The following is a 135795-nucleotide window of genomic DNA, read 5'->3' on the forward strand; positions in this document are numbered from 1 at the left end:
TTCTTTCCCCCCAGATGGGTCGGTTTGTAGTTTTTTGTCTTTCATAATTACATGTACGTTATTGCATTAATATGAATTGTCTGTCTTGCAGAAGCCTTTGTCCTAGCATAAGCAAAAAGCTTTGTAACGTACAGAATGCTCTGCAAATGCATCATTACGTCCTCATCAACCTAACTGATATGAGCACACGTCTTTACTTTGTTCTGTGACGGTTGAGTCCCTCCCTGAGGGATGATACTGCAGGAACAATCTGCACAACTGACAGTACTTACAGTAAAGGCCTGGCTGAGAAACATACACAGGTACACAAGTCCCTACAGACCAAATAAACATTGTACTGTTACTCTGGTAACAGTTGCTGGGATGTCATCATCACAGCCTGGACAGTGTCAGGATCTCAAGAGGCTGCTTATACAAAAGTGTCTGACTAACACGCCATCTTCAACACTCATACTCTCCACCAAAGATATAGACGCACACGGAAAGACAACATCTGACTCTCGCGTTATATCACAGCACAATGATTTATCACAGCCCCATTTAAACAATGAAACATTGTCAATAAGCAACAACGCCAGCAAATGTGCACCCAGGTTAGTCTGGTTAATGAGTCACAGAGCTGACTAGCTCATCTCCTGCTGGTGACTGTTTTGCATCACTGCTTTCGCGATTGCTCTGTCATTTCTGATTTCCGCAGTCAGTGTTTCTGTTACTAATGGTGACAATGGACAGATTTAGCTATAAGCTGCATTAAACAAACCATCTGTGCAACTAATGTAATCCAGCACAGCATCATGTTCAAAGGTTCTCCTATTGAGATGGAACAAGCCTGGTTTTGGAAAAATTCAGTAGAAACCAAATGTAAAAACTAGGGTGATAAAGGAGGAAACAATGTAATAAACAAGAGGATACAGGTCAAGCCTTATTAATCAATGGGTTCTGTATCCATAAACTCCAAAGAACAAATTAAACCAGTGATTAAAAACTAACACAAATTATTACGTTTAGTATACATTAAAGGGTTAGTTCACCCAAAAATGAAAATTATGTCATTTATTACTCACCCTCATGTCGTTCCACACCCATAAGACCTTCGTTCATCTTCGGAACACAAATTAAGATATTTTTGATAAAATCCGATGGCTCAGTGAGGCCTGCATTGGCAGCAATAACACTCCCTTTTTCAATGCCCATAATGCTATTAAAAACATATTTAAAACAATTCATGTGACTACAGTGGTTCAACCTTAATATTATAAAGCAACGAGAATACTTTTTGTGTGCCAAAATACAAAATAGCGACTTTTTTCACAATATCTAGTGATAGGCAATTTCAAAAGACTGCTTCATGAAGCTTCGAAGCTTTACGAATCATTTGAATCAGTGGTTCAGAGCGCCAAAATCCCATGATTTCAGTAAACAAGGCTTCGTTATGTGAAGTGTTTTGAAACTTCAATAGTTCATGTGACTGAACATGCTCCGAACCACTGATTCAAAACAAATGATTCGTAAAGCTTCGAAGCTTCATGAAGCAGTGTTTTGAAATTGCCCAGCACTAGATATTGTTGAATAAAGTTGCTATTTTGTTATTTTTGGTGCACAAAAAGTATTCTCGTCGCTTTATAATATTAAGGTTGAACCACTGTAGTCACATGAATTGTTTTAAATGTTTTTAGTAGCTTTCTGGGCATTGAAAAAGGGAGTGTTATCACTGGCGATGCAGGCCTCACTGAGCCATCGGATTTTATCAAAAATATCTTAATTTGTGTTCCGAAGATGAACGAAGGTCTTACGGGTGTGGAACGACATGAGGGTGAGTAATTAATGACATACATTTTCATTTTTGGGTGAACTAACCCTTTAACTGTGGAAACTGGATGTTCTCAGGAGACGGTACACAGACAAGGCTTAAGGCTAGTCCCAGACTAAAATGCATGTTTGAGTTGTTTTAACTGAAAGCAACTTGCATTGACATCTTAAAATATGTCACTGCCATTGTTTTGTCTCAAGATGCACATCAGTAATGTTTTTTCTAAGGCACGTTTATAAAAGCTACTTAAATGTCCTAATTAATCAAAGGCCTAATCCTGGCTTAATCTAAGCCCTGTCTGTGAAACCAGACCCTAATGTGACAATGTATTTGTCTGACAGATGCTCTGGTGCCATTTTTGATTATGTTATTAATCTATCAGCAGGTTGCCTAAATGGACACAAACACACTTGCAGACAACCGAAATGTAAAAAGATTTATTAAAAGGAAAAGTTTTATTATACGTGAGATATTTACACATCTTGAGGGCAGTGGGTTTGTATATAATTGTCTTTTGAAAGAGTTTAGACTGTTGTTTGGGATTTAGAAGTGGTGCTTTGAAAGGCATATGTGATGTGGTTACGGGCATGATTTAGGTAAATATCATTATATGATTGAACAGCTCCAGAAAAATGCCTCCACTGCATGAGCTCAGACATGCTGACTCGTTGCGGAAATGACACTGCGCTGTCGGCATGGCGACCCAGCTGACATGCCCTTCCGGTCTCCTCGTTTACCTCCTTCACAAAACCTGGCACAAACACATGCAAATTAATTAAAAAGGACTACTAATGAAAGGCTTATGTGTATACACACACACACACACACACAAACACACACACACTGCATTTAGGCTTGTAAACATGGTCAAGACAATCTGCTGAAGCTCAAACTGAGCATCAGAATTGGGAAGAAATGTGATTTAAGTCACTTTGAACATGGTTGTTGGTGCCAGACAGGCTGGTCAGAGTATTTCAGAAACCGCTGATCTACTGGGATCTACTAGGGTTTACAGAGAATGGTCTGAAAAAGAGAAAATATCCAGTGAGGCTTGTTGATCCCTTGTTGATCTCAGAGTTCAGAGGAGAATGACCAGACTGGTTTGAGCTGATAAAAAGGCAACAGTAACTCAAATAACCACTCGTTACAACCAAGGTCTGCAAAAGAACTTCTCTGAATGTACAACATGTTGAACCTTGAAGTAGATGGGCTACAGCAGCAGCAGCGGGTGCCACACCTGTCGGCTAAGAACAGGAAACTGAGGCTACAATTTGCATGGACTCACCAAAATTGGACAATAGAAGATTGGGAAAAAACGTAGCCTGGTCTGATGAGTCTCGATTTCTGCTGCGACATTCAGAAAGGGTCAGAATTTGGCATAAACAACATGAAAGGATGGATCCATTCTGCACTGTATCAATGGTTCAGGCTGGTGGTGTAATGGTGTGGGGAATATTTTCTTGGCACACTTTGGGCCCTTAGTACCAATTGAGCACCGTTTGAATGCCGCAGTCTACCTAAATATTGTTGCTGATCATGTCCATCCCTTTATGACCACAGTGTACACATCTTCTGATAGCTACATCCAGCAGGATAACACGCCATGTCACAAAGCTCAAATCATCTCAAACTGGTTTCTTGAACATGACAGTGAGTTCACTTTACTCAAATGGCCTCCACAGACACCAGATCTCAATCCTATGACGTCAGAACCCAGAAGTCCAATTTGCCACTGATTCCTTCAAGATTTTCCTGAGGTTTTTCAATTAATGAGTAAAACGAAGCCTGTGGTGATCATAACTTCATGATACTTTGACGTTTTGTTCTACAATGTACACTGCACACACTCACACCACAAATTGTCTTATCTAGTTACTGTTTTCAAAAAGTTTTCAAACCGTTTTCAAAAATGAACATAACTGCTTCAAAATTAGCATTTTCGATGTGTGCAATTTACGTCAAAGTATAGTCAAGTTAAGATTACTACAGGCTTTATTTTATACATAAATTGTAAAACCCCATAAGAAAAATCTCGAAGGAATCAGCGTCATATTAGTCTTCCGGGTTCTGACGTCATACCTCCACCACTCTATAGAGCACCTTTGGGATGTAGTGGAACGGGAGATTTGCATCACGGATGTGCAGCCGATAAAACTGCAGCAACTGCGTGATACTATCATGTCAACAAGGACCAAAATCTCTGAGGAATGTTTCCAGCACCTTGTTGAATCTATGATCTATGGCCTGTGAGTGTGTATGTTAATAATAATGTTCAAAATCTTTAATTGATTGACAGCCCTAATGCATAACAGTAGGAGAATCATCTAGTTCCTCCTTTATTTAATTCTGTTTAGTTTTATTTGTTTGATTAGATTTGTTTGCATTTATTTACCTGGTGTATTTCCATCTCCAGGGCACTGGCAGTCCAGTAGGTCATGTGTGAGGCAGGTTGTATTAGGTTCAAAACTGAAAAGGTCCCTTAGCTCCTCAGCAGAAAAGCTACTGTGCTCCGCTTTTTTGGCCAGGTCCACCACTGTCCCAGAAAGCCCCTGTTTACTCACCTGCCTCTGATATATCTTCTCTTCCATGGAACCTACAAGAGTCACACGCACACTACTGCAGGCCAAACTCGTGCACAAACTCATAAACAAATACTGTTTCCATCGAAAGCCTTCTATAAATAAGAGTGTCTCATCATGTGATATGTGTCATAACATAGAGCCTATTAGTAGAAAAGAAAGACAGTTTGTGTGGGTTATGATTGATGAAAGCCTGTGAGATGTTTCATGTCAAGTTCTTCTTGATATTGCACAGTCATAACAAGCAGCTAAATTGATCAATCGACAGACAGGCTGGTGATACTCATTTTTTGGGTAATTAAAAAATGTTTTGGTTACCTGTTGTTAGAAATCTGTAGATGTGAACTGTTTTCTTCTGTCCATCTCGCCACACACGTGCCATGGCCTGACAGATAAATATCAATAATAATTAAATGATTAAGTCTTATAAAACAAATGTTATCACTCAAAGCTCTCAGAAAGCATTCATCATTTCAGCGAAACAAAATGATTGTGAAATGTGAAAGATGCAGAGCATTTACACAAACACATAAGAGAAAATGTGAGGATTTATAAAACAGGCTTAAGGTTTTTTTGTATTCACTGCCACCCAGTGGTCTGTATTAAAGGTACAACTAAGACAAGCATGTGGATTTACAACAGTGTAGTCTAACTGCAGTGTTTCTAACTGATCTAAAAACACAATGAATTGCATGATATCTGACTTTGTGTAATACTGTATTGTCTATAGTGATTTATTGTTGCTTTACATGGCTAAGTGTAACATGAAAGTCCACTGACCTGTATATCATTGGCAGGGTTCCAGTCTATATCATATAAAACAAGATGGGAGGCACCAATGAGGTTTAGCCCCACCCCTCCAGCCTTGGAGCTGAGTAGCAACAGGAAGTTGGATGAGTGCGGGCTGTTGAAGGAATCAACAATTCGTTGTCGCTGGGCAACAGGTGTCTGTCCATCAAGCCGACACCATTTATAGCCTATTTGATCACAGACATTCTGCAGCAAGTCAAGAGTCTGTGTGTAGTTAGACACCAAAACAACCCTACGTAGAGAAAGACAGCAAGACAAAAATGCACACGAGTCTCATACTCATCCCAACAAATTTGACTTGTTCAGACTTGTTGTTCTAATCATTTCTTGAAACCTTTAAAATGAGATGATGTCTGTAATGAAGTATGGCAGCAGTGGTGTATATGTGGTACCTGTCTGTTCGATTGACATGCTGTATTGCCGACAGCAGGTCTGTTAACACTATAAGTTTCCCAGAGTCTGCAGTGCTGAAGGCACCTGTGGAATATCCATCAGGAAAGAGTTCCATAATTCCGTCCTCATACATCTCATCTGACTTTTCCTATAGCAAATACCACAAAGAATAATTAAAAAGCAGCAATATTTAGATAAAGAACATGAAAGAGCAAAATACCATCACCTATTGTACCTGTAGAGTGTTGTAGAGCAGCCCGGGGTGGTTGCAGAGTTTCTTGAGGGCATTGATGCATGCGAGATGTGGGCTGTGTGTGTAAGTGTGTGTGCTGGCACCAGAGAGGCAGGCTCTGATGGGACGCGTGGCCAGAAGGACTCCATACAGACGCAGCTGCAGCTCAGTGGGTTTGCAGAATACGGTCCACTCAATCCGTTCAGATAAATACTGATTAATGATCTCCTGAGTGCGCCGTAACGTAAACACACCTGTTAGACGAAAGAGCTCAGCGGCACGTTCCTCTCCAATACATCGCTCTTCCTAAAACACAGTTCAATGCACAACATACCACACCAGCTGATGAATACAGACAAGACACACAGTGTATATTATACATACACACACACACACACACACACACACACACACACACACACACAACCTGTCAAAAGTTTAGAAACATTACTTTTTTTTCCTTTTTTTTTTTTTTTTTAAAGAAGTCTCTTATGCTCACCAAGGCTGCATTCAAACAGTAAAAACAGTAATACTGTGAAATATTATTACAATTTAAAGTAATTGTTTTATATATATATATATATATATATATATAAAATGTCTGTGTGTGTGTGTGTGTGTGTGTGTGTGTGGGTCATAACATGAAAATAATCATTATCTTGTTACCTCAGTGCAGGTGGGCTGGCGAGATCTGAGAATGGGCTCTTCATAAATCTTCCTGTAGGCGGCAGATGTTCCCAGAATTCCTGGATTTACAAACTCAATGATAGAATAAAACTCCTGCAGGTCATTCTGCACTGGAGTTCCTGTTAAAATAATAATTACACATTACATAATGTTATACTACTACACTTGTTTATAAAAGTGTTGTGTTTGTTTGAAATAGGAAACCTGTTAATATAAGACGGCGTTCACACGAGAGTGCTGTGAGTGCGCTGGCCGTTTTGATGTTGCTGTTTTTAAGTCGATGACCCTCATCACAGATGAGCACTCCAAAATCCAGCTCTTTTAATTGATCCACAGAGCGCAGAAACATCTCGTAACTGATAACCATGACGGAGCAAAGAGGAGAAGAAACGAAGTCCTCCACGCGGTGATCCTACAGAGACAACATACACTTTTAATCCTCTTATAGTCATCCATCTAACTGACACAAACAGTCACGCATACACACCTGGTCCACAGTGTAAACACTAATCCTCTCCCTGCCCAGCCACTTTTTGAACTCAGCAGCCCAGTTCTTGACCAAACTTCCTGGACAAACCACAACTGCCCTCTTCAGCATAGGCCGCCCACCGTAGGGGCCTTGTCTCAGTAGTGTCCATAGAATACAAACACACTGCAGCGTCTTCCCCAGTCCCATCTCATCTGCCAGAATAGCCCCACAGCGGCCAGGAAGTCTGCAACACACAAACATGAATAAGCAAAGAAGTGCATATGTAAGAAAACTGCAACAATAAATAAACTCTTATGGTAGCACTTTATTTTACAGTCCTGTTCCCCATGTACATACTATGTACTTATTATAGTAATTACAATAACTGGGTAATAACTAGGTACTAACCCTGAACCTACCCCTAAAACTAACCTTAACCCATGTAGTTAACTTATAAAACCCATTACTTTCTTCGGCAAGTACACCTAAGTGCACATATTGTAAAATAAAGTGCAACCACTCTTATTTACCTCATTCCCATTAAGCATTCATAAAGGAAGACCACGCCCTCTCTCTGATGTGGCCGAAGATGATTGGTCAAGTGGGGGTCGATGACCACGTCCACCAGTGGAGAACCGGATTTATTATACAGCCACTGGTGATCAGTTGTCGGCCGTGGCATCACCAGGGCGCCTAGGGACAAAGCAGGACAAACATGGATATTTTTTAAAAGACCACCAAGACTTTAGATTAAAATGTAATAGTTAAAATTCATATGCCCCCGTTTTAAGGCTTAAGCCTAGTCCCAGACTAAAATGCACTAAAATGCACTGCCATTGTTTTGTCACAAGATGCACATCAGTAATGTTTTTTCTAAGGCATGTTTATAAAAGCTACTTAAATGTCCTAATTGAACTAAGGCCTAATCCTGGCTTAATCTAAGCCCTATCTGTGAAACCAGGCCATAAGGGCAAATGTATATGCTAAGTAATGCAACTGGGAGTTTTAACCATTTTTAATCACCTTTTGTCTTCATTAACTTTTTTTTAAATGGACTTGCAGTGTGACAAATTTATTTTATTATTTTTTTAAATATTAATGTTCAATTTATCAATTACTATAAGGACATAAAAGGACATGAATAGTTATAAAATACACAAATGCTTTATTAGTTGAGCATGCGCCGTACCTGGTGTGTTAGGGTCATGTCTGGGTTTACAGATCGGTTTGTCAGGTTCAGTCTCTGTAAGTGCACCTCCCTTGAGCGCTGGTCTGGTAAAGGATTTGGACACTGGTCGATATACAGGAGCCTTCAAGACCGTTTCTGCAGGAGTCTCAACAGCAGCATCTTGAAAACAACGGCCTTTGGCGTAGTCCTCATCGGATATGACCCCCATGACCTCGATTTGTTTCCCTCCCACCATAAGAGTCTGACCCTCACACAAGCTCTCCAGCTCTGATGCCTTGTAGCCTGAACCTAACAGAAAAACACGGATTCAAAACACACATCTACACAGGCTAAATAATCATTATCATGATATGAACAATTACCAATAAATGGCCAATAGTAATTGTTTTTGGTTTTTTTTACAATTTTGTCTAAAAAAAACAAAAAACAAAAACCACTTCAATCATTTTAATGCTTTAAAAGTGAATTTAGATATCCCAAAATTATAATGTACAACGAGGAAATTGGATGTTCAGAGATTTGCTAAAAATTACATTTAAGAATGTTATTAAATTAGTGTTTTTAAAAACTTTACAGCATTTGATGACAAAAAAAAAGAGGGTAAATGGGCATAACATGCACAAATATATATATATATATAAACAAACTATAATATTGACCAATAACAAATACTTTGTGCATCCCAAAATTAAAAGATGCATTTATGCGCAAAATCAAATCCAAAAGTATTGCTAGAATGTGCTGTGATAGGCTAACCTCGTCCAATGTCCCGCCCCTCCATGTCTTTGAGGACAACAGTCCGCCCCCTGGCAACTAGCACAGCGTCGCCTTCCCAGCGCTTATGCTTCCTTGATGACGCCTTGCACCACATTACACTATAATAGCGTGCTTTAAGAATAAACAAATAAAGGATCAGCAATAATACCAAGACATAGCAATAGCCAACATCGCAGACAATGTTCTACGGATTACAAAGACTCAATAAGTTAGAAATGTGCCTTTATACAGCAGCCAGGCATATGCAGAACTGCTGATATTGTGCTTTTGTTCTGTAAATCTACATAATTACAGGTCAGGTGAAAAAAAAAACATTTACATTTGCAAGAATTTCACATCAGCCTAAAGTCAGCATGAAATCAAAATTGACAATTATTATTTTTATGTGTTATTACAGGTTTATTATACATGTGCACATCAATTTCTTAAAATTCATGTGCCCTCGTAATCTTCAAAAACAACTTAACACTCCCCCTCACAATGACATCTCTTCTCTGATTATGTGCGCATCAGAACAAGGGCGGGACAACCGCAAATGACAGCGACCCAACGATCCAATCAACTCCCAAAAGACAAAATCAAGTCGTTTCATTCGAATATACGTCCCAATATGGGAAAAAAGCAATTTTCATTTCATGCTGAGTGCCTTTAAACGCATCGTACTATAAATAAACACCCAAATGAAGTCCACACAAACACCTCAACTGAGAAGGTTCTCATTCATTGCTGTTGCCATTTAACACTTCCTGTGTGACAAAGAAAAGATAAAAGGACAAGCTTAAACAGAGATTAAAGCAATTAGGAATTTATTAGTGAATATATATACAAAATAAAAACTCATTGTCTTCTTCAATCAGGGCATTCACACATTAAAAAGTTTAATTCCTGCAACAAATATCAGAAACAATCCTCATACAAATGTCGACTGAATAGAAAAACTGTACAAACAAGAAATAACTATACAAAAAGTCAGCTAATTTCGACTTCATATTAACGAGTTCCCTTTGTGATACACTTGCAGATCCGACACCGGACGTGTCACATCAATGGCAATCCTTGGCGTAGTCTGGCCGCCCTCAATTTCTCCACTTTGACCCTTGACCGGAGAAGCTCCTCCTCCAACTGTTGCTTTCTCTTAAGCCCCTCCCTCTTCTCCTCTAGATATAGTCCAAGCTTTCTGTGATTGGCCAGAAGCAGCTCATGCTCCTCTCGTATCATTTGCAAAGCTTCTGCCTCAAAAACTGGATTTTTGAACGCCGCTCTCCCCCTCTGATACGCGCTTCTCCTGGCGCCGAGTGCCGACGGTGAGGGTGGCAGGTGTACGGAGGAGGGGCACGGAGAGAGAGAGGCTGCATACACGTGGGAGGCTAAATCCTCCTCCTCCTCATCTTCCTCCTCTTCCACTACTTCACTGTCCCTCTCGTTCTGTCCGTGGTGGGCCTGACTGCTCGGGGTGGCGATTGTGACAGGTGAACCGTGGGATGTAATCAAGTGGATATCAGGAGGCGGTTTCACATCCTCAGTCTCCACCCTCACAGCCTCAACATGCGGATAGTCCGACAATGCTGGGAGGGACAGACTGCTGCCCGGCTGCTCGACTGGAGAATTCCTCTTGTAATGAAGCCTAGCACAGACACATACACATGATTTATTAAAAAAAAAAAAAAAAAAATCATAAAATTGAATTTTGAACATGATTTATAAAAATGTGCTGACAAGAGCTTTGATGAATGCTCATTTGTACATCATCTTGGGAAAAATTCTCAGTTTTAAACCAATAACATATCAACCATCTGATTAAACTAGCCAATTCAAAAGAATCAGATCATGTTCATCTACAGCTCTCAGCTGGATTGACTTATGGTGAGAAAAGAAAGAAAGACCTGTTGTTTTGTCAACAACAGAAAGCCTAAGATAGAGAAGACATGGAGATGCCAGTGGAAAGTAACTCCTCTGGCACACGGTGACAAACCTGGCATTAACGCAGCATCGGAAATACGGTTAATGACATCCAAATCCCTCAGTACTGCAGCTTACCTCTGGCACAGGACAGAGTGAAAGGACAGCGTGTGTGTGACTGCAACGTGTGCTTTGATCGCACAAGACAAACTAAAACTAGCAAAGGAGATGTTTACATGTCTCTAAATGAGTCTAACAATATTGCTAAACTCTAATTGGCTGAGTGTGACAATTAACACAGCAGCCAAAGTAAAAATCTGGGGAAAATGTATGTGAAGATATTCAAAAAAGCTGTAATCAACATTTAACAGCCTAAATCATCTTTTCAGAGAAGCCAATTAGAATCCTACAGGTATCTTGAGAGATTTACTTGCAGAAACTTGTTATTGGTTTAAATTTTCCATTGGGTGATAATAATGTTTTTGAAATGTTGATGCATCTGTTAATGTGAGTTTTGTTTTTGTGTGCGCATGTGTGTATCTGTATGCTCAATCTCACCTCTGGAGTGCGCTTGTCTCTTTGTCCCCTACATGAAACAGCTGTGGTATCATTTCCATGATGCGCTTGGTTGGCTCAGAGATGCGGCCCCGGTACGCGGGCTGGGCGTGGCTTCGCTGCAGAACTTCCTGCTTGGCACTTTCTTTAAGTCGCTTATAAAGGGTCCGAAGACCCTGTGCCGTTCTGGGGGGCCTCTCGCCTCCAAAACTATTATACCGTTCTGCTATGCTGTCCCAGCACCGGTTTTTATCCACAATCACGGCATGCTTGTTGGTGTGCTCCTCCAGAATGCGTATGTGAGGCTGGACCAGCCGCAGAAGATCCAGTTTCTCAGATAGCGTGAAGTTGGAGGAGCGGGCCTTGCCGACCATGCTGTTTGTCATGAATAAGGTAGACATCCTGCTTTTAGGCTGGTCTCAATGCTCTAGGTTTGATCTCCTTCTCCTCTTTTCCCTGTGCTGTGTGTGTCTGTCTGTCTTTCTCTACTCACTTGTGTGAGCAGGCTGCTGCACTGCTTGTCTCTGTTAAACAACACACACATGCACAAACTGGCTCGTAAGAAAAAGAATCAGGCTTAACTAGGCCAGCCTCGATTAGGCCCACGCCTACCCGGGGAGGGCTTTGCTGAAATTCCTTTTAGCTTAAGCTGACGCAGGTTCAGTAAAGCTGCTTAAGCCTGGCCTGACCTACATAACACACCCGACTACATTAGACTAGAAACACAGCGGAGCTCTCTTATGCCGCTGAAAACAGCGACATGTGTTTCATTATTAGCGGAAAACGACTGAAGGCGGGTTTTTGAGCATGTTGTTATATTTTAATCGCGTCAAGTCCGTGTTTTGACAGTGCGAGTGAGCGCGACTGCTGAAACTGCAAAGGGAAACATTAAACTGCCGCTTAATGAGCTCGAGCCAGAACATCTCGCGCATTATGTGCAGACAGTGTTTGTGTGTGAGAGGTTTTTGTGTGAGAGAACTGCTTTTAAGACACCAGTTGCTATATTTCCCAAGCTGACACACAAATGCACCACAGCTTACAGTATGCAGGACAGCTCTGCCTTGAATCTGTGCGCGGCACGATTACAATCACACACACTGCGCCTGTCAATCAAACGGACGGTGTGCACGGATTGGTTAGTTTCACTCAAAGCCGAAGTTAAAGGAGGGGGATAGAGATGCCGTTTGTTCAACCTGACCGCTCGCTGAAGCTTTTGATGCTTTCCATCGCTTTTTTCTGTACTAGTTTTGGTTTAAGCTTTAAAAAGTGACCAAGTGCTTTTCCTCCTTCTTAATCAGAGTTTTTTTTATAGTGTTCGACAACTTCATTCTAGCAACTTGTGCGACATTATAAAATATCAATGTGATAACGGCTCGCAAGACCACAACAGACGCATATTAAGTATTTTATTACGCGGCTCTCTGGAATACTCGGTTTTGATTGGTCAGTCGCGGCATTTAGCGTCCATGGCAACATTGTATATCAAAGCGCTCATCAAAATATTTTTTTTCTTGCATATATGAGCTGCTTGTGTCTATTAAATCTATTTAAAAAGTGTTTTGTTCTTGGAGTCCAAGTTTAAAATATAGTAACAAGTAATGCATTACACGTTGTTATAATTACATTACCAAATTAAATTTATTATACCAACCAGACTGCAAAATCTGTTTAACATTTATTGAACAAATAGGTGTTTATTCATAATAGATCATTAATCCTTTCAATCTCTCTCTCACACACACACACACACACACACACGTTTGTTTTTGTGAATTGTGGGGACATTCTGTAGGTGTAATGGTTTTTATACTGTACAAACTGTATTTTCTATCGCCCTACACCAACCCTACAACTAAACCTACCCATCACAGGAAACTACACATTTTTACTTTCTCAAAAAAACTCATTCTGTATGATTTATAAGCCTTTTGAAAAATGGGGACATGGGGTAATGTCCTCATAAGTCAGGGTGACTTATGAGGACATTACCCCATGTCCCTATTTTCCTCCTTGTAATACCTATGTCATACCCATGTCATTATACAAATTTGTGTCCTGATATGTCACAAAAACACGTGCACACACACACACACACAGACACACAAAACGTGACAGTGCTGTATCTTACCAGCAGTAGTGCAGTTTGCATGGGTGTTTGGCTGTATTGAGCAGCTGTCTTTATCTGCTGATTGTTCAGGTTCAGGAAAGTCAGGTGAAGAGCTGAGGCTGTTTTCCTTATATTCCCCCTGAGGAACAGCACTCAGGACCCTGGCTAAAGCCTTACTGCCCAATGGAGCATTAGACACAGCTGGAGAATCTTTACTACTTAAACACTTCTGGACCTGCAGGGAGAAATAACTTAAACATGGCAAAGGGAAACAAACCCTAACAATGATGAAGCAAAATGCACCTACTGACAATAAAAAGGTAATAGACCCTTTTCACAGACTGTGATGACGCGTTTTAACGGTCATCAGCATCGTAAATCTTGCAACTTTTTTTATATTTTCATTTAAAAAAAAAAAAAGTATGTATATTTATAACACTATACTTAGTATTATATTACCTCTGCATCAAATTACAAAAAAACTAGTTAACGCTGCTGTGAGGGTGTTTCTAATGCAGCGGCTATGGGAGTGACGGTAAAGTTGACATCTTTCTCTCTTCTGACTGCCGTTATCAATCTCTCTCTATTTTTTTTCATCTTTTTGAAAGTTGTGAAAACACTGTTAAGTTTTTCTTTTGCTATTTAAGCAAATGGGAACACAAAAAATATTTTTAATGTATTCTCTCATTCACCGCTGTGGAATTTTACCCAACTATAACGACTACCACTTCTGAGAAACCCGGAAATGTGAAAAGGTAATTACAATGTTATAACTGCATTGTCATGATACAGATGAAAAAACTGTACAACTGACAATATGAATAGCAGTGCATTAAGACATTATCAGTCACATATAAATTATGTACAGAATCAGAAACATTGCATAAAAATAGTTAGGTCAATTTTTTAATCATTATATTTGTTTTGATTTATTCATTCAACCTTATTGAGCAGCACATTTCCCAAAGCAGATGTGGGTGGTGGTGACGGTAGTGATGGTTCTGGTTGGGGATCCAATAATGGTGGTCCATCATTCCTCGCTGGCCCTGGTGGCATAAACCTGGGTTTCTTAGCAGCATTGCCACGGATCTGACTTGGAGCTCCAGATCTACGCATTCTGTCAATGAAGATACACATCCCACTTTAGCTGAAGCACCACGCAGTAATAAAACCATGAAACCTCAAAGGTCAGATTAAAGGGATAGTTTACTTACTTCTGTAATATAATCATAACTCTTTTAGTACTTTTGAGGAAGAAATATTTGAAAAACAAAAGAAATGCAGTTTATACTGCCCCAGCAATTTGCTCTCAATGATTATTATAATTTCAGATTTCAACAGAACTGAGTTAACACCACACATAATTTAATTAATTTATTCATATAATATGTGAGTTAACAGACATTTTAGAGGTGGCATAAATGAAATTCAATAATAATAATAATAATAATAAATATAGATTAAATATAAATAAAACAAAAGTAGTGTTAACATTTCATACTTTATTTCTTATAAAACACCACTGATTACAAATAAACTGTGTATCTTTATCTACTCTTTGTTGTCATATTAACAGCCAACAGTGTCTTACACTTATTAAAGTCTCGCAAACATTAAATATAACAACACAGTAACGGTTCTTAGCTCATTCATAATCATACAGTCCGACGTGCGGGAAATAAATAAATCGCGGTTCAACAGTTGAGTGTTTTTGATTCACTAAAAAGAATCGGCTCATAAGAGTCATTCGTTCAAGAATCGGACTACGCTGGTCGGGGTAAATAACCTTAACTTACTTCGTTAAACAGTTTCAGAAGGGAAAAGAATGTCATACAGGTTTGGGATGACAGGAATGTAATAAACAATGACATAATTGAATGAATGACATCATTTTGGAGAATTATCCTTACCCACAGGATATGTAGCATGCATCTGCTGCTGTCGTTAGCGAAACCAGGGTAAACAAAGTTAACGACGTTGTGTGCTTCTAAATCTCCAATAACTTGTCAAATGTACTACTTTAATATACTAATAGTAGACATATAGTACGGTCAACGCTTACCTGTTGTGTTTCTTCCTGGTCTGTCAACCACTTTTTTTATTTTCAAAAATTCCCTCGAAAAACATCAAGCTCAAGTCTCCCGCGGAAGTGACGTATCTTCACCGCGATTGGTCGAAACGCGACGTGACAAAGAGGGTGGAGTGGAGGAGCTTATGAGGAGCAAAAATCAACAGTGAAGAGAAGAGTGTCAAAGAAACCTGACAGTAAATATTGCCTGCAAAAAACGTATCTAATCCAGCAGAGGTAAATGAAGCAAATACAGGATCCCTGTCAAGCATCACTTATCAACCAGGCAAGTACTAAGTGCAATTTACACATTATTAACCCTTACTTGTTTTATTTTAATTGATGTACATTATACAAGCATGACCATGCAGCTTTTGTACAGTTATATCTTTGACATTATTTTGTACATTATTATTATTTGTCTTTTATTCAGTCCAAAATCAAATCAGATCCTTACAGTCTTTCAATAATTTATTATCAGTCATGCTTTAGATTCATATTAACTGTAGAGATGGGTTATTAACGAACATAATCTACTTGCAAGCATTACACTCTGATTTTTGTACGTTTTCTACTTTTCATTAGCACTTCACAGGGCTTTCCAGAGTCGAGGAACGCCTGGATATGTCAGGCAATTATTATTTCCAGTCCTGGAAATGATATGGAATAAAATAAATCTGAAAAACTCAAAGATATAGTCTATGTTTATAATCAATATATATATATTTCTGTTATGCTCAGCTCTTAAATATTTACTTAGTAATTGTTCTTTGCGAGTCCAATTTCTGTAAAGTATTAAAATAAAAACATTTGAAAAGTGGAAAAGTCTGGAAAAGTCATGAAGAAATCATGGAAAAGTCATGTAAATTCATTGGTCAAAATATGCAGGAAAAATTGACTTTTAATGTTTTTAATGTGATTTTTATATATAGTGATTGACTGTGATTTTATTTCATTTTTATTTCAATTGTTTTAACTCTTGCATGTGCACGGATGCACATCTGCTTGTGTTGTGCCAATGTTTTATATACCGCTGCAAGTCTGAAAGTGAAGCTACAATGTAGCAATGTAGAAAATAATCCAATCAGAGTGTGGGAAAGCGTAATCCTGTGTAATCCCAGCACAGCCATGAAGAACAGATCTTTCAGGCAGCGAGAGTGCCCAGACATAGACACAGCAGCACTGACAAACAACGAAAAGAATTCATGATTATACAGTATTACCTCAACTGTGAATCTGTATTGAATTATGAATTTAACTGGAGCTCCACATTTTACAAATGCAATAATTTAGCATTAAATGCTCTATAATACCCTGGATGTGATCCGTGTTGTTTCCCCTCACATGGCCAGGCAGGTGCAGGAACACTTGCACAGGTCACCTGTTACCTTTGAGCGGTTGTTTTTGAGGAATGTGTACAGGATGTCAGTGAGGGGGGAACAAAAACATCTTGCATTTATTCTCTAATAGGCACCTTATATATGAGTTTTGTAATTTTTTTTTAAAGTTTACTAAGAAACACCAGAAATTTCTCTTTGGATGTGTAGAATATTTGTGTGGTCAAATGTATTTTTTTTATTTATTTATTTATTTATTTTATGTGTATGTGGTCCCGGTGTGCCTGTACCTGTGTATTCGTGTGTTGGGTTGCCAGGTGCTTCAGTCTCATTTGATCACAGCGTGAACAAGAGTTTCCCAGAGGGTTTCCCTAAGGGATCTTGGCAGGTGTGTGTGTTGTTGTTGTTGTTTTTCTTTTCAGATTTGTTAGACATTAGATGGTCGGTGCTGCAGGTGAGAGTTATTTAGCAAAGGTGCCTCATAAATTGTATTCCACACAGTTTTATGCACATTAAAGGGTCTATTACCTAGTATTTAACACAAATGAAGATGGCACACTGACCTCAGATCCCTAGTGAATTTCTAGGCTCATAACCCCACCCACTCATGTTTCAGTCCAGCAGCTGCCACCTGGCTGTTTCTACGGCAACTGACCAGACCACCTTCAACAACCACACCTGAGAGAAGGAGAGAGGGGGAGAGAAGATACCACAGACTCTGTTAGGTAATGTCATTTTCTATATATATATATATATATATATAAATAACATTTCTCTATGTATGTTTAAATATTTTTAATTTGTTATGCTGTTAAACTTACATTATATATTAAATATTTAAATATTTCAAACATCATTTACATAATTTTTTTAATGTAAAATTATTGTTAACTTTCAGTTTTCAAGTTTTTTTTAAAACATTTAGCAAAAAGCTATTTATTTTAATGTACAATACAACTAAGGATTGAGGCATTTAACGAAAAAAAAAATGTTAAATTTATTTTGCTGCAACATAAAAAAGAAACTAAATGTTTTGCTAAATTTCTGTTTTTAAAAGTTTAAGACATTTATTTAAAAATATGAATGTGCAAAATATGTAATATTTGTATTTTTTTGTAATATTTGTATTTTAAAATTGAATGAAATTAAGCATTGTTTTCCATTATATTAATGTAACTTACTGTAAAGTACTTTTTTAGCTAAATGTCTGTTTTTAAATATTTAAGACATTATTTAAACAATGTTAAAGTGCAAAATATTTAATCTTTGTATTTTCTGTATTGTTGGATCCATCCATCCATCAATCCATTCTCCAAACTGCTTATCCTCTGTGGGTGTTTTGTTGGATTTTAAAATTACATTTTTTTCAGTCTTAACCATGAGGCAACTTTTTAGTTATAAGTATTTTACTGTGTGTGTGTCTTCTAGGATGGGCTACGATCTGGAACGCTTTGTAGGCTATGTGAACGAGGGTCTGCTGTGCTGTGTATGTCGGGATGTGTTAGAAGATCCTCTGCAGGCTCCGTGTGAACATGCCTTCTGCAGCTCCTGCATTCATGGATGGCTCATCCACCATAACAGCTGTCCTGAGGACCGCTTGCCTTTAGACATCACACATCTACGCCCACTATTCAGGTACCACAGATGTATAAGCACCTGTATTTGCACATAATCACTTCAGATAATTTTAATGTTCATGCCATTCATTTTTATTGAATCATGCCTCTTACCTATTCATATGACATACATGTGTACTGTGTGTTACAGATATATGAGGAATGATTTAGCGAGGCTGCAGGTAAGGTGTGTTTTCCGGCCACAAGGTTGTGAGGTCATATGTGCTCTGGAGTCCATTCATCGGCATGAGCAACAGTGTGATTACGCTTTGCTGAACTGCAGTAATGCAGGTAGACATAAACAAGCATATATATAACTATATCTTAATACCCGTACCCACACTTTTTTTTAGCAGGGAACAGGTGGCTTATACACGGCAGCTACTGCCTCATTCATACATATAATACAAAGCGCAGTTGTAACAGCAGATGAATGAGTGTTGTAACCACAAGATAGAGCGACTACTACTGAGTAATCACGTCTTTAATTATTAATGAGGGACCCCCTCAGGCAGCCAATGAGTTGAAACGAGGCAATGAGCTAACAGAGGCAGATTCTTGCACATAATAGATATGTATTAATTTCAGTAAACGTAATGCAGCATTCCCTAATATTGGAAATATTTGTTTGTGTGTGTATGTATGTGTATAAATATGCAGGTGACGAGTACTTGTGTTACCGTTGTGGTAGGTGTTCTGTGTTTTATGTGTGTTTTGCAATCTCTGTGTGTCTTTTCTTTAACAAATACGTTTTTTTTCCATTTGCCCTGCCAACATTTTACTGGCTTGCCAAAAATGATAAATTTTTGTGATCAAAGTTTCGTATTCAGATTTATAATTTGAAACAAATGATTTTATTTCATATTTTAAAAAAATATTATTCACATATACACATATAATTATTTTTTTCTTCACAAAGAAAATTGGAAATAATAGCTGGACATTATACAGTAATTATTATTATACAGCAAACTCAAAGACAGTCATAAATTCATAAACACTTGCTGGAAACTGTTAGCATATACTATTGTTCAAAAGTTTGGGGATAGTAAAGTTAAAAAAAAAAAGGTGATTTCTGGTTGGATCTTTTTATTCAGCAAGGATGCATAAAATTAATCAAAGTAAGAGTAAAAGCAGTTATAGTGTTACAAAAGATTTCAATTTCAAAGAAATGCTGTTCTTTTGAACACTCTATTCATGAAAGAATCCTGAAAATGTTTCTACATCAATATTAAGCAGCACAACTGTTTTCAATATTGATAATGAGACTTCTTTCAAAAACATTAAAAAATCTTACTGACCCCCAACTTTTGAACAGTAGTGTATATTTAATTTTTAATAATTTTATAATTTAAAATATTTAGATTTATCATTTTAAATGTATAGTTTTTACATTTAATATTTAAAAATATTACTATTCATTTCATTTTATCAAAAGTCAAGTATCCTTACAAAAAGAATTGGCAATAACAGCTGGACATTATGCCGTATAATTAAACAGAACATGCAAAGGCAGTCGTAAATTCATAAACACTTTTGCTGGAAAATGTTGGCATGCATGGGAAAACATTATTGATTGGTTACTATCACAAGTCAGTTTTTGAAATTTAGACAAATCCTCATTTGTCAGACAGCTAGATCATTTTAATTAGGGCCGTCCTTATTGATCAGTCCTGCCTGTTGGTTGCTTTTTCAGGAATTTTTCTCTGTGCATGAACATTTGCTGTGTGCCAGGGTTTCTTCTGTCCTCTGTTTAATGTTTCACTGCATTCGTTCAGGCTGCCCAGTTCAGGTGTCGCGGCGCTCTCTGGAAGCTCATCTATGTGTGTGCGAATACAGCAGTAGAGTTTGCGCAAGCGGCTGTGGATACACAATCCTAAACAATGAGGAGGCCCAACACAACTGTGTATCAGAGCTACGAGCTGAGCTGGACATGCTCAGGTACAAACTTTCTGCTCAAGTCATATGGATTGTGACCATGTAAATGCTGTAAGGTTAGAAAAATGTGTGTGTATGTTTATTATAGGGCAGAATTAGACTGCAAAGTCGAAGAGGTGAGGCATGAAATGGAATCTCGCTTGGATTCCCAAAGACGACACATGGTGCAGAAGGAGAGTTTGCTGAGGAGTGAAGTGGATGAACTTAAGGTATGATACTTTTCACATCAACAGGCTTTATATGTGTGCAGTAGGTTACTGACAGGTGTGTGTTTGTGCAAAGGGTCAACTGTCCCGCGTCATGTCAGATGTCCGCATTCTACTGGGTGCAGAGAGAGCACGCAGACAAGAGCTAGAGAGGGCGGAGCTTGAGAAGGCGGAGCTTATTGAACTTTTAAAAAAGGAGGGTCTCAGACCAGCCACACCCTCTGAAGCTGCAGCTCCGCCCCCTGCTGAGGTTCCGAGAAAGCAAAGCCCACGAAGCCTAGCTTTGGACTGCATCAAAAGGAAGAATAGAGAGGTGACGGTTATCTGAGGATGCTGCTTTTTTAACAATGGAACAGTAAAGAAGAGGGAACATATGATGCTAATAGAAAACCACTACCTGGAACTCATTTTCTGAATGAAGCCCGATTATTGGATCTCCTCTGGGTAAACTGAATGAGTGCTATGAGACAAATCAGGTGCTAAGATTAAACCAAATTGTGTAGTAAAAAATGTTTTTTTTGTATGTTTTTAGAATTTGAGAGGCTTGTTTTCCCATTTAAAAGAACAACAGAGATGCATTCTGCTACATTTGTTGTTATTAAAACAGTTTTGACAAATTACACTGTGGATTTTTATATAAAAATACACTCAAACATATCCTCACAAGAATTTAATCATATTTAACAGTTTTAAAAATGAGAGAAACACAAAACATGACAATGATATACACAATATCAGTCGATGGTTGCAACAGATACAGCAGATCCACATCCTGATTGGTCCTTTAGAGCCTGACGGCTGAGTCTGCTTTGCTCAAGGCAGAGTTTAGCGAGTGAATGAACGGACGTGTCGGCCCCGTCCGCCTCCACTTCCTCCGCTGCTGAACTTCCCTTGACCACGTCCACCGCCACTTACTCCACCTCCTCCCACACCAACTCCACCACCACTCAGCCAGGACAGGCCTGTCCCTCTGCCTCTGGTGGCTCTGTCTCGAGGAGCCAATCGGTAAGCACCTGAAGAGTTAGAGAGAGGGGTCAGTAACTGTTTGATAGAGCTGTAGGGTGAGCTAAAGAGCCATTTAAAATATTTAGTTTATTAGTGAGGTCTTTATTGCAACTTTAATGATTAGAAAGAAGTCACCACTGAGGGAAACATCCAGAAGGTGGCACTAGTGTAAAATAGTGGTTGAGCGATATGGTTTTCTTAATAGCCAATGCCTAAATATTATATATAATTCTTATTATTTTTGTCATATTGTGATTTTAATAGCCAATGCCAAAAGAATATATATATATATATATATATATTTTTTTTAGGTAGTAAAAATATATTTTAAAATAGAAAATGCGTTATCTGTTTATTATCTACACAAGAGCTGTTGGTAGATTTTTAAAGTGATGCAGTGAAACTAGTTAAATTACTGTCAATCCCAAAATAGTGAAATACTAACCAATTAATCTGCCTGGTCAATATATTGCTCTTGTTTATTTGAAACCCTTATAAGTTGTCAATGTCATGTTTGATGGTGATTAAATGGCTATTATATAGTGTTTCTATCATTTTTTTTAAAAAAAGGATGGGGGGCCTACCTGTAGGTGGCTGTCTGGAGGGTAACGGTCGGGTGAAGTTGCTTTGTCCTCCACGAGGTTCACTGTAAGTCCCTCTGTGAGTGACAGCTGTCACTGGAGTGCTCCAAGCAGAGCCGCGACCACCTTCACGCCGTGGATAGTTACCTAAAACACAAATAAATTATTTTAAATGGTTTAATCAGCCACATATAAAAACAGTACATACATATATATATATATATGCTGAATTAAACATATGCGTGTACCAGCGAGCAGAACACTCTTGGGGGCAGGTGGAGTGAAGAAGCGGGTGTGACTCTGGAAGCCTCTCCCTCTGGTTCCTCCAGTGAACAAGCCTCTAGTTGGTGGCTTGGCTCCTCCTCCCTTTGGTGGTCGTTTGGGCAAGGCCAGGCCAGTGGGCGGACCTACGTCCTTGAACTCTGCGGCAAGGAAATCATCTACATGCATGGAAGGAGGCCGACTGGTGTTCTGCTTGCGCTGGCGGAAAATGTCATGTGGACGACAGAGCTGGCCAAATGCACCACGACCCCGACCCCGAGGGGCCGCCATGATATGAGCTCGTTTTGCAGGCTCCACATAATCTGACTTCCCACTAATAACAAAGAAAATGATTTGTTGAGTTCATATATTCAAGGTAAAATAGTAATCTCAGACTAGAATGGTGTTTACCTGGATGTGATGAAGGTCTCATGTTTGTGCTTGCCCAGTCTGAAGCCTTTGGTTGGTTTGCTGTGTCCTGGTGAAGTGGGTTCACTTAGGAATGACCGTTCTAACTCCGCCTTTAGGTCTAAGTCTGGACAACACTGCTGGGCCAGAGCAACTAGGTCTACTTTCACCTGCAGCACATACATTTACAATGACCACATGAATCACAAAAGTTGACTAAAATTAATCTTGATTCTAAAACTTCCTCATTTGTTTTACCTTAAAACCTGATAGCATCTGTTTATGTAGCTCTCCAATTGTTAAAATACATATTTTAAAAAAACAAATAGATTTCTTGTTCCTTCAAATACATATCCTCACCATGTCTACTTCTGTCTCCAACTCATCTGACTGGAATGGAGAGAACCACAGGGCCTTTAACTGCTCATCCAGGACATCCGAGAGAACATAAACTGTCCTGAAAGTTAGAGAACAAATGTAACATGGGGGGGGATGTAACATGGAGACACATTTTCAGGATGCAATGATAAAGAATTTGATCTGTATCAAGTAATTGCATTAAATACAAAGAATGTCTGAAGCTACAAACGTACAAAATCAACTAATTGGTGGGTTGCCTGAATAATTAGGCTGCTTTCAGGTTCACTTGACCCCAGTTAGACATATTTCGACATTTTTTATGTTTTTTAAAAAAACAGCTAGATGTACAACAGAAATAGAATAGAATGCAAGTTGCATTTAAAAAAAATTATTTAATTTTGGCATTTTTTTATTGGGTCAGGACGTACAGCGAAATGAAAGGAAGAAAAGTGAGACGGGATCAAGAAAAGACCAAAAGCTGGGACTTGAACTTGGGTTGTCTGATGTCGTAGTGCTGCCCACAAGGCTATCGGCTCCGACAACTATTTTTAACCTAAAAATCACAATGCTCAGGACACTCAAAGAAGTGTGCCATTTTAAACATGCAAAGTTCCAAGGGTTTTTACCATGTAAACAGATTAACTACTAAGACAACACTAAAAGAAGAAAGAAAATAGATGATAATCGACTAGTCTGGAGCCTGACAACTAATTGACAATTGTGACCCATCCCTATTTAGTTCCATATTTGACTACACTCACACACAAGTGTTATTTTAGTATCATTTAGATACTATAGTTTTTATTAATATTTTGAATTAGTTTTTATTTTTATATTTTCTGTTTTCATTTTAATTTTAAAGTTATCATTTTATTGTTTTTATTTGTTTTTTATGTCTATATAGTTTTTATTAAATTTTTATTTCAGTTTTAGTTATTTTAGTATATCAAGTTAAACTAAATGAAAATGAGAAATATAATATATAAAATATTTTTTTTATATTTTATTTTATGTAACAACTTTTATTACGGTTTTATTTTAAGATAACCATAATCACCCTGTCACACTCACGTAATTACTCTCTCTGTCCATATTACCTGTGATTGAACTGTGTCTGAAGGGGCTCTGGTGCAGGTAAAGTGGGCTCAGTTTCAGGCTCTACATTAGTTGTAGCATCTCCAGAACTTTCGATAATCTGTCGCAGTCCAGCCACATTCTCGAGCAGAGTTTCCAAAGACTCATCGTCCTTACAGAGCTTCTGCACACATATGGAAATGATACAGAGTAGGAGAAGATTAATATGAGCGTCTCCTTTCCTGCAGGCTATAGGGCACAACTTAATTATGATGTATAACCTAAGCTGCCGCATGTACCATGATATGTTTCTCCAGTTCTGATAACGGATGCTCCCCTGAGTCCTCCTTCCACTGCAGCAGCTGCTTCATGTCGCTCACACTAAGCGCCAAAGATCGACTGTCTATGTCTTCATCCTAAAATCAAAAATGAATGAATGAATATGTATTGGCATACACATAGATGCATATACACACACAAATAAATGTGAACTGATTCTGTTGTCAGCCTACCATAGTTTCACTGTTCAGAATCTGTCTCAAAAAGTCGAACAGGGCTGAAAGAAGCTCAGCAAACTCTTTATTAAAGGACGCGGTTTCCCTGCGGATCAAAGATGAAACGGCCAAGCTGTGTTTCTTCAAAGAACTGCAACACAAAAACAAGAACATTAACCACAAATATAACACACAAAAACAGTTTACATTTTCATATTACTGCAAAGAAGTCAAGGGATTCTATATGGCTGATAACCAATAAATAGACAATATTAAAATCCTATATTATTTTGTCTAAATAAATAAAAAATAAAGGCATCCCAACATAATGTACAGTATGAAAAATGCATATTCATTTTGAGATTAGCTAAAGACTACATTTAACTGGGAAAAAAAATAAGTAATTTTAAAAGTAAGCGCAGAGGAAAATAACCATGCACAATAAAATTTCCAATATTTCACATTGAATAAAAATCTCTAATATTGAGTGACAGATAAAAAAAAAATAAGTAGACATCAAAGGCATTGTGACACCTTTTGAGGTGATAGAGACCGTAGTCGTGCTCTGTGAGAAACATCATGGTTCGCAGACATGTGAGCTGGAGTGTGTAGCTGCTGTGTGTATTTCCCAACACTTCCAACATCCCGTCACATATGCACGTCATCATGTCTCTGGTCGGCAGCGAGTTGGCCAGCTGCTCTGCCTCGGACACTGACGCTTCACCCGAGCCACTCACGACCAGCGACACATCCTGGTCACAGAGTGACTGAAAGATGGAAGCTGTCAATTCAGCGTTCTGCTGCACTGACAGGCCGGCATCTGCGGGTAGGACAAGCATGGCAAGCAGAGAGGGAAGAAGCTCTGATAGTTTGTCCTCCACTTTCCCATCACTCCGCCCCTCAATGCGTGCAGATCCACTCAGCAGAGCCAACATGGCCGTCTTGCAAGCCCGTTGAGATGCCAGAGAGTCGAGGAGGGCTAGTAACCTTGTCAAGCGTGAGCCAGCTGCCTCCCTAAGCACACAAAACACAATCCATTTGAGCTGTCTGGAATATACACGCACACTAATCCATCCATAACCGATTATTAATTTTTACTGAATTACATTGTATGCCAATTATTCAAATTAATCTTAATTAACTGCATATAACTGAAAATAACTGAAAGACGTTACATAACTGCTGAAGACAAAAGCAAGGGCCCGCAGCTGTACTACAGGGGGTCTGCCAGTTATTTGTTAATGATGGATGGATGCACTTTATTGAGCTTCATACTCGTTGGGTCCGTTCACTGCCATTATAAAGCTTGGATGCGTCAGGATATTTATTATATTTATTAATATAACTCTGACTGTGTTCATCAGAAAGAAGAAATCATATACACCTAGGATGGCTTGAGAGGGTAAGTAAAGCTTTGGGTAATTTTCATTTTAAAGTGAACTAATCCTTTAATGTGATAAAAGTGGCCTTACTGTTGCATTTCCTCCTGCAGCTGCTCCAGCAATGTCCTCATCACCAGAGTTGCAGTGGGTGCAGCAAGATCACAGAGTTGTACACATATGCGGCGGAGCATGGATAGGAGAGGCGGACAGCTGCTGACACACACGCACCTTAGCACTTCCTGTAATACTCTAGCCTGGGCATGTAAGTGCACACTCCACAACTTTCGTGTGTTCATTGCAACCCCGATGTCTTGCACTGATAGTGCCTGAGAGAGCAAGAGGGAATTGGCAAGAGAATTAATTAATGAAACTATTTTCTATAGATACTTTTAATTAATGAACAATATAGTTACGCAAGCATAAATTGCTGCCTTTTTTTTTTTTTTTTTTAATGTCGCTAGGCAGCTGACTAGGGTTTGAAACAGAGCTCCTGTATGTGGGACAATCAGCAGCAAGCAATGACAGGTGCTTGTAGCCGTGTATGTGTGTTCAGTACCTGTGTGGTCTGCATGGGCAGAGGCAGAGGAAGCAGTTCTGACAGCAGACTGAGGCTGCTATAGATGTTCTCTGGAGCAGCCAGTATAGAGTTCAACACTTCCTTCAGCATCAGAGACCAGCTGTTTCCAGCCACGGTCTCCTCTGAACCCGTCTCCTGTTCACTAACCGCATGTGTAAATGTTAACATTATCTCTGTCACATCTCCCTGGATACGCAGCTCCTCTGCATCCAGGCGACCGGTTGTCGGTGTGGAGCAGAGGATCTTGTGAAGGGTGACACAGACAGAGGGCACACGCACGTCACGGAACTCACAGGTTCCCCCGCACAGCAGCTCTGTCAGCATGGCTCGGATGAGTCTCAGCGAGCAGGATGCCACTGACAGCATCATGAGTCGCTGCGCTATGGGACCCATTGGCCCATGTAGTCGCCATGGCAGCAGCAGCAGTGATGTAAGCTTCTGGAGGACTTTAATAAAAGTGTCCATCCCCTCTGCACTGAAGAGAGCTATGATGGCCTGATTCCACTTCAAGTCTTTCTGCTGACCTGCACACACACACACACACACAATAAGTCATATCAGGACACTTATTTTCATTGGTATTTACTAGTGTTGTCACAATACCATTTCAGTGGTCAATACCAGTACCATCTAAACAATTCTCTATAACAATTTAGATAATGCAGCAAAATAAATATGCTGTTTTATATTGCACTTTTAAGCAATGTTAAGTGCATTTATTCTGCAAAGCCTAACGCACAAATCTGATATTTTTTACAAATTTAATTTGTTTTTGTTGTTTTCAGTCTGTTTAGTATCTAGCTAAGACAAGCAGAGTTAAGATTAAGGCATACAGTAGCTTACCTGGTGCAGAAGTTGTTGGGCAAGCAATGTGGCACAACACTCTGAGAGCACTTACAAGACCCACTCCATCTGCTGTCATCAAGTTCTCCAGATTCTGACAACAGAAACAGCAAAACTTAGTTACTATGCCATATTTAATAATACATTATATCTTTATTATGGTGTAAGGAGTTTATTATGTTATTATTAAGGAGTTACAGTGTTTCCAATGCCTTGATCAATGCTTACCATAAGATAGTTATACATATTGTAACTCATTCTCTATCATAACTTCCAAAAATGACATAAAAGTTTTTATGTGGTTGATAAGCTCACCTGCTTTATGTAATCAATAAGTGTAGGAATGCCACTGATATCAAAATGTAATTTTTCAAGTGGCTCCAACCACTTAGACAGCTCTGAAAAACACATTTAATCATAGAGGTCAGATGTGAAAGCACTTACATTTACTAAAAATTATAAAATGCTTTTTAGGCCTTGGAAAAAAAAAATGGAACTGGTGGTTTGGCTGACATTGAAGGGTTTGGTGGGCTGCAAAAGAGAAGCAGACTAACCTTGAAGCTTGGCATTGTTTTCATCAGCTTTGCAAACATTAAGAAGTGGAGTGGTATAGTGCTCCATCATACGGAGATCACCTGACGTCTGAATAACCAGCAGTACAAGCATACAGGCATAGTTATACGTTACAGACTTCCTCGCTTTGCCTTCCCTGAGAGAGTGAGAGACAGTCAGCAAATTAGAGAGAACAAGACGTTTAGGAAGAAATATTCATTTTAAATAAAAAACGACTATGGAGTGCCTCAGGGCACTGTATATGGCCCATTTGACTTTATTAACAACCTCTGTAAATGGTGTAAAAAAATTTATCATCACATTCTTATTTGTTATTACATAGATTGCCAAAATATATGCTCTGAAAAATCAAACATTTTTTCAAACAACGTCACATGTTCTCACCCTTGGCCCTCTTTGGCATGGAACTCTACCAGGTTGACCAGACAGCTGAGATTATTATCCAAGCTAAAAGTGTGCGCAACAGCGTTTCGGCCTGTGCTGCTAAAGCTAATGAGATACAGGCTGTGAAGTGTTGCTAAAACATCTGGATTATCACCATCTTCAAGCTCTGCCCCGTTCAGCTCAGCAACACCTTGTAGTGCATGTAGAGTTTGCATAAGCCAGACCCAAAAACCATCGTCAATCAACCCCTCTCCACCTGCAGGAGCATCTTCACCCTCACCCTCTGAAAGGGGCGTCAGTGGAGTCAAGTGAGAGGGTGGGGTCAGGTGAGTAAGGGGTGTGAGGAGACGAAGCAGCAAATTGGTGGTTTCGTGCTGGCTAAGAAGGAACAGGAGACCCTGTTGGGACTGGGACAGGAAACGCATCAGCTCTCTGACAGCATGCAGGACTCCGATGTGGGCACATGTAGCTGGATACGACAGAACAACTGCCAAGGATTCCAGAAGGTGACATGCATGCATGTATCTGTAAAAAATAAAACAATAATAATTAAAGAGATGCTATATATTTGGTTAAAAGGTACACTATGTTACTTTTGGCACTCTAGCGGTTAATAAACAAAACTGCGTCTTGCAGAAGAACACTGTAGCCGGAGCTACTTTTCTATGATTATGTATATGACGAGTTATGCAGGTACTGATGAGACTGTTGCGGTGAAGGAATTTCCCTTGCGGTGATTCTGAGTGGCTCAATATCACAATATGCGATATTATCGCTTTTTAAATTTTTTTTACTTCGACACTTCGACCCTCATGTCATTCCAAACCCTTAAGACTCGCTCATCTTCGGAACACAAATGATCTTTTTGCTGAAATTTTGACTGCTGTCTGTCCCTTCACAACTGGAACTTTGATGCTTCAAAAAGTTCATAAAGCGTTTGTAAAACTAATCCATATGAATTGAGATTTAATTTAGGCTTTTATTCACATATAAACATTGATCAGCGAACATACACAGAAGCTCAACCGAACGAGAATGAACCTCATTGGTAACGCAGCACGTTTGAGCTTCCGGAAGAGGTTTGATCTTGTGCGTCATTCAGGTTCAGTTGAGCTTCCGTGTATGTTCGCTGGTCGTTGTTTATATGTGAGTAAAATACTTAAAGAATTAAATTAAAGAATTAAATCTGTTCATCATATAAAGCGATTGTGTCTCTTCAGAAAATTTGGACTAAACCACTCAATTCATATGGATTAGTTTTACTATCTCTTTAAGCGTCAAAGTTCCAGTTGTGAAGGCAGTCTATGGAGGGACAGAATGCTGTCAGATTTCATCAAAAAGATCTTCATTTGTGTTCTGAAGATGAATGACAGTCTTACAGGTTTGGAACGACAAGGTGAGTAATTAATGACAGAATTTTCCTTTTTGGGTGAACTAGCCCTTTAAACCATTCATACGACTAATATGTTTAAAAATGCTGATGCATTCATTAATGAAACTTTTTAAACGTTATTTTAAATGGCAAACTTATAAGACTTGACCTGAAGAAGGGCAGACGCAGGTAACATGCTCAGTCGATCTCTCGCTCTCTCGCTCTCTCTCTCTCTCACTGTCTGTTTAGGCTTGTTTAGTGCAAATCTACAGAGCCTCTGTTCAAATCACATTACATTCTTCACTCGTTATCATTATTACCTTATTTAACATTCAATACACATGCATGAAGTGTAATAAAAAGGCATAGCCTTATGAAAAAAACATCACGGAACATCACGGTTGCTGCGGTTGGCTTGTTAGTATCGCGGCTTTTCAATATTACAGTTATCGCGACAACCCTAGATACTGGGCTACTCCACAGCGGTTGTCGTCCTGCCCAATCTAAAATAACGTAGTGATTCAGGATAAGACAAAAAAAAAAAAACTGTTTGGAAGATGGATTCATGATATACTCGTTTCATTATATAAATTTTGTCAATTTTGAGAAAAAAAAAAAAAAAAAAGTTACATAATATTTATTATCCTCACAAAAAAAACAAGATGTATCAGTTATGTAGCCACATGATACTGACCTGTACAGTGTTGGATAGGGATCATCTCGCTCTGGTGGCCCAGTAATCCGGGCACTGGTGGGAAAAGCTTTCCCAGGAGGCTGGACCATACAGTGTGGTGCTGTCTCCAGCAGGTGGAGCAGTTCCTCCAAGAGACCTTGCAGCCTCTCCAGGTCACCTTCTGACAAAGAGGCAGATTCCAGCAAGGTATCGATGTCCATTGGGCTTTCCCGCTCTAACTCTTGGGTTTCCCTCTCATCTCCCTCCCTCTCAGTGCTTTCTCTGTCTCTCTCTCTTGCTTCTCTCTCGCTCTCCTCTCGCTCACCCACCTCCCCTACCGTGGGATGCCGTTCAGCCCAAATGCTGGCTGTCCTCTGTAGGTCAGTCAAAACCTCATAAAAATGTCCCTTATGTAAAATGGCTGCACCTGCCGTTGCGACGCGTACGGTCTGGTCCAACAGAAACAGATCCAGCAGACGCTGGTACCCACTTGTTCCATCAGTATCATGGTGATGGTCTCTGACCAGGGCCTCAATGCCTTGTGGCTCACTGATGATACTGTCGAGAGAGCGCAGCACGTTGAGTTTCAGAGTGGATGAAACGTGCTCTGCAAAAAGCAAGCCCAGAAGGCTGCCAACAATCCCTTTCTCCAGCAGATTCTGCACAGCCTGGGCACCACAGTCAGCCAGGGCAGAGGCCAGTTTGGTTCCAGCTTTGAGCTGGCGCAGGTTCAGAGCTATAGGCTGTGCCAGGGCAGAGTCCAAATTAAGAGCTTCACAGCTCCAGTCGACCAACCGCTTCAACTTTTCACTTAGCACATCAGGGTCTTTAATAGAGAGGAAGCTCATCCCTTTTACTAGAAAGGCAGGGATTTCCTCTAATGCAGTTACCCAGCCTGCCCCTCGCTCTGCCCCCTGCCCCTCCCCCCAGGCCTCTAAAAGCTCTGAGAGTTTAGCTGCAGACTCCGCCCACAAGGAGCTTGAGTCCTGGATGTCTACCGTTTTGAGGCGTTTTAGCTCCGCATCATAACGCGTGATGTGCGGAGGGGTGAAGTGCTGGAGGGGTCGAAGGTCACGCTCATATGGATCGTACTGAACAGTCGGTAGTGAGGCGAGGTCCTCAGGTGTGTAGTCCAGGTCGAAGGCAGGCAGCTTGAAAGCCCCACTCTCCAAATCCTCCTCATCACTGGATATCTGCTCATATCCATCATCACCTATAGACAAAAAACAAAACACGTCACACACCATTTGCTTTCCAAAGCACAAATGGAAAACAGAACATCTGCTACACTGTCACTGGGTGAGCAAATCTAGCAAGTAACAATTAGGGAGCATTATCTAGGTCATTTTTCCCCTGAGCACCTGGTGTTATTCACCCTCACTTCAGGGCAACTTCTCACCTTCTGCATCTTCATCCGTCACCTCATCACCCACTTCATCTTCCTCATCATCTTCATCCGCCTCGCTTCCCTCAGACTGCACATCTTCATCCTCCTCTTCATCAGCCGGTCCCTCGTCGTCCTCCTGCTCTGCGTCCGAGTAGGTCTCATCAGCAGGAAGAGACCCTCGCTCAGGTGAGACAGGCTCCAGGTAATCGTCACCCTGTTCTGTGTTCTCCACCTTCACTGGACCTAAAGCACAGACAACACAACGAAGTTCAGTGCTCAGCACTAGTTTTTTCAGTTTAAGGGCCAGAATATAACAACAATGCAATAATAATAATAATGTATAGTTGAGTTCACATTGAAAAATTTTGATTTAAACCAGGTTTAAATTTTGTGCAAAGACATGTGACATAAAATGAAGAAATAATAAGATTCTCTAAAAAAAATTAAAACTTAATTCCACCTTTCACCCGAACTGTTATTCTTACAATATATTATTTGACATGTATTATCAAAAACGTATTAAATTAGGGAAACTCAAAAAAGAAGCACTTTGACCACCACTGTATAAATACATAATCTTTTCCACATAGACGTACATTGACCAGGTGCAGGTAGCGCCTCCTCATCGTCGTCGTCTGGAGGAGGTGGTCCTGGTGGGGTCCGTGGCCCTCTAGGTTGTGGTCTGGGTGGGCTGCCGTTAAACTGCTCTTCATTCTCCCACTCTGCTAGAGATTCAAACACACATGCGCACGTTTAATGTTACATATGAGGCAATGGCATTATATTTTTGTGTGTAAAAATGTTTGTGCTGACCGAGCTTAATGTTCCTCTTGGATCCCAGCTGCTGCTGTTGGGGCGGAGGGGGTGGAGGAGGTGGTGGAGAGTCCCGCTCGTGGCTGTGAGGGCGCTCTGCTGTACCATACACTGCCAACGTCAGGCATGTGTACCATCCACGCAGGACTAACCCATCGGTGTTTATCTTCAATAACAAAAGACAAAATGAAAATTTGGACACGGTGTGAGACTCTGGAGGGGAGGAGCAAAAGGTCTCGCTCAGTCCAAAACACAAATAAAGGCTGATTTGCCTACAAGCCATGTGAGTGCAGGAGCTGACAGCTTTAATCATTACAGAGGCATGTGCAAATACATTGTAGATTCGGGAAAATGCTTTTCAAGTATGTATTAAGCAGAGGAAAGCTGCTGTCAGCAGTTTTGGAGAAACCACAAACATATTGGTGCATGCGTGTTTTTACATGGAAATACGATGCTGGGCTGTAATGAGGGGGTCTCTTACCTTTCCATTAGGCCTGAAGATGATTGATTTGTTCTCATCATACTCGAGGCTAGTGTGAAACAAACACCGACATCAATGATTTGAACAATCAAAGAGTACATGCATCTATACAGCTATAGATTTGTGAGATAGCATACTGTATTTCTCGCTGAGCCTGTCCTACACAGGTGTGCATGTGTATATGTGAGTTTATTTAGTACCTGCCCAGCCTGTCAAACACTGGAGCGTTGGGTTTGGACACATTGTTGAAGAACAGGTCCAACTGGAATGCGTGAGGGGCTGTTTCCCTGATGATACACAGGGAAAGGGGCATTGTAACCGTCAAAACCCAAACCTGAAACCCCTATCTGCCATCAGCAGCCATTTTCTGTCTAATCAAACTTCCTGTAAATCAGTTAGGCTGCAGGAATCATTAAAATATAAATCCCTCTTTTTTAGTACAGATTTAGTGTTACATATTCAACCTGTATTAAATAGTTTTATATAGTTTGTCCTAACAAAACAACTTTCCTTTTCTCTCATTGTTCTTTTAACAGGTCTGGAGACAAGAAGGATGAGGGATGAGATCATGGGAAAAGCTGAGAGTGGTCAGAGAATAGGGGGTGTGGTGGATCTGTTTTTAAAGAAGGAACAATAGCGACCACAGAAACCTTTTCCAATTTCCTTAACTGTCCTCCAGCCATTTCACTTCACTCATGTCCTATTATGCACTACAGAAACACTGGGATGGTTTGTACACACTGTAAACATGGTAGAAGCACATTTAACTGTCATAATATACATTCAAACCAAAATGTATTCAGACACCTTGAACATTTTTATTCATTAATACAGTTTATTCACTATAGTTTAAAAAAATGGTAATGAAATATGACAAGATCTCAGAATTAAACTGTGTCAGAAAAAAATAATCTTAATTTTGTCATACAACAATTAAGCAAAACATGGTCAGGTCAAAGTGTCTGAATAATTTTTGGTTCCAAATTTTTATCAATTTTACTGATAGCCCACTGTATGAAGAATTTTTGGGTATAATATGCCACTGTTTACTTTATTTTGCTATCCTCACTTACATAAATGAACTATAGTGTCCTGCACCCACTACTAAAAATATATCAAAAATGTCTGAATTATTTTTGGTTTGACTGTATGTAGTGAAAATTAGGGATGTTAAAAACATCTCTTGCATATTTACAAGATTGTCTAATCAGTGTATTGTCTGAGTATGATATTTATTTTTTCTATTCAGCAAGGATGCATTAAATTGATAAAAATTGACATTAAAGACATTTATAATGTTACAAAAGATTTTTATTTAAAATGAATGCTGTTCTTTTGAACTTTCTATTCGTTAGATAATCCTAAGAGTTTCCACAAAAATATTAAGCAGCACAACTGTTTTCAAGATTGATAAAAGAAATGTTACTTGAGCACCAAATCAGCATATTAGAATGATTTCTGAAGGATCATGTGACATTAAAGACTGGAGTAATGATGCTGAAAAGTCAGATTTGACAACACATGCCTTCACAGAATAAATTACATTTTAAAATATACTAAAATTAAAAACATTTTACTGTATTTTTATATTTTCCTTAAATATACATGTATATGTATGTGTTTATAAATACGAAATAAATATACACAGTACACACACACATATATTACGTAAACACAAACTTTTATTCTGGATGCGATTAATCACGATTAATTGTTAAACAGCCCTACAGTCAACCATCCTAATCCATCCTTAATGAAAGAACACTTTCAGGCAATGTGGATGGCACAGATGGTACAATATGTAAAGGGACTAAACAGTAGTTGTGTGATTCTTTATAGACATGATTGTTTGCTGTAGTTTTAGATAAGACACTCTTTGAGTGTGTGTGAGTGTGTTTTCTCACCCAAATGCTCTGCTGTCAGGCAGGTTGCTGTGTGCTTTGATGCCAGGGGGAATGACTCTTACTTCTGTGATCAAGACACCGTAAGGAAACCGCACAACATCCACATTTGTCAACTTGTAAGAGAACAGACACAGAAAAATGTTAAGAAGCTTATCAAGACAAGGATAAATGTTATCACAGACAGACTGATGCAAAGGCATCTCTCATATACACACACCCTGACTGAGCAGCCAACCAGAAAAAACAATCATGCTTATTCAACTGTTAAAGTCTTGGAATTAAGATTCAAAGTAGGGTTCAAAGTATTCAGAAACACAAAAGCATTCTCTGAAATGAAGCTCTTATTGAAAATGGCAGAACGGCATATACAGTCCCTTTCCTCAACAAACTGTCATAGGGCAACAGGCCTGTCCAACCTGTTTTTAAAGAGCTGTTGGAATACACCGGTGGGGTGGCAGATCACTGCAACAATACAAAAGCACTCACCAACCACAAGCATACATACACACCCAAACAAGACCAAATTCCAGGACAACAGACCTATTTCCAGCCTTTGCTAACAGGACACTATGTAAAACACTGGAGTGAGGAGAAATGTAAGAAGCATGTAAAGCAGTGGTTGGCAACCTTTTTGTCATGAAGTGCCATTTTTAAGTTTCCAAGTCAATCACTGTGCCACAGCACTGATCGGATAGCTATGTGTTTTGTTACAACTGTTCCATTTACACTTGTCAACGTGTGTCACATGTCAGCAATTACCCCTCTGCATTCCAGAACTGGCACAAGTGCCATAGGTTGCTGAACACTGACGTAAAGAAACAGAAACAGAATTAAAATCCATGCACGCCAGGTAACCACAACCAGTTAAGAACTATAATTGATCTTTATAGTTATCTAATTATATTATATGAGGCTGGTTCTCTCATAACATGAGGACATTATTTTAGAGAGGTGAATGTAATGAATGTATGTTTTGTCAACATTTAGTTATGATTGTGTTTTCACTTGCTCTTGCGGTAAATTTCTGGATAATATGATGATAGGAAAAACAGAAGTGACTGATCATGAAAAGCACAACAGAAGCAACCAGGCTGATTAAGAAAAGACACTACAGTGAATGAAAGAGTCAGAGTTGAAGGGATAAAGAGATACTGGCTGCACCCCAGAACTCATTCTCATGCCATCCAAGTTGTATATGGCTTTCTTTCTTCTGATGAACAAAAAGATTTTTAGAAAAATAATCAATCTCTGTGAGTCCATACAGTGCAAGTGTATGAGACCTCTGAAGTTGACGCTTTTAAAATCATGCAAAATTAACACAATGGTAATCCATAGGACCCCAGTTAAAGAAACAATGTATTCTGAAGCAAAATGTCTAAGAAAAAAAACTGTTTAAACTTTAACTATAAACCATTGCTTCTGGCCAACTGTCATGAGTTCACGCTTGAAGTAAACGTCAGCACATTGTGAAGGTTGAGAAGTGACATCCTGTGCTTCCACGTCACCTTTTGTGCCTACAGAGATTGATTATTTTTCTAAAAATCTCTGCTTGTGTTCCACAGAGGAAAAAGTCATGTACATCTGGGATGGCATGAGGATGAGTAAATTATGAGAGAATTACAACATAATTATATAATGTACTGTTATACACTGCTCAAAATTAAAGGAACACTTTGAAAACATATCTCAATGGGGAAAAATATCATGCTGGATATCTATACTGATATGCACTGGGTAATATGTTAGGAACGAAAGGATGCCACATCGTTTGATGGAAATGAAAATTATCAACCTACAGAGGACTGAATTCAAAGACATTTCATTGCAGCAACTCAAAATGGTACTCAGTAGTTTGTATGGCCCCCACGTGCTTGTATGCATGCCTGACAACGTCGGGGCATGCTCCTAATGATATGACGGATGGTGTCCTGGGGTATTTCCTCCCAGATCTGGACCAGGGCATCACTGAGCTCCTGGACAGTATGAGGTGCAACCTGGTGAATGTCTCAGAGTTGTTCTATTGGATTTAGGTCAGGCGAGCTTGGGGGCCATTCAATGGTATTAATTCCTTCATCCTCCAGGAACTGCCTGGATACTCTCGCACCATGAGTCCAGGCATTGTCGAACCCAGGACCCACTGCACCAGTGTAGGGTCTGACAATGGGTCCAAGGATTTCATCCCGATACCTAATGGCAGTCAGGGTGTCACTGTCTAGCCTGTAGAGGTCTGTGCGTCCCTCCATGGATATGCCTCCCCAGACCATCACTGACCCACCATCAAACCGGTCATGCTGAATGATGTTACAGGCAGCATAGCGTTCTCCACAGCTTCTCCAGACCCTTTCATGTCTGTCACATGCTCAGGGTGAACATGCTCTCATCTGTGAAAAGCACAGGGTGCCAGTGGCAGACCTGCCAATTCTGGAGTTCAATGGCAAATGCCAATCGAGCTCCACGGTGCTGGGCAGTGAGCACAGAGCCCACTAAAGGACATCGGGCCCTCAGGCCACCCTTATGAAGCCTGTTTCTGATTGTTTGGTCAGAGACATTCCTGTTTTGGGGATCGTCTCATTTTTGCCCATCTAGTGCACCTGTTGTTAATTTCATTAACACCAAAGCAGCTGAAACTGATTAACAACCCCCTCTGCTACTTAACTGACCAGATCAGTATCCCAGGAGTTTAACTGACTTGATGCTGTTCTGATTAAAAAGTGTTCCTTTAATTTTTTTGAGTAGTGTAAACAGTACATTATATACAGCATCACAAGATACACAGAACAAAAACAACTATGGTCAAATCTTAAAGTCGGCATGAAACGGAAGTTGCCATAGCCTTTTCTTCACTATTGTGATGTATATCTGGGAGAAACAGCTTCTTGAACAAAAAAAAAAAATGTAGGACAGGACTTGATTTTGCCCATCTGGAATTGATTGAATCATTGTGGTTTGCCATTGCTGTGATCTCATGTGAAGTTGTCCCACCCTCGTGCAAGTAAACACATCATCAGAGAAGGGAAGAGGTGTCATTGCAAGTGGGTGCCGTCGTTATTTTGATTAAAGATTATGAGGGAACATGAAATAAAGAAAAAAACAATGATGTGCACAGATAAATCATTGATAATAAATACTGCAATATTACAAAAAAAAAGAATGACCCATTTTGTTTTCATGGTGAAGAAATGTGAACTTGAATATATGAAACAAAATTAAAATATTAATCTCCAGGAAAAAGATACATTAAATATAGGGGGTTTATCTTTATTGAGGTCAAATTCCTTGCACATTCCTTACCCCAGGCTGCCTCAGTAAAGTTCTATACATTACAGACAACCACCTTGTTTACATGCACATGCGGTGCTGTCACATAAACATGCCTGTGAGCTCCAGGTGTCTTACTGAACAAGCAACGGCTTATACGTTTACAACAATATATGAGCATGTTATTGTCAAATAAATCTAATCATTGGTTTATCACAGTACATGCTGCTTGTTAATAGCAACTGCATACGCTGCCAACAACAATATAGCCACGAGTTTGTTTGCTCTGGGGAACAACTTACATCTAACACAATAACGTCAGGTTTGCCTCTGCCATACAACATCTATAGTCTGATAACGTAATTGTTTTAAAATAAGAATAACGTGTTATTATGAAAATGTAAATTCTATCTAGAATTAATTGAATATGTATGAATTACTGTGCTAATTAGCAAGCTAACTGTTTACAGCGCACAATGCGTTATTACAATGGAAACTTTAAGAACGCGCAAAAACAATTTAACGTCTGTTATACGTTATAGTCTCTGCAACATGCGGTTAAAAGACAAGGGTGAAGATGGAAAACTCCGCAAGTTTACCTCTGCACTTTGATGCTTGAACGTGTCTAAAAAGAGCAGCTCCATTGCAGAATCCCCCGCCATCTTTCTTGGTCACATTAGGACTTCCGGTAAAGAAAATACTTCCGGAGTTTTCAGTGTCGGTTGTGTTGTAGTAGGATATCACTAGATTTTTGTGAACGCAAATATCTTGCTCTAAAACATTTCAGTAAAGCCATATATATGAACAAAAATATTTTATTAATAGCTACTAGATTTCAATAATTGCTCTGTAAATAAATCATATAATTATGCACATGTAGCCTACGAAAGTGGTAATAGATTATACAAAAGTTTAATAATAGCCTACGTTTCAAAAGTAAGATAAACCATATACAACACTTTAAAAATGTATTGGCTACATTAAAATATTCTCAAATTCACCTTTTCTGAATTAAATTAAGATATTTAGAGCTTTTAAAACATAATTAAAAAGGAATTACTTGAATTCTTGAGTGATTCTCGCAAATAAATAAAAGAAGTCTAGTGCTGTTGGAAATAGGCAGATAATGGATTGGGTTCTTCTTAACTCCTTATAGCTAAATAATGAGGAAGCCACTTATCAGACAAGTTAAACAAGAGAGTAATTTCACTAGCTAATATAGCATTTACAGAAGAACATAACAGGGAAAAATAAGAACAAACAATCAAAAAAACATTATAAAGTCAAAGACTTTAACTAATCTTTTTGCTTTAACATTTTACATAGTTTCACCATCTCATAATAACATAAGGGAAGCCTCTTTACAAATTATGCATCTTCATTCTCCTAAGGACCTGAAAGAGTCCTATAACAGGTGTTAACAAAGCCAGAAAACATTGCTAAAGGGTAATAATAAAAGCACTCAAACTTTGAATTAAGGAAAATATTAAAATCCTTCAATGATTTTCTTCGTGCAACACCTAACAGACTTGCCACAGTACTGCTGGAGGTGCAAGAGCTGGTTGGACAAGAGTTGCAAATACTCTGTTAATGACATAAAGCACTAAGGTTTGTTAAACTATCCACTGAAGTGAGCAAATATGATTATCGCAAAAGAAGGAAGTGACATTTAACCAACAGGCCTACAGTTTGCTTCTGTTGCATTCATTTATCAGACAAATTGAACAAATGTGGCCTCATTTCCCACTCTTTTTATCTTAATAAAGTGACGGCAAAATCATGTGTCGGTAAAAGTTTTTTTGCTTGCGGGGGGTTGTATGCTTTCTTTCTTTCTTTCCTTCTCTAGGACTACAATGGTAATAATAAAGGATAGACTATACACTCACTGTTATGACTGCTTTATAAAAGATAACTCAGCCAATTACACTGACTTAGGCCTAAATAGAGATGTTCCTTGTGGTTTAGATATTGGCTATTGTAAGTTTATGGATTTGTTTTGTCATGCTAATATTTACCTAGTTAATAGTACCATTTCGCCTATGATGGCAGGTGAGCAGGTGTTAACGCTGGGTTATTTTATTAGTAGAGTGTGTCAACGTGTAATAAACACAGCAGATCCTGAATTCCCTCACATCAAGTAGCACGAGCGCGTTTTCTGCGTGCCCTGCCACGTCCTTGTTTCTCAGCAGCAGTAGGAGGGCTTTCTCTTGGGCAGGTATCTATTACCTGTGTCACGTGGGCGGTGGCCAGGTAGGGCTCACACAAAACCAGCGCGATCCAAGCAGCCATTGCGGAGCAGAGCCAAGGGTTTCGGACTGGTTTGTATCGATTCTCACGCAATTAAAAGGCCACGGGACAAATCAAGACGAGTCCGAACCCGGCACTGATCTGTCCGTAGGTGTGGGGTCACTGAGCTCTTTGCTTCTCTGTCACCTGGAGTTGATCTCTAGGGTTTTGCTTTTGCTATCGGGTGGTGACAATAGTTTTTTTTTTCTTCTTAAAAATGACGGTTAATCCTGATTATCTGGTGCTTTTATTCACCACCACATCTGGCGCAAGTGGGGACCAGTTGGGATCAGATGAAAAGGAAATTGTACAGTTGGTTTGGCAAGTTGTGGATTTAGCGACTAAAAAGGTGATTTCATATTTCCCCATGATGGCTTGTGTGTGTGTGCGCGCGCGTGTTTGTGTGTGTTGTATTTCTGGTGGAGGTGATAGTTTACATTTAGCCTTTATGTCATATTTTATAAATTACGACGTCTAAGGCCAAATACATATTTATTTATTTGTATTTTCTATTGTCTGAGATATATGCGAGTGTATATGTGCAGATTTTTAAACAGAAATTACAGACCATTTATTAATCAGTCAATCTATCTATCTATCTATCTATCTATCTGTTTATTTGCCTATGTAAATATGTTGGAAGTGAGCATTTCTCTCCTTTCTGCATCTAGGCTGGTGAGGTAAATGAACTGCTAGTCAAACCAGATCATGTTGAGCTTTCTGAGGAGTGTCAGGAGGTGAGTGGACACACCGAGGATGCCTTGACAACTGCTGATCCGCTTGAGGAGGCCATCGAACAGGTGATCATTCTCACATTCTCATCTGTCCTGACAAGTTGGCATTTATCTTTATATGGGTCTGTTCTTGATTTTTTTTTTTTTTTTTAGACTTAATTGGGTGGTTCAAAATACATAAGGATGTTTTCATTTGAGAGTGGATCATTTAAAAGGACAGTTAAACTTTCTATTCTAACTCCCCTTGAGGGAATGTCTGCCTATAGACCATTTAAACTCCAATGAATGGCTGCATATCTATACACACTATTAAACATATTAACAGCTTGTGGATTGATATTTGCACAAGCAGCCTCGTGGGTATGCATTAAATGCCACAAAAAGTGCCTTTTACTCAAAGGGTGTCTGTGTGTGCAGTTGAATCAGAAGTTATATGCAGAAATGGACGCAGGTGCAGGGAATACCTTCTGCCTCTGTACGGATGGACAGCTGCATGTGCGTCAAGTCCTGCATCCCGAGGCTTCCAGCAAGGTATCAAACTCTAAATACTGCAAGTGTGCGGGTGATATTTGTAAAAAGTTTAGCCAATAATTTATGAGCATAAATGTGTTTTCTTGACTGCTTTCTTTTGTGCTTTTCAGAATATTTTGTTGCCTGAGTGTTTCTTCTCATTCTTTGACCTGCGGAAAGAGTTCAAGAAAAAATTCCCATCAGAAGGGGAATTGAAAGACTTGGAACTTCAGGTCATGGCTGACTGTATCCTTAAACAAAATTCTGTCTTTTTGTGTATTTTTGTAAGTCTTAAATGGATGAGAGTAGATTAATACACACATTAGTTCATAATTATCTGACAGCCAGTGTGAGGAAGTTGCATTTGAGTGTTTGTGAGAGAAAGATAGGCAACAGGGTGTTGGCTGTAGGATCCCAAGGTTTTGAAATGCAAATAGACTCACAATAGTGTGGGTTCAATTGAGCCAGCAAGAGAAAGCCAAGAGTGTTTAGCCAACAAGCTTAACCTGCCACACCTATGCTGTAACGTCTTAATGCCTACACACACACACACACACACACACACACACACACAGTCAATCACATAATGCAATAGCACATCCTTCTGCCTAGTAAGAAAGTTAATTGAAAGTCATTCTTTCCTTCTATGTTTCTTCATGGAAGACTGTAGTGTTTCAACGGTCCTTTTGCAATTATAACCCCTGCTCTAGTTGTTCCTTGCATCTTTACCGTGTCATTAACTGGTAATTAAGGTGTCAGCAACACTAAACACAGACGCTGTATTCCTTGACTGCGGTTGCGATCAGACTTGAATGTGGTTGTAGATTCTTCTCTTCATGCTTTCACTGCTTACAAAGTTCAGCAGATGTCAGATATTGTTTTAGCACTCATCTCAGAGCCTGTCTGTAAGTCCTTACAACTTACATATTATTGTCTGCACACATAGAGTTAACATTCATAAGTGTTTTTGTTATGAACCTGCTTTATTCTTCTTCATAGGCCACAAATTCTCCTTACCTGAAAAAGTGAATGACAAATTTGAGACGGGCACCTGGTAAGGGCTGTTTCTTATTTAAACTAAAAAACATTTGTCTTCAACTGTTCAATTGATCCTTTGCTTAAAATGCCTTGAAATGTTATTGACCAATCCTACATAAGCAACTGTTGCTATCCACCATATTATAAGCATACCATAATTAGCTTTTTTGCTACGTTTTTTTTTTTTTTTTTTTTTTGAACAGCTGGAAATATCAAGGAATTTTAAAATATTTTTATATATATATTTTTAAAATATTACAGTAAAGTCATGGGATTTTCTATAATGGATATACATCTTTCTTGTTAGAACTCTAAAGTATTAAGATGTTGTTTGTGAATGCAATTTCTATACAATTAATCAAATGACTATAGAATAGAGATTCGAAATTCATGTTGTGTGTTTAGATTACAATTTTACATTAAATTTTATAGCAAAATTGTTGCTGCGGCACTTATAATAGTGATGGATATAGTTCATAGAGGATATTAGTATTATAGAAGGTTTTTTTATTAATAAATCCTGAGAAGTACATGGTGTGAATTAAACTTATTCACTAATGGACATGTAAAAGATCAGTAAGAACCACGTACCTTTGCTCCCTGAATTTTTTATTATTATGAAGTATTTATTTAAATAAAACATCGGATGAAATGCTTAAAGTGTCGCACATCATCCTGTTCAGTCCTATGAGAAGGTCTGTAAATCTTGTCTGAGTAGTAACCAAGGGGGTGGAGCTTAGCAAAGGGTCACTTGACATGTAAATATGTTTGCCATGCTGCTCTTATGTTTCTGTTTAAACTGTGTGTATGTGTATGTATAGCAGTAAGATGGAGAGGGTGGATGATAACACAGTGATCAGAGCTCGGGGTCTTCCATGGCAGTCCTCAGACCAGGACATCGCCCGGTTCTTCAGGGGTCTCAACATCGCCAAGTATGCAAACAACCCACAGACAATTCTGGTTCTCATTCTTCAGTGTGTGCACAATAGCAATCTGTCTGATGATTGACTGTGTGTGTGTAGAGGAGGTGCTGCATTGTGTCTGAATGCTCAGGGCAGGAGGAATGGAGAAGCACTAGTGCGGTTTGAGAGTGAAGAGCACAGGGATTTGGCCCTCCAGAGACACAAGCATCACATGGGCACCAGATACATTGAGGTACACATACAAGCTATTAATACTATATAAATATATTTTTAACTCCGTTTCTGTAAATGAAGTTACATTTAGTGCCATGATGAACTGAAGTTCTGTTACATGCACCTTTTTTTAATCGTAGTAGTATGTAAATTCTCATCACATTATTTTGCATTGCAGGTTTACAAGGCAACAGGTGAAGACTTTCTAAAGATAGCAGGAGGTAAAAAGACTATTTTGTTTTTTTTTTGGGCTTGAATGTGGATAGGGTTGGGAACTAAGAACCAGTTCTTATTCTTATTCAGAACTGGTTCCATAATGAATTCAATTCCATGAATAAACTATTCTTATTCAGAACTGGTTTCATTAGATGAAGAAAAAAAAGAAAAGAAAAAACAGAGCAGTGTGACCAGTCTGATTCCCAAACGAATGACTTTTATGAGTTGGTTCTTTCAATTTAAAATGTACAGTGTGACCAGTGTAGTCTTACTCCTGAACAAATGACTTTAATGAGTTGGTTCTTTTTAGTGAATCAAAAAACGTACTGTGCAAATGCTGTAGTCTGATTTCAGGACAAATTACTCTAATGAGTCTGTTCTTTTTAGTGAATCATAAACATACAGTGCAGTCAATGTATAGTAAAAGTCTGTGTAAACACAACTTTGGTGAGAACTGATTTACATTTATTTATTATTGATTTATTATCTCATCATTTGGCAGTGAAATTGCATTTCTTTTTCCAAATATGTATTCCTTAAAAGAACTACTATGAATACTTATTTTATATGTAAAGATGTCAGCCAATCACAGTAGTAGGTGTTTACACTGAAGTCTCACAGCAGATCAGAGGGCTAAAATCAGAAACTAGTTATTGTCATAATTTAGATAATTTACATAATACAATTTTTTGATGTAAAGATCATATTAACATTATAAGTGCACCTCAGGAAACATTATAAAATCCAGTTCATGACCCCTTTAAGCAACTGGAATCGTTAGCCATCCCTATATGTGGAAAATCTTGAACATTGTAGTTCTACTAGTTAGTGTATGAGTGCAGTTGTAACATAAACTGTGTATATTATCTGATTTAATCTGAGTTTGTGATCTCTCTGTGTTATTTGCATTGGTTTCAGTTTGTTTTATGTGTGACCGTATTTTTAGCTTCAGGTTGAGAGGCTGACGAATATGTGTGAATGTCTGACTGACAGGTACGTCTAATGAAGTGGCCAATTTTCTGTCGAGGGAGAATCAGGTTATCATACGCATGCGTGGACTTCCATTCACTGCCACCGCAGAGCAGGTGCTGCAGTTCTTCTCCCCGGCGTGTCCCGTGACCGACGGCACCGAAGGCATTCTGTTTGTACGCTTTCCCGATGGCAGGCCCACTGGGGATGCGTTTGTCCTGTTCTCCTGCGAGGAGCACGCTCAGAACGCACTGAAAAAACACAAGGACATCCTGGGCAAGAGATACATAGAACTGTTCAAGAGCACTGCGGCTGAGGTGCAACAGGTGAGAGCAGCACTTCCTGTTTCAGTTGTGGGGAGTATTTTAAGTAGGTTTGGATTGTTGGCCAGACTCAGGCGGGTAAGAAAACGTGAGGTCTTTGGGTGTGTGAGTGTGCGTACAAGTTTGTACTCTAGCTGAACGGCCCTGCTTGCTGAACAAACACTCAGCTCAGTAATCTGTAAAAGATTAGCTTTTCAAAGCTGTCATAAAAACTCTCTCTTAGTCTTCCTGTTCTTCAATGTAAAAACATTTCAAATTTCATTGTTACTAATTTTGTAGAATTACTTGTCGTCATCAAACCAAGCTACTCAACCATAGCAGACGGTTGAGCTCAACCTGTGTTTGAGCAGACATTGTGTGTGTTTGACTATCTCAGCGGTGTCTATCACAACAAGTAAGGGGTTTTTGATGAAGGGTGTGTTAGAACACAGGAAAAAAGAATCCCATCATGCCCTATATTAATAGTTAGCTGTTGTTAGGTTATTTAATAAGAAGAATATTTACAATTGAATCACCAAATGATACCAAAAGCCTAAAAAACTTATTCAAATTTAAAAGGAAACGTACTTAATCCATTACATAACAAAAGGCAACTGGTCCTGCCTATGTACCTGCTTCAACTTTTTTTTTTTTTTACATCCAATACATTTTTTGTTTGTTTGTTTTTAAGTGTCTAATAACCAATATCCAGAACCTATTTTTAATTGTTTTATAGCTACTTTACATAGGCCAAGTTCACACAGCAGCAGAATACGGTTGTCAGTCCTGTATTCTATAACCAAACTCGCACCCGTAAATTTTAAGGACCCAAAACCGCAATCTCGGAAAACCCGCGCTGTGTGAACGGAACCGGACTGGACAACTAGTTGTCTGTCAGGTCATACAAGTGCGAGAGAGCCGTGTCTGTCGTGTGTTGCGGGTTTTCGTGTGTGGTTTCGATAACTTAACTGGACGTCGCCATCTTGGATATTACTTTATCCACTGTCGCTACGGTTAGTTACTGGTAAAGAATACGGGCTTGACTGCTGTTGCACGTTCACATTTCGAGACCCACTCCTGTAAGTAAATGCGGTTGTCAATCTCAAAAACGGACAGTGTGAAGTAGCCATAATCATAAGACTACAGCAATTAACGTTACATGCATAATAAATATATTTAGTTTTTTGAAGAATATTTTTTTATGCCATTTTTAAGTTGCTGTTTTTTTTTTTTTTTTTTTTCTATCAAAATGGTTGCAGATATTTTCTTCTTTGTTTTGGACTGTCTAACATTTACCATGGTACCATGTGATTTTCACTTAAGAATGCAAAATGTCCATTAACTTTTACCTATGAACTGATTATGGGGAAAGTATGAATATTGGTAAAATATATGGGTTAAACTGATTTTAGGTCTATCTCTACCAAAGTACAGATGGTTTAGACCGGTCGGAACAGGTAGCTAAAACATTAAACGTTTAAATGTAAATCAAGAAACCTAGGAAACCAAAGTTTGGCTTGCTCAAACAGAAAGTGCATGGTTTTGCAGGCTTGATCTGGTAAAGTTCCAGACCCAACATACAATGGGCAAGTTGTGTTCATATATTAGGGCATTTGAGGATATAGACACACCAATCTTGTATTTGCATGTTTTCAAGTTTATTTGTATAGCGCTTTTCTCAAAACATATGGTTTCAAAGCAGCTTTACAGAAAATCCTTGTTTCAGTGTTGTTACAAATTAGGAAGAGTTCTATTATCAGCCAGAGATGAGTGTATGTCCATATGGCAGTAATATACAGCTATAATGTAATGCATGTTATGTGGTTAGTTAACGTCATGTATTCAGTTAAGCAGATACAACAAAGGTGTTAGGCAGCAATTACATCTTGTGGATGTAATTATTACAATATAAGGACCATATTACAATATAAGGATAATGGCAAACAGTATTAGTACCTCCAGTTAGAACTCAGTTCATCCATCATCTCCACACCTGGAGCTATAAACAGGCAAATATCTTCTTGATAATATGCATTCCTAGTCATATACTGTAACTCCAGCATTTGTGTGTCAGGTACTGAACAGATACTCATCTGCACCGTTGATTCCGGTGGCCCCATCCCCCATCCTGTCTGTTGTGCCACCGCCCACATTCGTGCCCCAAACGGCAGCAGTGACAGGTGTTCGGGACTGCGTGAGATTGAGGGGTCTGCCGTACGATGCCAGCATTCAGGACATTTTGGTTTTCCTGGGGGAATACACTGCTGACATCAAACCACATGGAGTGCATATGGTGCTTAACCAGCAGGTAAGGCGCTCAGACCCACTTATGTCCTTTATGAATTGTGGTATACTAACCGTCGTTACTGACTTTGATTTCATATGGAGATAATCTAATATAATAAACACACCTATGTAGTTCAGATTGTGTTCTGTCAGAGAGGTTCCTCCCTTTGGCTCAACCAATCCATAAAAATGGGTGGTTAATCAATCAGTGCAGCAGCTTCTGTCAGGACTTGTGTTTCTTCATTCCTTTGTAATGTGTTGCTGTCATGCCTTTGTTCATACAATATTTTAAAGCACGCTGAAGAGAACTAAACCTCAGGATGTAAGATTCAGTATTTCCACACAAACCAGGTTTTTAAAGATAGAAACACAAGGCTGCTCACAGCTAGACACAAAGATTTTAATGATTCTGATTCCTCTATTTCCTTAACAGTTCCATTAATGATTCTTTTACATTACCTTCCAAAGGTTTGGGGTCAGTAAGAGTTTTAAAAATGTTTTTGAAAGAAGTCACTTATGCTCACCAAGGCTGCATTGAATTACAGTAATACAGTAAATACAGTAAAAACAGAAATCATGTGAAATATTATTACAATTTAAAAATAACTGGTTTAATATATTTTAAAATGTAATATATTCCTGTGATGGCAAAGCTGAATTTTCAGTAGTCATTAATCCAGTATTCAGTGTCACATGATCCTTCAGAAATCATTATAATATGCTGATTTGCTGCTCAAGAAACATTTATTATTATATTATTAATGTTGAAAACAGTTGAGCTGCTTAATATTTTTTGTGGAAACCATGATTACTTTTCTTTTGAAGAATCCTAAAAAAATATTTGATATTTTTTATAACAATGTAACAATATTTACTGTCACTTTGATCAATTTAATGCATCCTTGCTGAATAAAGGTATTAATTTCTTTCAAACAAACAAAAATATATTATAGATTTAAAAAAAAAAAAATTTTTTACACATTCTCTTTTTAAAATGCAATCCAATAATTATATTGGATTAACTATATATTAAACAACAATAATAAACAAACAAAAATGTGGTAATATATTTAATTCATTTGTTTTGATAAAATACTACTGAAAACTACATGTTTAACTACACCTTGTCATATGAACCACCAGTCAGTAACTACACCGATTGTAGTTGTATAGCTGTATGTGTTTCTGTTGGTTCATCAAAAGAACCATAATAAGTACAGTGTTCCAGTATTTTTTGAAAAATGAGTTTATAATCAGAATAATTATAAATTTTCTGTTCCCAACCCTAATTTTAACTTGACATAGTGTCTTAAAAACAGCCACTCCTGACAGAAGATGCTGAAAAAAACAGTTACCAACAATTTAAAACAGAAACACGTCCTGTACACTTGTTTCATTCTTTTTAAAATTGCTTTTGTTTGTGTGTTTGGTCAGGGTCGTCCGTCGGGTGATGCTTTTATCCAGATGCGTTCCGCTGACCGGGCGTTCCTGGCGGCCCAGCGCTGCCATAAGCGCAGCATGAAGGAGCGTTACGTGGAGGTGTTTGCGTGCTCCGCTCAGGAGATGAACATCGTGCTGATGGGAGGAACGCTTAACAGGAGCGGCCTCTCGCCGCCACCATGTAAGTTACGACGTAAGTGCCGCTGGGCTCTGGGACTGCTTCTCTCAGCTGTGTGTGCGGGTAGGTGGCGCTTCACGCCTTCCTGTTTTTTCCCCTTTCTCTTATTCATTCACTTATTCATGCATTCATTTGGTGGGTGTCCTGGCCATATTTCCTGTCCAGACAGGAATGGGCATCAGGAGCAGTAGGAATCTGGTTGGGTGAATGTTTTATTTTATTTTTTGTTTTTGATTAAATTTAGATCTGATGAGTTTGTCAGATGCTTTTCTACAGCGGGGGAATGAAGGGCTTTGATTTGGTGTGATTCAGTGAAATCTTTCTAAATCTAAATGTGCACAAAATTTCAATCCACATCATAATGCCACCAATTGCACTTTCAAACGCATGGTGTGTCATGAGATTTAGTTTAGATTTCTTTCTTTCTTCGGTTCTAGTTCTGGATAGATAGTCAGCTCGGTAACTTTCCTACCCTAACGACCAACAGCGGCACATAAAATCCTCTGCATGCCACAGGTTGAGTCTGGTTAAAGGTGCCTGAACGCCTGTGGCTGTGTGCTGCTGTGTGTTGAAGGGTGGAGGGAACATACCTGACTTGTTAGCTGAATAATAATGGCAGATATTGACAGTTTTGGGTTAAGGTTTGCTGCATGCTTTATATGAGATGTAAAGTTGGGATAGGTATTTTAATAGTAATACTTTTCTTGTACTAAACTGGTATTTTTCAGACTCTGTGAGCAAAATATTTTGGCACATTTCATATTACAAAAGACACATAACCTTCACATGATAGATGAGATTTGTAATCTGCAGTAACTATGAGACATGCTTGAATTGGCTGCAAGACAGCTCATTTAGACTCTGGTTCACAGTGTGACAGGTTGTATTTAGGGTGGGCTTTTGAGGTGGCTACTGGTGCTGGTGGCTACACTGTTGATTTGCCTTGTTCATTGTTTGTATGATAAAATGACTGCATGAGCCTCGGATGACAAACAATGAACAGGACTTGAAAGCAGTTTAAAGGTGCAAAGCCCTCATTGTAACTGGTTTAGGTTCAGTCAGGACCACACCCTTTAATTGGTTGGCGAAAATACTTTGAATAATTGCTAGGTACTTTGTTTTTTAGTCATAGTTTTTGTCCTTTAATTCTTTACTTTTTTATTATTTAATTTTCTATTATATTTTATGTGTAATTATTTAAATTCAGTAATTTTAGTTCTCTTTATTCTCACTAAAATGGCATACAAGTTTGTCAACAAAAATAACATTTTGTTTGACATTTTAGTGTGAAAAAGACTAAAATATTATAAGAAAACTGTGGAAAACTGTTCTTCAGTAAAAACAATAGAAATATGATTTCAGTTTATATATGTTGATTTTGTTTTTAGCATTTTAATTTGAGTTAGATTATTTTAAAATATTAAAGGGTTAGTTCACCCAAAAATGAAATTTTTGTTATTTATTACTCACCCACATGTCGTTCCACACCCGTAAGACCTTCAATTAGTTTTCAAATTAAGATATTTTTGATAAAATCCGATGGCTCAGTGAGGCCTGCATTGACAGCAAGTTAATTTACACTTTCTAATGCCCAGAAAGGTAACAAAATAATGACTTTATGACAATATCTAGTGATGGGCGATTTCAAAACACTGCTTCCTGAAGCTTCGAAGCTTTACGAATCTTTTGTTTTGAATCAGTGGTTCGGAGCGGGTATCAAACTGCCAAAGTCACGTGAACCATTGAAATTTCGAAACATTTGACGTAACGAAGCCTCATTTACTGAAATCACGTGACTTTGGTGCTCCGAACCACTGATTCAAAACAAAAGATTCGTAAAGCTTTGAAGCTTCATGAAGCAGTGTTTTGAAATCACCCATCACTAGATATTGTTGAATGAAGTCGTTATTTTGTTTTTTTGGCGCACAAAAAGTATTCTCGTCGCTTAATAACATTAAGGTTGAACCACTGTAGTCACATGAACTGTTTTAAATATGTCTTTATTAGCTTTCTGGGCATTTGGAAGTGTAAATTAACTTGCTGTCAATGGAGGCCTCACTGAGCCATCGGATTTTATCAAAAATATCTTAATTTGTGTTTCGAAGATGAACGAAGGTCTTACGGGTGTGGAACGACATGAGGGTGAGTAATTAATGACAGAATTTTCATTTTTGGGTGAACTAACCCTTTAAAAATAATTTATTAATTAACATACTTTTAAGTCATCCTGTGGGCCCCTTGGAAGTTTGCTGAGGCCCCTTGGTTCAGAACCATTCATTTCCAACAGGTCAATTCTTGCTGGATTATTTCAACTTTTTTTTTCTAAAATCATTGGTAGCGCATTGTTAACAGAGTGGTACAGGGATGACGTCAAAACCCACAAGACTAATTTGCCACTGGTTTCCTCAAGATTTTCCTATGGGTTTTTATAATGGGATATTTTTAAATTTATGAGTAAAATAAGGTCTGTGGTAAACATAACTTGACAATACTTGAACGTTTTGTTCTACAACCTAAACTGCACACACTTACACCCCAAACAATCTTATCTAATTACTTATTAGAAACATACTTTTTTTTTTTTTAAATAATAGCTTCAAAATTTGTTTTTGATTTATGGTTGTGTGTAATTTACGTTGTAGAACAAAACACCCTATTATAAAACCCCATAGGAAAACCTCAAGGGTGACTTGCGGGGTTTGACGTCATCCCTGCACCACTCTAACAGATGCACTGTTACCTTTTCTAGTCATATTTTCATCAACCATAAACCATTTAATTATCACCGTGGTGCAATCAAAAAAACTTTTTTGTCATCAATTTTTATTGATTAACTCTACAATCCTGTCTGATGGCTATAACTGGAAGCTTCAAGGCTGTTTTTTCTCTCAATAATTCCTCAATATCCCACCTCCCCCATTTCAGGTTTGTCTCCTCCATCGTACACGTTTCCTCACGGGACGGCTGTTCTTCCTGCCGGAGCTGTCCTTCCTGCAGGAGCAGTGCTACCTGTGGAGCCAGCAGCTATCTACCCCTCCCAGTTCCTGCTGAGTCCCCGGCCCCTGCCACCAACAACGGCCTTCTACCCTGCCAGTAACCAGCTGTACATGAACTACACCACCTATTATCCCAGGTAAGAGTTATATCTGTTAATGTTGTTTTTCATTATAAGATAAGCCATGCACATATACAATACATATGCAGTGTATGAGCAATAGTTCACTGCAGTTTCATTCACAGAAGATGATTAATGGATGATTGAATACCACTTATTTTTAAAGCTGCTGTCCGTAAGATTTGCCTCTTAGTCGCCATCTCTGTTTGAAACCTGCAATTGCAGTTATATGCGGAATTATTATCTTTACGTGCGTTGTGCATCGGCACAGCTCCTCAGCGCAGACGAATCTATTGTTTGCTGTCAGTCACCACACCGGTGTGGATACTGTACTTCGGAATCACAGATTGTAGTCTTGAAATATGACCAAAGTAGGAATTTTCACCGGAATATGTCATCTGAACAAGTAAGTAACATGTCTGCCACTTTTGTTCTGACCAACTGAGGGAAAAAGCATTAGGCCTACAATAAATCGCGCTGCCAATGGTGATTAAATCTAACGATCGCTTGGCTCATATCGCATCAAACCGTGCAAATTATTATTATTGTTATACTTTATTCTCAAATTGTTCATGTTAACAACATAAGCATTGCGTGACTGTGTATTTAGAGTGTATTAGCGTTACCTGTAGATTTCAATTTCTGTAGCCACTCCACAGTCCGAAGTCTTTTGCTTTTGACTACGGGTGAATCTCCAGTTGTCACTGATGATTGACATGTGGACCTTTCTGGATTACAATCCGCCATCAAAATGATAAGTTTAATTATTTCAGCTGCTGTGAGAAAAGGCTATAAATGATCCGCTACCAGCAGCATCCTATATGCAGGGACTCCTTTCTTTCTGTTTACTGACGTGACGTAATGACGCAAAGACGAACTGCTGCATGCTCGAATTTCCCGCGGAAATCCACCGGTATCGATTTATTATAAAACATTATTACAAGCTTACCGTTGTGAATCGGGCTAAGGTAAGGAGATATTTTTGAACACTGACTGGTTATGTACTTGCTCAAAAATTGATTTTGGATAATTTTTAACCAAAAAAAAGTTATGGACTGCAGCTTTAAGTTAATGATGTGTCTAATACTCAGAGTGTATGTATTAATCCAAGCCAGTGGCTGTGTCCAAAACTTAGGTAGTTTACTGAGGAATAAAGGCATCATAGATGCATAGCTGTATCCAAGGTTTAAATATTTACTTAGTTATATCTAGAATACACTTGAATTGCCTTGGAAACCTGTCTGAACCAGTTTTTTAGGAGGAATCTTCTTGCATAAACATGACTTCCTTACCTTTTAGACACAGCCACCATATGTCGAATACTCACCAGTAGCTGTCTTAAGTTTACTGAGAGGTTTCACAAAGTGTGAATATTTACTTACAACCACTGTGTAAGTGTGCATGTTTGTGTTTGAGGGTAATGTAATGTGTTTTGTGGTCTTGTACCTCGATGAGCTGCTCAAATTAAGCTTTAACTTTGTCTTTAACAAGTGCACAACTGGGTGTGTTTACAAGGCTAACACGCAACAAAGTGAATTTGTCACACCCAGGTCCATTAACATAGCTATAATGTGGATTTAAGTTCACTCCATAGTGGAAGAACTGGTTCAGGAACTGATTGTGTATGTGAGATTTAAGGAGAGAAATATGATTATCTAGCTTGAGGAAGGCTACGAAAATGTGAAGAGGACATCCAGAGTAAACCATCACTCTGACGGGATGGGGCGGGACTATTTGATCGACCAATGGAAGAAGGGAATTTTATAAATATAAAATAAAATATAATAAATCATATTTAATATATATGAAATTTTAATAATATTTTAATATATATATATATTATATATATATATATATAATATATATATAATATATATATATGAATATAATTGTTTTATATATTTTTAAATGTTTTGGCTTATTTGGCTTTTTTTTTTCTTTGTCTGTTTTCAACAGCCCACCTGGCTCCCCCCCTAACATCAGCTACTTCCCTTCTGGCCACACCCATTCAGGCTCAGTCATCTCAGCCCCGCCCACAGCACTGATACGAATGCAAGGCCACGCCCCTTCCCACGCTTACAATAGTGGGGTTAAAGAGATCCTCAGCATGGTGCATGGGTATCAGGTGAGTTTAAAATACACCCATAACTCTATTATAATACCAGTGTGAGTTCATGAAGGGACAGGAATTTCTTTCATGCCATTTCTATGATTATTTTAGTTAAATTCCTGCCAAATAGCAAGTAACTAAATTATTTACAGTTCACTGATGATCTCTGAAGAATTTAAATGTATTAGCAAGCAGCTTCTAATGGGCTTTCATAATGTTATTTAGGGCCACTGATCCAAATACAAGTCCTAGTTTGTTCCACATCAGAAACTTGTGTGTGTGTGTGTGTGTGTGTGTGTGTGTGTGTGTGTGTGTGTGTTTATAAGCAGGGCAGGGCTGGTTTGTAGGGAACATTAAGGTGTGTCCTTTGCCCTGCAGTGCTCAGCATTGAAGATTTAGATGCTTTAGTGGGTTTGAGTAACAGGATCGCATAGTTGCATTGTCACACCCCCTCGATGAGCTAAACAGGTTCCTCTGGTCTAAATTCCCTCACACACACACAAACCGAGCTAAGGTGCGGTGAAATGGCTTGCTCTATCTTGACTCCAACTTGACTGCTGGTTCTCCGTTCTATTGCTTTGGGAGGCCAGTGTTATTATTCTGAATGTTGCCATTCGAGATTGGGTAAATGAAATCTTCATATATAAACAATGCACAAAAATGTTATATATATATATATATATATATATATAATTTATACATATCTTCAGCTTACATAATTTATACATATCTTCAGCTTTATACATATCTTCATACTATTGCTATATTAAAATATTTGCTGAATATCATTTTAATATAGCAATAGTATGTACTGAGTAGTACTGTGAATTAAACAATATTCATCTATTTGGAAGCGGACACCATATATTTGACACCACAGGAGTGAAACCTTCTGGTAGTTTGCCTAATGGGCTAATGAACCCATTCTAAAAACAGCTGAGACTCCTGCCATGCACACCCACAATGTGCGTTTTTCCCATACAGGCTGTACATTCGCCTCAGGCGGTTTGCTAGTTAGTCAGTAGGAGGGCTGTCACTCATTTGAGGTGGGGCTTATTACAAATAATGAGGCATAAGCATGTGTCTCTTGAGTAAATGTAATTTCTTTCTGTCTCCTTTAGCCCGGCAACACCGATGCTTTGGTAACTCTCCCTTCTGTGCTGTCGGCCAAGCAGCCTATGGGAGACCAGTCTGTAGGAGGCGGAGCCTATCTTGACTTGCAGTTGCTTTAAGCCAATCTATTGACAAGGCCACGCCCCTGTGGTGGATTCAACAAACCCCTCAAAACAAAGCAGTTTATGCCATTTATGCTATTTATATGAGAATTTTAAAAAAGAATTATATGTATTTTGACATTAATGTATATTGCACATTGTTTTTTATGCATTAGAGCTAATATTCTGCTCATAAGGTTTTTGCTGAAGACGTGTGTGTGTGTGTGTGTGTGTGTGTGTGTGTGTGTGTATGTGTGTGTGAGAGTTTGTATGTTCGTGTACATGCACATGCAGTGATGTTCACTCAGGAAATAGCTTTTCAAACCAGGGTCTAAACATTATACCTGCCAAATCAAAGGCAGACTTTCACTGAAACCATAAATTTAAGCCAAAGGACCAGAAAAAAAAAAAGTGTGTTAGTGCCTCCCTGTTGATGTGACTCTACCGTGAGTATGTGTGAATGCGTAGAGACCTTCTCAAGCCTCTTTTTTTTTTTTTTTTCTGAAGGTTTTAATTTGCATGAAGTTTATAGAGTTAGCTGTTATAACATGTTTACAAGATACGCCAAATCCTTGCACCACGCACAACGCAGTTCGTGGATGTCTGAAACATGTAGTTCTGTAAGTCATTTCGCCAAATATAGCTCAGAATCAGGAACAACTTACTTTTGTGCTTTATACCTGTGTGTCTGTGTGTCATGCATCAGAAAAATATGTATTGTCCGTACCAATCAATGTACAAAAGTCTAGATAAATGTGCTTGTTGATGTGTGTATGTGTAGTACATTTAACCCAATTGATGAATGTGTGTGTGTGTGTGTATAGGTTTGCGCACGTAACCAAAAGTCAATGCATGTGTGTTTATTTACTGCACTCAGAGAGTGTTTTCGGGCCTGCTGTAATGCACACAGGTGTATTTTCACCCATTGTCTGTGTATTAAGGAGAGTGTTTGTGTGCATCTGCTGGAATGTGAACAGGTTTATTTTTTACCTGCAGCCGTATCCCATCTGTACCCTTCTGTTTGTTTATGCCAATGTGCCTCATTTATTATACTCTGTGCTTTTTTAAATACTAGGAGTAATTTGCATGTTTAGACTTTTATGAGCAGTAGGAGTAAAGTGTATGACAGTGAAATAGTCAGTGTGATTTATTTGTACTAGTACCTACACGTGCCAACAGGCAGTAGTTAAGCAGAAGCACTACACACTCATGTTACCAATCTGTTACCATCATATTTGTAATTCTTAACATAGGTAGAAAAGAGAAATCAAGAATTTGGCTGTTTGGAGAAAGTATTATTTTATTTTGATATTTTATAATAACTTAAAATAAAGTAAATTTAACAATATTTCTGAGGGATTGAGTGACTGACTCATTATGTTTGTATTTACATTTCCACACCTAAAAAAGTGATTGAGCTACATGAAATAGATTTTTTTTTTTCAGTGTGGTCATATCAAAATATTAACACTGGAGTTGCTCTCCTTTATGATAATCAAGTTGTATACAAGAAAATAAAAAGTTTACATTTCATTTTGTTTCTCCTGATCTACTTCTCAAAGGCAAATGCGTATTTAACGCCCTCTAGTGGGCAATGTGATCATCAAAGCTTGATCTCGTCAATGTACTTCCGGAAATATCTTCCTTGATTTTATATTACAAGAGAGAAAGGAGGTTATTGTATAAAACAGCAGTTTCATATGAAATGTATATTAGTGATATAGCAGTACAATTTTTCACAAAATATATATTAGAAACCTTTAACTTTGCATGACATTTAAGCACATGTTCAGAATAGAATACTAACTAGCATACTAACTGCATGTTGCGCAGTACACACTATATATACACTATCTAAAAATAGTATCTGATGCAGTACAATATATAAGGGCACGTTTTAAACCGTAGTATGCTAAATAGTTACATGACCTCATTATGCTTTCAGGTTAAGTGGCACTAATTATATCAGAAATAAAAGGTTATTTTAATCTAATTTTAAATTGTCAAATTTTCCTTTTTTTTTTTTTTTTTTTTTTTTTTTTTTAACATACATTAAGTAAAATGTGTTTTGGGGTGGTCAATTAATTATTGATTTAAAACAGATTTTAAGTTACAGCTGATATTCAAGTTCACAAGTCACATTTGAATGCATTGCATTGTGGGATATAGTGACCCAGGCACTGTTCTTTGCAGTACACTGTGTGGAAGGTCATCCAGGTATTTTGCATATTGTGCACAGTATACATACTGCATACTACAGAAAAAAGTATGTGTATTACAGTAGTATGCTATTCCGAACATAGCCAAATACAGTAGACCTATACACTGACAGCTTTAAGCGAAGCCTGTGGCGTTTAAATAAACTCTGCCCTTCAAGAAACCATTGACAGATTATAAAACATTGAGAAAAATAAGTGATAAGAATTATTAAAAGTTAACCAGTCATTATGTCAGTTTTTACAGCGCCAATGCCGATGCCATGCTATGAACAGAACAAGCAAACAAATGTTTTTGTTACTTCTTTAAACACTGCTGTATTAGCAAAATGCTAAAATAGCTCTTATAGCATAGAGGTTTGTTTAGGTCCATATGCTGTGTAACAGTGAAATTAGTGCATTGAGTTAAGGGCTCTTCTTTCTGTGTAGTTTTTGTTGTCTGTAAGCAAATGTGTGCGTGTTGTCTCAGAGTTCAGTCATTAAAAGAGCCCTCAGCAGTTTCTCTCTCTCCATCCGCAGGTCTTCAGAGCTTCACACATACAAAAACAGACGAATAAACAGAAAGTAGGATGGGAACAATCAGAGAAAAAAAAAACATTAAGACCAGCATCAACAGATGGAAAGAAAAATGGACAAACATAAAAGAAAGATATGAATAATCTCAGAGAGAGCAGATATAGTAGGCAAATATACATATTTTGGAAAGAGCCTGACTGTTGTGAGTGTATGTTACCTTTCTGTATGTGTCGCATATGGTAGCAGGTGAGGTACTGGACTTGGAAAGAACAGCGGGGAGTTGTCATGCTCCAAACGAGGAGTATCCTTCTGCTATTGAGAAAAATAAGGATATTGTCACATACAGTATCTCCAGGGGTTAAAGGGTTAGTTCAACCAAAAATGAAAATTCTGTAATTAATTACTCACCCTCATGTCGTTTCACACCCGTAAGACCTTCGTTCATCTTCAGAACACAAATTATGATATTTTTGATAAAATCCGATGGCTCAGTGAGGCCTCCATTGACAGCAAGATAATTAGCACATTTTTAAATGCCCGGAAAGGTACTAAAGACAATATTAAAACGTAACTACTGTGGTTCAACCTCAATGTTATTAAGCGACGAGAATACTTTTTGTGCACCAAAAAAACAAAATAACGACTTTATTCAACACTATCTAGTGATGGGCGATTTCAAAACACTGCTTCATGAGGCTTCAAAGCATTACAAATCTTTTGTTTCTGCCAGTCACGTGAACCATTGAAATTTCGAAATGTTTCGAAACACTTATGACGTAACAAAGCCTCGTTTACTGAAATCATGTGACTTTGGCAGTTTGATACGTGCTCCGAACCACTGATTTGAAAAGCTTTGAAGCTTCATGAAGCAGTGTTTTGAAATCACCCATCACTAGATATTGGATAAAGATAGATATTGGACCGTTATTTTGTTTTTTTTGGCACACAAAAAGTATTCTTGTCGCTTCATAACATTAAGGTTGAACCTCTGTAGTCACATGAACTGTTTTAAATATGTCTTTAGAACTTTTCTGGGCATCTGAAAGTGTTAATTATCTTGCTGTCAATGGAGGCCTCACTGAGCCATCGGATTTTATCAAAAATATCTTAATTTGTGTTCTGAAGATAAACGAAGGTCTTACAGGTGTGGAACGACATGAGGGTGAGAAATTAATGACAGAATTTTTATTTTTGGGTAAACTAACCCTTTACATTGATTTAGATTGTGATAGAACATCTGTGCAACAATGTTTAAGAAACCAAACAAAACTTTTACTTGCATTTTATTTTGTGATTTAACTAAAACATACAATATCCATCTTTTTTTTTTTCCAGCGCAAAGTAAGCTATTTCCTGTGAATGTGCTTGACTTCCAATTCATTAACCACTATAAAGGTGAGTAACAAGAACAAAGTGTAGTTGCTACAAACCAATGTGTTTATGATTATGATAATGATAATAAAATAAAATAACAAATACAAGATTGTAATATCAGGAAGCATAACAGACTGTTTTTGTACAGCTAAAATAACTTATTTATTTATACTATTTATACTATATACTATTTTGAAGCTATTGTGACATCCTGAAACAGCTTCTCAAACAAGAATAAATGTAGGCGGGACTTGATTTTGTCCATCAGGAATTATTTAAATCACGGCATTGTTGTGGAGTGAGGTTGTCCTGCCCTCATGCCAGTCATCAGTGAAGAGAAGAGAAGAGATGTCGTTGCAAGAGGGTGGAAGTTGCTTTGATTAAAGATTTGATAAAGATAAAGAGACGAGGCCACATTAATTTTTAAAAAATATTGATGTGCACAGATAAATCATTTATAATAAGTACTTCAAAAAAGTACTTAAAAAAAATAAGAATAAAAAAATGTCCAGTTTGATATCATGGTGACTTTAAGTTAAAAATGGCCGCGCCCGCTTTTAAGTCAAAGATTTTGGTGGAGAGAGGGAAGGAGTTTGAGCGGGCAACCGTTTGAACAGTACCGCGGCTCGAGGCGAATATGCGTCTTCGCTACCAGTGTACAACTGACTAAAGACGAGGTATAATGCTTAAGGTAACTGACTATAAAGGTTTTTTTTTATTATTTATTTTACCGAATTCACTTGCTAAATAAATACGGAGTGTGTCTACTAGACTGGAACATACATCGATGTATGTGTGACAATATGAACTGAAAATATTTTCCCACTTTTCAGCACCATTTGTACCCTGTATAATTTAACAAAACACACATACATGTATACAAACATGTAAAACACTAATTGTGTGTGAAATTGGACTCTTTTTAAGAATAGTGGGCGTACTGTCATTAACTTAAGCAAAGACTATAGAATAACACAAGACATGTCACTCGTATTGTTTTGAATGGGAGAAAGTGTAACGCTCAATATGGCGGAATAAGTCCCGCCTTCAAAATAAGAGCCAATCGCCGACCTGTAAAGTCATCGCGTCACTGCAGCGGCCGTTAGAAGCACCGGTTTCTATAGAAACAGTCAGACGCGCGCCTCCGAAATGAGGCACAAGAGACGCGCATTCAGCCTATACTGTTTTTTTTGTCATGATTTGAGCGTTTGGAAAAAAAAATTTATGAGACAGTTGTTGTCAGATTTCATTGGTGATTTCAAATATGAAATTTAATCGAAAGCTTGGCAAACAGCTTTGGAGAATTTGATGTTTCCCCATTCAAAGAGATAGGAGCTGCATGATGCCCAGGATGCCCGAGAGGCGTTTCAAAGATGGCCGCCGAGTGAAATGACTCGTCTTAAAGGGACTTTGACTTAAGGGACAGTTCACCCAGTTCTCTCTCTCTCTCTCTCACACACACACAAATTCTGATTGCATTTTGGAATAGTAGTCTTACCGGTGGGTATATGGGTGGCTGGACCTGTTTGTCCAAGGAGCTGTTTGATGAGGATTTTACCATACTGCACTGGGAGGAGATGGCTGCAAGTGCCTCAGGGAGGTCATCTTCATCACTATGGTTACTATAGGACAAATTAAATATTTCAAGAGAGTCCTCATCGTTAAATCTAAAAGGCTTCAGAAGAAAAAAAAATCCTCTAATGCCTAAAGACTTACAAGCTGAACTGTCTGACGAGGCGTTTGCGCCGGTCCACTCTTGGCTTCTCTATGTTCAGACTGCTTGAGCCTGAATCCTGTGAGGAGCTGGGATACCTGAGATAAGAAGCCGAAGTCAGTGAATATAACACATAGAGACAAAGACGCTTGATGGTTTCTGGTGCTTTAAGCGAAGACATTTACCAGCTTCTAGAGTTAGTACTTGCTGTTCTCACCTGTCAGTTTGGTCTCCACTTGAAGAGTTCCCTTTTGAGGTTCCACTATCACTTTGGGTGGCTCGCTACAGTAAGAGAGAGTAAAGCACAGGCTATGCATCATCTCACAGCTACTGTCACATGCCCTCATTGTGTAACCTCAATATTTGTGCTTTATAAACTCTTATAGTCACCCTGTGTATAGTTGTACAGATATCCATACTGACATTTTTCAAAAGTCCAGCTAAAAACAGCTTAAGGTGGTTCCTAGCTGGTCTAAACTGGTTTTAGATTATTTGGCTGAGGTCAGCATGGTAGATCATCTTGGTCAACCCCATTATGTTTGTTAGAACTCCTTAGATTAGGTACAAGTTATATAAGGGGAATTAATTGAGCTTGTTAACTATTCAAGTCTGCATGAAATGAAAATTCACCCTATCCATTTTTGTAAATGCATGTTCTAGATCTAACTGAATAATTTATTCAAGTATGTGTTTCATTTTTATTTAACTTGTAATGTTTAATCATAATGCCACAACTCGATCTTCATGTGGAAACGACTCTAGTGATGTATGCTGGACTAATAGTTTAGTTCAGTTCACCTAAAATCCGCCCCTTTCTTACAGTCGCCCACAAGCTCGCATTCTGATCTGCCTCCATCCAATCAACAACTGATGGATAGAACCAAGTTCCCGCCCTCTTCTACAACCCCATTTCCAGAAAAGTTGGGACATTTTGTAAAAGTAAAATTAAGAATGTGTGATTTGTTAATTGTCTTTAACCTTTATTTAACTGACAAAAGATTTACAATGTTTTCACTGACCAACTTAATTGTATTTTGTAAATATAAAATCCACTTTGTCCACTTTTCCCAAAAACACACTGAAACGTAGACTCATCTGACCACAGCACACATTTCCCATTGTCTTTTGGACATCTGAGATGATCTTGGTCTCAGAAAACTCAACGGCATCTCTGTATAGAATCGATGTATAGCTTTCTCCTTGCGTAACAGAGATTTTGAGTTGCATTTCTTGATGCAGCAGCAGACTGTGGTAAGTGACAACGGTTTTCCAAAGTACTTCAGAGCCCGTGTGGCTATATTTAACACAGTAGCATGATGGCTTCTCATGCAGTGCCATCTGAGGGCTCGAAGGTCACGCACATTCAACAGAGGCTTCCTGCTTTCATGCCCTACACGGACTGAGATTTCTCTGGATTTCCTGAAATTTTTCCTCAATATTATGCATGGTAGATGGCAAAAGACCTCAATTCTTTGCAATCATGCACTGAGAAACGTGAATTTTGAATTGTTTGACAATTCTCATGAAATATGGCACAAATTGGTGAGCCATGACCCATTTTTGCTTGCAAAGACTGAGCCTTTGGTGGATGGTACTATTATACCCAATCACAATACCCTCATCTAGTACCAGTTCACCTGCTTATTCTGAACTGTTTCTAAACATTTTAACGTGGATATTCTATAATCTTTTTTCACTTTTATTTTGCCTGGTTGCAGACATCAAAATCAAAATTTGTACAATTAAGTTGGTCAGTGAGAACATTGGAAATATTTTCTTTTACTTTTGTCAGTTCAATGAAGGTTCAAGAGATTTAGCAAATCAGATTCTTGATTTTTTTTTTTTTTCTGGAAATGGTTGTATTATTCGTTACACTCAAATGTACGTCACAATACGGAAGAAAAGATATGTTGCTACTTCCGTTTCATCGCAACCTGCCCACCTTTAGCTGGAATTAGCCTACCTTTTTTTTTTTTTTACAGGTACTTTACATGTAGATAGATAAATAAATAAATAAACTTTGCATCAGCTTTTATGAATAGAGTGTCATGCAGTTACTTTAGAGATGTTGCTCATTAGTTGTTCCTGCAAAACCGCAGGGGAGGAAGGAAGACTTTTCTCAGAAAGTGGTTTTTCCTCTGCCTGTAGTTACAGAGAGAATGAAATACTTATTCATATGGCATAAGACAGCTTTAAAAATGTTTCTATTTGTTCCAGGAGACTGTGATCTTAACTGACCATGTCTATGTTGATGTGAAGGGCCGGCCAGGCTGCAGGTTCTGCTTCTAGCTGGTTCTGCAGAGCTCGATCCAGCTCATCCGAGAGTCCAGGAGACACAACCCAAGCTTCTGATTTAAACAAACACATCAACATATATGTTCTGAATTTAACAAGTTCAATGTTTTTTTTCTTTGCTTTTTATCATGAGCTGGGGGATAAAAAATCATCCTGAAAGTGATTCCAGATATTCCTCTGTCATTGTAATAGGTGTGGTGTGGACTCCCCTACTCACAATTATTAAAACGTATTAAAACTTAGTTATCGTCCTTGGTGTTAAAGAGCTTGAGAGACAGACTATCAATCTATGCAATTGTGGAATACGCCAACAGGTGGCGCGAGTCACTGAATCATTTACTTAACTGAGTTGTTTAAACACTAAATTTATTTAGAAACGGATCACGGAGTTGTTTAGAGACCACGCGCAACGGTCGATTCTGCGTTGGAACAAAAATATCTAACAAAATGTCTCTAAAATGTAAGTTACTCAATATAACTATTGTTTATTGAATTGTTGTAAACAACAGAACTCTTATCAAGTCAAGTAGTTTTGAACTCACTAGGTTTAGTTGTCGTGAGGCACAACGCTTCCTGTTTTTCATATCCGTGGTGATGGTAGCAGCGATGGATCTTTCCAGAATGAGGAGCTTCGTTCTCTTCCACACTAAACCTCCGGGTGTCTGCAGTGCTCAAAGGGAAACTATAAAACAATGCACAACAATGACGCCGAGTACAATGGTATATGACAGCTCCACATTATTTTTGGTCGTATGACGGAGAGATTCAGAGAACAATAAGGTCCTTCAAGTTCATTCATATATATCTACACATCCACCCACACATGCAGCAGAATGGCATGTCATTTTTATCGATTCTATACATTCACAACACAATTAATGTCAGCATAAAACCAATGCAAACCTGAGCTGGTACTTGTTTATTGATTAATTTTGAAATAACATGTTATGAATAACCACGGTAAAATGACATGCAGAAACATGCACGCACATCTTTCTAATGTAATAACAAGAGTGCTTATGAAAGTAATTTCAATGGATGGACCAACAACAACAACGTGTTTATGCAAATGGTGTTATTAAACAGAAAATGGAACAGTGCAAATGTTAATACAAAAATGAGAAGCAAATGTCAAGGGTTTACATAATCAATAAAATTGAGTCGATTAGTGTAAACAACACATTTATTAAGGCAGGTCTCATTGCAGAAGGCTGTAATCATTAAAAGCTCCCGTCCCTTGCTGACTGAACGGATTTCAATAGCTAAACACGAACTTAACACTTCAGCAAATACATAATGATCATTAGCACATATAGAACAGATGTCACAAGTAGATGAATTTAAATTAAGATACAGGGTTTGTAAACAGGTAGGTGCTTGTCTTGGAATGATATATAAGTGATCTGCACTTAACAGTAAACTTATACTATTAACTTAAAATGATAAAATAGGCTATAATCTAGAACAAGGGTGCTCAGTCTGGTTTCTGGAAGTTCTTGCATGCCTGTGTAATTTCAAAGATGTTTTGGATTAGGACTGGTACTAAACTGAGCGACCCTGCTATAGAATATAAAGCCACAACAGCAGCAGTTACATTTTCTGACATTGTCTTTCAGGGAATTTGCTAGTTCTAGATTTTATCGTAAATCATGCAAAACTCTAAAAGCTATTAACATGCAGATTGTCAGACGTCAAGGTCTGCATACGCTGAATATGTTTTTGTCATCTCAGGATGCATTTGATCGGATGAGACCTGATGGATGATCACAAGCAATGAATGAGACTCCTGCAGGTGAGATGATGGAGGATGACAGGCTGACTGTGATTGGATGCGAGCGTTCAGCGGTCTCTTTTACTAGGGTGAGTGGCTCATCCAAACACCCTTTCACATGCTCACAGCGCAGTCATAACTTTGTCTTTGTGCACGATAGAGACACTCCTGCCACTGCGCTCAATCAAACCGCTCTCACCAAACCCACCACTGCTCGCAGGGGGTCTGTCCACATAGGAGGGTCTAAATCAGACACATATGCACATGCAGGTGAAACACAGATGAGATCAGCCTACAATTTGTGAATTTTTTTTTTTTTTTTAAAGAAACTGAAATACTGGTAGAGGTTTTATCAAATGATCAAATGTATACCTGTGTGGTGGTGGAGCATGTCCCAGTTCCATGGGCTGTACGTATAGTGGAGGGGTCAGACTAGACGCATGTGATCTTTGCCAGGGTTCCTGTGCAATTGGAATGTTGTGCTTATACTGGAGGGAAATAGAAAAATTATGATTTGTGTTAGTGAAGTCTCTTGGCAATTACTTAAAGGGATAGTCCACCCAAAATTGAAAATTGTGTCATCATTTACTCACCTTCATGTTGTTCCAAATCTGTATGAGTTTTTTTCTTCTTTTGAACACAAAAGAAGATATTTTTAAGAATGTCGTTAACGAGACAGTTGATGGTGGCCATTGACTTTCATAGAAGGAAAATAAATACTATGGAAGTCAATGGCTACCATCAACTGTCTGGTTGCCAACATTCTTCAAAATATCTTCGTCTGTGTTCAACAGAAGAAAGAAACTCATACAAGTTTGGAACAACATCAGAGTGAGTAAATGATGACACATTTTTCATTTTAGGGTGAACTATCCCTTTAAGCATTAATAACTCAGTCTGCTAAATCTCAGTCAATGTAAAAGTCAAAATATCATAAATCTGAATCATTTTCTCATAAGTATTTTTTTTTTTTTTAATATGTTAGATACTCAAGATTAAAATTACTCACAAGGTTCTGGGGTTTTCTATGGAACCCCTAAAGGGACATGGTGTTGGGGGAAAAAAATTGTCAAAAAAATTATACTTAAATGCTTTTGGGTTCTTTTGCTAAAGTATTGCGCTCCCCTGAGAAACTCTGCATTCACTTGCTAAATTATTGTCATAGAAATAATATGAGGTTGGAGGAAGAACGATATTTCATTGCTTTTGTGAGCAAACACAAAGTTTCTTGGGTGAAGGCAATACTGAAGCACTGAAATATAATTTGTCCCATCTCATATTTTTCTCCATCACCATCACCCTTATAGGCTCTGTAGTTTTCAAACTTTTTGCAAACGACCCCCAAATATGATGTTCACTTCGCAAAGGACCCTAAAAACGTCCCTAAAATATATTATTATTGCATTTTTCACAAAATATTTCACAAAAAATACAAAGAATAGTTCTGTACAACCCACTTTTGCTGCTGTTTTAACAAAAACTAGAACTGTCAATAAAATAAAACAATCATGATTTCCGAACTGTTTTTTAAAAACAGAATGAAACCGTATATAATTTTACAAAAATATATTTAATTAATATGTTAAAACAATTCACAAAATAAAAAATGCCTTAGGATATCAGTCTAAAAGCCCCTGATGTAGCTAATAAATCCCCATATGTATTTCTTCCTAAAATAATCATATAAACGTAAGAAGGATATTGAAAGCATACCGGTTTTAAGCTTGACTCAGGGCTGGTCTGTGCACTACAGAATGGAGAGAGAATATTTTATTACAGAATTACAACCAATAGAAATAGAACAACCTTTCATTATACAACTGCAACAGAAATTATAAATTAAATAGGCTTTTAGTTTTTATATCTGAGCGCTCATGATTGTGTTTGTGTGGCTTTACCTTAGATGGGGATGTTTTGCTGGAGTCATGGCTGTGGAAGACAAAAGCAGTCATATATACATGACATATGTGATGTGGTATTTGCATTAAAGCAGCATTTACAGGCTTTAGGGCAGATGCAGGGTAGACACAGAGATTAAGCATATCAAAAATGCATTAGGTTGATTATTGAAAGGAGAAACTGCATATGGCACACAGACCACAGACCTACCCTTGGCCATAGACTGGGCTCGTGAGGGGTATCTTTTACTTGGTCTTCTTTCAAAAGTGCTTGCTCTCCTGACTTTACCACTATGTGTGGCCTGATATTCGGTCCTTCCACTGTAAACACAAACAACATGATACTTAACGGCAAAAGGGTAAATATATTGCCAGAATAGGTGTGCATGTGTGTAGGGATGTACCGATCAAGTTTTTTGTGATCTGATCAGTCATTTAATATTGAGTATCTGCCAATACCGAGTCCTGATCCGATACTTGTAATTTCCTAGTGCTGGGTGCACACTTCAAGTACATTAAAGTTATTAAAATCAATCCAAACTTTACAGGGCAGTGAAGAGAGTTTCTCAGGGGAAGGGGCTCAAATGTAAAAAAGGGCCATCTATCACTACGGAGTAATTCCAATATAGCATTTACTATCGTAATTACATTTATAGGCCTATAGATGGGTTACACTTTATTTTAAAGTGTCATTTTTACAGTGTAATTATACATTTAAGTACTGAGTAATAATAATTAACTACAGGTAGGCCTATTTACTATAGGATTAGGATTAGGGTGTGGTTCAGGTTAGTTGCATGTAATTATGCACAACTTGATTAGTAGTGATTACTATATTAAAGGGTTAGTTCACCCAAAAATGAAATTTCTGTCTTTAATTACTCACAAGGTCCAGAGAAGTAGTAAAGACATCATTAAAATAGTCATTGTGGCTACAGTGGTTCAACCTTGATGTTATGAAGCGACGAGAGTACTTTTTTTGCGCAAAAACGAAACAAAAATAATGACTCTATTCAACAATTTTTCCTCTTCACTGTCAGTTTCTTACGCAGTTGATTAAGTGCAGCGCTTCCGTGTTTACGTCTGAACGCCGGCTCAGTGTTGGCCGACGCTGTTCACGTGAGCAGCACGACGCATGTGTGTGATGCTAATGCAGGAGCCGGCCAATACAGAGTCAGCATTCTGACGTAGAACACGGAAGCTCTGCACTGCATTCACTGTCAACTGCGTAAGAGACTGACAGGGAAGAGGAAAAATTGTTGAATAAAGGCGTTAATTTTGTCTTCGCATACAAAAGGTATTCTAGTTAGGGCTGTCAAACAATTAATCGTGATTAATCGCATACAAAATAAAAGTTTGAGTTTGCATAATATATGTGGGAGTACTGTGTGTAATTAATATGTATATATAAATACACACAAATTAATGTATATATTTAAGAGAAATGTTATTTATGTACAAAATATTTTTATTTATATAAATTATAAATTATATAAAAATATAAATAAATACATATACTTGTAAATATTTCTCAAATATATACATGAATGTGTTTGTATTTATATATACATAATAATTACACACAGTACACCCACATATATTAGGCAAACTCAAACTTTTATTTTGTATGCGATTAAACGTTTGCCAGCTCTAATTCTAGTCGCTTTATAACATTAAGGTTGAACCACTAGTCATGTTGACCATTTTAACAATGTCTTTATTACTTTTCTGGACCTTTAATGTGGTAATCACATTGCTTTCTATGGGAGATTAAAATCCGGATTTCATCAAAAATATCTTAATTTGTGTTCCGAACATGAACAAAGGTTGTGCGGGTTTGCAACGACATGAGGGTGAGCACTTAATGACAAATTTCATTTTTGGTGAACTAACCCTTTAACTATATGTAACGTGTAACAAGGACACTGTAAAAAAAAGTGTTACTTGTAGATGTAAACATCTTTTACAATGGTGGACATTGTAAACTAGGCTGTGTGGTCACAATTATAAATACTTCTTGTACTTTATATGTACAATAAGCAAAATAATTGCAAAAAAAACAAACAAAAAAAAAACAGATAAGGTTAGAAAGCATGTGTGACATGCTAGAACAGACCTCATTTGTTCTTGCGCATCACGCACACACATTTGAGCTTCTTCTTTTCTTTATAATGGTGGTTGGCAAACCTACTTGAAGATACATTTTTTTCGCCACCTACTTCACAACACCTGCATGACAGCTGACGTTAAATAAAGTATCAGGCTTAGGATAGTCAATACCAATCAGTAAAAAAAAAAAAAAAAAAAAAAAGTTTAAATCGACCCTGATACAGATCCTTGGGATCAGCGTGGGACATCCCTACATGTGTGTATATACCTAAATCTGAACCGCGAGCCGAGGCGTGTGAAGTCGCTGCGGCTGCTCTTGTTGTGGGTTGGCTGTCTGAGCCGGAAAAAGGCGTGGCTCTCGACTGCACACTTCCATAAGTGCTTACACTCCTGTGAACTCGACAGCTGAAACACAAATGTGTGCTCCTGCTCTCGGCCCTACACATACAGATACATACAAAAGAAAGTTTTGGAGCACTTAACATTACAGAGCAGGGTTTTTTTTTTTTTTTTTCAAAATTATGAATTAATATTTTATTATATTTTAATATTAAAAATGTATTATTATTAAATTATATAATTTTATTTATTAAAAAAAAAAACTAAAAAAAAAAAAAACTAATTTGTGAAAAAAATTAAAATAAAATATTAAGTTAGCATGAACAAAGTTGAACTTCTGCTAAATATTTAATTGTTCTTCCAACATTAAAAATATTAAGCAAAATTAAAATTTATTTTACATGCATATGATTCCACAGCAATATTGGTTATTTTATTGGCAAATGTAAACATCATATCCATCAAAGTATAGAGGAATTTTTATATGTATATTTTGGTATCCTACATTGTGAACACAGATAAGTGAGTGCAAGTTTATGTATGTAAAACTCACCTGCTCATCATCCTCCACCACTACTAATGTCAGTCTGTTCTTCTTGAAGTCAAGACGGGTTATTTTAGGCCTAATTGGAAACATTTATGACCAGCATGTTGAGATGGAAAGTAACAATCCAGCCACTGGTCAGAACAACAGGAGTGTATCTGTGAATCTCACCAAAAAAAGAGGCCAATTTTGCTAGATCCTTCGAAAACAAGGATTCCAGTTGGTGTGAGTCCCAGAGCATATTCTCCTCCATCCCGTCCCTGCACAGAGTCAGTATACAGCACTGTTACACTGCGACTACACACCATCTCAAAAGTATATTATTCAGACTACTAAACAAAAGTTTGGGTGCAGTAAGATTTTTATATTGTTTTTGAAACCAGTCTCTTATGCTCACCAAGACTGAATTTATTTGAACAAAAATACAGTAAAGATAGTAATATTGTGAAATATTATCATAATTTAAAATAACTGTTTTCTATTTGAATATATTTTAAAATGTAATTTATTCCTGTGATTCAGCATCATTACTCCAGTCTTCAATGTCACATGATCCTTCAGAAATCATTCTAATATGCTGATTTGCTGCTCAAGAAACATTTCTTTTAATTAAAATCTTTTAAATAAATGTTTTTTTGTGAAAACTGTGATATTTTTCAGGATACTTTGATGAATAGAAAGTTCAAAAGAACAGCCATTTATTTGAAATGGAAATGTTTTACAACATTATAAATGTCTTTACTGACACTTGATCAATTTAATGCATCCTTGTTGGATACAAGTAACAATTTCTTAAAAAAAAAAAAAAAAAACCTTTTGAGCTGCAGTTTTCCTCCTGATATCACAGTTAGTTTTAAGAGCAGATGGATGAATGGGAGCATCATAGTACTTCTAGAACTGCTAAAGATTAATTCCACTACTGTAGTGGCATATTGTTGCTGTTGTGAAGATATAATGCAGCAGAAAGATGCAATGGAGTTATTATTGAGTTACAAGATTGTCCTTGTAAAATAAAATACACTATTATTATAGAGCTATTATTATTGGAGATAACTCTGCTATTGTGAAAGTATAAGAGAGTGAAGACAACAACATATGAAGCCAAGAATTTAATTATGCACTTAGAACTGAAATAATGTAAATGAACTGAAGTAAGTGATCTCACCTTCACAAAGTGCATGTCCACTCCATACATCTCCAGCCACTTGCACTTATTCAGAAAATTTAGCTCAGCTTGAGAAGGACTCATTCCTCTGTAGAGATATGTAACATTCAAACTCATGAGCCGTAATGAACACCATCAGGGCTCCATTCAACCCTTTGTCCAGTACCCCATCATTTTATGGCTAGACTACAGCAACTCCCTCTTGCACAGCCTGACAGCATCTGCCATATGTCCCATCTAGTGCATCCAAAGTTCTGCTGGACTTGTTTTTAACCTCCGGAAATCCTCTCACATTAAACTTCTGCTCTGCTAAATCTCTACACTGGCTAACGGTATCTGTAAGAATTCAATACAAGCCATTGTTTCTGTCTTACATTTACACTCTGGTCCCCCGGCTATTATCAACCCCCATGTCTATAAAGTCTAGAAATTTCTCATTTCCAAAACAACAAACAATCCAGACACATTTAAACAAATGCAACAAGTCATCCTTAGGGACTGATCAGCAGCTAAGCACATACTTGTACAGTAGCACGCTGACTTTGATGATTGCTCCTAAAACAGGGTCAAATGCAGAGCTGAGGATTTAATTAAAACCACAGGGAGTCTGTGTTTGGAGTCTGTGTGAAATGCATGTAAACATTTCAAGTGTGATTTTCACTAGCAAATGAAAGTGTCCAAATCTAATTAAGTGAGACCGAATCTGACAGATCAATCTGTTCTAAGGACTTAATTCAAAACACGGACAATCTTACACCATGTTCTAACCAGGTGTGACAAAGCATGAAGTGATAAATCTGCTAATCAGACTGTGGAACTACATTTTGTTTGTTGCTTGCTAAACATCAAATGTGTTCTGATTGGCTGTGGTTTAGTCAACTTACATAGTACTTTCGCTTTCAGTCGTTTAACCTGTATGTTAGGACATACTGTTAACTGCCAAACTGTATAGTGTGGTGGGGAAAAGAAATACTCATTCATACTCATTACCTGCACTCAGCCCATTTGCGGTAGATATCTGCCTCCATAATCTCCGTCTGTTTGGGTGAAAAGCGAAACTCTGATACCAACACAATAGAGTGTTCTAATGGATCACAATCCCCAAGTTCACCTATTAACATACAAAATACAAAGAAATGGAAATGAAAAGGCAGAAATCTGCTGTAAATATGCAAATACATGGAAAAAAGTCCAAACTGGCCATTAAACACACAGAACTCACTCTGTAAGCAATAAGCCCCGAGCTCCACGTACACATCATATGGACATTTTAACCTGCTCAGGGAAGAAGGAGAGACTTAATGACCCTTAAAACAGCCTGTAAATGTGTTTGCAGCATATAAAATATGACTTTCAAAACATGCAACTGACAGAGTTTTCAAACAATGATCAAAATCCACTTCCGTAAAACGTAAGATGACGAGACCCCGTGTTTATGTAAGAAAGTGTGTGCACCCTGTGTGGGAAAGTGTGTCGGATCGTATCTTTGCTCTTAAATTAGAAGCTGTGTGTTGGTTCTCATTGGAGTTTCTTTTATTAAAAAGGAGCAGAGCAGCACCCAGGAGACCAGACCCAGATTATACACACTGAAACAGAGCTTTTATTGGACCCCGGTAGAAACCCTGCCTCACTGTGTTGTGCGTGTGTGACAGAGGGAGGGTCAGAGGTGTGACAGGGCAAAAAGGAGGATATGAAAGGCCCTCACATTTTCCATTGCGTGTGCATGTTTGTGTATGTCTCACTGTGAGGTAAGCGTAATTTCTTACTTGCCGGACAGTATGTCTTGTCTAAGCTGCAGTACGAAGAGATACCTGCAAAAAAAGTGGTTACACAGTCATAAACCACAAAAAGTCAAAATCTGTAAAAAGTCAAATATTTTTTTAAAAATAGTTGCATGAGATAAAAAGTCAAATATTATAGTTCAGATAGGTTAACCATACATATTAAGGATGAACTGACATTAAATTTCTGGCTAATATGATAAGCAGATAATTATTTGGTAACACTTTACAATAAGGTCTCATTTGTTAACATTAGTGCATTAACTAACACGAACTAACAATAAGCAATATATTCTTACAGCATGTATTAACCTTTGTTAATGTTAGTTAATAAAAATGTTCATGTTAGTTCACAGTGCATTAGCTAATGTTAAACAACTTTTGATTCTAATAATGTATTAGTAAATGTTGAGATTGACATTAACTAAGATTAATAAATGCTGTAAAAGTATTTTCATTGTTAGTTCATGTTAACTAATGTTAACAAAGGAACCTTATTGTCAAGTGTTACGAATTATTTTCATGTTATGATTCAATCTCTGTTTGAAACCTGCAATTGCAGTTATTTGCAGAATTATCAACTTTACATGGGTTGTGCATCGGCACGGCTCCTCAATGCGTATGAATCTAATGTTTTGAGGAGAATCTGTGGCTGTCACCACACCGGTGGATACTGTACTTCTGAATCACAGATTGTAATGTTGGAAGTATGACCAAAATAAGAATTTTCACCGGAAAATGTTATCTGAACAAGTAACAAATCTGCCACTTTTGTTCTGACCAACTGAGAAAAAAAAAAGCATTACAATAAATTCCGCTACCAATGGTGATTAAATCTAAGGATCGCTTAGCTCATATCACATCAAACTGTGCAAATTATTATTGTTATACATTGTTCCCAAATTGTTAATGTTAACAACATCAGCATTGCGTGACTGTGTATTTAGTGTGTATTAGCGTTACCTGTAGGTTTCAGTTTCTGTACAGTCTAATCTCTAACGTTAATCTGTCATATCATACAATCCGCCATCAAAATGATCATTTTAATTATTACAGCTCCTGTGAGAAAAGGCTATAAATGATCTGCCACCTGCAGCATCCTCACATGCAATATAGCCTACTAGCTGGGACACCTTCTTTTTGTAAACAGCCGTGACGTAATGATCCAAAGATAAATGGCTGCATGCTCGAATTTCCCGCGGAAACCTACCAGTACCACTCAGATTAGAACACATTATTACAAGCTTACCATTGTGAATCGAGCTAAGGTAAGAAGATAGTTTTGAACACTGACTGGTTATGTGCTCAAATTGATTTTGGACAATTTTTAACCAAAAAAATTACGGACTGCAGCTTTAAATTTCATTGAGTGTTAGAGGAAATGACAATGCACAATTTAATATTGACAAACAGATTTTTAAAAATCTCTAATATCAGCTGATAACCAATATAGTACACATAACTAATACATAATAAATAATTCACCCAAATTTAAAAATGTTATGTACTCACCCTCAAGGGTATTTCAAGTCTTCTAAAGCTATATGATAAATTTGTGTAACTTTGAGCCACTTCAGAAGACTAGCGCATTAACCCTATAGGACCCTTTTATTATAATTTTTATAGTGCCTTTATTTTTCCTTTTCATTTTGGAGCTTGACAGCCCCAGTTTTCATTCACTTGTGGAGAAGAGTGGCCAGGATATTGTTTTTAAAAAAAGATCTTTTGTGCTTCACATAAGAAAGTAAGTCATAATGGTTTGGAACAACATGGGGGTGAGTAAATTATCATTTTTGCTTTAAAAATCTCAGTTTGATAAGTTAAAGTGCTTTAGAAGACAATTAGACACAAGGTAAAAGCATGTATGACTGCTGTTGTTTACCTGGTGAACTCTTCATGAAGGTTATTGGGCTCTGAAGAATAGAATTTAACCCTGAAAAACAATCTGTATGGAGGTCCATCTACGACAGAGAGATTTTACGAGTAAGAGTATGTGTACGCTGGAATGAAACAGACACTCAATGTCAATGACAATGAAATTTGCACATAAACTTTAAAGGAAAAAAGACAAGAAGCTCTCCTTGAAGGTTATGAAAGATTGTTGTCATAGAGACAGGCATAAGTCAGCTAATGTTGATTCAGTGTGACTCAACGGCTTTTAAAAGTGTTGTAAAGCATATACCATTCTGAAGGGTTGCACTGCGGATTTGCTGTAATATAGAGAAAACACTACAGGGACTGAATCAATGGCTTCTTTTCACTGACAGCATAGTCTTTTTTGAATTGCACACAGGTTGCATGGCCTGAAAGACTTTAAATCTTTGTTGAAATCAAATTATACTGACACTGTTTCCATCTCCCACTTTCTCCATCCAACAACATTCTCTCTGGTGATCTGCGTGGGGTGTGTCTTGCACAACATACACTGGGATTGGCTCTAGTCACGCCCATTGTATACACTCATAGATACTTGTCACTACTAGTCACTACGGCAACAGTAGATTATGATCCCAAGGTCATCAGCCATCTGTGACCAGCCAACTAAACAACTTCACAATAACTAATTGTGTGTATGTATGCGTGTGTGTGTGTGATGTCTTATGACTACTTACATCTAATCTGCTTCTTTATGGGTTTGGCTGCATCCAGCCAGTGCTGAAAACATAAGGAAATTTGAAAAACAGCATGGGAGGATTGGGGGTGACAGTGGGAGGGAGGGAGAGGGAACAAGACAAAGAGTTTGTTATTAGTCTGAGTGCTGAGAAAAAGAAAATCCTGTTGTTCTGATTGATGTTGAGTGGCTGTTTCACACTGACACACTCCATTTCTCATTTCTGGTCTAAGAGCTGCAGCTTAAAGAAAAACAGGTCACTGCCACACGCACGCACACACGCTCATTGAGTGCCACTCACCGCAACCTGCTCTTGGTCCATGAACTGCAGACCGAAGTAATCAGCCTCCACCAGATCCAAATGATACATAATCTGATCAAACAGATCCTGTCCCTTGGAATGTTTCTGAAACGCACACATTTAACACAGATAAATCACTAAGTGCCGAAAGCTTGGGGCTTCACACTGATCTTGTAACAGTTTAAGGGGACACCTGTGGAGCATGTCGTCGGCAGGAAGTTGCTCCGGTGCGCCTGCAGGGCTCGATGGCCCTGAGTAGGCACAGCGACGTACACGCTGCATTGATTTTCATATGCACTCATCACTGCTGAGTGATATAGCTTAAAATATCTCAGTATTCATCTCAATTTTAGTCTTTTAATTTTTTTTTTTTTGTCAGAAGAACCATAAAAAAAAAATGTTTAAACAAGTTTCATACAATAAAAATCTACTTAAGAATAAATAGATGAAATAACTACTATTCTAATTTTTCATTTTAAGTAAAGACAAAGAAGAATATATAATAAATTTAATTTGAATTTTCCATAACAAAAACAGAAATCTATAGAAAGCTACTCAAAATCTTGGGGTCAGTAAGATTTTTTTTTTTTTTTTTCCTCAAGAAATTCATATTTTTATTCAGCAAGGACACATTAAATTGATCAAGTGACCGTAAAGATATTTATAATATTACATCAATGTCTATTTCAAAGAAATCTTGTAACTTATTAATCAAAGAATCCTCAAAAAAAATGTAAAATATTAAGCAGCAGTTTTCTACATTGACGATAGTAAGAAATGTTCTTGAGCATCAAATCAGTATGTTTAATAATATTTCAGAATATTACTGTTTTACTGTATTTTTCATCAAATAAATGCAGCCTTGGTGAGCATAAGAGACTTCTTTTAAAAACATTAAAAATCTTACAGACCCCAAACTTTTGAAATGAAGTGCACTTATATATTTACTAAAACACTTTAATATATTAAAAATGTAACACAGGGACATCCATAAGAATTTCTGAGTGATGATGCAAAGTAAATCGTTGAGCAAGAGCTCTGATTGATTCATGAAATTGACAGTTTTAAATGATTCATAGACATGAACTGAACTTATCAACAGGATTTTTTTCAGCTTAATTTATTGAAAATGCTATTAAAATCTCTCTTAATGCTCTTATACTCACAAAACAAGAAAGGAATGTGAAACAAATCGAATGACAGTCTTTAGAAAACCTAATTTTTTTAGCCAAATAAAAGTGCATCAGAATTTTCACAATATTCACACTTAATTTTAAATTTCCAGCAAAATCATGGCAAATGTTTGGAAGAATGTTTGTAACCAAAGAGATCTCACCCCCCCATTTACTACCATAGTAGGAAACATAAACGCTGTGGTAGTCAATGGGGGGCGAGATCTGTTTGGTTACTGACATTCTTCCAAATATCTTCCTTTGTGTTCAGCAGAACAAAGAAATTCATACAGGTTTGGAACAACTTAAGGGTGAGTAAATGATGACAGAATGTTCATTTTTGGGTGAACTATCCATTTAAAACAAAGTCAAACCCAGTGCACGTTGAAAAGCCAAAGAGAGATTAAAAAAATGTCTCTATTTTGTGCAAGGTCTAGATGAGGGGGACCACAATACCACACACAAAAGAAAAATCTCTTCTTTGTGGAGTTTATCTCTAGAATAGTTCATGATGGCCAGTTGATTTTCAAGGCTAGCATCCTCTGAGATCAAAAACTCTAAACGAATGCAGAGAATTTGGAATTTAGCTATTGATTTGTTCCACTTCCATGATTGATTTCTTTTGTTGGTTTGAGGATGTTTTGAGGCGAAGGAGAGAGCACATGATCAGAATAGGCCATGGAAATGGCAGGAGCTTCCCGTTATCAGGAGCATGAGAAGTATTCCCTGAGTTGAACTCATCTCAGAATCTCAGAGCATCTCTACAGTCAATTATGACATTACTTGGAAATAGAGCATTCTTTTGGAGTTTCCCAAAGACAAATTTGAGAGAAGCTGCTAATGTAAGTGGCACCCAATTTACTAAGCAATTTTTGCAATTACACTACCATTCAAAAGTTTGGGATCAGTTTTTTTTTTTTTTTAAAGAAACAAATACTTATTTAGCAAAGGTGCATTAATCAATGTGATCAAAAGTGACAGTAAAGACATTTATAATGTTACAAAAGATTTCAATTTTAAATAATAAATGCTGTTCTTTTGAACCTTATTTATCAAACACTTCTGAAATAAAAGTATCACATTTTTTTTTACAAAAATACTGAACAGCACAACTCTTTTCAGTGATAATAAGAAATATTAATATAATAATATTAACATTTATATTCACAATATAACTACCTAGATTAGTTTTAATAACTTTTTGTGACATGTTTTGCTGAAGAAATGCCACTTGGTTTGATATTTTCTTATGTAATGCAGTGACATTGATAAAAGTGTGACATGAGTGTCCAAATAGTTTTTGGAGCCACTGTATAAGCATGATAAGTTGTGAAACTCACTGAATAATACATTACAGTGACCTGAAGGATTGGAGACATTGACATGTACTTATTGTTTTTCAGTTGAAAGTGCTGGTCTATTGTGCTAACATTTAGTCTTGATAAAGGCTCAGAACCTTGATATTTAGACAAGCTCCACAAGGCACACAGACAACATCTAAAAGACAGATGACAATACACACACGTACTGTATATAAGGTGCACACAAACCAAGGCCGGAGCAAAAATAGCATGAAGTGTCAGAGGAGAGTGGCTGGATTTGGGACACACCCTGAGGGGGGCGGGGGGTGGCTATTATTCTCTTTGATACTTGCTGCTGTTCAGGTTGACCTCCAACCCTTAACATACATAAATCGACATACATTTTAGAGCTGTTCCCTATTCTCAAGATACACAAAGTAGTACAAACTAGTCCCTGCATCAATAATGAAAATAGTTCAGTTTTGAAACTAAACTGATTATCAGGTTAGATGTCTGGGTTTCAGATGACATTGAGAGTGGTCAAATCAAAAGGATTTTATATGTTAAAGCTGAAGTACTGACACACAAAAGATATTTTATAAATTCTTTGACATGTTCAGGCTTGTATGGCATAACACTGCCTGACTATGACAGCCATGTTTATAAACCAGCGATCAGCAGCACCGTCTTTGAAATATAAAACGATAATATGTACACTGTGAACTTCAGATGTTTACAGGGCCTATATTGAGAAGGAAACATTTTCAATTAAATATAATTATATAACAGTTCTAGTCCTCTAATTTGATCGGCCCAGTGATGTTCCAAGAGTGCTGTTATTCTTTATGACACACTTTTGTATCATTTTCATTTGTTTGTGTTCACGTGTTCTAGACCAGAGCTTGTGAGTGGTGTGGAAGCAGATTTTGCCTGAAGAACGGGTTTGTGACAGTAGGCATATGCATTTTCTCTTTCTCTCTCTCAAAGCGGGTTTCTCTTACTAGCAAGGAAATAAAAAAACATGGAGTGGGGCTGGAGCACTTTGACCTGCCAGTAGTTTGCTTTGCGCAAGTAAACAAACACAGAAGCGAGCAATTTAAAACGCACTGGTAACATGCTCTATTGTGTTAGTCTGGTGGTAACAAATCTCAAGGAGACAAGACAATTTCTCATTAAACCAGATGTGTTATGGTCACATGACAATGACATTTGACTGCACACTCACTTGCAAAAAGTTTTTATTAACCAACGTTTCGGCACAAAGCCTTTGTCAAGGTATGGACGGAGTGCGTTTGTTTATCTTTTTTGATCACATGACAATGACAACATGACGGATGTAGTAGGTCCAGATACTATATAGAACGTACATTTTTAACAGTTGTGACCTCCTCCAAGAGTATGCGGCATTTGACTATCTTGGGCCAAAACTTCTGTCACTCCTCTCCATACACTATTCTATACCAGTGTTTCGAGAAAATCGGGTCCTCCCTCAAAATTGGGTCTCCATTAAGACCCCATTGGCCTTTTAATGGGTACGCGCTTGATTACAAATCCTGCAAATGTATGTTATGATATGTCATTTGAACTGTTATAACGACCTGACCATTAATGTATGGTGTAGTTAGCTTACATTAAGGCATAGCTTAACCTGATAGCTTAGCTTATACATTTGCACTTACCCTACATGTATTCACAACAATCTTTAATGTAGTTCCATAAGCATTAAATGTCAATATATTTCAGTTTTAAAAGAATTATGTAATAGTGTTCAATTACTCTATAACTTTATTATTGTTTATAAAGTTGATTAGTGAAAAATTCCATTATGTACAAATTTATTATGCACTATATAGCAAGCAAGTATATTTCAAATCAATGTCGTTTGTGTACTTAGTATTGCTTGTTGGCATGTAAAGCTTGAAGTTTTGGTTTCTTTTTGGGAGTATTTTCACTGGCTAAGAAGAAATATACGAACAAACTGAGAACATCTGAGTGATATGCAAGTTAATGGATATGTTTTGTTTTTTAAAACTGTGCTAAACCGTACTGAAAACTACATTACATTAACTCAAATTCACAACAAAATTAGACTCAAAGTAGGAGGTACAGTGTTAAAAATAGATATTCTATAGTGAACTGGCAAGACAAAGTTACAAACAAACTGTCAGTCAGAAAGTAATCAACACATTTCATGGCACGACTTGCAAAAGAGGGACCAAAGGTTAAGCGCCTAACTGGTTCGTCGACCTTAGTGAACAAATGGGAAATCATGTCTGCCAAACACTTTGACAGAGGAGGAGAGAAAGAAAATCAGCTGGGGAACTCCGTGTGTATGTGTGTTTTCCTCTCTGATTGTTTCATTTTCAGTGAAAGCTCCCAGTGCTCGAGGGAATCTGCAGGTTTGTGTGTGACAGGTTGAGCGGTCGCTATAGGTGGGAAGTAAACAGGAGGACGGGATCACGAGCACCATCTGTTTGCATCTCAACTACCGGGACAGGACCCAACACCAGGGAAATCCGTCCGGCCACACACACACAAAACCGAACTTTGACGTTAAATACTACATTCAAAACAATCAAGGTGACTTTTCTCTCACGAAAAGCTAACTAAGTCCTCCACTCACCGGTAACTCCACACTGACATCTGATCCGTCCAGCAACAGGACTCTGCATGTGATGGCGTCTTTGCTGTTGCCCGCAGCGGGGATGTGGACTACGGCTCCCCCGGTCACTACGGTCGGCGCGTGAATCACCTGCTGCTGGTGAGCCTGCAGCACCGCGTTTCCGCCTCTGCCGGTTCCGTCCAGCTCGTCTGATGTCCGAAAGCGTCGCTTTGACCGACGGCTAAACGTCCTGCGCAGAAAGCCCATCATCTTTTCCCCGCGAGACAGCGCTTTAATCAACCAGGGAAAACGGCACCGATACCGGACTGCTCAAGAGGAAGGCATCCAGCTGTTTCCCAGGCTTTCCGCGACGAAGAAAGGCGGCGTCTACCGGACTGAGGCGTGCAATGCAGAGGGGACAAGTCGGGATACGGCGACCTGTCACGAGCTCCGTTCCTCGTGGCGTACGGGCGAGAAAACACGAGCGCACCTGCCAGAAGCCACCGGAAGATACTCCGGTCCTTTCGCTCGATTGATCTTTGTTTCAATAAAAAGTAATTGCGCTTTAAATGAACTTCCCCTCGCGCTCACCGGAGTGCAGATTCGGCTAAATGATGGCGCGTTAGTTCCTTTCTGTTATTGACCGAAACTGATGTACCTCTCAGGTAAGTCAACCAGAGGAACTGGCCAAGCAACCTGTTCTGCGCAAGCGTTAAATCTCAGAGCAACACTCAAACTTTTTTTCCCTTCTTCGGGTCGGTGTGCGCGAGGCAGCGCTACCTGCTGGTAAACTAAACAGTGATCAGGGTGAGGTTACCTTCACGCGAGTCACTCACCGTCACTGAATTCCCCAGCAACGACTACAAATCAAGCAGCCCTCTGCTATGAGGAAACAATATGCGCCAGTCGTCAGCATTTCATGCACGCTCATTCGAGCTCCCCCCAAGCCATCATCATGAATAAGAGAAGAGGCACAACGTGATAAGAATTACACATTTTATTTATTTATTAACAGAGGTGAATTTAATTATTCTAGTAGTGGATTCGTTGATGTACTAGTAGATCTCACAAAGTAGTGTCCAGGTCACATTTTACCACCAAAATCGAAAGGAAAACAGGAATGATATTTTGCATAAAGACAATAGTATAAAGTATTATTATTTTTGTATTGTGGCATTACTTTTAGGACACTTAAAGAGTTATTTCACCCAAAAATGAAAGTTCTGTCATTAATTACTCACCCTCATGTCATTCCACACCCGTAAGACCTTCGTTCATCTTCGGAACACAAATTAAGATATTTTAGATAAAATCCGATGGCATCGCCAGCAATAACACTCCCCTTTTCAATGTCCAGAAAGCTACTAAAGACATATTTAAAACAGTTCATGTGACTACAGTGATTCAACTTTAATATTATAAAGCGACAAGAATGCTTTTTGTGCACCAAAAATAACAAAATGGCGACTTTATTCAACAATATCTAGTGATTTCAAAACACTGCTTCATGAAGCTTACGAATCATTTGTTTCGAATCAGTGGTTCAGAGCGGCAAAATCACGTGATTTCAGTAAACAAGGCTTCGTTATGTCATAAGTGTTTTGAAACTTCAATAGTTCACCTGACTTTTTGATACACGCTCTGAACCACTGATTCGAAACAAAAGATTCGTAAAGCTTCATGAAGCAGTCTTTTGAAATCACCCATCACTAGATATTGTGGAATAAAGTCGCTATTTTGTTATTTTTGGCGAACAAAAAGTATTCTCGTCGCTTTATAATATTAAAGTTGAACCACTGTAGTCACATTTAAATATGTTTTTAGTAGCTTTCTGGGCACTGAAAAAGGGAGTGTTATTGCTGGCGATGCAGGCCTTACTGAGCCATCGGATTTTATCAAAAATATCTTAATTTGTGTTCCGAAGATGAACAAAGGTCTTAGGGGTGTGGAACGGCATAAGGGCGAGTAATAAATGACAATTTTCATTTTTGGGTGAACTAACCCATAAGTGCCCCCATTTTTTTATTACAAAATACATAGTCTCGTTCATCATTTGTTGTATAGTCTTTAATTGGGGGTATAAATAATGTACTGCAAATAAAGAGAGAAAACATTAGGAGTTCTTAAAGTAGATGTTTTTATTTTACGCAAAATTTGATTTACTTTTTCTTTTCCTCTCGGTTTTGGGGTCAAATGTGACCTGAACATTTCTTGCCATATTTTGTGAGATTCACCCAAATATAGCACTTGGTGTATATGTGGGAGAGAGAAAGAGAGAGTATGTGTGCTGTGGGGACCTATAGGCTTATACGTCAAAGTGCATTATGTTCTTCCTTGATCCGCACAGCTGTCAGGAGAGCCACAGCAAGAGAAGAGATTGTCCATCCATCTTTATCCAGACACACCCTCTACTCCCTGCCCCTTTTTCATCCGTCTTTATTGACAGTCAGATCACAGCAGCGGAGCTTCTTCCTTCACTTCTGTGTTTTTAAAAACTCCTCTTCTCATCAACTTTTAGGCATTGAGCTCTGTTTGAATCTCTCTCTGTACACCCTCAGAATGGCCTCACACACAAAGGTGAACTGGCACTGGAAAACAAACATGAACAGCATGAGTAATGACACCACATCCAATAAAATCAGCATAAGATATTCAACCTTCTGATCCAATGGACAGATCTTTAAAAGTCATTTTAGCCATTCAGGGTATGATGTTACATATAAACCACAATGAGTGATCACCTTTGACCCTTTCCCATAGGTCTAAATGACTGTTCTCTTTTTATGTCATTGGGTGGATCCAAAAATCATATATTCTCTAAATAGGTACTTCTTTTAAATAAGTACTTTGCGACTGTTAAAGTATGATCTTTATAGTATGAATGTATGTTGTGTGAAAGTAATACTATATCTATCATCTTATCATTGTCATGTGACCTAGAGCGTCAATTGTGTCGCTCCACTGGCATTCACAACTCATCTCCCATGGCCTCATGGGATAGTAAAGTGATCATTTGATGCGGATGTAGTAGGTCCTCAAGGTACTTTTTGCCTACTGTTTTATAAATACAACACTTTTTACATACATTTACATTTTTTTTGCTTAAAGTATAGTAGGGAAGTATGCATATTCAGATACAGCCATTGCATTTCTTATTTAATGACAATATAAATTCATTTATAATATATAATTATTTGGGATTTAATAATTGTATTGCATTACATGGCATCAAAAGGAACTGTGATCTGCTTGTTTGAATGGACCAACTGGGCTGGACAGAATGACATTGGCTTAACCAATTTTATGAGTTTGAGGCGAAACTATCAGTTTGTTAGTTTGTCTGAAACGCTTGAAAAACTGTTTGTTGGTGTGAAATGACATTTCAACTTTAACTTGAGTGTATGTCTGTGTGTGTTCGTACCGGTGTCTGAACCAGCATGGCCCTCTGCTCTCTCATCAAAGTAATGATCTCTAGGGGATACACTGGCTTTTCCTTCTCCATCAGTGTCAAGGCGGTCTCCATGGTGATCAACACACCCGTTCGCCCGATTCCAGCACTGGAGAAAAACATTCTCTCTGTAAGATGAGCACCTGATAACATCTATGTGTCTTTGTGCTGGAAGTCCCCTCACCTGCAGTGGACCATAAGAGGCACCGACTCCCCTCTCATACTTCTCATTGACTGGACAAAATCCAGAAAGTCTGAGGAATCTTCTGGTACCCCATGATCTGGCCAGGCAACATACTGCAAATGAGTGATTGAGCGCTGCTGTCCCGACTGTTAAAAAACAGAGAGAGAGAGAAAGAGGGCGAGGCTGAGTGCAAGAGAATGCTTGAACGAGTTTCCATAAAAGCAGACAAGTCTAAACACGTCTGTGTTTTGCCTTATGCAGAAGGATATTTATATGAAATATTCCTAGAATGACAGCATTAGGGGTTTTGTATTATATATAAATCAGTCTAATTAATGAATTTCAGTGACATAATTATAAAATGTGTGTTTGCCTATTTATTTTATATTTCAGTTAATGGATTAAATACTGTTAGGATGAAATCAATTCAATTTAGGGGTAAATCAGATCGTACATACATTGTAAAAATGAGTCCCCAGGTTTCTGTCATTCTTTAAAACACCATTTTAGCTCAGAAATTACCAAATACACTGACATTTTAATTTCCCCTTCAGCTCTATCATGATCTTACAAGTAGGTGAAAGAGAAAGAAGTGATCTTTAAGTTCTTGAATATATGAGTCACAGTCTGAAGGCCAAAGTGGAAAAAATAATTCAGTTATTGTGACAAATCGGGCAGAAAGGAATAATTGGTTCGCAAGCTGTGTGTTACGAACACTCACACACTGGCATTTTTCCTGTACCCCCCAATCATCTCTTTCCTCTCTCCTTTTCTTTATTTTTTTCATCTCAGACACACACATACCCTATATGGACGACAAATGTGTGATGTAACCTCCGTCTGCTGTCCGTGCTGAGATTAACTCCCACCAACAGAGACAACAGATGGGTCTCTGTTCTACAGCAATGATAGATTGTTTGTGAAAGTGAGAGCACGTATGTGAATGTACATGTACGCACACGGTCCTATGCTTTTGACCAGAGTGGTACGTGACCTGCTTGCCATGTTTACCGTCACAAACAAACGCTCACACACGTTGACTCTCTTTCGCACACATTAAGCTTTCACTTAAAGATGCTTAAAGCCAAAATTCTGTTTTAAATGAGACATTAAACTTCAGCATAATGACTAACAGAGCATGAGTAATTACAAATATTTATATAAACACAGAATTTTGCCAAAAATAAGGCTAGAATTAAAAACAGAGGCTTTTTAACATCCTGACCAGATACAGCTGTGGATAATTTAATAAAACTTTGTTTGATGTTTAAAAACCCAATAAAATTGCTCGACAAGTGAGGTTCTCTCTCTTGTGATGTATTTCCTGTTGACACAGGAAGTTTGGGAGGGACATACCACCACTTTTTTGAACTGTTACTGAATTTGGAATGTCAAACTACTTTTGCTATTTCTTTCTATAAAGAAGGAAATGGCAGAAATAGTAAGAACAATATGATAGTATAACTATTCCAAATTCAAACATCCCAACATTCTAGCCTTACTATTTCTGACATATACAGGATAGAATGGTATATATTCTCACTATTTACTCAAATACATGTATAATAGTATATACTTACTCGTATACTCTTACTCTTTCTGCCATATATAGTATAAGAATAGTATTGGTAGGCTAATATGTTATTCTGAATTCATCCATGTTTTGTGACATGCACACTATTCATACAATGAATAGTGACACCAAGCAGTGACAATGGCGAGAGCGAAACCTCAGCGCTAAACACTGCTGAGCAGAGCGGGATATATTTTCGGCTTATATTTTCAGCTAATTTTTCTCTTTTGGCCAAAAACTGAAAATGCCATTTTCAGCCGATAATTTTCAGCGGCCGAAATTTCAGTACATCCCTAATAAAAATAGGTAGTGTAGGATGATGTTTCCTGGAGGATAAAGATTGTAAAGTTTAAAAGCGTACATATGCTAAAAGTGCTCAACTTTTAAAAGTACAAGATCGAAAATAAGCCACAAACTCTCATTTTGAATGCAAGTGGTCTTTAACAGTGTATATTGAGTGAGCGTTGCATGTGTTGCAGGTGTCCGTTTAAAAGTATGTCCACTGTTTTTGATACCTGAGTATTAGTGACTGTTAGTTCTCGGGTAACGTATGCCAGGTTGCACTCCTCTGAGTGACAGCACACCTGAAGATGCCCATAATCCCTCACTTCAGGGGGATGCGGCCAGTATTGGTGGCACTTGGTCTGTGGAAATGGAAAAGAGATTATTGAGCACAGCATAAAAAAAAAAAAAATTAAAAAAAAAAAACCACACACACACTATTGTGCTCCCTCTCTCCCTCCCTCACACACAGAGTTTATTAAATCATCCCTTTGGAAAAGAATGCAGAGCGCTTGGTTACCAAGCAACAGTCAAGCCGAGCCGAAGAATACGGAACTCACAATAAGCTGTCCTTGGGGGACTGGAGGTGTGTGATGGGTATCGTCTGATTAGGTGTTATGTGTGTGTGTCTGTTTGTAAGAGTTTTTCTGTCGTAAAAGTGAGTGTTCATGTGTGAAATGTTCATGTTTATTAATATTGTAACTCACACTGCGTGTAGTATTTAACCGTTTTCGTTTCATGTGTGTGGAGAACACGTGTGTGCAAATGCATTGATGTACCCGTCCTCTCTCAGTCAGTGTGGTTAGCATGATGATGACACTGACGTCCTGCTCCCACACACTCCTCCAGAAGTGTGTACAGGTGTTCGGCAGTGGACCCTGAGCTGCTATGTACCGCAAAACACAACCTGCTGGCTCAGTCTGACACACAAACACACACAACCAAGGCTTCAATATGTCATCCAGAGCCATAACTTTTTTATTCACAACTGAAATGAAACAATGAAAAATTAAATATTTAATAGAAATAAAATGAGGTAGACAGGTAGTGATCCATACCTTCACATGACTGGCATTGATATAATCATCCCCCTCCTCCTGCAGCACCACCCTGGTGATGTCATCTGAAAGAAAAGAATGAACGAGCAGAGAATGAGGAAGAGGGATTTGCGGATTATGTGAAAACACTTCCTCCGACTAGTTTTAAAGAGCATTACGCCTCATTCCCGAATCGAAAGCTTATACACAAATGAATAAAATGATACGTTTGACCTTAGCCCTAATCTACTCTAGTGTGGTAGCTTTGTTCAATCTCATCATAGTCATCCAGTAGCCACTCTCTTGTTGTAAAATACAACCTTCCTGAAAATTCTTTGAATTTTTCAAACTTTCTTTTGAACTTTTGAATGCTCTTTGAACTTTCAAATGTTTTTTAACTTCATATTGTTCTTTTGAGCTTTCAAAGCCCCCCAAAAACATGTAAATTATGAATTATAAGTGGAAAGTTACAGTCCTGACCTGGATGCTGTTCAATACAGTGTTCCAGCCATGCTAAAATACAAGATAGTGTAATAGCTGTGATGCAAAGCATATGTTCACCTAGCTTACATTACATTTAGGCACTTGCTTTTAACTAAAGTGACTTACTTTGCGTTCACACTTTATCAATTCATGCATTCCCTGGGAATCGAACCCATGACCTTGCAGTTGCTAGTGCATACTAAGCTCAGTGTACAAGTCAAGTACTATATTTTCTAGCAGAGGGATGCCACTAGATGGAATAGCTTTAAGTTTTAATGCATTTTAAATAACTAGGGTTGGGTATTGGGAGATAAAATAATCAACAAAAAAAACGGTTGTGGCCTAATGGTTAGAGAGTCGGACTTGTAACCCAAAGGTCGTGGGTTCGAGTCTCAGTACTGGCTGGCAATGTAGGTGGGGGGGAGTGAATGAACAGCACTCACTTTCACTCTCATTACCCACAACTGAGGTGCTCTTGAGCAAGGCACCTAACCCCCAATCACTCCCTGGGCACCGCAGCAAAAAAAGTGTCTGCCCACTGCTCTGGGTGTGTGTGTTCAATGCTCACTGCTGTGTGTGTGCACTTGGATGGGTGAAATGCAGAGCAAAAATTCCGAGTATGGGACAACATACTTGGCTACATGCCAAGTCACTTTCACTTTAAACATTTAAATTGCACATAAAGCAGTTTTTATATAAAATTTTTACATAATTATGTTTCTACTCCAATTTGTTAAATAAACAATGGCTAAAATGATGGCTGTCATAAAAATCAAATGTGGCGATCTGCCACGCCACATTAAAGAGCGTCAAAAGGACATTTGTCAACATTTGTTGTGATAAAATTGACCGATTGTCAATTTTCGGCACAAGACCGATCTTGTGATTTAAGAATGGATTTTGGTTCATCCAAATGAAGATTGATTACAATATTTTTAAGTCATAATAGTACTCATTTTGTACAAGCAATAACAATAACTTTGCTATATTGTGAACATAGGAGTTACAGGCCACAATTATTCAATTTAGCATGTGGTAAATGTTCTTGTTTGGCAGAAAAAGCAATACAACTTACATGGTAATACATCTTTGTACCGATTCTTGTCCATATTCTCAGACTGCTTTGCGCAAGACATTAACATTCCCTCTTTCTTCCTGTGCAACTTCTGAGAGTAGCAAAACACACATACACATGCACGGATGACAATTATCAGCAAAGCACACAGATGCCAACTGAGACATGCTGTAAAATGTTTCCATGCCCCAACCTCAAAGTGCAGAAGCAGCGTGCCAGTGACCAACCCCCTCTCCAGACGGGTCATGGACTCCTCTAGTGTTTCTCCAGACGGCTGGGTGGACAGTGGGGGTATTTCACCCGGAAGAGTGAGACCCTCACCTAACTGTAGGGTGGGTTCGGCTCGCAAAGTGACACCTGTAAATAAACACTGTTTGCAGTTTCTGATTGGATGTACAATCTAAATGCACAAGGCACATCAAAGATAAAGTTAAAACAATTAATCCCCCTTAAAATGCATTTGTTTTGCCTAGACATAAAGACACATGTTCATACCTTTGCGGCGCACAAGCAACGCTAGTTCCTTGCTGTGCGACTCTCGGCTCGCTTTGATGAACATGACCACCTGCTGATGCGTGTGTTCTGAAATGTCCCGCCCATTTATCAACAACACCTGATCTCCCTCCATCAGTGGAGGCACACAGCGACCAGCCTGCAACACAGCCGATATTTGTACAAATGTAAAAGCCAAGAACCCATTCATATTCACAAGCAGCCGGGATTTTTATGGCTTACCGGAGATCCAGGGTTAACATGAGAGATGGCCAGCGGCATCTTCTGATCCACACCTCCCTAAATATTAACCAACATCCTGTTACATGATCTCCCACACAAAACTCTATCTGAAATCAATTTGAACAATAATGATAAATAAGCAAACTATATCATGTACCAACTCACTTTAACATTGAAGCCAAACTTCCCATCTTGGTCTGGGCTGATCCTCACAAGTAGCAGATCTCCATCAGCTGTCACACTCTGCACACATATAACCACAAAAATAGAGCCTTTGAGGAGAGTAGGACAGGAAAAGGATCAGAAAATAATGCTACAAAATAATGAAATATTAGCATATATTTAGACATTTTTTTCACAACATTCTAACAGCAAATAATAGAAACAACAATTGAGGGCTTCAAACGTAATATTGTTCAGAATATTGTTCCTCTTTTGTTAGTAGACCGCCTCATTCTAAGCTGTTTTGCACACACACTGATAGCCTGACAAGTTTGGTCAAAAAGTCTGAGACCACTAGTGAAAATGCTTCTATTTAATACGCAATTATAATATCTGCATGACATTTTGAGTGAAAAGCAAAATTAACAGAATTGAATGTCCTATTTTTTCTTTAATGTCAGCAGCAGTTGAGCTACATGTTCTCCAGCATGATTTGAAAATGATCCAAAGAGCATCTTATGCGTCAATAGAAGAACATACAGTATGACACAGAATTAAAAAAATAATAATAATTTTAAGTCATAACTGATCTTTTAAGTTTTAACTTGTTTCTAGTCTAAAAAAATCCAGATTTTCAATGTGGTTCCAGACATTTGGGCCTCACTGTGGTTTTAAAATATTTTCATGTCCTAGTCATTTAAATTGGGAGAAAGATTTTTTTAGTGACTCATCAGCATGACTGTAGTATCAGTGTAGTGTTTTGATTTGTGAGAATGACAAACACGAGATATTAGTTATGACAGCTGGCTGTCTTTGTGCTGTGGTTTAGGTCCTGTGCCTTTTGTTGCATTCAGCATCACTGTTCAGCAACATTTTGATTGCTTGTCTGAAATCCAATCTAGCTGTGATCCTGACAACATCACAGATTATTACAGATTTAAATCTGTTCCAGAATGAATCTCATGATGCCATATCAAGAACAAGTCTGTGATATTATTCAGTTTGCATATAAAAAATGAAGCCAATTTTTAGGATCAAAAATTCTCTCTCAAAATTACAAATGTATTCATTTTTGCAACAAACATGCACAATCATTTATTTTTATGGCCATTTTCCACCCTCTCTATGACTATTAAAATGGTCAAATTTTGCTGCCGTGTGCTTAAGAAATGTCTACTAAAATAATTAACAGCTCTTTTCTGCATTTGCGTATAATCTGCAGATCTAATATAGTTTTTAACTGCCCCATCCATCAATCACAACAATCCACAATCCACAGTGAAATGTGCCACAGGGACCTTCTTCATTTCAACCACTCAATTTAATGCAATGATCCTTTGGAAAGATATGTGGAGAAGCTTTGAAGTTAGAGCCTGTTGTGAAGCACATTTCCCTTGATCTTGCATCATCATCAGTTATCATGTACAATAACACTCACCTTATCCCAGGCGTGCAAATCATCTTCTTCGGTGATGACGTCATCACTATGAGACCAACTACCACTCGTCCTCCCCTCCTCCTGAGTTTTCCTTTAGTGTAATCGGTTTTAATAATTTACTATGAGCATAAATATAATTGAATACATATGTATGGTTGCAAGACTGTGTGCATTTGCATATGTAGAGTAAATTTGCCTGTAAGTGTAGAACACGTCTTCACTCTCAGTCACATAGCTCATTTCATTGGTCAGGTTGTCCACAGATGATGGGCGTGGCTTACGGAAGTCATGACGTAAACGGGGACTCCTCCTAAAATGAAAGATACATTCAACAAAGACACTAAACCTTTTATTTAACTTATGAGACTTAGACCTTTGTGGTGGGTACGATTTTTTTTTTTTTTTAAAGGTCTCTTATGCTCAGCAAGGCTGCATTTATTTGATCAAAAATGCAGTTAAAAAAAATTGTATGTAAAAAAATAAATAAATAAAAATAAATAAAATAACAATAATAATAATAATAATAATAATAATATTATATTATATATATATTACAATTTAAAATAACTGTTTTTTATTTTAAAATATTTTAAAATTTAATATTTCAGTGATTCCTGATTTCTCAGTGTTACATGAACCTTCAGAAATCATTCTAATATCCTGATTTGGTGCTAAAGATAATACTTATTATCAATGGTGAAAACAGTTTGATACTTTTTTTCAGGATTGTTTGATGAATAGAAAGTTCAAACGCACAGTATTTTTAATTATAAAAGTCTTTACTGTCACTTTTGTTTATGCATCTTGCTGAATAAAAGTATTTATTGTAATTTAAAAAAAATATTAATTAAATAAAAAATTCTTACGGACCTCAAAAACTCTATAAAAATAAACACATTTCATTGTTTGTAAAAAAACATTCGAGTGTATCTGAGCATTGTTACCAGTTGGGCGTGTTGGGTGGTGACCGTGAGGGTAGACTCTTGGTCTCTAGGTGTTCCATTGAGTTGGACCTCACCGCAGGATTCAACATTTTCTCGCCAATCAGTTTTCGGTACAGTGGGATAGAGCTTGAACAAAAATATATGCAATTAAACTCACACTCTCATTTGGTGGAGGCAGCAATGAACTCTAACTCCAGCAATAATGAACACTGTAATTTCTTAGAATGGCTCCGTCGTGACTCTGTCCATGTACCTAAGTTTTGAAGCAGAGTGAGAGGGTTTCCTATTGTAGAACGTATGGTGGTCCACGCAGGATTTCCACACGTTCTTACAGGCGCGTGAACTTGGCATCGAGAGAGAGACCACGTGGTGGCCGAGCTCACCCTGTACCACACATATAAATGGGGAAAACACAACATAAACACAACAAAGATGTTGCTTTTGCAGTATTGAGGCATTAAGTATCTGGCTTTAATATGGTAATTCCTGTATTTTGCTTTTGTTTCAAAGAATGAGCATGATTAAGCATGCGTATCTTACATGTTTCCGGCGTAGGTGGACAAAGAACCTTTTTCTTTTGAATGCAATTTTGATGATGTTAATCCTGAAAAAGACAGCCATTTAAAATAATGCTCCTCATCAAAAAAAGTACACCAGAATCAAAATACAGGTTACAGTTTCCAAGGCTCTTAATTACACTAATAACAGTAATTATACTTTTTCTGCAGTGTTTGTATTCCATCCATTGTAATGATAATCACAGTACAGATCCAAACAGAGCAGTAGCTCTGTCAAACATCATTTATAATAGCTATAAACATCCATTAAGATGCTTAAAAAGTGCATTTCATTAAGCACATTAATTATGTTCTTGATTTATTGAAACATTCAAGAAAGGATCTGATTGGTCAAAACTCACCAGGGGAAAAAACTGGAGCAAATTAAATGGCAAAACAAGGCCACGCCCCCTGATGTAATCCCCACCCAGAGGGCAGGGTTGCTAACATCCTATAAAACAGGGATTTAGGAAATTTAATTCGATAGCTTAATAACATAACTTTAAAACAACATTATTTGTTATTTCTTGACATTTTGGAAGTATGAAAAACATAGGATTTTTAACCCAAATGGTACCTGAGCATGATGTAGCTCCACTCCATACAGGTCTAATGTTCTCGCTGTATTCAAATAGCACAGCTCAGCTTCACTCTGAGACAGACCTCTGAAACACATTCAGACACTTTTAATAACTCTGTGTGTGTGTGTGTGTGTGTGTGTGTGTGTGTGTGTGTGTGTGTGTGTGTGTTTAAGTGATTGTATGTTGACATACTTGTGCTGTGGATGCAGCGACTCCACTTTCAGAAGGAACTCCTGGTCTTGGTCAGGGAGAAAATGGGTCTTACTGAGGTATCCGGCAGGAGTTTCAGGAACATAGTCTCCAAGCTCAGCTGTCAATCAGACAGGAGTATTAAAATGCTATGTTTGAGAAACAGTAATTGTATGTGCTTTGCTCAGTAATCTCCATTTTTGACAGTGCCATTAACCCCAGCTTTTTTTTTGAAGACACACCTCTTCCAAACACAGACTCATTCTCTGCAATATCAATGATGTTTCTATGCCAATCACAAAGTGAAAAGATGTAATATCTTCAACTTACACTGAACAGAGTAAGAAGCCAGTACCACAGCTGAGCTTAAAGGACACTTTAATCTGTAATACAAAACACACCATGCTATTTTGGGATACAAAATATATTGTTGTGACATCAGTGATTTTTTTATTAGTATTTGTCAACATGATATATTTAGTCAGTCAGTATTTGGTATTTAAATGTTTATAGCTGTGTATTATAATTCTTATTTATACACAATACTATGTGTTTATCAGACCACACACTGAACACAAACCTCCCTGAGCTTCACTCTGTAACCAGAATCACCTGTTTTTCAAGGATGATGTAACCAGCATGCCGCATCCATTATAATGATGTGGGTTGCTGGTATTTTTATGGAATTTTTGCTCAATTCATAAAAAAATAAAATAAAAAAATACTAGCTATATTATTCCTCTGAAAAATATTCAGTATTTTTATAATGTAAACAATATACTTTTTCAAAAACAGATTTCCAAATAAATGAAGTTATTTCCTCTTTTATACTGTAAATTATAATGTTATGATAATTAAATTTGTAGCATATAAAACTACAATACACTACTGTTCAAAGTTAAAAAAAATAAATGAATACTTTTTTTCAGAAAATTACATTAAACTGATTACAAGTGACAGTAAGCCATTTATAATATTGCAAAAGATTTCTATTTCAAATTTTCTATTCATCAAATAATTCTGAAAAAAATGTATCATGGTTTCCACAATAATATTAAGGTGTTTTTAACATTGATAATAACAATAAATGTTTCCTAAGCACCAAATCAGCATATTAGAATGATTTCTCAAGGATCATGTGACACTGAAGACTACAGTAATGATGCTGAAAGTTCAACTTTGCGATCACAGGAATAAATTGCATTTTAAAATATACTACAACAGAAAGCTGTTATTTTAAGTTGTAATAATGTTTCACAATATTAATGTTTTTACTGTATTATCTTTATTTATCATAAAAATTAAGTTTTGGTAAGCATTAGAGACTTGAACTTTTAAATGGTACAGTACTATAGATGCAAAAGCAACTTAACATTTACCTCCCCTCACAAATGTCCTTCTTAATTTGCAAGAAATAAAAATGCCTGCAAAACAAAATAAGGGTCAGAAAACCTCTTAATCTATACACATAAATAATATATATACACATTTCTGTCTCATTTGCACATAAGCAGGGAGATGTACCTGGTCTGCTCATGCTGGAGGGAGTTTGGATCAGAGATGAAGAACCTCACTCTAAATATTAAAAAGAACGGAGCAGAACCTGAGGGAATAACAGTGGGGAAAAAAGCAGAGGACACAGTCAGAGGAAAAGGACCCAAAACATAAATAGTACAGACAACAGATATTCACTGATTAAAGTTAAATGTAAGCTCAGTGTCATACTATTCCTAAAAAAAGGAAGGAAATTGTGGTTTTCGCAATCCCCCCGAAATCAAAGCAAATCCATTAAACCATAATTTGGAGTTTAAAAAGCAGGTGGGCACTGAAGCGTGAGCTGTAATCACCGTCTCTGCCTTAATGCATGCACGTCACGTCTGATGACTCAAGTAAGTTGATTAATTAAATCAGCCACCTCCGATTCTTATGAGGAAAACAAACACGTGTCTTCCGATGCTCTTTTACGGGAAACAAAATTCTTTGTGCTCCTATGACATAACCATAATAAGAATGCAAATGTTTGCTGAGTGTGTAATATGAGTTATGTCTGTGGCTGATGTCTAGGCCCACAAGAGATCTGCTTCCACAGAACTCAATCAAGCCTTGCAGATTTCCACAGAATTAAAAACACATTCTACATATCCACCAACCTTTGGCTGTATCATATCTGCATTTCTTTGAAAGAGCTTTAAATAATGTGGTTTAAATAAATGGTAAAATAAGTCTGATACTGATAAGCTGATAATAAATTTCTATTATGGCTGATATCTTACCAATATTACATTCTATATTATTTTGTCAAAATAAATGAATAAGAAAGCTAAATTTTCTTAAATGCTACAAATTTAGGCATCCCAGCATTATAATGTACAGTATAAAATGCATAGGCCTAGTCATTTTAAGAATGGCTAAATATTACATTTAACAGTGTTATTAAATTATTGTTTTTAATCAGCATTAAATGATGGCAAAGAAAAATGTAAATGTAAAAACAGGGGAAATGTGCATGCAAAATTAAATAAGCCAATATTCTCCATTTTCCAACATAATTGTAACTTATATCCATTGACTGCAGGTTGCCTATCTGTCTAGTTTCTCTCTCACCCTTCAGCTGTTTCTTAAAGGGTTTGTTGGGGTCCAGCCACCTCTGAAATGACAGATATAATTAGTTATCACTGAGATCATCATGTTTCTTAAGACAGGGCATTATATTTTTCTGTTTCTGGGTCACCTCTTGCTCTCTTGCAAACAATCACACATTCAATTACCGGAGAGCTGGATGTGTCCTCACTGATCTGCAGGCTGAAGTACTGTTTTTCTACTATGTTTAGGTGTTCACAAGCCAAGTCGAACAGCAGATGACCAGCATCGTGTTTCTGCGAAGCAATAACACATGCTGTCCCATTAGGATTTGTACCAGTTTACCAAATCTATATTTATAAAGTGACCATATTCTACATGGTTTAACATAGGCTACAATGACATATCAAATTGCTGTATGTGTGTAGTGGTAAACCAAAATAGGTTTTTCAATACCTAATGGTGATATTAATAACTAGAAAGCAGGGTGGCCCATATAATTCTGATATATACAAACACTACCGCAAAAGTTTGGTCCCAGTAAGACTTTTTAATGTCCTTTTTAAAGTCTCTTAAGTCCAAGGCTGCATTTATTTGATCAAAAATATAGCAAAATAGTAATGTTGTGAAATATTACAACTGTTTTACATTTAATATATTTTAAAATGTTATTCCTGTGACAGCAAAGCTGAATTTTCAGCATCATTACTCCAGTCTTCAGTGTCACATGATCCTTCAAAAATCATTCTAATATGCTGATTTGCTGCTCAAGAAACATTTATTATTATTATCAATATTGAAAACAGTTGAGCTACTTAATATTTTTGTGGAAATACTTTTTTAGGGTTCTTTGATGAATAGAAAGAAAAATATTTTAAATAGAAATGTTTTGATGTAAGTCACTTTACTATCACTTTTGATGAATTTAATGCATTCATGCTTATTAAAAGTATTAATATCTTTAAAAATATCTTACTGACCCCAAACTTTTGAATGGTAGTGTAATATAATTCAATAATAGCAAATGAGTTGTGACAAAACTTGCCGAAATGACAAGAAAATATAGTTTATTCATTTCACTACATTAATAATTAAATGTAATTAAATTAAAAATTTTAAAATAAATTAAATTAATTTAAATTTAAAAAAGCAGTGAGATAAACTCTTCTATTAACTGGTCAATGTTATCAGCCAATATCAAAAAAAAAAAAAAAAAAAAAAAAAAAAAAAAAATCACAAAATGGCCAAATATCATCCAAATATAACTGCTCTAATCATAAGCCAATTAACATAAATCAACATTTTAATAAGAATTTTCCTTCTTAATTTTAACTCGTTACTCCTCCACCTTTGTTAAGCAGAGCCCTCAGTCCCACTGCCCTCATTTCTATCATCTAGTTCAGGGGTTTTCGAAGTGTGGGGCACGTCTCCCCAGGGGGCACCAGAGCATGTCAGGGGAGGAGCACAGAGTGGTAAAACATTTTTTAATTAATTAATTAATTAATGATTGATCATTTCAATCAATACATTATTGCCGAAACAATACTTTAAAAAGCAGGAAAAAAAACAGGATCCGGTAAGCAAATGCATTCAAACAGTCAGTCCAAAACAGTCCCAATGCAGAGAAAACCCGGCCGATTTCTTCAGAGATGGTGGCAAAAATAGTGTATTTGGCTTCCAAGGCAACCCAAGCCGTTTCTCATCATGCTGTGTGTGAAATACAGACTGAACGGCGGCTCAAAACACCCAACCGCTGCATGAGCATATGATACGCAAACTACATTTCTCAGTTGGATAAAACAAACCAGTGCTGCGCTAGTAAAGTTTTAATGGATGATATAGTCAAGGTAAAGATGATTACAGTGACATAACTGTACTGTGTGTGTGCGGCACTCTCAGTGCACTGATTGCTATTAAAAATGAGTAAAAAAGAGGGTCGGGGAGGCTCCTTTGTGTACGTTTTGTCAAAAGGGAGGTCTATTGTCTTTGTCTTTGAAAACCCCTGATCTAATCTAAGACCTTGTTTTCTGTTGACTCCTACATGTATATGACTGTTTCTGCCTGACAAAATGTGCCTGTGTGCACGTAAGGGTGGGTGGATGTCCTTCAGAATATGAAGCCAAGGTTGCAGCAGTGCAATACGGAACATGAGAAGAGAAGCACCAGTGTAATATCCATCTCCACCCTCTAACTGCCAATAAAGCCAAGCTCATACACACACGCATATTACCCCTCTCTCTCTCTAGGGCTTTAACAGCCATATTCACTCATCCTACGAACACATCTGCATACACTCTTATACTCACACTGACAGTGAAATTTTGGGATGTGCCATCAGGGAAGAGCACTACACACAGTAGGCCGGAGCGTGGCATGTGTGTATGTTTGGACAGATCGGCACGTCCAAGAGCAGTGATCTTGTTTCCAAGCATGCACCATGGGGATGTCATCTCCTAACACTGTCACATATGCACACCTGCCAAAACAAGGAGTCAGACAGGTTAAACGCAAGAACTTATTCCAAATGTAAAGGTGACGATGACAAAGATGAAGACTCCCTGTAATAAAATAATGTGACACATGTACAGAACTTCTGTACATACCGTTCCAATGTTATGAAACAAATGTATACAGCACACATTATCATACCGTGTGCAACAGACATCTTAAAAACATGTTGCGAATTGCATTCGATGACAGCAAATCTTTCATAACTGTAATTATACATCGTGCGCAGGTAGAATGTTCCACCCCGAATTATTGATGGACAGGTCAGCACAGATACTGTGCCTATGACACAAATGCCAAAATAAGACGAAAAAAAAAAAATTACATCTTAGGGAGAAAAAGAAAAGAAAAAAAAAAAAAAATTAATCACAGATGTAATGATTTTAGAAACAGTAGGCCTGTCATGACGAGTGTGAGAGGCACCTTAGTTTTTGATAACATCAGAATAGAGCTGCACGCTATGATGTTATCAACATTCAGAATTAAAACTGACAATTTATAAGCATTTGGGTTTCTTTATCTCTCTCTCTTACTCATCCTCTTCTCTTCCTCACACACACACACACATACAGTCACACTCTCTAGGTCTAAACATGTTCTTGCATTGTTTTTCACACTCTTCTTTTCTACCAGCACTGTCCAGGAATGCAGACTATTTTATAACCCGAAGAAGAAGAAAGAGTTTCACTGCTGAGGTTGAGACAGAGAAATAATTTATCTGCCCATAAATACAACAGTAAAAGTGTGAAATACATTGAAAGTATCATTTCTTATTGTCCTACACTGTAAAAAAAAATGTGATCAAATGTAGACATTACGGGAAGGACAGTCATGCATCTGTCAAAGCCAAATTTATATTGAAAGCAGAAAGCAGCTTTTATCTTCAAACACACCAGTTTATTCACTGTTGGTACAACTGTGACTTAACATTCATCAAACCCAAAAATGAAATTTCTGTCATTAAAGGCACAATTTTTTTTATATTATCCCCCGGTTTCACAGACGAGGTTTAAGCTAGTCCCAGACTAAAAAGCATGTTTGAGCTGTTTTAACTGAAAGCAACTTGTACTGACATATATCTTAAAATATGTCAGTGCCACTGTTTTGTCTCAAGATGCACACCAGTAATGTTTTTTTTCAAGGGTACATTTAAAAAAGCTTAAATACCCTAATTAAACAAAGGCCTAATCCTGGCTTAGTTTAAACCCTGTCTGTGAAACCGGGCCTATATGTTTTATTAGACAAGGGAACAACTGTTTGGATACATTTATAGACAAATCTAATCATTGTTATATAGCTCAACACATTTAGTCTTATTGTTTGAATCTCGTTTTCTTGTTTATGTTAATATGATATTTTAATATCGATCTAGCTTACTGCATAGCAGCCGCCGAGCAAACGCACAGATTAACGTTATAACATCATTTTCAACACATTCAAATGTATCTAATATGACAAAACAGTGCTGCAATTCCCCACATACGCTTGACCAGAGGAAGCAGAAGCGGCTGAATGAGACATAATAAAAGTTCCGCTGCTCTGTCACGCTTGTCTCTCATTAGCAATCGCTACAGCAGCCTCATTCAACAGCACTCGGCCCTGCTCTGCTAATAACACTCGTTAATAATCTCATCCATGAACATGATTTCTGCCTGAGTCCCGTCAGATTCTTCTCCTCCGGCTGTGAGGTGAAGACAACATCTCTCATAATTCCGTTCTCTATCTCGGTGTCATCAAGCTACGCCTTTGTTTTGAATAGGTGACCTCTAGCGACGAAAAACTACATATTGTGCCTTTTATTACTCACCCTCATGTTGTTCGAAACCTGTATAACCTTTGTTCAACTTCATCATCATCTGCAAAAACAAAACAAAAATAATGATTTTATTCAACAATTTCTTCTTTTCCCTGTCAGTCTCCTACGCTGCTAACATAGTAAAAACAGTGCAGTACTCCCATCAACTGCATAGGAGACTGAGAGGGAAGAGAAGAAATTGTTAAATAAAGTTATTTTTGTTTTGTTTTTGCACACAAAAAGTATTCTTGTCACTTCATAACATTAACGTTGAACCACTGTAGTCACATGGACTATTTTAACGATGTCGTTACTACCTTTCTGGGCCTTGAAATTTGGAATTACATTGCTGTGTATAGGGAGATCAGAAACCTCTCGGATTTCATCAAAAATTTGTGTTCCGAAGATGAACGAAGGTCTTAAGGTTTTGAAATGACATGACGTGACTCAGGCAGAAATCATTTTTGGGTGAACTAACCCTTTAATGTCTTTTCTGAATGTGTATTTTATTGGATATACTGCAATTATTTTTTGTGTTATTCCTTCCTCACATTGTTTTGTATGTGTGTATACATACTTCACTATGGTGATAAATCAGCATCCTTATTTGTAAAAACAATACAGAAAGTAAAAATAAAGTTAGCGCACACACATTAGGAGCAGTGAGTAATGAACACACAAACACAAACACACAATGCAAACTGTGGACACACACCCGGAGCAGAGGGCAGCCATTCACTGCGTCGCCCGGGAAGCAATTGGGGGTTAGGTGCCTTGCTCAAGGGCACCTCATTCGTTTCCTGCTGGTATTGAGATTCAAACCTGCAACCTTCGGGTTACAAGTCTGACTCTCTAACCATTAGGCTGCCCAGAAGCATTTCTGTGCCACCATTAAAGTGTATATTTGGCATTAGACAAGTAAACATGAATGTGTTGATGTGTTGGTAATACTGTATGCAAAACATTCACATCAATGAAGTACTTTGTAATCTGAGAGAGAGAAAAGGTGGGGGAGAAGCTAGTGAATTTGATACAGATATAAATGTGTTGTCCTACGGAAATACTATGTTGTTATTTGATACTACCATTATGACAAATTCATGTTAACAGCCTACAGTTAATTTAAATTAAGGAACATAAAATCACTCTTTTATTTTCAGACCGTACAGATCCTGACCGCTCTATGAGTCTCATCTGCAATTGCAGAAGTTATATCTCCGAGACTAGGGAAAATACAGTGAACTAACACTGCAATAAACAGGCTTTGAGAGAGATTCACCTGGGTTTTGCCACCCTTTCTAACAATATAAAACACACTTCAGAGGGCTAAAATCTATGTTTTACTTTCACTCACACGTTTGGAAACGGTCTGGGCTGGCGATCATTAAAGGTTAATGTTTACCAGTAGCTCAGTTGCAAAGCGCTACACGCTCGAGCTCACTTTTGAGAGACGAGATATTTACGAGGAACTAAGTGTAGTTACTTAATACAATACTTCATAAAACAAAGGCCTGTCCGACCCTAAATACCGTTATGTAATGTCTTTGAAACATGAAAACAAGACTGGACATTTCAACACGAGAAAGCAACTCAAAGTTTCTGTATGAGACACGGACTTTCTGGGTGTGACGTCTAACATTTCTGACTCAAGTTCACGCTGATCTGCTCGGGCTCGGGCACATATCTGAACCGAACTGTCACGAAACCGAACGAGCGAACAGACCGTCCTACACCAACATTTTGGCTCGAATAAATATCTCACATTAAACGAAACAACAATTATGGGGGCTTTCTCGCGATATTTTTTAAGATCCATCCAAAAGTGAACAGATTTGTTGTTTTTAAAGCCAAATAAACGTCATTTGGCATTTTCTTTCTTCAGCCCACAAATCTGGCAGTCCAAACGGGACATTGCTATAGCACAGAAAAGCGTCACAAAGTTACCTGTTTGATGTGTTCCCAATGTCTCTGCGATGCAGTGGTGCTTAGTCCCCGTGATGAGAGAAAAGTTTCCATTTTAAGGCGATCATAGTTGCAGGTGTCGGTAAACTTCCGGAATATGTTTTTTTTTCTCCGGGTTCCTTCGGGAGGGCAATCACGGCGTCACTGCGCCGACCACGAGCGCAAGATCTATCTTGAACATGTAGCAAGTGTGTTGTTATTATGTTTCCCTTCTCACTGATAGTGTGATTACAACACACCTTTCACAAATTTCCTAATGTGCATGTGATTGTCAACCCACACATAGAGACTTCCGAGTTTACACGAGCCTTGATTTCTAGGCGTGAATCGTGTTGTGCGTGAACTCTCAGGAATTTCACGGGTGCGCGCAATCTCAGGTGCGTGTGCACGCCGGTTTAGGGCGCTGCCTCCCCCTGAGTCAAAGCACACCTGAGCCCAGAAAAAAATACTCATGCCTTCGGATAAAATAAGAGAAAAAAAAACCTTGCTGCTGGTCTTAACTGGTCTCCCAGCCTACTCAGGCTGGTTTTAAATGGTTTTTGGGTGCTTTACAGGGTCAGGGTGGGAGACAAGTTGACCAGCTAAACATTCACAAAAAAAAAAAAAAAAAAAAATCTTCTTAATTGATGTTTTCTTTTTTATTTTCTAACTTAAGAAAAGAGTTAAGAATATTTTGTATTCCCAAAAATACTTAAGAATGTTATCTTTTTTCTTAAGGTTGTTTTTAAGATTATCATAGATAACTTATTAAAGTTACTATAACCTCAACCTTGTCTTATATCCCCAAAGTTAAGAATTTTAATTAAAGGGTTAGTTCACCCAAAAATGAAATTTGTCATTAATTACTCACCCTCATCTCATTTCACAGCCTTAAGACCTTCGTTCATCTTCAGAGCACAAATTAAAATATTTTTGATGAAATCCAAGGTTTTTTTTATCCCCCATAGAATGCAACGTGATACCGTCATTCAAGGTCCAGAAAAGTAGCAAAGATAACGTTAAAATAGTCAACATGACTACAGTGGTCCAACCTTAATGTTATGAAGCGTCGAGAATACTTTTTGTGTGCAATAATAAAACAAAATAAAACAAAACAAAAATAACAATTCTCTACCCTGTCAGTCTCGTAGGCAGTTGACGCAGTGAACGCAGTGCAGCGCTTACGTGTTTTTGTCTGAACGCCGGCTCAGTATTGGCTGATGCTGTTCATGTGAGCACCACATCGCATGCGTGTGATGCTGACACAGGAGCCGGCGTTTGGACGTAAACACGGAGGCTCTGCATCTTTAATACTTTACTGGACCTTGAATGACAGTAATTACATTGCTTTCTATGGGGGATAAAAAAAATCCCTTGGATTTCATCAAAAACACCTTAATTTGTATTCCGAAAATGAGTGAAGGTCTTACAGGTTTGGAAAGACACGAGGGCGAGTAATTAATGTCAGAAATTTCATTTCTGGGTGAACTAACCCTTTAAGTAAGTAACTTGAGTTACGTAATCAGATTACTTAAGTAACTAGTAAAGTAATGCATTATTTTTTCAATTTACAACAAAATAAGTTACTTTTTCAAATAAGTAACGCAAATTACTTTTTCACATTTATGGACTGACAGCTCTCCTGTCCCCATGTGTGAACATGATTTATTGTTTATTGGTTATTGTAGTTCTAGACTAAATGTGAACATGCATTTACTCATCTCACTTGCCCAAAAACATTCAGTATTCCTCAAAATGAATAAAAACAGTGAAATGCAATCTCAGAATTTTATGCAAACCTGTAATAATTAACTATATTAAATTACACAAATATACTTTATGTATTTAATCTCACTTTATTAATCAATGTCTTTGCTGCTGACCTAATTCAACCATATAAGCAAAAATTACTTTAGATTAGATTTAGAAATAAGAGTTTTGAACTTCCTTCTCCTATATCCTATTCTTCTTTAATCCAGAATGGCAGCACAGCTGAAAGGTTTGTTTGAGCTGCACCCTCTCCTGTACAGGCATAAATATGCATTTTTCTTCAGCCTGAGGCTTATTCATTTCACTTTTGGTGTGAAAGAGCTTTGACATTTGCCAAAAATAGAACTTTTTTTTTTTTATCTTATTAAAAAAAAAAAAAAACATGCCCAGCTGAGGTGAGAAAAGGTAACGCAAAAGTAATGTAACGCATTACTTTTCCTAAAAAGTAAATAAGTAACGCAATTAGTTACTTTTTTAGGGAGTAACGCAATATTGTAATGCATTACTTTTAAAAGTAACTTTCCCCAACACTGATTACAACATAACACTAGTTACATATAAGCTGGGTTCCTCAAATCTGGCCCTACAGGGCCACTGCCCTTCAGAGTTTAGCTCTAACCCAAATCAAAGATGTGAACAAACTAATCAAGGTCTTCAGAGTTACATGTAGGTGATTTTGATTTGGGTTTGAGCTAAACTCTGCAGGGCAGCGGCCCGCCTCCAGGGCCAGATTTGAGAAACCCTGATATAGACCAGCATATTACTAGGGATGTGCCCGAGTACTCTGAAGTGACACTGTCATATTTATGCATGCCATTATTTTTTGCTAAAATTGATATTCAGTAACAACTGTAAAAAAACAGAGAAAAAAAATGAGTGCAAATGAATGCAACAGACCGCTCTGTCTTGAGACGGACTCTTTACAAATAACCTTTTAAGATAGTCATGACAAAAATAGTGTGTGCATTCATTATAATTATTACGGTTACTATACAATCATATAACACCAACAACTTTTTCTTCTTAGGAAAAAATAAAAAGTTCTTAAGAAAACATTTGAGAATATCATAAATTGCAGTTTCGTAAAAACATTCTTAAGAACTTCTTATAAATTTATCTTTAAAAATTTCTTAACTTCTTTTATAAGAAGAATTTGGTGAATCCCACCCCAGCTTGGTTATGCTGGGAGACCAGCTAGACCAGTTTAAGGTCAGAACCTCAGGGTTATTATGGTGGTACAGTCATATGACTCCAAATATAATGCTATTATATGTTATAATGCTATTTCATGCATTCTGACTTATTTACACTTATTTAAAACTTAAAGAGTTGGATTATCATGCTAAACATGGCCAAAGTTGCAAAACACGAGTTGGACGTATGACGGAGTATTTCTGTGCCAAAAATACTCTTCCAAATCCTCACGAACTTCGGGGTTTTTTTTCGAGTATGGGCCAGAGTGACGTAAACGGGGGCGGAATTCCTTGTACGGGCACTTCTCCCGGAAGGGCGTGCACGCACACGTCGACCAGAGAGAGAGCAAGAGCACGCCCATCAACGCGCGTTTGGCTTTACGGAAGTCATCGGCCGCGCTGCACAGGTCACAGGACTTCACAAAATCAACAATGTCACCAAAGAAGTGTGTTTTTGGTTGTGAGGGAAAGATAACCTTGCTTCCCAAAGAACCCAGCGTTAAGTGGAGCTGAGAGTTTTGTTCTCACGCATTACATTGATGTACTCTGGATATTTGTCATTAAATTAACCATAGAAACTGATAGTTGCAATCGCGTTTTTATTGGTTAAAATGAATTGAGAATATCTCGTGTTTTTCCGTGGCTGTTCAAGCCCTCGGGATCGGCGCTCATGGTTTCGTAAACAAAGCCCAGTTCTATGCTGGATTTACAGATCGTTTGAAACTGAAAGATGGAGCAGTCACAGTGATAATGATCTCAGTCATGAGTCAGAACCGCAGGTGGTGAGTAAAACTGCTTCAAATGTCTGTTTTGTTGGGAATAGATGCCTAAGTGCATATAATGTAAACAATACGAACGTAGTGAATTTATAAATTCATTATTCATCATTCACTATACACTATATTCATTATAGTGATTCAAAAGTTATCCATGGATAACGTGATGGTGTATTGTGTGTGTTTAAATATATTTGTTTAGCTAACCATTGATAGCTTGCAGCCGATCTCTACACAAAAGCTGCGGGTGCTTGTGACAGCTCGTCACTCTATCTCTGCTCACAACGACATGCCTCCAGGCACTCGGCTGTTTTCAGAAAGACTCGGTACAGCGTATGCATCTTTTATAAATATGATAAAACTACAGACTTTTCGGCGATATGAAGGATGCTATACTACTCTATAGGTACTTAACATGAGATTGGCAGAAACGTACTCGGTTACTAACGTAGCCTCGGTTCCCTTAGATACGGAACGAGTACTGCGTCATTCGTCTTATTAATCAATATAGTTTGTTAATAAGACAAGATGCTATGGGGAAAACTCCTTTTTCTCCGATTCTGAAGCCACGCAGTGTGAACTGCTCGTGCATTGGTTCGTAAAGTTTAAGAAAACAAACCAATGACGGCGCGGAACGCGCGAGCCAATGGTAAGTGAGCCCGCCAAAAGGGGCGGGGTGTCGGGCTATATAAGCGGCCGTCTCACCGTGGCAAATCGATTATATTTGACTGAAGCGACGGCATGAGGCGTCTCGCGCATAGCAAGGCAAGAAACTGCGTCGTTCGTCTTACTAATCAATATAGTTTATTAATAAGACAAGACGCTATGGGGACAGTACAATCACGCCGTGCTACGCAGGAGGACGACTGAGCATCAGAGCAGAGCACTTGAGAAAGGGCTCACAACCGACACTCAAACAGGGTAACCCAGGTAACGGGGTACTGAAATACTTTAGTCATCCACTCAAGCCCATAACTAAGGCACCGGGGTGGGGCCTAGAATATATGTAAGAAGAGGGCACGAAATAAAATTTAGCCCAGACCCAGTTGGGGTCATAATGCAGAACCATAAGTTAGATACTGCACGGAAGCTTATACAGAAAGGACTTGCGACTGAAGCGCAGGGACCTCCAAATTATAAAACCTGACAAATGTGGACGGAGAGGCCCAGCTGGCCGCCGCACAGATGTCGGCAGTGGAAACACCACAAGACCACGCCCATGAGGAGCCCATACCTCTCGTGGAATGCGCTCTCACACCTAAGGGGCATTGAAGGACTAAGGAGGAGTAAGCGAGTGCTATAGCGTCGACTATCTATCTGGAAAGTCTGGGCTTCGAGACCGGAAGACCTTTTGAACGGCCCCCGAAGCAGACAAAAAGCTGTTCTGCCTGACGAAAGGAGGCGGAACGGTCAATGTAAGACCTCAGGGCTCTGACAGGACAGAGCAGGTTCAGCTCCTGTTCATCCTGAGAAGGAGGAAGAGCGGAGAGAACAACCATCTGCGCCCTAAAGGGGGTAGATAAGACTTTCTGAACATATCCATGTCTTGGTTTCAGGACGACCTTGGAGTCTTTAGGCCCGAACTCTAGACACGAGGGGCTCACAGAGAACGCCTGCAAATCTCCTACACACTTAACTGATGCTAAGGCTAGCAGCAAGGCAGTTTTTAGCGAGAGGGGCCGTAGGTCGGCAGTCTGGATTGGTTCAAAGGGAGGGCCTTTAAGGCCTCTGAGAACCACTGAAAGATCCCAGGTAGAATTCAACCTCCTGGATCCCTTAAGGAAGCGAACAACAAGGTTGTTTCTCCCTATCGACTGCCCCGCTATAAGAACGTGAGAAGCTGCTATAGCTGCAACGTAGACTTTAAGGGTAGAGGGAGTACGGCCTTTATCCATTAAGTCTTGAAGGAAGGACAATATCTGGGATATGTCACAAGTTAATGGGTCCTCGCCCCGTGCTGTACACCAGGCGGCAAAGACAGCCCATTTCAGGGAGTAGAGATGTCTTGTAGACGGAGCTCTGGCCTGAGAGATAGTGTTTAAGATGTTCTCTGGGAGGCTAGCAGGCTTCTGTTGAGAAACCACACATGGAGATCCCACAGCTCGGGTCTGGGGTGCCAAATTGTTCCTCTTGCCTGGGAGAGGAGGTCCCGTCTCAGGGGGAACGGCCATGGCTCCAGGGGCGATAACTGAGATAGCTCCGAGAACCATGGTTGGGTCCTCCACAGAGGAGCCACTAGGAGGACCTTGTGAGCACCCTCCCTGACTCGTCTGATCACCTGGGGGATCAGCGCGATTGGAGGAAAAGCGTAAAGGAGGAGGCTGGGCCAGTCATGGGCCAGCGCATCCCTGGCTTTTGAGAAATATGTTGGGCAGTGATGATTGTCTTCTGAGGCAAAGAGGTCGACCTCTGCCTTCCCAAAGACATCCCAAATCCTCTGGACAGAGCTGGGGTGGAGCGACCATTCCTCTGAGGGAAGGTTGCTCCGGGACAACATGTCCGCCCCTATGTTCAGCACGCCCTGTATGTGTGCTTTGCATTGGGCCCACTCCAGGAAGGTTTTTGCTAGAGTGAAGAGGGGCTTCGAAGAGAGGCCGCCATGGTGATTTATGAAGGACACCACCGTCATGTTGTCTGACTTGACAAGACGTGGTGACCCACCAGGAGAGGAAGGAAAACCTGGAGAGCTTGATATACCGCCATCATTTCTAGGCGGTTGATATGTAGCTTGCTTTCCAGGTCTGTCCATGCACCAAAGGCCGGACGGTTGTCGCACAGAGCTCCCCAACCCATCATGGAGGCATCCGTAAAGACGACCTTCCTCTTGTCCACCGCCCCGATTGCCACGCCCTGCTGGAACCAGCAGGGGTCCATCCAGGGAGCCAGGGTTGTGACACACACCTGGTTCACCCTGATCGAGCAACGACCATGTTGCCAGGCTAAGGGCGGGACCCGTGGTTTCAGCCAGAACTGCAGAGGGCGCATGCGAAGTAAGCCCAGGTGCAGAGCTGGAGATGCTGAGCTCGTAAGACCTAGCATCCTCTGAAACATTCTGAGCAGCAGAGAAGCCCCGGGCGTAAAGGCCTGCACGAGCTGCTGAATGGCCAGAGAGAGCGCTCTGGAGTGACTGTGGCCCTCATGTGGATCGAGTCTAAAATTATTCCCAGGAATGAAACACGTTGGCTGGGGGATAACAAGCTCTTCGTAAAATTGACCCTGAGCCCCAAGCATTCTAAGTGGAGAAGAGGAAATATGCTCTCTTTTTGAGTATGTTTGTTTTTTATTTTTGTCGCTATAACAGCAGTGCACTGCCAGGGCATTTGAACAGGCTCTGTGCAGGCAACAAACATTTTTTCTTGAGCACCTGGGACTGAATGGGGTGACAGAAAAACTGGGCGAGGCATTTTGGAGAGTGGTCCGGCCGCGGCGGGACTTAGCCTCCTCCTCTTCCTTTCTCGGACATCAGGCCGACTTCTGAGGCGCAGGGTCCAACGCAGCTCCTTAAAGGTGGCTGAGTCGTGTCCAGCCTCATCCAGGTCTCTGAGGAGCTTCGCTTGGTACACCTGGAGTACCGCCATGGAGTGCAAAGCAGAAGCTGCTTGGCCAGCCGAGGTGTACACCCGTCCAGTGAGGGCCAAGGTGGTAAGGCAGGGCTTGGATGGGTGGGCGGCCTTTGTCTTCCATCCAATGGCGGCGGGCGGACACAGGTGTGCGGCCACAGCTTCATCCAAGGGAGGCAGCTTGTCATATCCTTTCTGCCCGGCGCCGTCAACAGAGGTGAGAGCGTGAGAGGCAGAAGGATGCAGGCGGGCAGAGTAGGGAGCACGCCATGACTTCGTGAGCTCGTCATGCACCTCAGGAAAGAAGGGCGCTGACCGCTGAGGAGGCGCTTGATGACGTCCAGGCAGGAACCACTCGTCTAAGCGGCTGCGTGTGGGTTCCTCAGGCGCAGACCACTCCAAACCGAGCTCAACTGCCTTTGACAGCACCCAGGTGAGCTCCGAATCAATTGACGCTCTGGTGTCAATCGGCTCCAAAGACGGCAAGGGGGCAGGGTCAGGAAGCGAGCCCAACCACTCCTCTGCATCCGAAGCCGCCAGGGACATGCTGTCGACTTGCGGCTCGTCATCAGATCCCCCAAACGAGACCAAGTCACTTATGATGGCGGAGGGGTGTTGGTCTGGGTGGGAGAAACGGACGGGGGAAACCTCTCCTTGTGAAGAGAGTGAGGCACGCGGGACCTGAGCCGACGTGAGCTCACTCTCATCCGAGCGCTGGGATCCTCTGCCCCGCTGTTTTTTCCTCACAGGTTCCTGGTTCCAGGTTCCTTCACAGGACATCGCACGCACTCACTGTGCCCGTCATCAGCGTGCAGAGGGGCTCTGCATGTGCCACAATCGAAATTTGCTCTTTAGAAAAAAGCTCTTTTATATGCAATGAGTTGCAAAGGATATGCCGTGCACTCGCACGAACTGCAGGCGGCTCGGGGGCGAAGCGCTGACCAGGCTGCTAGGAAGCGGCGTGTGAACAGAGCTGCTAGAGAGCGGCGAGCTGATCTGGCTGCTTGCGAAGCGGTGGGCGATCAGCGCTACACTGGGGTGATCTGAGGCGGCGAGAGAGCTGCAGGCTGCTCGAGGCGGCGGCTGCTAGAGAGCGGCGAGCTGCTTGAGAGCGGCGAGCAGAAATAGAGAGCAGCGAGCAGGGAGGCGAGCTGATCAACTGCTGCAGAGCGGCGAGAAGGCGGCTTCAAGTCTCGTAGATCAAGCGAAGAGATGATATCTGCGTTGCTGAAGGAGAATATATATATAGCCTGAGACCCCGCCCCTTTTGGCGGGCTCGCTCACCATTGGCTCGTGTGTTTCGCGCCATCATTGGTTTGTTTTCTTAAACTTTACGAACCAATGCATGAGCAGTGCACACTGCGTGATTGTATAAAGGCTTCAGAATCGGAGAAAAAGGAGTTTTCCCCATAGCGTCTTGTCTTATTAATAAACTATATTGATTAATAAGACAAACGACGCAGTACTCGTGTAGTATCGCAAGGGAACTGTGTGTGATACCCCCCCTTTAAGTTAAATTGGGATGCACAACAGCTACAATGTGATATCTTAGGTTTGTTCTGAGAAATGTTCAAGAAGGTGGATCACTCACACTTTGTTTGTAGATTGTTAACTGTGTCTCCCATTGAGAATCCATGAGGTAATTTGACAAAGATACATGGATCTGTGTGTGGGTGGGGGGTGGGTTTTTTTTTGTGTGTCCTGGTGTCATCTCTCTGATTCAGAAACTAATCAGGGCTGACTGTCCCTTAACCTTCTGCTAGCCAAATATAGATTTCTCTATACCCCACACCCCCACCCCTCTATGACATCAGAGATCAGTGGATTTCTTGGAAGGTATCTTAAATAAATTATTTGGTATTGCCCACCTATGTCATATGTCAAAAAGAGTACAAGATTATTAAACAGAATGTTGAACAAATTAAAAATACTAGTGGATTATTAAAGAAAAACATTTGAAATATTTGGTTGGATTTTAGGTGTACAACTTGATTATAGACAGGTAAACAGCTAAAAATATTATGTATTCTAACTGTGGTATGTTGTCTTAACATTATGTCATGGATAATACACAGTCAGATAGTCATTATTGCAAAATAAACTGTCATCTTTTTTCCAATAATGACAGACTGACTGACATCATGTCACTTTATTTGGCTACTTACTAAATAAATAAACATTTAATATTGATTTGGGTTTAAATGTATTTATTTATTTTATTACACTTGTAGATTCATTTTAAAATTTCTATTTGGAATAGTCCACAGAAAACAAATATGCAATTTTCCTATTAATATGCAATATCTTGTAAGTAGCACACTCTTTCACTGGGGAGATCAGTTTTCAAGACGAATGGTCAATCATTGACCGCTGAATGCTGCGACTGACCAATCAGAATTAAGTATTAGAATGCACTGTAATAAAACATATTAAAAGTTATTTTACTACACCTTCCTCTCTTTCTGCAATGATGGCTCACCGAGGTTCCCCGATATCAAAGGTCAAATGTTATTTTAAATTGACACTGCCATAAATCCTGACCTTTACCCTAAATGTGTACCGTAAACAGTATGACATCTTGTCTTCTCGTTTATCTTTTCTCTGATTTTCACTTCCCTCACCCTTTCTTTGTGTAATCTAGCCCAGCAATAATCTAATATAGGAATCTATCACTTAATATAGTGTTTCATGTTTTATATAGGCTAAACTGTTTAGTGTTGTGGCCTACCTCTGCAAATGTACCAACATGTTTTTCTTCATCTGTTGTTGATCTGCACTGTTGCAGACACTTTACCTGTTCAGAATGATCCCAAGGCTAAGTTTCCAGCATTAATGTCTAATGCGTGTGCTTTTATGTTTCCGTGTGTATTTGCATATGTGTATTTGGCTGTGGTGACAAGCAGGCATCTCTGTTATGTAACCTGTAAAGTTGGCTGATTGAGAGTGTTAACATGCCAACATGGCAATAAGATAACTCTTAATTTATTAAGAGCCTAGACAGGTTGATGAGGGAGATCCCCCTTATTGGAAGGTATAGACCTATCCAAGAACAGTTATGAAACCCTCTCCAACAACAAGCCGACTTAGGAAATTCACTATTAAATATGCAAATTCATACAGAAAATAAAGTATATTAGAAGAGTGTGAAAGAGGAATTTGTAAGACTTTAAAAATATTCTGTCCTGTCAGTAAATTTCAGTGCGAATAAGTTGAGGTTTTTCTCAAGCAACCAAAATTGGATTTTGGTTAGCTAGCTAATCGTCACTTTAAACAAAACATCAAAGCTTTTGCGATTATATTTATATAGGCTACCTCGCCAGTATAACGTTTCGTTAGAGTTTATTTAGCGACCACTAACAACCATGTAACTTTGTGGCCATTGAAATGTTGTTTATAACCTTAAATTGATTTAATGGTAGACCCCGTATGTTGAAATGAGAGAGCGAGAGCACAACTGGGCGCTATCCAAGCTAGCGAGTGTCTTATGTGACGAATAACGGGCGCAGTGGCGTCACAGCTTTTGGGAGGAACAACGTGTCCTGCAAAAATAGCCGGCCACGGTTACCCTCATGAGGCAGCGCTCAACCAGAACTGACCGGTAAGACAGCAGACTACCGACGGACTCACAACTCACAGCTGTCAACCAGGGCTTTCTTTCTCGTCGAAAACATGGTGAAAAAGGCTAAAAGTCCCGTTACTTACGCAAAAATGAAGGGAATAGTTTCATATTTTACAGGTAAGCTCAAATACTTATTCCTTAAACTTTAATGAGAAGAGACATTTTGATATTTTGGACCAGATAGGTCAGATATAACGCAGAACTTATTTGCCACAATAACTTTAATTCAAAAAATATCATATTTTAACAACATCTATCTATCTATCTATCAAAATATAAATTAAATATTTGGAAATTTGCTTGTTTTTAAAATGTAAACCAATTTAAAGGTACCATAAAGGTAAATGCTTAAATATACAGATTTGAACATATTAAATGTACATATTTGAGTCTTACAAACGTTGTTCTATATCCACTATATGCAGCAGATATTTCACTCATTAAAATATTTGTATAATATTTTATTTTCTCAGCATTAATCAAGGACAAGAAGATTGGATCCAGCCACCCAATCTATCGACAGTGAGTTTTGTGCTAGTCATCATTTTCCATTGCGTGATCTAAAAGTGAAGCAGCACATGGCTCTGTATCCAGTGCAGAGTTCAGAAAATTGACTCGTTATTTGATTATTTCTGCAAAGATCAGCTGAAAAATCAGGAATGACTGCATGAAATTACACTGCATGTTCCAGACTGACCACCAGTGCACTTTTAAGACCATGACCTACTTATAGCAACATTCCAAAGTGAAACCAGTAGCCAAGTGCTGTTACATAGGGGTCGTGCGACTTTGTGGCAACTTTAGAAGAAAATAGCTAGATTTTTCATTTGTTAAAAACACCTGCATTTCTCTGATATGGTTTTTCTCATTCCAGGATGGACTTCTTGCGACCTAAAGGTAGTCTTTCTGAGGATGATGGTGCAGCAGCTGTAAGTGAACTTTTATAAGTCCATTTTTACTTGTATATCCTGGGCCTACATACAGATTAGCAATATCTAAGCTAAAGTATTAATAAAGGTCTCCAGTCCTTTCAGAAACATAAGGTCAAGTCAGCTGCACTGATTTGAGTTGCTGTACTCGTTGACCTACTACAGCAATCTATAGATGTAACAGGAAGTGAAGTGAACTGTGGAGTGGTTTCATATGTCACTGGAGTAAGCTGCTGACTCTCTCCCTGATCTCTTTCCCAGGTTTGTTATAGTAATCCACCAACAGAGGAGCCACAATCTTGGTAAGCAGGGTGCTCGACTATCACTCTATATGGACACAAACACATACAAGTACACATATTTATTTATTTCTATATGATTTTAGGGTATCTGCGGCTGATTTTGACTACTTGAAGGTTATCGGGACAGGAAGCTTTGGCAAGGTATAATGATTATAGAGACAAACTCTGCTTTGTATTTTCTATAATGTATAAATATTTTTCAAACCTTGTTTAATTGTCTTTATTCAGGTGTTCTTGGCCACACACAGGGAAAATGGCAGATATTACGCAGTCAAAGTCCTACAGAAACACATTATTTTAACAAGGAAAGAGGTGAGCATGACTGTGTGAGTATATTAGTATAATTATTTGACTCATAATGTGTCTGTATGTATTAATTGTGTTGTTTTTTCCAGGAAAGAAATGTCATGTGTGAGCACAGGGTGTTGTTAAAGACTCTTAATCATCCATTCCTGGTGAAGCTCCACTTCAGCTTTCAGACTAAGGACAGACTCTATCTAGTGCTGGACTATGCATGTGGAGGAGAGGTATGTTTACTTAGCTATCTAAATGGGATTCTATACCACAGACTTCTATTGTTCTATGTTATAGTTGATTACTTTTAACATAACCCTAAATCACACCCTAACCCTAATGTTCTGCTTTTATACATTAAAAAAAACTTTATGTACTATATTTCTATACCGTTTTTACAAATAAGGACTCCAAAGGGAGTTTTTGTCAGAATTAGCTTACTTCTAAGTACATATTTGTCTCCGAAATATAGTTAAGTAGGTACACAGACACAATCAAGTACACACAGCTTTGAATCTGGACATGTTTATGGAGATGAATCTAGGTCAAAGGTTCAAGTCAGATGCCAAAAATAGGATTACTCATCAGAACATTAGATTATAGTCAGATTATCAGATATTATCATCAGATTATTATCAGAATATTTGCAGTTATAGTTGAGCTATGGCTGGTTTTTGCATAGTTCTTATCTCTCTGTCTGAATATACGCGACACATTGTGTAAATGAATATCAAATCAATAAGTTACGCATCTCCAATGTTTGAAGAACTCTGAGGCCAATTGTAGTGGACGAAGCCTACAGTCACATTACTTAGATCTTTGCAAATCCAGACATTTAAAAAAAGATGAATTATTGTATTAGTTTAACTGAAATTGAACTTTTAAAGCAGTGGTTCTCAACCACGGAGTCGGGGCCCACTAGGGGTCTCAGCAAACTTCAAAGGGCTAATTAATATATTATTCCAATATAATTATTATTAATATAATTAACATGAATATTACTAATATACTAAAACATCTAACTTCATTAAAATGATGAAAAATATCTAAAATGGATCTTTTTTTCTTTCATATTTATTGTTTTTTATTAAAGAACATGCACAAAATGAATTGTGGTTAATTGATTTTTACTTATATTGGCACTCACAGTTTCTGTTAATAATATATTATAGATAATATTATTTTATAGTTATAATTCTGTTCATAGAAAAAGGTTGAGAATCACTGTTCTGAGTAACAGAACAATTTATGAAATATTCATATACATTATATGAGACAAAAGGCTTGTGTTTTATTGTGGCATATCCAAATAATACTATTTTGTATGTATTATTATGTTAATGAATGTCTATTTTCATTTTTGCAGCTCTTTTACCATATGCAGAGAGAGGGGGTGTTTGGAGAACCCAGAGCCAGATTTTATGCTGCTGAGATAGCCTGTGCTTTAGGATATTTACACTCCCTGAAGATTGTCTATAGGTACCAACACTCTTCTGAAATATCTGTGCCTGTATAAAGCAGATAAGCCCATTCATTTGTGCTTAGTGAGAACAAAATGAACACCAACTTTCAGCAGATTTACAGTAATCCATCTTTCTCACATGCTCACAGGGACCTGAAACCAGAAAACATTCTGCTGGATTCTGCAGGTCATGTGGTTCTGACCGACTTTGGCTTGTGCAAGGAGGGCGTAAGTGGACGTGGCACCACCAGAACCTTCTGTGGAACCCCGGAGTACTTAGCACCTGAGGTTCTCCTGCAGAAGGAGTATGACAGGACTGTGGACTGGTGGGGTCTGGGCGCTGTTCTCCATGAAATGCTCTACGGCCTGGTAAACAAACCCACCAATGAATGCTCAGTTAGATAAATAATACAGGTAGACAGGTGTTATTTACACAGACTCTTTCTCATTCCAGCCACCTTTCTACAGTGCAGATCGTCTTGATATGCTCAGAAATATTATTTATCAGCCTTTGGTACTAAAACCCGGAGTGTCTAGTGCAGGCAGAGATCTGCTGAAGAGACTGCTAAACAGGGACAGGGCCAAGAGACTAGGAGCTAAACGTGACCTGGTAACACAACAAGCACACACACACATTCACGAACAATCACACAATCTGAAATTTGTTTATCTAGCAAGTGGCTAAATGTCATTTTGCCCTTTCTTTGGCTTTTAGACTGAGCTGCAGTCTCATCCATTCTTCTCATCTATTCATTGGGATGAACTTGTTGCAAAGAAAATTTCTCCTCCTTTCGTTCCCTCACTGGTGAGTTTTTTTTTTAATTGATACTTTTGTCTTTAAAGTATGGAAGCCCGTTTCCGCTACTAAATAAAAAAATTAAAACAGTAATTGCGACTTTTTATCTCGCAATTGCGAGTTTATATCTCACAATTCTGACTTTTTTTCTCACAATTGTGAGTTATAAAGTCATAATTCTGAGATATAAACTCGCAATTGCGAGGAAGTCACAATTGCAAGAATTTTTTTCACACAATTGTGAGTTTATATCTCACAATTGTGAGGGAAAAAAAGCCAGAATTGCGAAAAAAGGTCAGAATTGTGACTTTATATCACGCAATTGAGAGTTTATATCTCAGAATTCTGACTTTGTAACTTGCAATTGTAAGAAAAAAAATCAGAATTGTGAGAAAAAAAGTCAGAATTCTGAGATAAAAAGTCGCAATTACTGTTTTTATTTTTTTATTTAGTGGCGGAAACAGGGCTTCCATATTAAAGGGATTGTTCACCTAAAAATTTACATTTTTACTGTTTAAACCAGTATGACTTTTTTTTCTTCTGTGGAACACAAAAAAAGATATTTTGAAAAAAAACATTCTCCTAAATATATTTTGTTAGTGTTCCACAGAAGAAAAAATGTGAGCATGAGTAAATTATGTGCTTACAGGACATGAGCTTATTTTACATAAATAATGTGTAAATAATTTGTATTTGGTTACATTTCAGTCTGGCCCTGGTGACCTCACGAACATTGACCCTCGGTTTACAGAACTTCCTGTTCCACACTCACTAGGAACATGTGAGGAGTCTGGAGCAACCTTTCCTGGTTTCACCTACATCAATGAAAACATTCTCTCACTGACTCGTGGGCACTAAGACAAATTTTTGTCAGACCAATAGACATTTTGTCAGAACATGTTTCTAATGACGTTTAACTTAAACACAGTTCATTTTTTTATGTTAGCTGGACCAATGCTTTTGCACATGACTACAAAGTTTCTATCAAAAGTGACTGTGTTTTCCTAACATTCATATGTTATTTAATTATTTTGTAGCCCTATTTGATAAAAAAAAACTATTTGTACAGAAATACAATGTTTAGTGCTGTTCTGACTGTACTATATTGTAAAGAGATGAAGTGAGACTACAGGTTGCATCGGATGTTTGATTATAAAAGAGATTTGAAGTTGTGAGACCGAAAGAATGTAAAATCTGAATGTTAATGTACTTGTGTACAGTATTAAGATTGAATTGGTAAGTGTTTGTAATGAAATTGTCTGATCAGTACAAGAATGTCCAATTTTTGGAATGGAAACAATTAAATTATTTTAAGCTAATGTACGATTATGAAGTGTGTTTTATTTTGAAAGGTCTATTAACGTGTTTTTTGAAAAAGAAATAAGGGATCACAAACATATCACAGTTGTGCACGCGCTGTACTGTAATCGAGACCTGGGTCACAAAGAAGCACACAGATGTCATTCATGTAAATGTATCATTTGCTACTACTTTGCGGTGTTTTAACGTCATTTTTATAAATGGCAATATTTTCTGCTTCCTGGATTTGCCTCAAACCTACTTTACAAACAACGTGCCAACCAATAAGAGATCTCCACTTTTAAGCTCACAGCGCCATCTTGTGGCGTCTTCCTTTTCGCCACTCTTGCCACAATGCGGCTGTCAAAACACTATTTAAACATTATGAACTTCAGTTTGAAGCTCGACACAGTGTTTCTTCATGAATAAGCTCTGCGTTTCTCTATTTATTGCATATGGCCAAAGTATGCCCTTCAAAATTGATTTGCGGAGTAAAACCTGAACACGTGATATTTTACAGGAAATCAAATCAGAGGATCACCGCTACAATGTAAACTGAACAAATGCAAAAAATCATACTCTGAAAACAGTGAGCACGCACTTACAGGACTCCATTAACACTGAATCATTTGGACCCCGTCTGAACACTACAAAGCGATCTCTTTTTGTTTAAAGTGCGTAAAAACGTAAAGTGGATCAAACCCATTTTTTATGGGTGTAATAATAAGGCCTTCGATTGTTTTAGCGCAACAAGCACCGATTGAAACGGGTATCGCAGACTAGTCAATTTTGGGGTCACATAAGGACACTATACGGCTCATTTCCCCTGATTCTCCATTACATTAGGATCATCACTCACAAATATATGTTGTGATGAAGTTTATCGGGGCTGTAGAAGTTGGACAGACACATATTAACCAGCGCATGCGCAATAACGCCACCATCCAGCTCTAAATAAGAGTTAAGAGAGAAACGAGGTGAGTTGCACGTTTATCAATAAATATGACGTTAGTGTCGTCACCCACGCAGTAAACAACGATACTAACACAGAGTGCGTTTCTTGTTTAACAGTTTTCAACCATTGCGACTATTTTCAACGATGTTCAAAAACCGTAAAGATAAATAGAAGTCACAAGTTTGTGCAGAAGAAATTAAAAGCATGCAATTTGTTATTTCCGCGGGTCTGCATGCACCTGAGTTATTATGTTTATATACTGATGAATGACAACTCATTCAAAGTACCTCGGGGAATGTTTTTCTTTTGGATATGCACGTGAAACTGTTGATTTGGTTTATTGTAGGCTGCCCTGCTAATGTTACAGCTAGCCGGGGCTATCAGTCGGGCTAACGACATTCCGTGACAAGGGGAAAGTAAGGAGTTTGTTGACGGAGGGGAAAACATTGCGTTTTAATAAAACAAGTTGTACACTTGGCTTTCCCGTGTTGTTTGAAGGTCCGTGCGACGTGAATCAGACCAGAAAACTGTTATAATTTACATACTTTAAACGTGTCGGCGGCCCTTTGCTATCCTCCGCCATTTTGTGTGTCAGTCGAATGCTAATAATGGGCGCTCGCGCATTACACTTTATTTATGCTCAGAATAAATCAGTCATCACTTGAAATATCCAAACAAACGTTTTATAATAAACAGGCGAGCTTTTGGGTGATGTTTGCGGTGCGCCGTTCCTGTAGAATCTGTGATTTTGATAAAATTTTGATTTATGATAAACGACAGGTCAAGAACGTTAATACACTATTGCCTGCTGTATACGAATGAAAACGTGCTTAAATAAAGACTTTCTTCTTTGAAAACAAATCCATCGTGATTATGTGCGTTTTAACTTGACATCACAATTATCCGCGCTCTTTTAAAGCTCAGATTTAACGAGATTCTTTTAAAACAAGGAAAAGCTGAACTTGTTTGTCTAACTTTACTTTTAATCGCTTTCCTCCATTAATAACCACCAAAGTGGTTTAAGTGTGTCAGTGTGAGTTTGTATACATAGCTAGTCCATAAAAATGATCATCATAACTATGTAGAAATACATATTTTTGTCCTCGTTTAAGTGCTTGTGCAATCCGTACCTCGAGCAGCAGTCGCCTTCTAGCGGAATTGGGTGAAACTACAAGCGACGCGCGGCTATTTCGTAATCCCGAGTTGCGGTTGTTTCATCAGCCGCAGTCAAAACACGGTTTTCGAGACGAGGTCGTCATATTTGAATATTGAAAACGACAGTTTTGTTTACTAAAACAATGTGTGCTGATCTACATTTTTCAAAACACCTCTCTTACCCTTTTACAAGATGGAAATGATTATGATTAGGCCTATGAAGGCTACTGACATCCAGAGTAATGATCAGTTTTTCAAGTCATTTTTTTTTATCAGACAGCTCTGGATATTTAGCATTTTATCTTAGTCTCGCATTATATTGCGTTCGAATATTTCTATACCACTCACAGCACATATTTGGTTCCCTAAAATGCAGTTAACGTTATTTGTTTCTGTGCATTAAAGCAGTGGTTCTCAACCAGGTCTCCTCAGCAGACTTCCAAGGAGACCTCAGCAATTAAAATGCTTCAAGACTTAAAATAATTTAAAACAAGCATTAAAATAAGATGAAACAACTAAAAATCAAGATATTACTTATTTTAATTCACCCCCTCTGAAACAGTTTTTTGAAGATTTAAGATTCCCCCAGTCTTGGAAAACCTGAATATATGGGGAAGCCTAATTGTTAAAGTGTGATTTATAGACCTGGAAAAGCCATGTAAATGGATAAAATATTAAAATGCCCTGGGTATTTTTATATTGGATGTACATTGTACTAGTTATGCCAAGTTCTAGAATGTTTTATTAGGTAAAAATTGTGAGTAAAAAATATTTCTTTATCTATATCTATAATTTTTATCCAGTAAATCATGAATGACTGAAAAAGTTGATTGGTTAAACCCCAAAGAATATTCAGCTCTTAAAACTTCTTGAATCCTGAAATGTAATATTTTAATTTTAATTATAACTATTTTACTTTTTTAAATTAAAGATACCGAGAGTGTACATAGATTAAAATACGTTTTTAAAAAACAGAACTAGGGCTAGAGGGCCTTCAGATATCATTGTGGACAATGAGGGGCCTTGTGTACAAAAGGTTGAGAACCACTACATTAAAGGTTTGTTTGCCCTTTAGAGGTGTTTTTGACAGTTTGGTTAACTTTAAGATGCTTACTTCAATCATCTGCCCATGTTGTTACAATATGTTTTTGTCTTCCATTTTGCAGGAAAAGATGGCAGAGACATCTACGAGTGATGGTCCTGCCACAGGAGCCGATTTTGACATGATGAGCGCTCTTGACTGGAAAGACGGCATAGCCACATTGCCTGGAAGTGACATTCGGGTACAAATATTTAGTGTATCTGAGGCATAAAGAGTGATAAGAGGGACATATTGGATTATTTTGAATGTGCTAATGAAACTTCTCAAAATCTGGTCATTTTTTTTAGTTTCGGATGACTGAATTTGGCACCCTGGAGATTGTCACAGAGGTGGAGCCCAAAGTTAAAGAAGTGGAGCTTACAGGCCCACAGCCTCAAACTACAAGCACCAACAACAGTCATTCCACTGAGCAAAACAAAACTGCAAATCAGACCGCAAAGCCCCAGTCGAATACAGACCATCAGACAAATACTGTGGGTGAGTACATGTAACTCACATAATTCTACCAACTAGAGGAATGATTTGCTCTTTCATTTATTTTTGAGAACTCAATTTCTCTTGCTTTTTTTTTTTTCAGTTTCCACTGACCCCCACAGGCAGGCCGGGGGCAACAACACTAGGAGCCCCAGCACTGTGGAAAGCCCCAGCGTGAGTACAGTGCCCAATGCCATTGTTCCCATCACTGAGGCGACTGCAAACTGCAGGTCCTGTGGTCACTCTGGTTCACAGGAGTCTTTCCTACAGGGCAAATTTTGCAGTGCTTCTTGTGTGCAGCCCACCAGTGGCAGGTACATGTTTTTGGCACTTATAGAAGTCTGCCAGTTGCACTGTTTATGGTGTATTTATAAGTTCTTCTGCGTGTGCAGGTCAACCCCAGCTGAGGCATTCGAAGGAGAACGTTTAGGTAAACGTGTGAGAAAGAAGAAGAAGATGTTTATGGAATCTGGAGATGAAGAGGAGGACAACATAGAGGAGGAAGAGGTAATACACACACATCTCACACAAAAAAACACACATACATTATCAATGGATGCACTAAAGCGGGATGTACTACTGTATTGCTTAATTTTTATTTTATTTTTTTGTTTTTTCAGGAGAAAGTTAAATCCTCGAAGGGAAGACGAGCGGCTAAAGTTGCTAGACTAGGTTGGTAGTTTTTGTTTAGCACACACACACACACACACATGGAAATATAAACTCTGGTCAGACAGTACCTCATGCCTTGTGTCTAGGAATGCACAGTAATATTGGTGCCATATCAGTTATCAGCCGATATTAGGGATTTAGATTAAAGAGATTACTTTTTTTATATATATATATATATATATATTGGATATATATAATCTGATATTTAATTGTGTATGCTCATTTGTACAATTAAATGACCTTTGCTGTTTAACGATCACATAATTAACTCAAGTTTTTATCCGTACTATACATTATAATGTTGTGATGCTTAAGTTCACTTTGTCTGATTTTGGTTTTTAGTCTTAAAATATAGTTAAAATATTTTTATATTGGTGCATCCCAACTTGAGCCTTTTAGCCGGTTGGTTAGATTCGATTGTGTCTTTTATATTTTCAGTCAGTTTCAGACTGTCATCCATTCCATGTATTATAATTTTCTTTCTCTTTGTATAACCATTTGAATGCTTTTCTAAGCCATATAAAGTGCCTCTTTGTGATGCTGTTTCCATAGTGACAGCACCTCCTGTTAAGAAGAAAACCTGGAGTTGGTCAGCTTATCTGGAGGAGGAGAGAGCCATTGCCGCTCCCTTGAAACTTTTTAAGGAGGTGAGACACACAGCATATATAACTTGTATTTCTGTTCACAGTTATATAATTAACATGGAATGGCTAGGATCCGGATTAGGATGGTAAATTTGATGTTAATTCAGTATTGTCATTAGAAAAAAAGTGTTACTTGAAATAAAACATCTTTTTAGCTGGAGAGATTTTTTTAAAAGCATGACATCTATGAAATTCAATCTTTTTGTGTGTGTGTTTGCAATACAGCACCAGTCTTTTCCTCAGAGCAGGAATGGATTTAAAGTTGGCATGAAGTTAGAGGGACTGGACCCCTGTCACCCTGCTCTCTTCTGTGTTTTGACAGTTGCAGAGGTAACCAGGGTCAAATGTTACTGTGACGTAACTTGAAATATAGGCCTAGTTTTTAAGTTGTACTTATAAAAAAAAAGTGTATTTTCGGACATATTTGACTTCTGTTCCAGGTGCAAGGCTACAGGATTCGGCTTCACTTTGATGGTTACCCTGAGTGCTATGACTTCTGGGTAAATGCTGACTCATGGGATGTGAAGCCGCCAGGCTGGTGTGAAAAAACCGGCCTCAAGCTATTGCTACCAAAAGGTGCTTAATGTACTGATAAAAATGTACTGTGAAAAAAATCTGTTGTCAAGGATACACCATGCAAAACAGCTTTTGTGCAGAGCTTTTGTTTTCTGTAACATAATAGATCTGTTTTATAGATGTTTCTTTATGTGTTAAAGCTACTTAAACTCAATATTTACTCTGAATGATGTGATGACAAAGTGGTCTACTAGTTGTTATTCTGAAGTTTAACATAGATGTAGTAGTATTGTAATTACAAGTATTGTGATTTACACAAATACTGTTTATAAATAATAAATATAATTAAATATAATTTAATAATATTTATTCTATAAAGCATATTTATGTTAGCATAGTTTTCATGTTTTTTAATAACTGAAGTTTTTATTTAGATGCTGTTAGAATATTTAATTTATTTTAAAAGAATTAGTAAAATGTATTGCATATGCTGTTCTTTACTATTTGTGTGTTTGCTTACAGGTTGCAGAGATGGAGAGTTTAACTGGAACACATATGTAAAGAACTGTAGGGGTCAACTGGCCCCCAAACATCTCTTTAAGAGTCTTAATACAGTATGTCATTTCATATGCACACACTTCAAGAGAATAAGAGAAATCTCAATGTTAGTTTCTGTTCCAGGAGATTATGCTTTCTTCTTTAACCATGTGTTATCTGCCATATTTAGTCAGTCACACCATCAGGATTCCGTGCAGGAATGAAGCTGGAAGCTGTGGACAGGAAGAACCCATCACTCATCTGCGTAGCAACCATTGCTGCTGCTGTTGACAACCGGCTCCTCATTCACTTTGACAACTGGGATGATACATATGATTATTGGTAAGATAGTGAGCAGAATGCTGGGCATATGAGCGTCCCCATGAGTGTGTGTGGTTGTAAATGTATTCTGTTTGTTCTCAGGTGTGATGCCAGCAGTCCATACATTCATCCAGTAGGGTATTGTGAGGAGGCGGAGTTAACACTCACCACTCCTGCAGGTCAGACTCTCAGTCAGTACATCATTTACATTACCTTTACATATTATTATTGAATTTTCTTATATAGTGTGTGAAAAACAGCTGAAATAAAGATCAATTTTTTGTTAACTTTTATATGTCATTGTACTAAATTATTAAAATATTAGCAGGCAAATATTTACAATTTATGATGTATCTAACGTCTTCTATTTAATTTAAATGTATTAGTATAGCACAGGGGTGGGCAAACTCGTTCCTGGAGGGCCACTGTCCTGCAGAGTTTATCTGCAACCCTGATAAAACTCACCTGTGTGTAATCCTGAAGACCTTGATTAGCTGCTTCAGGTGTGTTTGATTAGGGTTGGAGCAAAACTCCGCAGGGACAGCGGCCCTCCAGGACCGAGTTTGCCCACCCCTGGTATAGCACTTGATAAATTTTCACGGACCCCATAGCACCCCCTCTGGCCCCTGGACTCCAGTTTGAAAACCCCAGGATTAGAGTTTTCTTTCTTTCTTTTTTTTTTAAACAAGCTTTAATGTGCACAAAAAGTGTTATTTAAAAGTTAATTGAAGTCTGTTTATGTCTGTGACTTAGAGTATAAGCAACCGAAGAGTTTTTCTTGGGAAAAGTACCTTGAAGAAACTGGAACCCAAGCTGCGCCAGCCAGAGCTTTTAAACAGGTGAGGTTTGATTCGCCGCACTGAACCACGAGAGGTGTAGGTAAATCATTTAATGTCCTTTATAATTGGTAAAATGTCATTTGAAAGGTCCCAGTAGTTGGTGTGATGCAAAAGTACAGCCTGTACAACATAGAAATAAAATGTACAAAGAATAAAGCACATTTGATCTGGTTCAAAATAGTGGTCAGTTTGATAGAAAAAAAACACCATAATAAATTAAATGATAATAAAAAAGACATATGTGCTGTTCTATTCATATTTGGTTCTTAACAATTTAATCTTCTATACAATTCAAATTTATTAGGATAGCACTTTTCATAATAAATATAAACAAATAAATGTAGAAAAATAGCGAAACGTGACAGTGGTGAGGAAAAGCTCTCTAAAAAGATAATACCAATAATATTAATTACATATTTTGCTGTTTTATACATATGTTTGATTTAAGTATCTATTATTTATTAATATATTTCATTTTTTAAAATTTGTTTTCTAAATGACCTTTGATCCTTGGCCATCCAGAGACCACCACATGGCTTCCAAGTTGGGATGAAGCTGGAGGCAGTGGACAAACGTAATGCCGTGCTCATCCGTGTCGCCACCATCTCTGATACAGAAGACCACAGAATCAAGGTTAACACACAAATAAATCTGTATTGTCTCATGAATTTAGTCTAATTAGAAACCAACATGGAAATACAGTATTTAATATGCTAGTACAGCTCGTATATATTCACAGATTCTTTGTGTGTTTATATATAGATCCATTTTGATGGCTGGAGTGACGAGTATGATTATTGGCTAGATGCCGATAGCCCAGAACTGCACCCAGTAGGCTGGTGTCAGAAAACAGGTCATCCTCTACAACACCCCAACGGTAACATACTGTCCTACACACATACAGTGCCCTCCGTAAGTATTGGGACAGTAAAGACAAAATTGCTCTGTTAGCTGTGGTGTCAAGACATCTATAAATATGATTAAAAGATTAATATGAGGCAGAAGTACAGAATGTCACATTTTATTATTGACTGTTTCAACACAAAATGTTTTACCAACTAAGAAGAACAGCACTTTTAGAGTTCCATCCCTCTGCCTAATGTGAGCATAAGTATTGGGACGGTTTAACTTAAAGCAAATGTAAAAGTGTAAAAGATAATATTTAATTGTAAATCCCTTGCAAGCAATCACAGGAGCGAGTCTGTGACCCATAGACATCACCAGACTCTTGGTTTCACACATTGAAATGCTTTTTCAGGCCTTTAATACAGCCATTTTCAACGGTTGCTTGTTTTGGGGAGTTTCTGTCTTTAGTCTCCTCTTCAGCTGGTGAAATGCTTGTTCAATAGGATTTAAATCTGGAGACTGACTTGGCCAATCTAAGACCCAAAATTTCTTTACCATGATAATCTTGATTGATTTGGCAGTACTGGTGTTTTGGGTCATTGTCCTGTTGCCATATGAAGTACTTCCCAGTGAGTCTGGTGGCATTTTCTTGAACACTGGTTGGCAGCATCCTTCTGTATACTTCTAAATTCATTCTTCTGCCGCATTTATTGAATAAGTCATCAATAAAGATGAGTGAGCCTGTTCCAGAGGCAGACATGCATGCCCATGACATGACACTACCTCCACCATGCTTTCCAGATGAGCTTGTATGCCTTGGATCATTTGCAGTTTCTTTTTTTCTCCACATTTTTGCTTTCCCACTTTGATAAAGGTTAATATTTGTCTCATCCGTCCATAAAACTCTGTTCTAAAACTCTACTGGCTCATCTCTGTGTGTTTTTGCAAATTCAAATTGGCTTTCCTACTTTTGGTACTGATCAGATGTTTGATCTTGCTGTGTATCCTCTGTAATTCTGTTGGTGAAGTCTCCTGCGAACAGCAGATTGTGAGAGCATCACCCCAGCTTTCTGGAGGTTGCTTGTGATTTTACTGACACTTATTTTAGAGTTTTTTTTCATAGCCCTTGTCATGTGTCTATCATCAACTGCTGTTGATTTTCTCAGCTGACCTGGTCATTGTCAGTTGCTGAAGCTTGCCAGTGGTATCTGTCCTTTTCAGGACATTCCAAACTGGACATTCCAATTCCAGATTTAAATCCTATTGAACAAGCATTTCACCACCTGAAGAGGAGACTAAAGGCAGAAACTCCCTAAAACAAGCAGCTGTTGAAAATGGCTGTATTAAAGGCCTGAAAAAGCATTTCAAAATGAGAAACCAAGAGTCTGGTGATGTCTATGGGTCACAGACTCGCTCCTGTGATTGCTTGCAAGAGATTTACAATTAAATATTATCTTTTACACTTTTGCATTTACTTCAAGTTAAACCGTCCCAATACTTATGCTCACATTAGGCAGAGGGATGGAACTCTAAAAGTGCTGTTCTTCTTAGTTGTTAAAACATTTTGTGTTGAAACAGTCAATAATAAAATGTGAAATTCTGTACTTCTGCCTCATATTAATCTTTTAATCATATTTATAGATGTCTTGACACCACAGCTAACAGAGCAATTTTGTCTTTACTGTCCCAATACTTATGGAGGGCACTGTATATACAGTGTTTCCACACGTGGCCTCACCAGGCTCATAATCAAACTCATAATCTTATCAGGACCCAGAGATTCTCCAGTCCCCCCAGGACAAGGCTGCCCTACCCCAGGATGCAATGGAGTCGGACACATTCGAGGACCTCGGTATGGGACACACTACACGTAAGTTATAAATGTGTTGTTACAAGAACAACTCACAATGTTCATTCAAATGCAAATGAGTCTCTCTCCCATTGTTAGGGCGGTGAGTTGTCCATACTCGGATCTGAATTTGAATAAGGATGGGTTGGTTCCAGACAGACTGAGCGGGGAGAGGCCGGTCACGCTCAGTGGACCCCCGCGCCACCGCCGTGCTGAAACACTCACTCAGACGCACCCTCCCACACTCAGCGCCAGCACCCCAGACCCCCCTGACACCACCACAGACACCTGTCCACAAGCTCGGCCAGTGCGTGAGCACATTGTGTGAGTGTCAGCAGTGATGTAGTTTTACTTTTCTCTTTCACACACACACACACACACACACACACACTTGTATATATGGTTTATGGGGACTCTCCATAGACGTAATGGTTTTTATACTGTACAAACTGTACATTCTATCCTCCTACCCCTAAACCTACCCATCACTGAAAACATTCTGCATTTTTACATTTTTAATAAAACATTTAGTATGTTTTTTAAGCTATTTTAAATATGAGGACTCATAAAATGTCCTCATATTTCATGTTTACGTCGTAATTCCAGTGTAATACCCATGTCATTATACAAATTTGTGTCCTCATAAATCATGAAAACAAGCGCACACACACACACATTCACTCACTCAATCTTTATCTCTTTCTTATCCCTTTAGGTCTGCCAGCGCTCCCAAATGTGTCAAGCCACCCCAAGTGAAGCAGGAAAGTGATGGGAAAGGTACAGATTTTTCAGATATTGATATATTTTGGCTTAATTTGCTTTTTTATGGATAATCCATAACCTCTGAGCATTTTTGTACATGGGTCAATCAAGTGATGCATGTTTTTTTGCCTGCATGTGTTAATTTATTCAAAAATACATTCAAGATAAAATTCATACATGTAATGACTTGAATACACCTCATCTATGAAGTGTGTTTTTAATTTCTGAATTAAAATAAGTTTGATATTTTGGGGGGAATAAAGTCACACATATGATAACCTAATGAAGAAAAAAGCTTCATTCAAAAAATGAATTAATCTATAATTGTTATTTCTTACAACACAAAAAAAACATTTTAACAAAACTGCTTTACTCACTTTTGTCCACCAAATCAAAGCCATGACAACTAACATGACCAGAAAAACAAAACAGAAAATGATATCAGAAATGCATGCTGTCATGACTGTGTCAAGGTCAATAAGGTAATTTGACCTTTTTATAACAAAACAAGCTTAGTTCATGATATGTAAAGTTTTGTTTGTTTTTTTTTTTGAAAATAATGATTAAGATGTTTACACTCGTATATATTCAGGGTGTAAGAAAAATATTAATACTTTTACTGATGGTTATACTACATTTAAACATTTCATTCAAAATTTTCAACACCATATGAAAGCTACACGAATACAAAGAGCACATTTCTAAGAACTTGACACCTGTATTTTCAACTAGTAAAATTTTCTTTATTTTGGACAATTTTATTTGTCATTGACTGACATGAGAACGTTTTCAAGGCATGTCATGATTAAAGTCTGTTTGTATTGTAGATTCTCTTCAGCAGTTCCTGCATGAGTCTGTGTTTTGTGGATGGGAGCCACCAAGGTTTCAGCTGTGTTGGGAAAAGCATGGCAAACTGCTGCCTGAAGCTTTGGGCCTCACCGCCAAGAGAGTGGCAAAGTGGAACACAGAAGAGGTGGCATTTGATAATTCTAGAAAAGTTCACTTAGGTTTTATAAGAGGTCTTCTAAACGTATTTATTTTTATGGGGTCTTATTTGACAATGTTGTTTTTTTTAGGTTGCAAGTTTTGTAAGAGGGCTGCCCGGCTGCAGAGAGCATGCTGCCACCTTCAGGAAGGAGGTAAATAACTAAAACATCAACTTTTCTTGTGGTTATCAGTGTAATGTACACTACCATTCATTAATCAAAAATACAGTAAAACAGTAATAGTGTAAAAATATTATTACAATTTGAATATAGTAAATATTTTCAATTTAATTATTAAAATGTAATTTATTCCTGTGATGGCAAAGCTGAATTTTCAGCATCATTACTCCAGCAGGGTTCGTACGGTCATGAAAAACCTGGAAAAGTCATGCAATTTTAAAATAGCAATTTCCAGGCCTTTGGTAAAGTTTTGGTAAAATAAATAACCCAGAAAGTTTTAGAAAAGTCATGGAAATTTGTTTCACAGATATCTATATAATAGAATATATGCTTAATCAGTGCCTGAATTTTGGAGCAGGATTGCAGATATTGTGCATAGTTTTACTCATTCCTGCAGGTTTCGCGCTTATAATGCAGGGAATTCCCACAAACATTTATTCACTATAACATGTAGATTAGAGGAGTAAATTTATCCACACAGAATATCAGATCAAATCAGTAATTTTAAAACAGTGTGAGTGATTCAGTAGTTTCACGTCTTCTCTCTTCCTCACTCTCTCTCTTATATATGGCTTCACATCAGCACATTGCATCTGCACTACAAGCAAGCTGCACGCTGCATGCGATAAAGACTTTCGCTTGTGTTTTGAGACAATTGACAGAATTGTCACTTTCCTAATTGGACCAGTGTGCATTGTCACAAAAGTTTATCATTTGCATGTCTTTTTAAGTCTTTTTAAACCATTCGGTACTCACAAAAAAGCTGCCTCTGCAAACAGCTCACAAGTACCAAATTGAGTTCTTTTTTTGCGGCTTAATGCATGCACTTAAATGGCCAAATACACACAGAATCAAAATGCCCGTCTTGGCGAGTAAATAAAGTCGGTTATGTCTTAAGTGAACGTAAACAGTTGAGAGAGAAAACATCAGTATATTAGATCTGTGAATTTGCTCTTAAAGTGACAGCAGCCTAATAAACCTGCTGCTGTCTGTCATTAATGTTAATCAAACAACAAAAGACATAGAGAAAATCACTCACTGCTCTTCACTGAATAACTGTAGTGGCTTTAATTTTAAGGTTTATAATGTACACTGAATTTACTGTTTTTAATTTACAATTTATTCAATATCTGTAGTATTTCTGTACCTAAATACTAGTTAGACATGAAAAAACTTTTATATTTGTTCTGTTAATTTATTTGTACTTATTTTACTGACTGTTAGTACATTCCATTCAGGCATCCTTGTGCTGTAAGCTATATTGCACAATAAAGTTATCTCAATGTAAAAACACAAATACATAGAATGAGCAAACATTTAGGTGAGATAAATAAAAAAGACCCCCCCCCCCCCCCAAAAAAAAAATCCCCTCATAAGAGTCACCTAAGAGGACATTCCCCCCTATTTTCCAAAACAGAATTCAGGCCCTTGTTTAATTAATAATGTTGGCTAAACAAATTACAATACATTCGACCATTTAGTCACATGATGTTGCGTTCTCGGCACGGAGTAACGTCTTGCGCAGTCGCAGCTTGTACTTAATATTAAAACAAATAGCATTAATAGCATTTTATTTAAGATATGCAGTGATATATTTAAACATGGATTTTTATTCTTATTTTACATGTATAAATAGACTTTCATTTGAATGGTGGTGTAAGTAAAGATCATTTAGCACTAATCTGTATTTTTGTTGAGTGAATATGTATTTGTGTTTTTTTTACTTTTTCCTACAGCAAATTGATGGCGAGGCCTTCCTGCTCCTTACTCAGTCAGACATCGTTAAGATTCTGAGCATCAAGCTCGGCCCCGCTCTCAAAATTTATAACTCTATCCTCATGCTGAAGAGTGCAGATGAAGAGTAGGCACCTCAAAGCAACTGCTGCTCCATCAAACAACATGTTTGAAAGTTGCTCTTGCCTCCACCGATGTGTCCAGCAGACTGACAAATGATTGTCTCAATTATTGGTGTCATTTAGGACTGACGGACATTGAAAATCGGCCGATCCAACAAACTGTATGTGATCAGAAAAATCACATCTCTTAAGGCTGATAAATATTTGACGTCTCCCCTCCTCCCACTCTGCACTCGCTCTAAATTAGGTCTGGTATTCTCTTTTGAAACAGATCATTTGATTCATATTAGTCTCTGGGAGGGGTGACTACACTATACTGAGGCACCTTAAAATGTTGAAAGCTTAAACTGGATTGTTTCATTGTTGATATTTATGCTTTTATGGTTGCTAAAATGACGGCTAATTGCATTTAGTGCCAGAGGCACGATTGAAAGGCATGATGGTGGAGCTTTTACTTGAAATGTAATTTTTAAAAAAAAAAAATGCAAAAAGACCTTTGTTTGTAATTGAACACACATCCCAAATAATCCAGATTAGCCTGTTTGAGACCACTAGAGGGCAGCAGGATTCGGTATGTGTGTGCGCGAATGTGCTAGTGTGAAAGACTTTTGCAAGCATGTGTGTGTGTGAGAAAAATGTATAAAAGTGTGCTTGCATCTAATGTCAGGGAATTCTTGCTCTGGGCTAATCTGGAATTGAATGTCTCAGTTTGTATTTACTTCAGATGAAATGTGTAATCTTGTAAAATGCATTTGTAAATTGAAGAAATTGTATAGTGAATTGGACAGTGTGCTGATTCAGTAGACACTGCAAATAGAATTAGAAATAGAAATGAGCGGGTGTGTGTGAGTGTGTATTTTAAGCTTCTGAGACCCTGACATTTCGCCTTGTAAAAGCATTCCTGAATACTAAGACATTTTGTTCCGTCATTCGCTGAGCAAAAGCTTTTTGTACATCTGTGACCTGCTGTAATTCTCAGCTCTGCTACAACTGATTTTACTCAGCCATGTTGGAATTACTTCACTTTCATGCATTGGTTTGGTTTTTGCAATGCTTTGCAAAGTTGTCATTATACGCACATGCAGATTCTTCTTATAGCATTAGGCCAGGATAACAGATCCAGTTAGGGTCGGAGACTGGAGAAGAAGTGGAAAATGGTTTTACTAAAGCTAAAATACTACATAAAAATAGATAATAGTCTGCAGATTATTGTGATTACAAAGGCATTTGGATGGTGATGGAAAATCAAGATTTAAAGAAAATCCTCATCACAGTGTTATGGGTCAAGGATGAGTTTGTATCAAATTTTGATTGTTTTCTTTGGTTTGTGTGTGTGTGTGTGTGTGTGTGTGTGTGTGTTTGTAGATTAAATGTCTCTCTAAGCAGACTGTTTATGTGTGACAGATTGTGTGATTCTGAGTTTCAGTCCCAAATGGATGAATGGATAGAGCGAAGGAGAATAAATATGAATTTCAAACAGAACTGTTTTATTTTTGTTTTCTGTCATAAAGATCTTAACGGATGCATAAAACTGAAATTTAAGTTCATGTTTAAACAGAGGCAGGAGTTACTTTTGTGTCTTTTTTAATGCAATTATACATTTTGGGTTTGAAAGAAAAAGATTGTAATAAGATTGTAATAAAAAAATAATAGATGGCAAATAAAAAGTCTTCTTAAAGCGGTTTTAAATGACAAAAATAAAGCAACTGATAACAAAACTCTTTGCACTGTGAATAAATTTTTTCCACTTTTTATTAAGGACCCACACATTTTGTGCTCTGTTCTGCTGTTGCTTGCTTATTTAGCATATTATCAGCTATTTTTGTAATTAAAAATAAGATTTTTTTTGTAACTTAGATATAATAGTATACAATTGTATATACTATTATAAACTTTACAATATAATAGTATATACAATTACAATATTATTACTTTTGCTCTTGAACACAATGAAAACGCAAAAGTAACTCCATAAACAGGCCAATTCATAACCCACAGAATCTCGTACACTGAACTTCCATGAATGCCCACAGTTATCCGAAGTCATACGAATGTAAATACAACTCAATATAATATAAAATAACAGTCTGAGTCAGTCAGGAAAAACCTTGAAATGGGCCTAAATCCCTTGAGACTCTAAGAATAGGTTATTCTGCCCACCGTGGGACCCAACGGGCTTGCACACATGTTCCCATGACCCTCTAACCACAGTATCTCTCTCTCGCTCACTCCCACGTCACTGGCCGGTTTAAAGTAAATGCGCCTCCCCTCGCGCTCATGATACGCGCGCTTGCAAAGGTTGGAGACTGATGGATTTGCGCGTCTTCATCATCGACATGGTTATTAGACTCGTTGTAAAGTGCGCGCTTTCACGTCACTGAAGCAATTAAAACGGACCGTAGCTAATCATGTGTTTCCAGTGGTGAAGCAACTGAGGTGAGTTAAAGTGGTACTAAGTTCAGGTGCTGATGTGCTGACTTGATGTAGGTCAACGTTCAGGATGAGTATGAAACAGGGTGTACTGAAAACAGACATGCTACACGTACTGCGTTTGGGTAGTGTGCTTGGATACTTTTGAAGACACGCCCATACAGTTGTTACCTTAAAGGTGAAGTGTTTTACAGCTATAAATAAGCCATTTTCATGCTGATTTCCCTGCAAAAGTGTAAATGAGGTGGCGCTACCATAACATTATTCTGTTTGTTTGAGAATCTAATAAGCCCAATCTAGCAACATTGGCCCAACCAATGGCACGAGTTTAGGGCGGGACTATCTGTATGTCTGACCAATCGAAGACAAACTCCAAAAACTCAGAAAAAAACTTTTTTTACCAAAACCAAGTCA

The 135795-nt window shown here is 38.2% G+C and overlaps 8 protein-coding genes across 18 annotated transcripts; 4 read left to right on the forward strand and 4 right to left on the reverse strand.

Moving 5' to 3' along the window:
* Positions 1-2231: 2231 nt before the first annotated feature.
* rad54b (RAD54 homolog B) lies at positions 2232-15709 on the reverse strand. The gene is made up of 15 exons (XM_051864978.1): positions 15570-15709; positions 14450-14624; positions 13529-13742; positions 8926-9057; positions 8170-8457; positions 7511-7673; positions 6999-7224; positions 6716-6923; positions 6491-6630; positions 5828-6130; positions 5592-5740; positions 5170-5431; positions 4708-4774; positions 4203-4403; positions 2232-2561 (listed from the first exon to the last, which is right to left on the reverse strand). The coding sequence occupies exons 2-15, from the start codon at positions 14621-14623 to the stop codon at positions 2335-2337; spliced, it is 2754 nt and encodes a 917-aa protein (XP_051720938.1). The 5' UTR covers position 14624; positions 15570-15709; the 3' UTR covers positions 2232-2334.
* Positions 15710-15824: 115 nt separating this feature from the next.
* rnf41l (ring finger protein 41, like) lies at positions 15825-21075 on the forward strand. Of its 3 annotated transcripts, none has more exons than XM_051864979.1 (8): positions 15825-15861; positions 17529-17637; positions 18341-18547; positions 18680-18819; positions 19189-19215; positions 20307-20469; positions 20555-20675; positions 20749-21075. In XM_051864979.1, exons 3-8 carry the CDS (start codon positions 18342-18344, stop codon positions 20998-21000), a joined length of 909 nt encoding a protein of 302 aa, XP_051720939.1. In that variant the 5' UTR covers positions 15825-15861; positions 17529-17637; position 18341; the 3' UTR covers positions 21001-21075. The 3 variants fall into 3 exon arrangements, with proteins under 3 accessions (XP_051720939.1, XP_051720942.1, XP_051720940.1); XM_051864980.1 differs by lacking the exon at positions 15825-15861 and adding an exon at positions 15871-17300; XM_051864982.1 differs by lacking the exon at positions 19189-19215.
* Positions 21076-21327: 252 nt separating this feature from the next.
* Positions 21328-39230, reverse strand: virma (vir like m6A methyltransferase associated). Of its 2 annotated transcripts, none has more exons than XM_051864977.1 (23): positions 39102-39230; positions 35245-35357; positions 33541-33627; positions 33341-33389; positions 32860-33025; positions 32643-32768; positions 32059-32289; positions 30681-31872; positions 28615-29139; positions 28212-28366; positions 27973-28055; positions 27658-27751; positions 26794-27338; positions 26328-26563; positions 25390-25869; positions 24874-25006; positions 24661-24777; positions 24385-24545; positions 23288-23384; positions 22931-23097; positions 22507-22853; positions 22262-22405; positions 21328-21685 (listed from the first exon to the last, which is right to left on the reverse strand). In XM_051864977.1, exons 1-23 carry the CDS (start codon positions 39162-39164, stop codon positions 21498-21500), a joined length of 5499 nt encoding a protein of 1832 aa, XP_051720937.1. In that variant the 5' UTR covers positions 39165-39230; the 3' UTR covers positions 21328-21497. The 2 variants fall into 2 exon arrangements, with proteins under 2 accessions (XP_051720937.1, XP_051720935.1); XM_051864975.1 differs by having other exon boundaries at positions 32643-32771.
* A 1506-nt stretch (positions 39231-40736) lies between these two features.
* Positions 40737-57569, forward strand: esrp1 (epithelial splicing regulatory protein 1). 2 transcript variants are annotated; one of them, XM_051864804.1, is made up of 15 exons: positions 40737-41137; positions 41460-41588; positions 41940-42053; positions 42164-42278; positions 42839-42937; positions 43032-43086; positions 43892-44002; positions 44093-44225; positions 44385-44427; positions 45416-45717; positions 47768-48001; positions 49414-49612; positions 52523-52730; positions 54669-54837; positions 55944-57569. In XM_051864804.1, the coding sequence occupies exons 1-15, from the start codon at positions 41006-41008 to the stop codon at positions 56052-56054; spliced, it is 2154 nt and encodes a 717-aa protein (XP_051720764.1). In that variant the 5' UTR covers positions 40737-41005; the 3' UTR covers positions 56055-57569. The 2 variants fall into 2 exon arrangements, with proteins under 2 accessions (XP_051720764.1, XP_051720766.1); XM_051864806.1 differs by having other exon boundaries at positions 49414-49600.
* On the reverse strand, positions 57317-82585 carry epb41l4b (erythrocyte membrane protein band 4.1 like 4B). Of its 2 annotated transcripts, XM_051864802.1 has the most exons (24): positions 81767-82585; positions 76671-76775; positions 76371-76413; positions 75641-75719; positions 73744-73788; positions 73200-73252; positions 72968-73088; positions 71978-72065; positions 70984-71072; positions 70822-70891; positions 70198-70367; positions 68032-68141; positions 67821-67851; positions 67636-67669; positions 66932-66958; positions 66295-66410; positions 64694-64833; positions 64095-64204; positions 63915-63998; positions 62074-62138; positions 61859-61954; positions 61641-61764; positions 58986-59080; positions 57317-58781 (listed from the first exon to the last, which is right to left on the reverse strand). In XM_051864802.1, exons 1-24 carry the CDS (start codon positions 82013-82015, stop codon positions 58718-58720), a joined length of 2208 nt encoding a protein of 735 aa, XP_051720762.1. In that variant the 5' UTR covers positions 82016-82585; the 3' UTR covers positions 57317-58717. The 2 variants fall into 2 exon arrangements, with proteins under 2 accessions (XP_051720762.1, XP_051720763.1); XM_051864803.1 differs by lacking the exon at positions 66932-66958.
* A 142-nt stretch (positions 82586-82727) lies between these two features.
* On the reverse strand, positions 82728-103755 carry ptpn3 (protein tyrosine phosphatase non-receptor type 3). The gene is made up of 26 exons (XM_051864807.1): positions 103261-103755; positions 99320-99489; positions 97202-97309; positions 97038-97080; positions 95958-96036; positions 95813-95857; positions 94764-94816; positions 94437-94554; positions 94241-94328; positions 94026-94114; positions 93647-93710; positions 93360-93490; positions 93107-93232; positions 92359-92472; positions 92163-92253; positions 90728-90805; positions 90563-90619; positions 90323-90479; positions 90021-90184; positions 89828-89918; positions 88291-88355; positions 88012-88152; positions 87466-87594; positions 85378-85523; positions 85167-85302; positions 82728-84333 (listed from the first exon to the last, which is right to left on the reverse strand). Exons 2-26 carry the CDS (start codon positions 99461-99463, stop codon positions 84253-84255), a joined length of 2538 nt encoding a protein of 845 aa, XP_051720767.1. The 5' UTR covers positions 99464-99489; positions 103261-103755; the 3' UTR covers positions 82728-84252.
* Positions 103756-114084: 10329 nt separating this feature from the next.
* sgk2b (serum/glucocorticoid regulated kinase 2b) lies at positions 114085-119277 on the forward strand. Its single transcript, XM_051866392.1, has 12 exons — positions 114085-114292; positions 114649-114697; positions 115050-115104; positions 115366-115406; positions 115490-115547; positions 115635-115718; positions 115802-115933; positions 117067-117179; positions 117312-117531; positions 117617-117772; positions 117878-117967; positions 118667-119277. The coding sequence occupies exons 1-12, from the start codon at positions 114226-114228 to the stop codon at positions 118814-118816; spliced, it is 1215 nt and encodes a 404-aa protein (XP_051722352.1). The 5' UTR covers positions 114085-114225; the 3' UTR covers positions 118817-119277.
* A 545-nt stretch (positions 119278-119822) lies between these two features.
* On the forward strand, positions 119823-134674 carry l3mbtl1b (L3MBTL histone methyl-lysine binding protein 1b). 6 transcript variants are annotated; one of them, XM_051866025.1, is made up of 22 exons: positions 122307-122425; positions 122534-122650; positions 122757-122946; positions 123047-123117; positions 123214-123257; positions 123336-123450; positions 123564-123615; positions 124168-124262; positions 124485-124589; positions 124700-124835; positions 125298-125389; positions 125503-125654; positions 125736-125824; positions 126387-126472; positions 126995-127105; positions 127235-127349; positions 129089-129188; positions 129267-129491; positions 129883-129944; positions 130757-130902; positions 131006-131068; positions 132832-134674. In XM_051866025.1, the coding sequence occupies exons 1-22, from the start codon at positions 122381-122383 to the stop codon at positions 132958-132960; spliced, it is 2340 nt and encodes a 779-aa protein (XP_051721985.1). In that variant the 5' UTR covers positions 122307-122380; the 3' UTR covers positions 132961-134674. The 6 variants fall into 6 exon arrangements, with proteins under 6 accessions (XP_051721983.1, XP_051721984.1, XP_051721985.1 ...); XM_051866023.1 differs by lacking the exon at positions 122307-122425 and adding an exon at positions 119823-120234 and having other exon boundaries at positions 123047-123257; XM_051866024.1 differs by lacking the exon at positions 122307-122425 and adding an exon at positions 120289-120308 and having other exon boundaries at positions 123047-123257.
* Positions 134675-135795: the final 1121 nt, after the last annotated feature.

The sequence above is a fragment of the Ctenopharyngodon idella genome, chromosome 16, assembly GCF_019924925.1.
Source record: "Ctenopharyngodon idella isolate HZGC_01 chromosome 16, HZGC01, whole genome shotgun sequence".
NCBI classification, from domain to species: Eukaryota; Metazoa; Chordata; class Actinopteri; order Cypriniformes; family Xenocyprididae; genus Ctenopharyngodon; species Ctenopharyngodon idella.

Coding starts and splice junctions, on each gene's coding strand:
- rad54b (XM_051864978.1), bottom strand. CDS start 14,623: ATGCGTAGATCTGGAGCTCCAAGTCAGATCCGTGGCAATGCTGCTAAG. Junction 7,674..8,169: donor ACATGACCCTAACACACCAG/GTACGGCGCATG, acceptor CTTTGTCCCTAG/GCGCCCTGGTGATGCCACGG. Junction 6,924..6,998: donor GTGTTTACACTGTGGACCAG/GTGTGTATGCGT, acceptor TTGTCTCTGTAG/GATCACCGCGTGGAGGACTT.
- rnf41l (XM_051864979.1), top strand. CDS start 18,342: ATGGGCTACGATCTGGAACGCTTTGTAGGCTATGTGAACGAGGGTCTG. Junction 19,216..20,306: donor GTACTTGTGTTACCGTTGTG/GTAGGTGTTCTG, acceptor GCATTCGTTCAG/GCTGCCCAGTTCAGGTGTCG. Junction 20,470..20,554: donor GCTGAGCTGGACATGCTCAG/GTACAAACTTTC, acceptor TGTTTATTATAG/GGCAGAATTAGACTGCAAAG.
- virma (XM_051864975.1), bottom strand. CDS start 39,164: ATGGCGGGGGATTCTGCAATGGAGCTGCTCTTTTTAGACACGTTCAAG. Junction 33,390..33,540: donor GTGTTTGACAGGCTGGGCAG/GTACTAAATAAA, acceptor GTTTCACACTAG/CCTCGAGTATGATGAGAACA. Junction 22,854..22,930: donor GAGACCTTCATCACATCCAG/GTAAACACCATT, acceptor CTTTGTTATTAG/TGGGAAGTCAGATTATGTGG.
- esrp1 (XM_051864804.1), top strand. CDS start 41,006: ATGACGGTTAATCCTGATTATCTGGTGCTTTTATTCACCACCACATCT. Junction 43,087..43,891: donor AAATTTGAGACGGGCACCTG/GTAAGGGCTGTT, acceptor GTGTATGTATAG/CAGTAAGATGGAGAGGGTGG. Junction 44,428..45,415: donor CTTTCTAAAGATAGCAGGAG/GTAAAAAGACTA, acceptor TCTGACTGACAG/GTACGTCTAATGAAGTGGCC.
- epb41l4b (XM_051864802.1), bottom strand. CDS start 82,015: ATGATGGGCTTTCTGCGCAGGACGTTTAGCCGTCGGTCAAAGCGACGC. Junction 73,789..75,640: donor CTTCATGAAGAGTTCACCAG/GTAAACAACAGC, acceptor CTTTTTTTGCAG/GTATCTCTTCGTACTGCAGC. Junction 64,205..64,693: donor CCTCACGACAACTAAACCTA/GTGAGTTCAAAA, acceptor TGTTTAAATCAG/AAGCTTGGGTTGTGTCTCCT.
- ptpn3 (XM_051864807.1), bottom strand. CDS start 99,463: ATGACATCCCCATGGTGCATGCTTGGAAACAAGATCACTGCTCTTGGA. Junction 97,081..97,201: donor AGGACACATCCAGCTCTCCG/GTAATTGAATGT, acceptor CTGTCATTTCAG/AGGTGGCTGGACCCCAACAA. Junction 95,858..95,957: donor CTCCAGCATGAGCAGACCAG/GTACATCTCCCT, acceptor TTTGTTTTGCAG/GCATTTTTATTTCTTGCAAA.
- sgk2b (XM_051866392.1), top strand. CDS start 114,226: ATGGTGAAAAAGGCTAAAAGTCCCGTTACTTACGCAAAAATGAAGGGA. Junction 115,105..115,365: donor AGGATGATGGTGCAGCAGCT/GTAAGTGAACTT, acceptor TCTCTTTCCCAG/GTTTGTTATAGTAATCCACC. Junction 117,180..117,311: donor TCCCTGAAGATTGTCTATAG/GTACCAACACTC, acceptor ACATGCTCACAG/GGACCTGAAACCAGAAAACA.
- l3mbtl1b (XM_051866020.1), top strand. CDS start 122,381: ATGAGGGGCCTTGTGTACAAAAGGTTGAGAACCACTACATTAAAG. Junction 126,473..126,994: donor CAGCCAGAGCTTTTAAACAG/GTGAGGTTTGAT, acceptor TTGGCCATCCAG/AGACCACCACATGGCTTCCA. Junction 131,069..132,831: donor CTGCCACCTTCAGGAAGGAG/GTAAATAACTAA, acceptor TTTTTCCTACAG/CAAATTGATGGCGAGGCCTT.